General features: G+C 40.6%; 1 protein-coding gene and 2 long non-coding RNA genes across 3 annotated transcripts; 1 reads left to right on the forward strand and 2 right to left on the reverse strand.

Annotated features, from left to right (window-relative positions):
- Positions 1-20412: 20412 nt before the first annotated feature.
- On the reverse strand, positions 20413-49587 carry LOC125938814 (uncharacterized). The gene is made up of 3 exons (XR_007462827.1): positions 49361-49587; positions 48636-48722; positions 20413-22416 (listed from the first exon to the last, which is right to left on the reverse strand). It is a non-coding gene; the product is annotated as an uncharacterized LOC125938814 (long non-coding RNA).
- Positions 49588-54610: 5023 nt separating this feature from the next.
- Positions 54611-66360, reverse strand: LOC125938815 (uncharacterized). The gene is made up of 3 exons (XR_007462828.1): positions 65896-66360; positions 58157-58244; positions 54611-54791 (listed from the first exon to the last, which is right to left on the reverse strand). It is a non-coding gene; the product is annotated as an uncharacterized LOC125938815 (long non-coding RNA).
- A 2167-nt stretch (positions 66361-68527) lies between these two features.
- MARCKS (myristoylated alanine rich protein kinase C substrate) lies at positions 68528-74589 on the forward strand. The gene is made up of 2 exons (XM_049654192.1): positions 68528-69066; positions 70900-74589. The coding sequence occupies exons 1-2, from the start codon at positions 68965-68967 to the stop codon at positions 71803-71805; spliced, it is 1008 nt and encodes a 335-aa protein (XP_049510149.1). The 5' UTR covers positions 68528-68964; the 3' UTR covers positions 71806-74589.
- Positions 74590-110996: the final 36407 nt, after the last annotated feature.

Genomic DNA, 110996 nt, shown 5'->3' on the forward strand with positions numbered 1-110996 from the left:
AATAAACGTTAAAAAAAAAAAAAAAAAAACGAAAAGAAAGTATCTCTGTATTCTAGTCCTAGAGCTGATTGATTCCAAGAAAGCCTTTTAGCTCCCTATGAAAAGCAAAAAGAAATACTTCTCCACAAACATTTTATAGATATATTGCTTTAAAAATGCAATAAAGAGGGGCCTGAGTGGCTCACTAGGATAAGCGTCCAACTTCGGCTCAGGTCATGATCTTACAGTTTGTAAGTTTGAGCCCCACATCAGGCTCTCTTCAGATCACAGCCCCCTTCAATCCTCTGTCGCACTCTCTGTCTGCCCCCTCCCCCTCTCACACGTGTGTGCGCTCTCTCTCTCTAAAAAATAAATAAAAAATTTTAAAAATGCAATAAATATTATTGGTAATATCAGCAACAAAAATAATTTTATATTTTAAATAAATACTAAATGATCGCTTTAAAGAAAAGGGAGAATTTGAGTGCTGGCCTTGAACGTTGCTCAGCCAACCGAGTGAGAGGGTCACAGCCATGCTCTGCTTACAGTATCTCTAAGATCAAAGAAAATGCTGGGATTGGTCGGGCTGTGTGTGTGTTTAAGTGGTCCTACTTCTGTTATTGGGGTCATCAAAATAATAACACCGAACCTGAAAAACATCGGTTTGGGGCAGAGGAAATAACCCTGAAATGTGATGACACAAAGCACTAATGTGTAGGAAAATGCAAAAGCTGGCTGGGCGGGGTGGTGAGCCTCCTCCTTAGGCTGCAATTCATTCTCAGCGTCCCTGACAACACTGATTTGGATATGCACGTTAGGCCTTCAGAATGAATGAAGCAGTCAAGTTGTCTTTTACCCACCCAAGAAGGCTTTTTGTCCATACTCCTCAGTAAGAAGGAATAAATGAGTTAACCCAAGATTTTTTTTTTTTTTTTTTTTTTTACCATTAAGAGTTTATTTTCTTCTATTACATTATGGAAGAAAATTCCACACCTACTTGCCCTTTGCTCTTTCAGTGACAGAACAGATGAACTCTTGAAGTCGCTTTCGGCTTTAAGATGTGGGCTCTCCATGCTCTCTTTGTGGAGTAAAGGACAAAGGGGGGTGCTGGGTGTAGGAAACGCAGGTGTAGGAAAGGGGCGAGTTAGTGCGCATTATCCTCCAATTTATCAGGGTGGTGCCATCGGCTGCAGAAGCATTGAACCCTGCTGAGCAAATAGCATAAATTCCAAAAGGCACTTTCTGGAACAGAGAGAACTAGGGCAGCATCAGTTCTACTACTGTTCTTCCAGCAACTCTGTGACATGCGGGAATATACACACTACAGGGGTCTGTGACATCGGTCTCTTAATTTCAGTAGCCTACACAATGTTGGCCACTGACTGTCACTGTGTTTTCCTCCACTCCCCTGTCTTTCCCTCAAAGGGAAAACCAGAGACATCCCTCCCTGACTAAATGGTCTCTAGATCCAAAAAAAAAAAAAAAAAAAAGCAACTACTGTAAAGAGAGAATAAAGAATCCAATATGTCTCCATTTCTATAATTACTTTTTTTCCCTAAAATCTGAACTGTACAATCTGTGAACACAGGCATTCCAACATGAGAGCTAGGTTCTTTAATTCTGTATCACTCTATTACCCCCCAAGGAATTCAAATTTAACATAGTCTGCAGCTTAAAAGCAGCATAAAATAAAATCTCAGAAAATGTCATGGCAGCACGTCAAATATTTAATGTCAGGTTCCCTTATGTTCATTGCATTGCAAAAGGCAACCACCAATTATGCAATTTTGGAATGATATTTTACTTTGTAATTAAAAACCAAGCTCCCCGTGCTTGGTATTTGTAGCACATATGTGCAAAGCAATTGCTCCTTGGGAAGGAAAGAGGGTATCTTTGCACTTTGAAAGACCTCTGCTTACAAGCTGTTATAAATAAGCTGTTCTTTGTTAGTGGAGAGCACCTCACGTGGCACTTGGGCACGTTATAGGGGAATCACCAAATGGCATACAAGAGTAAGCCCACTGTTCAGAAAGTGTTATTATACCGTTTCTTTGTTCAATATTACCAATAATATTGCCTTAATTTACTTATAAGACCGAAAGCGTCATCTCATATGTTCTCAGCTTCTCCTTGTCTGTCAGCCCGAAATTGGCATGATTGGACTATTTGAATATAATTTAAATAACAACATACCCCTTGATATGATGCTGTGGAACAAAAGGTACCTGTAAAACTTGAAACAAACACCATCTTGTTGATGGTCTCTTGCTTCTCCTTTATGTGTAGAGCTCCAAGAATGAGAAGCATGCATTTTAATGAGGTCTCTTCATTTGAAGTCCATTCCTCTTTATGAACTGCCCCTGTAGGCCGAGAATGTGGGCTTTCCTTCATTCTGATACAATGTAGCTCTCAACTTGCCTAAATAAGGAAGAGCACTACAAACATTTAAGTATTGGTTCACAATTTACTTTCAACCAATGGAATTAATGTTCTATCTTAACCAAGGGCCAGTTAAATTAAGGTACAATACTCATGTAATGCAATACTTACGCAAGCAAATACAGTACTTTAATTGGGATACTAAGAAAACCTCAAATACCTATAGAGCAAAATTTTGCAGATAACCAAATCTTCACTTCCATGTATACCAAATCTTCTCCCCCCCAAATCCTTTTAATGTTTGCAAAGTTTTAGGTGGAAATCATTCTTAAATATATTACCCAATTTTCTACCACCTTCAATATTGATCGCAATAAAAATTTTTTCACAATGACTCAGGGCCACTTTAGAGCATCAGTTATTATTTAGTACTCTAATATAAGAATGACCTCAAGACCTAAAGCACTGTTTTCCCTGTTACTAAATTATTCCACCCAATTGTTTTCAATGTACCGTAGCATTTTACAGTTTTTGGTTCCTTCCTAGCTACTGAGAGTTTAAACTTTCCTTCTTAGTCTTGTCATTGTGCATACAAGGAGTAAAATATTGCCTTTTTTAAATGACTTTTACTCTACTTTGTTTTTTTTTTAATTTTTAAATGTTTATTTATTTTTGAGGGGAAGAGGGGCAAAGAGAGAGGAAGACACAGAATCCGAAGCAAGCTCCAGGCTCTGAGCTTTCAGCACAGAGCTTGACATGAGGCTCGAACGCACGAACCACCAGATCATGACTTGAGCTGAAGTCGGTCGCTTAACCCACTGAGCCACCCAGGCGCCCCTACTCTACTTTGGACTCATGATAAGTTGTTGGAGCTATATTTGAACACAAACATACACACACCAATTAACAACTTCTGGGACATGTCTGTTGATAAAGGTCTGAGCTTTCTTGTGCAGATTTTGCAATGTTCATTTAGTCTATTCAGAGACCTTTATACCTAAAGTCCTAGTCTATTATTTCAGGTAGGTGAGCTACTGGTTTATTGAGTTCTCTATAAAAGGGGTATCACTGTACTATAACGGACTCAAACTTCAGAGAAGGCAGGTCATTTAGGATTGGTTCCTAGAAAAAGGCTTTAACAAGATGAAGTCCGTTGTTTTTTCCTTAACTATAAAAATATTTTAAGTAGTAAACGAAACAAAGCCAGGAAAAAAACAAAGTTGATAGTTGATTTTTAAAAAAATTCTTCCTTGGTTGGTACTATACTAAATTCTAAACATGTGACCTATTATAGGATGTAACTTAAAATACTAGGCCTATTTTATAGCTTACCCATGGTGCTGAGATAACAGAAGTATATAAAAGCCCACTTATAACATGGTCCCATAGTACGGACTCTTAAATGTACTGTTTTAGCAGAACTCCGGTATCAGACTGGAATTGTATTAAAGTTTGTACAGTGTAACATTAAGAATCTAGCACTGTAAAAATACAATGCTAGATATCAAACAGCAAAGTGCTAGGGAGGTATTTAAAACTGAGGAAAGAGGACTGGAAAATAGCTTTTATTTTACATTCTATATTTCTATATAGTTTAACTTTTTTAACAACACTTATGGGAGCATATGAATGCATATATGTGTATATATGTGTAGGTATATGTGTGTGTGTATAATTGTTTTTCAGTTAAAAAAAAAGTCTTTTGATTACAAATAAAACCATACAAAAAAAGATACCCAGTTTCATTTCAAACAAACCAAATAAGTTTCACTTCTCTGTGGGAAGACTCCAATACAATCAGAATTTTTTGCTGCTTACTTATTCCTTGAATGTATTCAGGCTGAGTGTTGTGTCAGTTTTCTAGGGCTGCTGAACAAAGTACCACGACATGGGTTCCTTAAATAAGAGAAACTTATTATCTCACAGTTCAGGAGGCTAGAAATCCAAAATCAAGAGTTAAATTGGGTTGATTCCTTCTGATGGCAGTGTGGGGAGTTGATTCCTTCTGAGGGCTGTGTGGGAAGGGTCTGTTTTGGGCCTCACTCCTTGCCTTGTAGGAGGCTGTCTTCATGCTCCCATGGCCTTCTTCCCGTATATGTATGTTTCTATATTTCCCCTTTTAATACAAACAGCAGTTATATAATGGACTCGTTTTACCTGGATTACCTCTGCAAAGCCACTGTCTCCCCTTAAAGTCATATCCTGAGGTCCTAGGCGATAGGACTTCCACAAATGAATTTGAGAGGGACTCAGTTCAACCCACACCAGCTGTCAGCAATCGATAGCCCTCATGGAGATCCAGTCAGTCGGACCATTTTCCGCAAAATCTTTGGGCCCACCGCCTCCCAGCCCCTCTGACCACACCTCCTGTCTCTTTCCTCTCAGCTTCTGTTTGCAACTCAGGTAAAGGTGGAGGCAGCCACAGGTCACTTCTGCCGTCAAGCAAGTCATGTTTTTAGGGAAATAATTCAAAAGGTAGCTGGGAAATCTCTTTTTGTAAAGACAGAAATTTTCCTGGAAGCCGAGAGTCCTGCCTACAGACTGCCTACACAGACCACAACTGACAATTAAATTTTTTTCTTTAGGGAAAACGTTACTGCTTAAAAACTCATTTTGTTAGGGCAGGCACAGTTGCACATTAAAATGTAAAACGAAAACAATATTCCATACATGCACATACCAATCCTGGGATTTTCATTTTACCTAATCCTGAATGAGATTTTTTACATGAAAGTATATATCTGGCTAATTCCTGCTTATATCTTCCTGATTCCTATTTTCTTAAATTTTTATGCTAAAAGATCCCAAACTTCCCATATATCTTATGTTAAAAGGAAATCTCAAAAGTAATTGTTTTTATAGAATCACAAAAAGAGGACCCTTAGCAATTAGCCATGGCAAAACCTTCATTTCACAGATAAGGAAACTAGACCCAAAGGGGTATTTCTTGGTGATGTTGAGTGAATCACTGGAAGAAAATCATCTTCCTTAGGTGGATGACCTCTAGGTTCCATGCCTGTCTTCTTAATATTAGCAATTACGATCAAGCTTTTAAGACTCACAGAGTCTTTACAAAAGTAATGAATTTGTGGGAAAAAAAAACAAAAAACAAAAACAAGAAACAGAAAGCACTGCATATATACCTAAAATCAAGAATGTATTTTTTAGTTTTTTTTGTAATGTTTTTATTTTTTTTGAAAGAGACAGAACGTGAGCAGGGCTGGGGCATAGAGAGAGGGAGACACAGAATCTGAAGCAGGCTCCAGGCTCCGAGCTGTCAGCACAAAGCCCGAAGCGGACTTGAACTCCTGAACCACCAGATCATGACCTGAGTCGAAGTCAGACACTTAACCAACTGAGCCACCCAGGCTCCCCAGTGTATTTGTCTAGTTTTAAATAAGGCCTGGTGTGAAAGGAAGATAAAGCTCACCTCCAATAAGTGCACATTTATAATGAGCTTGCCCATGAAAACAGATTACTGACAGACATATAGCACATAAAATATTGACATGTTAAAACAGACCACATAAATCAATTTAAAGAGCTGGCTTCTATTTTTCATACAATGTTTGCATCATCTTTCTCTATAAAGATAGAGGCCTATTTTAAATATTTTTTTCATTGACTTACTAAATTATATTCTTCTTCCTGCCAAAATTGTCATCCACTCAAAATCTGGAATGAGATGGTTGGCCAAATTTCCTTTGTTATGGATATTACAAAACCATACAAATAATAATTTCCCAGGTCTTTGGGACCTTCCTTGTTGAGTAAATTAGCACCAATAGAAGTTAAACACAGACACACACACATACACAAATACACATTGTTCAAAGCAGATGATCATTTGATCATGACTACACGAATAATTCATTTGGGAGCAGAAAGGTAGTTTGAATTCCACGACACGCTAATATGAAATTTTAAGTGTTTTCAAAATTTCAGGAAACGGTTCTGGTAATTCCTAAATAGTTTATTCTTTTAGCGACTGAAATTCATTTTAGAAATACCAAGACCTAGCCCCGAACAAAATAGAAGGTTAAGACGGATTTAAATGGAATCCCTTTTTGTTTCAAACTTAGGGCTTGATAATTTTCCTAAAAATGTTCAGTAGGTTTCCTACATTAGTAAGCGGAGTATATACAAATGGCTTTAATCTCTTTTTATGATTGAAACATTACAGTGCCTTAGAGTTACTGCCTGCTGACAATTACGAATACACGGTGATGCAGATTTGACTGGGAAAGTATAAGCTGATGTGAATCTATGTTGACCCCGGGAAATAGCTCACAGTTATTTGTTGCTCTGTAGTCTTTGAAGTGAGTTGCTTTTCTGTGCGTGTGTCTGTGTCTCTCATGGACACTGAGTAGATGTATGGCACAGTTCCGTTCTTTCCTCAAACAGACCACCGTGCATCCTGCCAATTCCTGGGAGTTGTCTTCTTCTTATAGAGAAATCCTAAGAGGCGCGCCTGGGTGGCTCAGTGGGTTGAGCATCTGACTCTTGATTTCGGCTCAGGTCATGATCTCATGGTTCCTGGGATGGAGCCTGGCGTTGGGCTCTGCAGTGATAGCACGGAGCCTACGTGGGATCCTCTCTCTCCCTCTCTCCCTGCCCCTGCCCCTGCCCCTGCCCCCACTGGCATTCCCTCTGTCTCTCTCAAAATATAAAAGATAAAAAAATAAATAATAGATGTTTGAAAAGAAAAGAAATAAAGAATTCAAGCTACCTTTCTGCTCCCAAATTAATTACACATGTAGTCATGATCAAAGAAATACATTAATCCTATTGTACAATTACCTATACATATTAATCAGTCCCTTTGTATAAAAATTAGGATAAAGCACTCCCTTGAAGTCCCGCGTATTTCCTTAATTTTTTTGGCTGTTAATAGCTTAGAGAATAATTGCCTTTTTTTCAGATGTTAGAAATAATGTATTACACTTTGATATCTAAGAAAGTATAAGTGTGTAGGAGGAGGTCATAGAGTACTAAAAGGAAAGAGTGCTTGAAATAAACAGGCTCTGAGAACAGTTTCATCGTGTAGAAATCTGCAATCTAATGGGTTTTACTGCAATGGAATTTCTACACAAATATCCATATATACATGGGCATATATATGTACATACACATAAACATACATCAATTTAATGGGATTTCTCGTGGGGACCATTCTAAGAAAGCAAGGATATTGTTCAAACCGCCCCATAAAATACCTTAGAATAGCAACAGAAGAACCTCCGTGCTAAAAAAGAGAGAGGTTTCTACCCTATTGTAACACAAGCATCCTGACTTATTCACAATATTCCTTAGCTACAGTTGGAAGAAAATGCCTCTTAAAAAATAAATATGTAGGGGCAACTGGGTGGCTTAGTCGTTTGAGCATCTGACACTTCGGCTCAGGTCATGATCTTGAAGTTGAGAGGTTTGAGCCCTGCTTCGGGCTCTGTGCTGACAGCTCAGAGCCTGGAGCCTGCTTCAGATTCTGTGTCTCCCTCTCTTTCTGCCCCCTCCTTGCTCGCGCTCTCTCTTTCTCTCTCAAAATAAATAAACATAAATTTTTTTAAGAAGATAAATATGTAAAGTAAATGACTGCTGGTTTCATCGCCCCCAACACAGAAAGGACAGAGCTATGCTTTGATGGTGGGGCACAATGACCACGATCAGCCTATGCAGGGCCTGTGCCCGAAGAAATGTACACACTTGTCCAACAGGGCCTGCCAGACCCAAGATAACTCCCTGGAGGGCAGGAGCTGTGGCTCCACCGGTCCCACATGCATGGTGCCCTGTCACTTCAGGTCTCATCTGTGCTTCATCACTGGGTAGCAGGGTTCCCACACTCCTGTCATTGTTTCATCTCCTGTCCTGCTCCACTATGCACGGACTCAGTTTCTCAGTGTCAGTCATAAACATGTTTTAGATATTAAAAATATATCCTCTTCAAAATCAAATATTATTCAACGTCATTTATAATCCTGAGGAAAATTTCCAGCCACAGAAGATGAACAGTTTAATCAATACCTTGCAAGGGTTAACATTTTCCAAAAAGTTTTCTTTTTTTTCCGTGAGTAAAATAATATCTTCTGTGCTTAGTTTCAGGGAAATATTATTTGAGGCAGACTCAGACCTTACTTTTGTTACTTACACCCTTGACTTTCCACTGGCCCAACTTCTCATTGCTAATATGTGCCAAGAACACTGTAATAACTGGCTGCGGTATTTTAGGCATATTCTTTGCCTCTGCTCAATCTGATTCTTCTGCCTTCCTATTCCCCAAACCATCCCTGTCTGCTATTCATATTACTTATCACATATAATCTTCCCTTACAGCTATCTGTTTACATGTTGTTCTTCCCTACGAGGTTGACGACTTCTCAACACAATCTTTCTTACCCTTGAACCTTCTGTTCTGTCTTACAACCAGTGGACTCACAATGAACCAGAAGGCTTCCTTCAACCTTGGTCCGTTTTGTTATGCATCATCTTGCCTTGCTCGCCTCTGGGAATGTTGTGGAGGTCAGGGGAGATGCAGGACACGAAATTGTTGAAAATGAGACAAAAACCCCAATCCAAATGCAAGACGCAGCCATGAATGAATAGAAAATAAACAATAAAACGGCTTTCTTTGAAGTGTTTAATTTTTATGGCTGATTTTTTGAGTCCATTATTCCAGCTCTCTATTGATGTCTTAAGTATATTAATCAATATAGAAAACAGCATGAACATTTCTAAAAGCCTTGTAAAAATCATATATGGTATGGAAGAAAGATGCAGTATTGATGTATAATATTGTGTGTGTGACTCATGTTAAGTGAATCTGAGTAAGCAAAATTAGTCACAAGTACCATGTTAACCAGTAAGAGGTGATCATTTGGAGAAGTCAGCTGTGATGGTTAATTTTATGTGTCAGCTTGACTGGCTATGGGATGCACAGATTAAACATTATTTCTGGGTATATCTGTGTGGGTAGTTTCTGGATGAGAATAGCATTTCACCAGTGGATGCAGTAAATTAACCTCCCTATGTGGGTGGGTCTTTTCCAATCCTTTGAGGGCCCAAAAAGAACAAAAATCAAAGGAAGGAAGAATTGGTTCCTTTTCTTCTCCCTCACCAATTGATTTGGAACATCCCATTTCATCTTTTCTGACTTCTGGATTGAGATTTATACCATCAGCTCTCTTGGCTCTCAGGCCTTCAGACTCAGGCTGAATTATACCCACTGGCTCTCCTGGGTCTCTAGCTTGCAGACAGAAAATCATGGCATTTCTCAGCCAGCTGCTCATTATAAATCCTTCCCCTTCCATATATAGTATCTATAGAGATCTGTATAGAGATCTGTATAGAGATCTCTATCCTCACACCTGTTAGTTGGCTATCATCAAGAAGAGAAGAGGTAAGTGTTGGCAAGAATGTGGAGAAAAGGGAACTCTCATGCATTGTTGGTGAGGATGTAAATTGGATCAGCCATTATGAAAAACAGTACGGAAGCTGAAAAACACATATATATGGTTCTATTTTCTCTGAAGAATCTTCACTAGCATGAGAAGAAAGAAAATGTCAGGACTGAAAAGGTCTGACTTTATAGCTTCCTGCTGTTTCAAACCTGTCTGACTACAGAACACATTGGAAACTTCTGTGCTTCAGAAGTCTTGGTCCAAGTCACCATCATCTCTTACCCACATTTCAGCAATGGCCTGCTAACTGGTTTCCCTGCTTCGGCTCTTGATCCCTTTGAAAATGTAGGTCAGATCATGTCATTCCTCTGTTCTAAACCCTCAGTGGTTTCCCATAGTGCTCGGAATAAAAGTCCTGACCCGACTTTCTGTTACCTCTTTGAATTTACCCTTCCCTCTTCTCCCACTGTCTCCTGGCTGTCCTCTGAAAAAGCCTAGCTCATTTTTACTTCAGAGCTTTTGTACTTGCTGTTCCCAATGGGAGAACCTTCCTCTCTTCTTTAAATGGCTGGATAGTAATTTCTCATTGTTTGGTCTCTGCTCAAATGCCATCTCTTCCAAGAAGCCTTTCCTGACCACCTTAGTAAACTCTCACCCCATATCCAAATATCTAGTCTCCCCGTATCTCACTCTCTAGTTTCCCTACATCCCACTGTCTAGTCTCCCCACATCCCACCATCCAGTCTCCCTGTATCCCACCCTCTAATCTCTCCACATCCCATTCTCTAGTCATCTCATATCCCACTACCTCATTTTCTTTTCTTAACACTTCTCACTTTCTGATACTGTATTTTTATTTGTTGGGAGGTTTATTTAGAGGGCTTATTTTTTATACGTTGGTTTCTTATCTTTTCCCACTAAGATACAAGTTCCTTTAGGCAGTCATCTTGTGTGTTTTACTTATTAATGTATCCCGAGGATCTAGAACTAAGCCTAGTGCATACCAGCTATGTTGGCTTTGTAAAGTGTTGACCTGGTTAAGCCAAACGGCAGACCCCAGAATTCCCTTTCTATTGTGTTTCCAAATAGGGTGGCCTACAAAGGACCCATAAGATCTGGAGAAAGGAAGGGAGGCGGTAGCCATTTTGGGGCATACATACATACATACTTCTCCCAGTTTCTCAATCAAACACTAAGCTAGGTGCTGCTATGAGGGGACTTCGCAAATGTAATTGAAGTCTCAAGTTGGCTTCAAATTAACCCAAGGAGAGACTACTTTTGGTGGGCCTGTCTAAGTCAGTTGGAAGGCCTTTAAAAGAAAGCTTAGGACTTCTCTGAGCTACAAGACTACAAACCAGCAGCTGAATGTTCACCTGTTCTCCCTTCCCTCTGGGTCTTTCTTCCTGACTGATTGTTGCCTGTGGACAAACTTCAGCCTAAGCTCATGGGGCTCCAATCCACTTCTGATCATCCCTTCCTAACTGCCTGCCCCATGGACTTCAGGCTTGCTTGGATACCCCCATGCTGGCATATGTAGGTCAATCCGTTGTAATAAATACACACATACACATATTCCATTTATATTCCCTTCTGGTTCTGTTTCTCTGGTTTCATCCTCCCTGATGTAGCAAATGTTCAGTGAACATTTGCTGAATGAAAAAACAAATATAATAGAAAAAAGTGGAAGAATACTCTATTACGTATCTATTGTTGTATCACGAATCACCCCAAAATTCGTGCTTACAAACAACAATCATTTATTAGCTCTCATGGTTTTTACAGGTCAGAAATCTGGGAGCTTAGTTTGGTGGTTCTTGCTTCGTTCTCTCATGGGGTTGTAAGCAGATGTTAGCTGGGGCAGTAGTCATCTGAAGGTGTGACCAGCACTGGAGACCCAATTCCAAGGTGGCTCACTCACATGGATGGTCAGTTGATGCTGGCTGTTGGTAGGAGGTTTCAGAACCTCCCTCCGTGGGCCTCTCCAGAGACGCTTGACTGTCTTCGAGCAGGGTGGTTGGAGTCCCTCAGCGGGAACAACCCCAAAGACCAAACAGAAGCTGTAACCCCTTTAGTGCCTTATCCTTAAAAAGTCACACATCATCCCTTTCAAAGTCTTTTAATGTTCACACAGATCAGCTTGTTTCAATATACAAGGAAGCTCCTCGAGGGCCCGAGTACTAGGAGGTGAGGATCATTGGGCAGCCTCTTGGAAGCCAGCCACAAAACACAGAAAAATTTTAATATTCGTTATCTCTGAATACTGGGATAAAGTATATGCTTTTCCTCTTTGTACTTTTCTGTCTTTTCTAAAATCTTTACAATGGACGTATATTATTTTTATATCAGAGAAAAATATGTGTCTCTATCTGTATATATATATATACATGTGTGTATATTTATGTACACCCACATGTTTCTTGGTACTGGTAGATATATATGTCATCATCTATATGGACAGATCCAGGAAATAAAGTTCTCTAAATTCTTCTTATATTTAGGACTGAATTTCCATAGGCCTAAATATAAAATTTCATTCATTATAATGTAAATAATTCAAGTCATTTGTAAGAGGATGCACCTGGTTGTGTGTTAGGAAAAAAAAAAAAATTTTTTTAAAAGAATCCATGACACTAAAATAGAGAAGGAGGAAAGAGGAAAAACACTGTTGTACAGAAGAATGCCAGCTAGTAAATGTGAAAAACAGGATAGAATTAGAAAAACATTTTGTAACTGTCACTGTAATAACTGAATCAGGTAAGAATCATTTGTTAATGTTAAAATTATTGGGTGAGTGGTACTGGAAGACAGGAGAGTCATATGATCACTCCACAGGTGATATTTTAGCTCCAAAGAGAAAAATGGTGATCTGGTAAAAATATCCTCACCAAGAGATCAAACTTAATTTCAACAGTAAAATAACACAGTGACATTATATAATGTAACACATTATACACATCACTCATGCAGCGTTCTTGCCAAAAATGTTTAACCTGAACTTAATCATGAGGAAATAATCAGACAAATCCAGGTTGTGGAACATTCTACAAGACAGTTGTTTTGGACAGCTCAAAATACCAATATATGTCAGACAGAAAAAATATAGAGGGATTATTCTAGAATATGTTAAAGGAGATTAAGGAAATAACCAAATGCAATGCATTATCTTTGTTTGGATACTGACTCAAAAAAAAGTATAAAGGACAGTTTGGGGACAATTTAGCAAATTTGAATATGCACTCTCTATCTTTTTTTTTAACATTTATTTATTTTTTGAGAGACAGACAGTGAGCAGGGGAGGGACAGAGAGAGAGGGAGTCACAGATTCTGAAGCAGGCTCCAGGCTCTGAGCTGTCAGCACAGAGCCCGACGCAGGGCTTGAACCCATAAATGTGAGATCATGACCTGAGATCAAGTCAGATGCTTAACCGACTGAGCCACCAAGGTGCCCTGAATATGCACTCTATATTTAACATTATTAAATACAACAACATTATTGCATCAATGTTAAGTTTATTGAGAGTAACCATTTTTGTTGTAATTTCATAGGTTATTACCCTTGTTTCCACATGCTGAAGTAACATGTACAACTTAAGAAAATGTGTATAAACACACACACACACACACACACACACTCACAGAATGCAATGCAGCAAAATGTTAAGAATTAGTGAGCCTAGGTGAAGGATATTTAAGATATTCATTATACTCTTATTTTTCTGTAGGATTGAATTTTTTCAAAATAAGAAGTTGGCTAAAATATAATAGGCAGGAGGTGGGGAGGAGGGAGAAAGAAAGAGGGAAAAGAAGAGGGAGAGAGAAGAAGAAGGGGGGAGGAAGGAAGGAAAGAAATGAAAGAGGGAGGAAGGGATAAAGGATACAAGGAAGGAGAGAGGGAGGGAAGGAACGAGCGAATAAAGGAAGGAATGAAGGGACAGAGGAAGGGAGAAAGGATAGAAGGAAGGAAGGATAGAAGGGAAGGAGGGAAGAAGGAGGGATGGAGGGAAAGAAGGAAGGAAGGAAAGAAGGTCCAGCAGGAAATACCTAATGATGAAAGATCTTTAATCCTCATTGCCTGATTAGGAACACCAGATTTCCTTGATATAAAACCTTAAATATAATGTTCCCATAATCACAAATGCACACAGAACAAGATACTTAAAAGAAAATTCATCCGTGCTTTTTTATAAAATTCAGGATCAATCTTAACATTGATAATTTCAATTTTAGTATATTTATACCATGAAACCATTATGTAGCCATCAAAACACTTTCTCAAACAATACTGAAGGGCACCAGAAAACACTCACAGTATAATATTATGTCAAAGAAGCAATAAATAAAACTCTGTGATCATTTGTATTTTCTATTACAGCATTATTAACATATAATAGAATGTACAGATCTTGGTGTCCAGTTTTATAAGTTTTGGAAATTGTGCACACTAGTGTAACTATCGTCCAAAACAAGAACTAGAACATTTTCAGAATCCCCCCAGATAGTCCCCTCTTGCCTCTTTCCAATTGATTCTCTTCTCCCATCCTCACTAGGCAACCATTTTCTTATTTTTATCTCTATAGACTAGTTTTGCCTATTCTTGGACTTCATAGAAATGGAATTATACAACATTTACTCTTTTGGGTCTGGCTTCTTTTGCTGAATCATTAGATCCTTACACTTTGAGACTCACTCTTGATGTTGATGTTTTAGGAGCTCACTCTTTTGCATTGCTCAGTAATATTTGATTGTGTGAACATACCATTTTATAAGTATTCCATTGTCTAAGTCTGTTTTTCCTTCTCCCTGTCAATAAACATTAGAATGTTTCCAGTTTTAAATGTTTATGCATAAACTAATATAAATATTGCCACGTCTAAAGTTTTGTGGACATGTTTTTCTCTCTCTCGGGAAAATACCAGATGTGGAGTAAGCATTAAAGTTAACCTGACAAGACACTGCTAACCAAGTCTCCAAAATGTTTGTCCTATTTTACATTCTCACCAGCGGCGATGAGAGGTCCAGTTGCTTCACATCCTCGTCAACATTTGGTGTTGTCGATCTTTTTCTTCCTAGCCATCCTAATGGGTTGAAATGGTACTTCACAGTGGATTTAATTTGCATGTATTAATTGACTGATGAAGTGGCCACGTGTCTTTCTATACGTATTGTTCATTTGCATACATCATCTTTTGTGGTTGCTTTAAAACATGTGCAGAAAACATTGGCTATCCCTCCATCCAAAAGCGGAGCCTAGTTGCCCTCACCTTAAATATGGGCTGTACTTCGTGAGTTGCTTTTAATGAATAGACTATGGGAAAAGAGGTGCTGTGGATGTCTAAATTAGAACGTAAAGATATCATGACTTCCTCCTTGCTCTGCTTTTTGGATTGCTCGCTCTAGGGGAAGACAGCTGCTATATCATGAGGACATTCAAGCCGTCTAGAAAGAAGCCCACGTAGCAAGAGAATGAGGCCTCCTGCCAACGGCCCTGTGAGTAAGTCATCTTGGAAGTGAGTCCTCCAGCTCCAGTCAGGCCTTCAGTTGACTGCAGCCCCAGCTTGTACCTCAAATGCAGCCTCACGAGTGACACTAAAACATAGCCACCCACCTAATCTGCCCCCAAATTCCTGGTCCTCAGACAGCATGAGATAATAAATATTTGTTGCTTTAAACTAAGTTGTAGACTAACTCATTATGTAGCAATAAATAATGCAGTCATTTTTAAATTCACTTGGCCTTTTATTATTGATTTTTAGGAGTTCTTTATATATTCTAGATACAAGTCTTTTATCACGTATATGTGTTCAGAATATTTTTTTCTCTCAGTTTATGACTTGTCTAGTCATTTCTGAATGGTGTCTTTTATAGAGCAGAAAAAACTGCACGATCCAATTTAACCTTTTCTTTCTCTGATGATTAATGCCTTATGTGTTTTTTTAAGTTTATTTATTTATTTTGAGAGAGAGAGAGAGAGAGAGAGAGAGCATGGTGGAGGGGCAAAGAGAAAAGGAGACAGAGAATCCCAAGCAAGCTTCGTGCTGTCAGCGCAGAGCCGGATGCAGGGCTCGAACTCACGAACTGTGAGATCACGACCTGGGCTGAAGTCGGACGCTTAACCGACTGAGCCACCCGGGCGCCCCATATCTCAAATAAATTTTTTATGTATGGAGTGAGATATGGGTCCAAGTTTATTTGTTTTCTTCCATATGGATATTCGGTTGCCCCAGCTGCATTGTTAAATCCTTTGGATGGACCGGCACATTAGTTGATCTTGATTTTTTTTTTGTTTCAAATAATATACAGACAAAAAGGCTACAAGTGATACTAAAAATGTTAATGACGATTACTATTAAGTGGTAAAATTGTAAGTGGTTTTCTTGCCTTTAGATTTTTCTGTATTTCCATGATTCTTAGCAATGAACCTGTAATACTTTATAATCAAAAGGTATAAAACATTTAATTTTTCTTGTTTATTTTTCCTCCTTTTCTTGAACTATAACACAAAATCTGTAAAATTGTGGCTTTTAAATGCACATAAACAAATGTAACAAAAAGCATCTTAACTAATTTAAATGGCGGTCCATCTGAACAAGTGGACACATTGTAAAAAGTACTGTAAAAAGTATTTTATATTTGAACTCCATTTTTATGAATTTGCTTTACATTGAATAATTCTGAAAGTCCATACAATTTGCCAAGTAGAAAGCTGTGGACAGGGCTTTAGAATATGAACACTTTGTCATTTCAGTTTTGGAATTATTCATATTCTAATTGTCTCTGTGCTGGCAAAGTGTTTTTCAAAGGCTCCGAAGTCCCTTTTTCCTTGCCTAGGTTAAACAGTTATGTCACAATCTACACCATTCTTTGGAAACTCTTTCTTGTAAGTTCAAAAGTAAACATCAATTTCTATGTGTCTGAGTATCACAAATGCAGTCAAAATGAAAGCAGTTTTCCTGTAACATGGTATTATGCCCGAAGAGATAAATATATACTGGCAAAAGAGGAAGACAGGCTAAGTATCAACAGTGAAAATTTATAACTCATCAGTTTCGATCACAGAAATGTCACATAAAACTCTCTTCTTTCTGTTTTGAATTGCCTTTGGATTCCCTGAGGTTCGCCTGAGGTTTGCATTTTTGCCTTAAATGATCAAACGCCCGTTCTCTCAGTGTGGCTTCCTCACTTTAGCAGCAATTCAAAGGAGCTTAGAAAATTCAACTTCACCAAAATACAGGCAAACCTTTGGAAAACTCTTAGCACACCTGGCTGAGCAGCATATGTTTGAGCAGTATGCCAGCCTGGCTTTCAAGCGTCTCTGTGTTCATCCGTGGGACACGCATTAGCTGCACACTTTGAGGGGTGGGTTGTATCTCAACCCGGAGGTTGAAAGTGGGGGTACAGACAGGAGCCTGACAGCAGCTCTTCTAACAGATTACATCATCAAACCATTTACTTTTACTGCTAAAGCCACAGTGTCAAGTGTACTAACACACACGTCCCGGTGACACCAAATAGAACATCAGAAAACCGTGGGAGAGCAGCACTGTGAGAAACACATCTACCAGAGGGGACCTTGCAGCATGGAACAAATAGTTAAAATGGATAAACGCTGGTGGGAAAAAAGGATCCTGGAAAAGTGATCCCCAAACTGCAAAATGACCGGTTAGGACTGAAAGATTTCATGTGGAAACTTTTCTGCAGCTGTGACCACTTGTCTGTATTAACAACAGACCTGTTTTGTTTTGTTTGGGGGTTTGACAAATTACAGTATCCTGTGCTGTTCTCTTGTCTTGTGGAAAACTGAGGGGAAATGTAACACTATGGACTCTTCGTCCTGTATTTTTTCATTTTCCCCAGTTCTCTTGAGCTCACACACAGTCGCAGAGGAGCTGAGAAAGTCTTCGCACTTCAACTGTAGAGTCAGAGGGAAAGGCTTGATCTTGGCGATTGTCAGTCAGGCACTAATGGAAATGAAATCTGTCCACTCTGGAAACCCTGGCTTTGGTGCTGGGCGATCATGTGCGAACTGGAGGGCAAGTGGCTGGGCCGGAACCTGGAACGCCTTCCCACTGCCTTTGCCCAGTCTCCTGTCCTCACGGTTTCCATGACTGCCTCTCCCAACCCCACGTCTCTGCTTGCACTCATCCAATACCAATTAACAGTTTCATCAAAAGTAGTTGTGAAGCGCCTAATGCTGACAAAGGCAAGGTACCATACCAGGAAGTGAAATCATTTCCTCTCCTCCAGGACAAATGTGAAGTTGTAAGAAAACCAAAATGAGTTCAGAAAGGATTACTTTTCAAAGACCAGTAGATGCGATGCTTGTGTTTTATTTTTCAAGCTTAGGGGGAAGGAGTTGGTATGTTTTAGGCAAAAAGGAGAATATTCTTCGTGCTTGAACCAAGGCACCCAACATACACACACATACGCACACACACGCACTTAATGATTTTTTTTTTAACAAAAATGAGTTTGTCTTTGGATGATAACTGACTGAGGAGAACTACAGTAACAGAGTGTATGTCTACTACCTTCTATCCATTGTTATTACATGGGATCTAGAAGGAAGATGAGGATTACCTGTCTCTTTCCAATTTCTACGTAGAGATACCATCTCTGTTTTTCTCGCAGTCCCTTCAGTGGGTTGAATGGTGGCCCCCAGCAAGATGTGTCCAGGTCCCAGCCACCAGAACTTGTGATGGGACCTTATTTGGAAAAAGGGTCCTTGCAGAGGAAATTAAGCTCAGGATCTCAAGATGAGGTCATCCTGGACTATCCAGATGGGCCCTAAAAACAGTAAGTGTTCTTATAAGAGACAGACTAGAAGAGGAGAAAATGGGACAGAGATTGAAGTGGTAACAGCAACAGGCCGAGGAATAGCTGGTCTGGAAAAGAAAAGGAAGGAATCTCTCCTTAGAGCCTTCAGAGAGTACACAGCCCCCCAACACTTTGACTTGAGGCTTCCGGCCTCCAGGACTCAGAGGGAATACATTTCGGTTCTTGTAAGCAGACTCGGGAGACTAATGCAGTCCCCAAAGGTCTTTATCAGCTGCTTCTCCCTCGATCACTGATTCATTCATTTGTTCAGAAAACAAGGTGACTGACGTGTCAGGCACTGAGCAATGCGCCAGGAACACCAGGCTGAAAAAATAATTTTTTTTGTTCTCAAGACTTTTATAATCCGGTATTACTGGCATCATCATCATCATCATGCGTGGGCACGAGAAGAAAGAACTCACTACATCCTGGGATGGTCACAGTAAGGGTCCAGAGGAGAGACACATGAAAGTTGAGGTGTTTGGTAGTTTAGCAGGTTGGGAAAAATGGGAAGGGAAGAATTCTGGGAAGAGAAAGGAGCACGAAATCGTGTAGCCTCAATGGGAATTGGTTGTTTTTAAGGAAAATTCCAAAGTAGGTGTGGTGAGAGAAAAGGTGAGACAAGTCAGATTACAGAGAGCCACGTCAGCCAAGCTGAAGAGTTTGGAAGGCATCTTGTGGCAAACGGGAAGCCACCAAGGGTTTTAAGCAGGGCGAGAATACCATCACTCCTGTATTTTATAAAGATCGCTCAGGTAGAGGTGGGGAGAATGGCTTGGAGACTCAACCAAGGCAGAAGGATTCAGAAGGAAAGTAGTGACATGATCTAGGAGGCAGATGATAAGGGGCTGAACTAAAGCACAGTTGTGGGGCTAAAGCACGGGGACGGAAAAAAAGAGAAATTTACGTAAGAGTCTGAAATTAGAACAGAGTTAGAAAAGTAGGAAGCAAAAAGAGAAAATTCTATTACTGTACCCAAGAGAGATGAGGGTTTAAGAGGGGAGCAACAACGGTCAGAAGCCACTGAGAAGCCAAGAAATGTGAAGACCAAAAGGAACCCATTGGGTTTGTCCATCAAGAGACCACTAGTGATTCTGTCAGAGCTCTTTGAAGGTAGATGCTGTCCACTAGCAGTGGCAATTGTTGACAAGTCCATTAGCATCAGCAAAATGAGAGGGGTGGTTAATAGCTCGTTAGCTGTCAGAGTGTGCTCCCTGCTCCTTCCCCAGCATCATCTGAGAATTCAGAAATGCAAACGCTGGGGCCTCATTCCCATTGATTGAGGTACTTGGGGTGGAGGCCAAAACTCCATGTTCTAACAAGCCCTCCATCCCTTCTGGCACTGGCTAAAATTAGAGAACCTACACACCTACACACACCAGACAGGGCCTCACTACTGAAAATGTAATGTTGTGGACTCACAACATCAATATTATTTGCGAACTTCTTACCCGGGCAGAATTGTGAACCCCATGCCTGGCCCACTGAATCAAAATCTGCATCTTTAACAAGATCCTAGGGGTTCAGATGCACTGCTGAAGAATTTCAATCTCAACAACTTCCTTGGCCAATGTCTCAGATTATGTATTACATAAATCCAGTGAATGGCTAATTCAAAGAACAGGAGAGAATGCAATATATAACACACCCAAATTTCCTCGTCTCAAATGGAGATAGAAAAGAGCCTAAATGTCCATCAACTGATGAATGGATAAAGAAACTGTGGTTTATATACACAATGGAATACTACTTGGCAATGAGAAAGAATGAAATCTGGCCTTTTGTGGCAACGTGGATGGAACTGGAGAGTGTGATGCTAAGTGAAATAAGCCATACAGAGAAAGACAGATACCATATGGTTTCACTCTTATGTGGATCCTGAGAAACTTAACAGAAGACCATGGGGGGAGGGGAAGGGAAAAAAAAAAAAGTTAGAGAGGGAGAGAGCCAAACCATAAGAGACTCTTAAAAACTGAGAAGAAACTGAGGGTTGATGGGGGGTGGGGGAGAAGGGAAAAGTTGGTGACAGGCATTGAGGAGGGCACCTGTTGGGATGAGCACTGTGTGTTGTATGGAAACCAATTTGACAATAAATTTCATGTTAAAAAAATGGGCTATAGCTTACATGAGCCTGGGAATATTCCAGGAATAAACAAGATAATGTAGGTGCTTTCTAGTTCTTTGGCATCCAATGCCAGGTTATAGAATATATGTTTTTCTTCAAAGAGCTAAAAAACTCACTGAAGTTCATTTTATTATTCGGGAACACTAGGACTGTGTTCAAAAAGTCTCCTGCTATCCTCGATGGAGACAGGTAAATCTTCACATGACTTAGGAGGGAATTGTTTAGGGTAGCAAACCAAGACCATTATAATCTGTGCAATTCACTATGTATAAAAACATAGCTCAATTTAAAAAAAGCAGAGAACTACTATTTTTATTTTGTGTGACTATAGTATGACCCAGAGGTTCTCAAAGTGTCCTCAGACCGGCAGTCTCAGTGTCCCCCTCTGGACTTGTTAGAATTTGCATTAGGCTCCACTCTAACCTATTGGATCGGGATCCCTGCAGATGGGACTCAGGAAATTGTTCTAACAAGTCCTCCGGTCGATTCTGATGTACATTACAGCCTGCAAAGCACTGGTCTGGCATCAGAAACACTTCAATAGAAAACCCTTCTGCCTGGAGCGTCTCCTGTTTGGCTCTTAAACTCTTCTCCATTTAAGTGGTTTCATTTATCTTTCATGTCTTTTCAAGTCTCCTTCTTTCCTCCTTCCTCTTTTTTCTTCCTCTATCTACCTATGTCTTTCCGTTCTACTTTTTCACTTCCTATTTCTTTCCTAGCTCACTTTAGCTTCAAACTGCCCAATTCTCGAAGATGCATACAAATCTAGCACTTCTGCTCAAAAGTTTGCCAGCCTAAGCAAGTCTATCAGATACCCATGCTCAGCATTATGAAAGGAAAGAAACAGTACATCAGCCGCTTTGTCCTTGGAACAATGCAGCTTGCAGAAATGACAGTATAGAACCAGCCATTGTACAGTTCTTTGGTATTAATGCGACTTTAATTAGCAAGAGCACTCATGATAGTCATGTGCTAATTGTCCACAAAACGTCTGATGGCACGCAAGAGTACAAGATTTTCAGTCTACAGGCAATTTATCTGAACAATGGGCCCTGTTTTAGGATTAAGTATTCACGCCTTCACCGCAGGAGGTGGCCAATAAGCACAGCAGGAATAAATATTAATAATATTAATATTCGTAAAGAGTGTTCTTTTGTTCAACTAAAAATAGTTTGTCTTTATTATACAGCCTACTGTTAATAATAGAATTGCTCCTAATTACTTGGTAGTAAATACGGTCCAGGCCTTCTCCTAGGAGCTTTACAGTTATTAATGTATTGAAATCTCCCACAACCTTATGAGTTTGGTACAATTACCATCTCCATTTCACAGATAAAGAAATGGAGGCATGGAGACATTAAATAACTCAACTAGGTTCCCATTGCTGGTGAGTGCTAGAGATGGGATTTGTGTAGAGGGTACTGTATGGACCCTTTGGGGTCCCAGGTCAGAACCACTGTGTTATACTGTTCCTCAGGTGAAAATGAGTTGAACTACACAAGACACATTTGGCTTTCACACTCCCTCCTATTTCACATTAAGAGGCCAGATTTATTAAATATTTTCATGTCCTAACACTTTCCGTTGGAGAGCCTATGGTCTAGGAAGACAAACCCTAGACTGGGAGCCAGAAATCCTCAATTTTGATCTTCGTGTTATAGGCAGCTTGCGGGATGATTATGGGAAAGTCACGGGTTTAAGCTCAACAGGTAACAATTTCCTCTCCTGTGAAAAGAGGATTACATTTTATTAGATCATATTCACGGTTCTCTCCAGATCCAATATTCTAGGAATTCTAAGAATAAAATGTAGTCCCAGGGAATAATTAAATGTAGGAATATAATGGTACACAGAGGCATAGTTAGTCAATTTGCTAGGTATTCCTTTAGCTATCATATAAACAATAACATGAAATAATTCTTGATTATTAAGGCAGAATGGAAGTATTTGCTATCACACACGTGAACAACATGCGTAGAAATACATTAAAGACGAAGGTACATTTGCTTAATAAAGTAAAGGCCAGAGCTGACGAACTATGCTAGTTTCCCATTGTTGCTGCAACAAATTATCACAAAAATAGTGGCTTGAAACGAAACAGATTGATTATCTCATAGCTCTGGAGGTTAGAAAACAAAAATGTGTTTCATGGGGCTAACATCAAAGTTTCAAAGGGCTGCATTCCTTCTGGAGGTTCTAGGGGAGAATCCATTTCTTTGACTTTTCCAGCTCTTAGAGGCTGCCCACATTCCTTGGCTGATGGGTCCCTTCATTCATTTTCAAAGCCAACAGTAGCAGGTTCATTTCTCACATCACATCACTCTGACCTCTTTCCTTTCCTCTTCCACATATAAGGACCCTTGTGATTAGATTGACCCCCACCTAGATAATCCAGGCTACCCTCTCCTTCTGGAGAGGGAGATTTTACTCACATCTATGTAAGCAACATATTAACAGGATTTGGGGGTTAGGACATGGGCATGCGAGGGGGGAGTCATTTTGTGCCTACTATACAGGATATTTTTGGGTTCTCCAGGAAGGCTTATATTTCATATACTTAAGAACAAAACAGTGTTCACAGTGAAGAGGAAAATACTCAATTCTGGAATGTTGTCATCTTAATGAGGTTGTCACATTTAGAAAAGGAAGTGCAAATGTCTTACTGAACATTTTCTAGAGTTCAAATTGCTTTGAGCACAGAAGACTATCAGAGCCCAAAAAGACTACGGGGGTCATCCAGCGAAGTCAACCGTCCTTATTTAACATACGCAGAAACTAAGGCCCAGTGGGGCCAGTGAGTTGCCAGTGATGATAGAAATGAGCCTCCGGCCTCCCGGCTTCGTTCTCAGGTGTAGGCCTCTTCTGTCACATCTTGAGGCTGTCTCTCATTTTTTTCACCCTACCAGTAACTATTTAGCTAAATGTCCTTTGGCATATCATGCAACTCAGACACTCTTTCACAGCTACTACTAATGATTAGAATAGCCCTCTGAACTCTTCCTTTTTCTTTAGGGAAGTATGTGGAGAAGCACAGTACTGCAGGAAAAAAAAAAAAAAAAACAACCATGGTCTTTTGATTGCCATGTGACGATAAAGAGTAGGAGGAAAACTATGCTGTGGTAAGGAAAGCAGCTAAACCACAGACGAGGGGCTCACGGAAGAAACATTTTGTAAATACCTTTTCTCCCCCTTAAAATGCGTCCGATGCGATGCCTTACTTATCATGAGGAGACTGAATTCCATATGGGCCGTGTATGAAGCAAAAACTATATTAAACACACAAAAAATGTCAGGATCACAACAAACTTAGCTGACTCCTTAAAGTATGCCATCATTTTTCTCGGCCAAATGCTTGTTTTGAAAAGGAAAATCGTAACTTCTGCATGGCATAGAGCAGAAAGAGGGCAGTGCCCGCCCTAAACACAGGCAGCATGAATGGCATGGTCAACCTTCCCACCCTTTTCTTAAAAAGTAGAAAATTTTAGCTTCTCCTTGGAGAAGGGCAGCAAAGCCCTTCTGAAATACTGCTGTTAGAAACCCTACCATTAGGAAATTATACCGACAGATTAAAGGTTAAAGAGTGTATGATGACTTCAGTAGATGCCAAGAAAACACTGCTGAAATACAAAATCCATCCCAGTTTTTTTTTTCTTTTCATCGTAACAAGCTAGTAATAGAAATTTTCTGAAATAAATTTGTTACGGAGGACCTACTAGAATTCTATCTAGTGCAGAAGTCATAATGGTGAAACCCCTGTTCCCAGATTCTAATTAGCTTTCTAATGCTTCACTCATAATATGAATAAATAGTCAAGGATCCTTAGACATTTGGTTAAAACCTCTAACAAGAGAGGCGCCTGCATGGCTCAGGCGGTTAAGCAGCGGACTCTTGGTTTCGGCTCAGGTCATGATCTTACAGTTCATGAGTTTGAGTCCCAGGTCAGGCTTTGAGCTCTGACAGTGCAGAGTCTCTGTAGGATTCTCTCTTCCTCTTTCTCTGCCCCTCCCCCACTCTCACTCTTAAAATAAATAAACATTAAAAAATAAAAAAAACTCTAACAAGCTCATAGGTGGAAAAAACAGCACAGCATAGGGGGAAAATGAAGGAAACAGAAAAGCAAATAAAAGATTTTTTTAAAAAACAAAAACTACAGGGGCTCTTAGGTGGCTTAGTTGGTTAAGTGTCTGACTTTGGGTCAGGTCATGATCTCCCAGTTCATGAGTTTGAGCCCTACATCGGGCTGTCTTCTGTCAGCACAGAGCCCCTTTTGGATCCTCTGTCCCCCTCTGTATGCCCCTCTCCTGCTCACTCTCTCTCCTCTCAAAAATAAACATTAAAAAAAAAAAAAAAAAAAAAAACTATAGACAGGAAGGAAGGGTGGGAAGAGGGAGGGAGATAGAAAAGAAAGGAAAAAAAAGAAAGAAAAATACATTCAGAAAAGAGCTCTGGAAATTTAAAAATAACATGGAAAAACAAAACAAAGCAAAAACAAGAGAAAGGTTGGAAGATAAAGTTGAGAACATCTCCAGGAAAGTAGAATGAAAAGATAAAGGCCTTGAAAATAGTGGAGAAAAGATAAGATAATTAGAGGATCAATGCAGGAGATCAATAGCTGAATAACAGAAATTCTGAAAAGAAAGCTCAGCTAAATTGGCAGACAGGACATTATTAAAGAAATAATATAAGAAATTTCCAGAACTAATAAGCATAGATTTCTGGACTCAATTTCAAGGCCCAAAGGCACACCAAGGCACATCACTGTGAAACTGCAGAGCACTTGGAACAAAGAGAAGATTCTGTAAGTTTCCAGAAGGTTACATAAAAATAGCATTGAATTTTGGGGCACCTACGTGGTTCAGTTGATTAAGCGTCTGACTTCAGCTCAGGTCACGATCTCACGGTTTGTGAGTTCAAGGCCTGCATCAGGCTCTGTACTGACAGCTCAGAGCCCTGGATCCTGCTTCAGTTCTATGTCTCCCCTTCTCTCTCTGTTCTCCCCCCCAAACCCCTGCTCAAGCTCTTTCTCTCTCTCTCTCAAAAATAAATAAACATTAAAAAAATTAAAAATAAAAAAAATTACTAAAAAATAGCATCGAATTTCAAATAATAGCACTTTTAGTGAAAAATTAAAGAATTAACGTCTTCTAATTTTTGAGGGAAAAATATTTTGTTTTCAAGCTTATTTATTTATTTTGAGAGAAAGAAGCAGCAGAGACAGGGCAGATAAAGAGGGGGACAGAGGATCAGAAGCAGGCTCTGTGCTGACAGAGAAAGCCTGATGTGGGGCTCAAACTCACAAACCTTGAGATCATGACCTGAGACAAAGTTGGACACTTAGCCAACTGAGCCACCCAGGTGCACTGGGAAAGATATTCTTTCTTTTTCTTTTCTTTCTTTCTTTCTTTTGTGTTTTTTTTTAATGTTTATTTATTTTTGAGAGAGGGAGAGTGAGAGAGCACATGCATGTGAGAGAGAGAGAGAGAGAGAGAGAGAGAGAGAGAGAGAGACAGTGCAAGGAGGGGAGGGGCAGTGAGAGAGGGAGAGATCATGACTTGAGCCGAAGTCAGAAGCTTAATGAACTGAGTCACCCAGGTACCCGCCACCCCCCCGCCCCAGGAGTATAGTATAGTTTGTATCTTAGCGGTGAACAAAATTTTTAACCATGTCAATATTAACAAAAAACGCGTAATATAACAAATAGGAGTAAGTGGGACTAAAGAAGTCTGTGTTGGGATAATATAAGAGAGTTCAAACCTTATCTTTTAAAACATAAAATAAATAGGAAATAAAATAAATGGGAAAATAAAAAATAGAAGTGCAAGAACAATATTAAAAATATAAAGTAAATATTATTAGAAATAACTTAAAAATTGGAAAATATTTACCACAGTGGAGTGATTTTTTATCTGTGTCATTTCTGGATTAATTTCAATCGATTGCTATTTCCCACCCACCCCCATCTTGAGCTGCATTTTCTTGCTTATTTGAATGCTTGTTAATTTTTTACTGGATGTCAGATGTTATGAATTTTATTTTGTGGGGTCCTGGATGTTTTTGTATTCTTATGAATATCCTTGATTCTGCTCTGGGACATGGTTAAGGTACTTGGAAACCGTCTGACTCCTTTTAAGTTCTCTTTTAGAGGTGGGACTGAACGTCTAGACTAATCATCCAACCAAGTACCCCTTGTGAGGATTCTACCTGATATTGATACCTTGTGTCAATATCAAGGAGGTCTTTCCACTCTGGGTGGTAGGGATACAAACCATTTTCATCCTGTGTGAAGTTTGGGGACTGTCTGTTTGATCTTTTTGTGAAGGCCTTTTCCTGACTTTAAATAGTTTCCTTGCACACCTGTGCTGATCCTTAGCCAGCAGCAGATTCTCAAATCCTCTGCAGAATTCTAGAGTTCTTTTCAGCTCTCTCTCTCTCTCTTTTTTTTTTAGAAAGAGACAGAACGAGCGCACACACAAGCCGGTGATTGGCAGAGGGAGAGGGGAGAGAGACTCTTTTTTTTTTTTTCAATATATGAAGTTTATTGTCAAATTGGTTTCCATACAACACCCAGTGCTCATCCCAAAAGGTGCCCTCCTCAATACCCATCACCCACCCTCCCCTCCCTCCCACCCCCCATCAACCCTCAGTTTGTTCTCGGTTTTTAAGACTCTCTTATGCTTTGGCTCTCTCCCACTCTAACCTCCTTTTTTTTTTTTCCCTTCCCTTCCCCCATGGGTTTCTGTTAAGCTTCTCGGGATCCACATAAGAGTGAAACCATATGGTATCTGTCTTTCTCTGTATGGCTTATTTCACTTAGCATCACACTCTCCAGTTCCATCCACGTTGCTACAAAAGGCCATATTTCATTCTTTCTCATTGCCAAGTAGTATTTCATTGTGTATATAACCCACAATTTCTTTATCCATTCATCAGTTGATGGACATTTAGGCTCTCTCCATAATTTGGCTATTGTTGAGAGTGCTGTTATAAACATTGGGGTACAAGTGCCCCTATGCATCAGTACTCCTGTATCCCTTGGGTAAATTCCTAGCAGTGCTATTGCTGGGTCATAGGGTAGGGGGAGAGAGACTCTTAAGAGGGCTCTATGCTGAGCATGCAGGGCTCAGTCCCCCAACCCTGGGATCATGACCTGAAGGGAAATCAAGAGTCCAACCCTTAACTGACTGAGCCCCCCAGGCGCCCCTCAGCTCTTTCATCTGCGTTGCTCTGCCTTGAGAATTCAGCAGCCCTGGTACCTTTGAATCTTGAGCTCAGTATCCTGGATTCAAGGAGCCCGCCAGGCTGTTCAGGTTTTCCCCCACTGTACTTCAGCCTGGAATTCTCCCCAGGTAGCAAACAGGCATTTATAGGGCTCTCCTCATTTATTTTCCTTCCTCTAGGGCCACAGTTCTGCACTGCCTGTTGTCTAAAGTCTGAAAATCACTGTCTTATATACAAAATCAGTAGGCAAAATCAACTGAATTTCTAAGCTCCAGAAGCAAAATGTTAAAAATCTAGTTTTTAAAAAACATACCATTACAACATGGATCAATCATACAAACATAATGTTGAATAAAAGAAACACGACAGAGAATGCATAAAGATTCCGTTCATAAGAAGTCCAAAAACAGACAAAAGTAAACTACATTATTTAAGATGGTATATCTAGGTGTTAAAACTAAAAAAAGAAAAATAAAGTAAATTTGTGATTATTTAAAAAGTCAGGACAGTTGTTACTTCTGGAAGGGACTGGGGATTGCAACTTGGAATATTTGCTACAAGGCTAAAAATACCCTATTGGTTGACCTGAGTACTGTTAATTAACATGGGTGTTCACTTTAAAATCATTTGTTAAACTGGGCCACCTGGGTCGCTCAGTAGGTTAAGCATCCAACCCTTGGTTTTGGTTCAGGTCATGATCTCAAGGTTTGTGAGTTAGAGCCCCAAGTTGGGCTCTGTGCTGACAGTGCAGAGCCTGCTTGGGATTCTCTCTTTCCTTCTCTCTCTGGCCCTCTCCCGCTTGTATTCTCTCTCTCTCTCTCTCAAAATAAATAAATCAACTTAAAAAAATTATTAAAATTATTTGTTAAACTCCAAATACAGGTGTATTTTCTATATATATTAAACTTCATGATTAAGAGAGTAAAGAATATATTATTTGTAATAATAAGAAAAATATAAGATCTATATGTTATCTAACAAATAAAGTATAATACCTTCATGGAGAGATTTATATAAGACATTAAAGAAAATCCTAAAAAAAAAAAAAACCTTCAACGATACACCACATAATCTATAGGGAAATTTAATATTCTAGAGATGACAATTCTCATTAAATTAGCTTGTAGATACAAAGCAAACCCAAACAAAATCCTAAAAAGGATTTTTGTGGAATTGACAAATTTATTCTAAATTCATATGGAGCTGCAAATGGCCACAAATTGTCAAGATACTCTTGAAAGAAGTAAAGTGTTGGAAACTTTGGAAATATGGTAATCAGGGTGGTGTGGTCCCAATACAAGAACAGATAAATAGATCGATGGAACAAAACACAGAGTCTAGAAACAAACCCATGAGTATATAGAAAGTTAATCTGTGACAGCGCTGGGATAGGAGTAGCTCAAAGAAGAAAAAAAAGGGGGCTACTCCAAATATAATGCAGGGATGATTCAACTATATGTGGAAAAAAACAGAATTGAATTTCTTCTTCAAACGAGTCTCAAAAATCAGTTGCAAGTTGATTAAATACTTATAACCTAAAAGTTTTTAAAATTTTGAAAGATAAAACTATAAAACTTTCAGGTGTACACACCATGGAAATACATCTTTATTACTTTGAGTTAGGGAGGACATAACAGTGTATAAACTATAAAGGAAAAGACTGATATATTTGTCTATATTTTAGAAATATTACCTATCAAAAGGTGCACAGAGGATGCAAATATGTTAATAGAAGAGAATAGCACTGGAGGCACATGCATACAATCATCTGATTTATAACAAAGATGTCACCGCAATGCAGTGAAAAAATGTTTCAACAATTTGTTGAAATTGTCGGGCCAACTGGGTATCCATATAGGAAGAAAAATAGGAAGCCTGACTTCCTCACACTATACGACCAAAAGAATTTCAAATTTTGGGCATCGGGCTGGCTCAGTCAGTAGAGCATGAGACTCTTGATCTCGGGATTGTGAGTTCGAGCCCCACAACGGGCATGGTGTCTACTACTTAAAATTTTTTTTCAAAACGTACTATAGACCAAAACATGAAAGCTGAAACAGCCAGACTTCTAGATTGAGAACATATAACCTTGGCATAGGCAAAGATTTCTTAAAGATGAATGTTTAACGTAATGTTAAACATTATTATAAAAGTCATAAATTGGATATCATTAAAATTAAGCACATCTGTTTATCCAAACACAATACGAAGAGACTGAAAAGGCAAGTCATAAACTGAAAGAAGATAGTTGTGTTACATGTGCCTAACCACGGACTCGAATCCATAGTTTACAAAGAAATACAGATCAAAATCAGAAAAACTGACAATCCAAAAAAAAAAAGAAAAGAGCAAAAGAAAATAAAAGAAATTTACGAATGACGATTTAGCCTATGAAAAGTTGTTCAACATCGTTAGTCGTCAGGCGAATGCACACTAAAGAGAAAACGAGACAGTTTGGCAAACATGCAATACATCAATGCCCAGAAATTCCACTCCTGGGTATAAACCCAAGGAAACTGAGGACTGTTGTTCATCAAAAGACAAGTACAGGAATGTTTACAGCAAGAATATTTAATTGCTTGACACATGAACCCACGTGCACATCAACTGTAGAATGAAAAATTGCAAAATGGCTGCACCGTGGAATACTACACAGCAATAAAAAAGAAGAGCATTTTTACACACATCTCTCAAATACAATGTTGGGTCAAAGAACCCAAGTAAAAATAGTAGATGTTATTCCATTCTTTAAGAGTTAACACCAAATAAAATTAAACCAGCATGGTAAAAGTAGAGTACTGTGAGTTTGTGCAGTTCAGGAGCTTCAAATAGAAGGGAGGCATAAGGGATTCTATTGCAGTCCTGGACATAGCTTATATCCTGATGTAGGTCATGGCTACCTGGGTATACACAGAGACAGTAGCTCTGTACACGTAAGACCATTCACTTTGCAGAATACAAGTGAAACCTCCACGATAAAATATACATACGTTGTAAGTTTACCAGAGAAAATATATTTGCAAAGCATAATTTGCAAAGGAGTAGCATCCAAATATATGAAAATTTTCTGTATATTTGAAGAAGAATATTAACAATCCAATCGAAAAAAGAGGCATAAGTGAAAATAAAACAGAAATGTATGAAAACAATATTAGAAGATGTTCAAAGATGTCCAATCCTGTCAGTTATCATGGAAATGCAAACCAAAATTGCAAGATACGGTTGCCAAACACCGGAAAGGCAAAATTTTTAAGTTTGTTGATATCAGGGGGTGGGAGGCCAGGCAAAATGAATGAAGGGGAGTGAAAGGTATACGCTGCCAGTTATGGAATGAGTAAGCAACAGGGAATCAAAGGCACAGTGCGAAGAATACAGTCAATGATGGTGTAGTAGCGATGTAACAATGTAACAGCAAAGAGGGTAACTACACTTGTGGTGGACATACCAGAATGTACAAAAATGTTAGCTCACTGAGTTGCACATCTGAAACGAATGCAACATTGTGTGTCAACTATACTCCAATAAAAAAAGAAAAATGAAGTTCATCAGTATCAAGTGTTGGCGAGGACGGTAGAACGATCAGAACATAAATTCTGATTGTTGGTGGCACTGATGATCCCCATCTACATCAAGTTGCAAAAACAGACAAAACTAAGGTATATAGTGACTGGAATAAATACACAGATGTATGTGTTATTTTTCACAAACGTTTTCATTGAGCTTCTATATCATATTTATATTAAGAAAAAATTGATAATATTTGGTTTAGCTTCAGAGCCTAAGTGATCCTTTAAATATCTTAAAAAAAAAAACAAAACACTTTAGTCTCTTAAGTAATTTCTACACTCAACAGGGGCACAAGCCCACAGCCCTGAGATCAGGAGTTATATGTTCTACCAACTGAGCCAGCCAGGTCAGGTGCCCCTTAAATATCTTCTAATTCTAGTAAATCAAAGGGTTCATTAAAAGTTTTTCTACCTAGCTCTAATATTCTAGTTAGCTGTGCTTTCATAAATTGGAAGACTGAAAAGTTTTATATAGAAGCTGGACTAATAGGCACTCTTTTTCTTTTTGTAATATGGTACCTGGAAAAACATCATTTTGCACCCCTGCCTTTTTTCAAAGTATGTGAACAAAATGTTCAAGGACATTGAAACAATTTACTTTACAAGTTCTACCAGACAGGGAGCTAGAAGGCAGGGAGAAAGAAAAAGATAAGATTTGATTCCCAAGGACCTCCTAATGTATGAAAAGTCTGTTGGAAAATTAGTATCTTTACAAAGTAAATACTTTAGTAATCATTCTATTCTGTTGGTGTTGCATAAGCCTAAAACAGATTTAAAGTGAGGAAGAAATGGAACTGACCAGCTGAAGCTGTACTGTGCTTTCAGAGTGTCATTCTCTTTAGACATTGCACATTTATTTATTTTATGTTTATTTATTTTTGAGACAGAGAGAGACACAGCGTGAGCGGGGGGAGGGGCACAGAGAGAGGGAGACACAGAACCTGAAGCAGGCTCCAGCCTCTGAGCTGTCGGCACAGAGCCCGACGCGGGGCTTGAACTCACAATCCATGAGAACATGATCTGAACTGAAGTCAGACGCTTAACCGACTGAACCACTCAGGCGTCCCTGGACATTACACGTTTAGAAGACAAACTCCAAGTAAATAAAATTCAGTGTCACAAAAATGTACTTTTCTATTAGTAGTTATAGAGACATTACCAAAAACTCCTTCCACAGAACCTTTGGAATAATGAAATATCTCTGACTTGCCCATATTAACCATTGGACTAAGAAAACATGCCACAGTTATTCAAAACTATTACAAGGACACTTTGGTGTATATATTGTAATTTTCTTTTGGTTAAAGGTATGATATGGTATGTAGGGACCTTATAGAAATTGTCCATTTCTTCAGGATTATCTTTGTCATTTCATGAAATATTATTATTTATCCTTGGCATAATTAAATTACCCCAATAACCCTTAATTAGATATGTGAGTATTACTACCTTTTCTCCTCATTCTATCCCCTTATCCTCTAGACTCAAAACACAGCCCAACTTGCAAACTGGATATGTGTATTAATTTCACTTATAGGTTCTATCTGAAATTCATCTCTTAAACTTTTACTTGCTATGCTGTTTCAGTGAATCAGGAGACACAAAAATCTTGTGTTAAAGCAAAACAAAACAAAAAAAGCTCCTTCAGCATAACTCTTTATCTGTAATACCTCACAAACCTGAAACTGAAATTCATGTTGCTTTTTAAAATTGCTTTTCCCTTTTTTTTTTCATTTCTGTGGCGATAAGGAGAAGAAAGTGGTGGTTAGTAAATATTTGTGAAAGCAAAGTGAGCTTACTGACAACCTGGCTTCCTGGTTCAAGGCCAGTCCAGCCACGGGGCTGTCCCAGCCACCCACAAGGCCAGGTAGAGTGGCACAATCCCTGCAGCAGTTACCTGAGGCTCTCAACAGCAGGGCCCAAACTGTTCCCTTGATCCAACACCTTCTCTATTACTCTTGCCCCATTTACAATGGAAGGCTTCTTGGTTAAATCATTGTCATTTTTCCGGTCAATTGTTGTGCCCTTTTGTTCAGCCATTTTGACATTATAGTGACCTTTAAAACTGAAAGTCCTTTGTAAACAAAAATGGAATTGGGGAGAAGCAGCAGTGTCCTTACTTTCTCTTACAGCTGTAAGAGAAAGAGAGAGCTACTTGCGAGACCCTCCCACCACATACAGTTGAATGGTACATTTGCTAAATAGAAAGCAAAAGGCTTTAATCTCCTTGAAAACATCTACCGAAGTGTGCACCACCTGTATGCTCTATTGCTAAATCCTTAATTTCAGTGTTTGTTCTGAAATAAATGGGGAATTTCAGCTATAAATCCATGTCAAATAAAATATAATAAAATCAAACTAAAAGGAAAATCAAAGTAAAAGCAAAGTTATTAAGCATATTTTCTGGAATGCTAATATGTCCTAGTATAATTTAGACTTCCCCCCTCTGGGAAATTTTAAATTGTAACATTTCCAAATAGACACCATAGGGGTAAGAAAGTGGGACTGAACGAGTAGATGTGTCGAAAGAAGAAAAAAACCAAAAAATCGATGGACTCTGTAACCCACTGTTAGTGTTTATTATAGAGTAGACATCTAGTTCACACCTACAAGTGTAAGTAAACAAAATGATGGAGTTTATAAAATAGTAAGAACAGTATGATTCGATTTCATTATTTTTAAATCTACGCATCTAAAAAAAATCTATACATACATTTGAGGAAAATACAGATATTTTCAGTTATGAGGTTGTGTATGTTTTGTCTTTTTTTTACTTTTCAAAAAATATATATATATACATAAGATGTATATGGTTTTATAATATGTATACTTAACTTATAATATGCATACTTAACAGATACACTATATATTCTATGTATGCATATTTTACATGTGCATATATATTATATATTTTATATATAACTTTTCTTTTTATATATACTATTATTCCTAGCGCTAAAAATGATTTCTAATTTAAAAATAAATTACACTATTTCATCGTGACTCAAGTGGTTGCTAAATTAAACTTTGAAAAGTTTGACAATTTATTTCATTCATTCATTTACTCAAACATTTATAGCAAATTTTGAGCATTCACCATATGTCAGGCCCTCTTATAGGGACCAAGGACACAGCATAAGACATAGGATATATGGCAGTGCCCTGTTCTTTTCTCAGGCAACCAAGAGTCAAGTCCCAAACCCACAGAAGTCAGCTGTTTCCCAACACTCTCTAGATGATTTCAACAAATATTTATTGAGCAACTTCTACGTGCAGAATCTTGTGTTCAGTCTTCAGAGGATGAAAAGAAAAGACACTGGGGTGAGACATAGCTTCAGACAGTGAAGACCAGTGAAACGTTGAATGTGTGTGAGTAAGTAGTGTTCACCGTGTGAAGACCCATTCTAAGCTCTATGTGAACTGACTCATTCAGTCTTTACAACAGCCTTATCAAGTAAGGTCCTATTATCATCTCCATATTAAAGATGAAGATATTGAGGCTCAGGTAGTTTAAGTGTCTTGTACAACAGGAATCAGATGGCAAATGGCAGAGCTAGAATTTGAACCCAGGACATCTGGCCCCTAGCACCCAAGCTCTAAGCCACTGCTCCATATAGACGTGGATTTGGCAAATAAAAGGAAGGAGTGCATTCCAGAACAGGGGAAAAGACGTTGAGCACCTTTGGGAGTAGACCCGTGGGAGGGATACGACTGACAATGGCCAAGGCTTTATAGAAAAAGTATATGTAGCCTACAATGAGGAAACTTAAGTAATGGGAGTCTGGGAGCTTTGCCCTAAAAGTTACATGTGGATACATTAAAGGTAAAGCTAAACATGAGGAAAATCTGATAAAAGAATTTGAAGCCAAGTGGGTTGCAAACACACCAGAAAGTAAAGAAATTTTTGTTCTGAAATATTTTGTAGTGATCAAAGTTGAGAAACTTCACGTAGGGAGACCCAGTGAAGTTATAGGCATGGGATAACTAAGAATGAGAGGGTCCGTCACGGCCACAAGAATGCCAGGTTCTGGGACTGGCCAGGCGAGAACATGGGACAGCGTTTTGAGTAGGGCGGTCAACAGTAGGACCTAAGGGAAGAGAATTTTCTATAGAAAATGACTTTTGTGACCAATCTATCAGGCAGTTATTGTTGCAGCAGACCCACCACAAGTCTGACAGAGATGGGACCAGAGTGATGGACAGATACCTGGTTGGTGCTGTGGTCATCAGACCAGGATGAAGACATTATCTGATGGAGAAAGAACAAAATGCCATGTGGATTCCACAGTGGACAAGGAAGGGAGACATCTCCAAAATCGGAGACAGAAGTCAAGAAGGGAAAAATAAATGAAAACAAGAGGAAAAAAAAAAAGTCAATGCAAGACAGCCCAGATCAGAAAAAAGATTTTAAAGAGTTAAAAAAAAATCAATATTTAATATTTTCACACATCTTCCATAATATTTGAAATATGTGCTTTCAGAACTTTACTGTGATCTTAAACTACATAAGTTGCCCATGTTAAAAATGAGAAAAAGTTGAATTCTGAAGGGCACTGACTTTTTTTTTTTTTTTTTTTTAGAAAACAACTATGATTGCAGTTATATTAATCACACACAAAGAAGCATGACAGTAACTTAACTTTATTGGAGATTTCTGAAGTCAGATATACAAATCACATATTAATGTTGCTGCTTTTTAGAATCAATGCTGATCTCTTCCTGTAGCCGAGCCCTGCAGTTCAAAGGTATATAACGTTAAGATCTGAGCTCACTGCTGCTCTGTAGAGATACGGCGTCACAGAATTGCCCCAATGCTTAACAGGCTCAGGTTCTCATTTGCTGAGCAGATCATGCTCCCTGCACAAATGGCTTCTGCAGAACTGACTGTCACTGGGGAGGAAACAACTATTGAAAAGCATCCCCTGTCCTGCTTGGGAACACAAAGAGCCATCACATTCGAGATAAATAAAGGAGAATCCTTTTGCAATGCAGAGAATCAGAGTCCCGCATCAGAAAACTGGTTACTTCTTATGAACCATTTTTACTTCTTTAAAGCCTTACCCAGTAGGAGAAGGCAACAGGGAAGAAATTCTTTCAAACACACCAACTTCTGTTATATCTCATAGACAAAGAATCTGTAGTCTTTTTCAACTTTTAGGGTTCCCACCAACACACACAAAAGGTATCAAATTTTTACTTGTGCCAAAGACTGATCTTTTTCTCCAGCTGTTTACTTACCGCTCATCCACGAACCAATTACTAAGTGTTTCTAGAAGAAGAGTAACATGTGGTGACCCACCCCTGGCACGGAGATTCGTTTCATAAGACGCCCATGGCCAAGCGGACATGAACTGCCCCTTGAACATCTCCCAGACAGACGCCATGACCCATTCACTCCTGACGGACCATATTCTTCATAGCCTCTATTCTAGAGCACATGGGATGTCTGCTAAATTGTTATTTGTTCCAAAGCATGCTTTTGCTGTGACAGATGCCCCCAACTCCTTCTCCCTGCTGAGCTCACGGAATCACAGCTGTGTTGTACCACAAGTACAGTGTTGTCAAATCTTTGCTTTGTTTAATTATTCAAGTTGGTTCTACCACAGAATTAAGCTGCCTGGGGGACATTATGGGATTTCAGCGTGAACAACACGCATGAGCAGAGAGATGCCAACCCCCGCCAAGGGTCTGCACCAACCCCGTTTCCCACTCACAGTGGCAACCGAAAGCTCGCCCCCTAATAACCAGAAGCAGAGCTAGGTGGAAGGGTTTAATCAGAAGCTGGTTTGCCTCCATGCTGTAACTTAGTCCTTCAGGCCGGGAGCCCCGCGTACACGTTCAAGGCCAGCCTACAAGTTCAGCCTACAAGTGGTTACCACCTCAAAACTCAGGTTCTGGCCAATTTATGAACCCTAGATCAAGGTTGTGGTTTCCCGAATTTAACAGAAAGGTGAAGGGCAATTTTATCCTCCGAACTTACTTTTTCTTTATTCTTCCCAGGGTATTTAAAAAGCATAGAGAAGTGTTTATCTGTGACCTAGACGTGGCCTAGTAATCCAGTGGTATTATGACAAGACTAACTTAAAGTGTTTATTTCTTTCACCCCATAAAATTAAAAAAGAATAGAATATTAGGAAAGGAAAGAGGCTTTAGAGATCATCTAGTTGGAGACCCACACTTTGCAAAGAGGAAATGCAGGCTCAGAGTGGGAGAGTAACTTGAAAAGAGTCACACAGCTAAGGAGTAGCACCCCTCCTGCTGTGTCCCAATTCAGGGCTTTGCGATGATGCCACACCTCCTCCAGTCACTGCAGCAGAAACCAAAAAAAGGCCCTTTCCTACCATCCTGCTGTCCTTTCTTTCTCTGCAGCTTGGCAGGGGTGCCTGTCTTTCTCAGAAGGGAGGAGAGACTTCCCTGTGTCGTCTCAGTGCTGCATTAGTGTAAACCGTAGTTTAGGCTAGAGCGAGGAGGAAGGGGGGCAACTCGGGGAGGTCATACTTATAGGGCAGAGCGCCTCCCCATTCCTTGCAACATCCTGGTGCCTCGGTGTCTACAGGCTGAGAAATCAGGGCATAGAAAGGGACTTTTCTTGGTCAGCGTGTAACCAGGAGCGCAGCTGCGCTGGCGGCCGCACAATTCTCCAGGAGCAACCAGGCATCGGTCCAGCACCTCTGAGAACTGACTTCTTCCCTGCACCCGTGGAAAGATGCATCGCTCCAGCACTCCCAGGCTGGGAGGAGAGAAGCAGACCACAAAGCTGCAGAAGTGGAACCAAAACGTCCCGTTCGCAAGTCTCAGTGATCATTTTCAGTACTGGATTACTTTACAGAGCAGCATGGGGCCAACGGGAGGGGTGTGTGGTGTAAAACACACGCTCAATATTTCAATGATTGGTAGGTTTAGCTAAGTTCTATTTGGTTGTTTTTTTTTTTTTTACTTGACTTCAAGAAACATAGATTTCTGAGAATTTTAAGGGTCCTGAGAGCTCAGCGAGTACAAAATACCAATTAACTGAGGCATCCTGCCTGTAACAGGCTTAGAGCCTTTCAACATATTTTATATTTAAAACAAGTTATAAAACTGAATTTGGTAACTTGTACTAATAAAATATTTCCCAGGAGAGGGAGAAGACTAAGACTGTTACCTAAGTATTTTATGGGCTTGTGAATTCCACATTTAAGTGCTTTCGTTGTACCTTGAGCATAGACACAGGTGGCACAGGGCTGCTTATGATTCCAGGTAGCTTGCAAAAAAAAAAAAAAAAAAAAAAAGATTCACAAAATGCCTACTATGCGCCAGGCGCTTTACAAAAGGCAAAGGCAGATGGCAAAACCAAATAGGATTTTGTCCTGCCAGCTTATAACAAGAGCAAGTCGCTGGACTCTATCTGCATTAACTTCCTTACCTAGGACCCTCTTCCTAACCTCCAGTCCTGAACTTGAACAGCTGTCTCCTCTGTACCCGCCCATTCCAGTGCATTTCTCAAGCAGAAATGTCCAAAGCTGAATGCATTATTTTCCTTCCAAGATGGATTTTCTGATTATTATAAATGATATCACTATTTTCCGAGTCGTCCAAACACAGGAACGTGGAGTCAGTTTTCATTCCACCCTTTTCCTCCTCCTCAACTCAGCCACACCCTCCTATTGATCCTTGCATTTGGTAATCTTTAGAGTCCCTTCCTCTGCTCTGGTCGCACTGCCTCACACCTCCATACCTGGGGCAAAGGTGCTCACACGCGCTTGCACGAGTAACTAATTCTTCTCTCTCGCCCCGCTGCCTGGCTCTCTCACTACCTTGCATACCATTCCCCGAGAAATCTTCCTGAGATATCTCTTTGATCTTGTCACTCACTTGCTCAAGCATTGTTGAGCAGCTAGCCTTGGCTTTCAGAAGAATTTAATTGCCTTAGCTTGACATTCGCAATGTCCCCTCCTCTAGTGGTTACTTACTGTCTATCATCTCCTCCCGGCTCCCCAAAGATATATTCTCTTCCACGTGTGCCATTTGCTAATGCTTTTTCTCTACTTGAAATGCCTTCGCTCCCCCTCCACTCATTACCACCCTGGCGACTTCCAAGGGGCTGTGCCTCCTCATCAAGTCACTTTCTCCTAATTCTCTGAACAGATGTTATCTGTACCACCCATCTGCCCACATTGTATCATATACTGTCTTATACTACTGCTATTTTTCTATATCTTCTATTACATATTTATTGCGTTATCTGTAAAGTACAAAGGGATGTACAGGTTAGGGATTCGATGATAAATAAGAATTATAGTATAGGAAGAGAACATGTACACAAAGAACATTAATATTTACCATCACATAAGAACGTTAAAAAGTAGGAAACCAGAGCAAAGAAAGAGTACCTGCAAATAAAGGTCTCAAAGAACATTCATGGAGAAGGCAGCATTTGACCTAAACCCTAAAATTTGGATAGCATTTTATGATATCGTAGACATAGTGGATTCTCCAAGAACATGTGTTAATTGAATAAACAATAATGAGTTAATAAATCACAAAAATTGATACAAAGCATAAGGTAGTTTGTCAAAAATCACCTGCTAACTTAATGACAGAGATTAGAAACGTTTACGTAAATGGCTCCTGAGCAGTTCTCAATCCAGATAGACATTCCAGCATTTTTTTTTTTCTTTGCTCTCCAAGCCTGCCCAGATCCTGTATCATGATCTACTTGGAGACCTGCAATATGGTTGTGTTAAGCCAGAGCTGGGCAGGATCTGAGCGTCAGCAGAGCGAAGAGCGCAGACCGGCCTTTCCAGTGCCTGTAACTGTGAGCTACTCCTGGAAGGAGCTTCTTTCCAGGGGGAAGAAAAAACTCCAGTTTTATCCTTCCTGAGAACAGGAGAATGTCTTGAAGTCAGCCTCCCAGACCTGCCATTTGTCCTGTTTGCAACAAGCTCCACGGAGCCAGTCTTTCAGTCCACATCACAAGTGGGGAAATAAAGGTATCGAACATCAAGGAACTGCTTGAAGTCACAGAGCAAACCAGTAGCGAGCGGCGATAATAACATCGAGGGGCTGGGGTCCTCTGCCCCAAGTCCAATGGGTCATGCCACCTGCTACTTGGAGTGGCCAGAATGAGTCCCAGGGCTTTCTGTGACAGTGGAACCTTCGGACAACCCTGGTGTCTTTATGTATTAACAGACCGTATCAACCCTCCCGCCTGCCACGTACTGAGCTCCCCACTCCCACAGACACCGACATTACAGGTACCTAAAGAGCAGGCTATAAATATTAATCGAGAGAGTGAAGTTCATGCCTGAGAACGTTATGACAGCCGAAGTAACACATAGAACAGAAATTGCTTCCACGGAATAAGGAGACATCTTTTCTCTGCGTGAAGCCTCTGCCTGCAATGTAATTTCCTATGGCGGTGGCAGCGTGAAGGAAAGAGTAGGAAAGCCAACCAATGTGGTTCTGTATAATGAATACATTGATGAGGTCTTGTGAAAGTAAATAAAGTCCCTGTAAAACACTGGGAAGTTTCTTTGAAAATAGCCCGTAAATTGATCATAAAGGCTACCTCAGCCTAAAAGCCAAGGCCATGAATATAATTAGGACTCACTGAAAGAATCCAGACTGAGGGTGAGGGGGAGTCTAAGTATTGAGCCTACGAAGGGAGCAAGAAGAGAATGGTTAGGTAGGAATGTTAATTGCCTCTTGAACAGACCCCTGAGGAGATTCGGCTCCCTTCATCCTCTTTTGGGGTAAGGCCCAGTGATGGGGATAAGAAGTTAACGATAAAATTTCACAGCCAGACTAAGTTCTTGGCTTCATGCAGTCAAGAGCAGTTGTGATTATTCCCAGACTTGGGGTATTTCTCGAGTATGGTTGAGCTTAAAGACATAGGAAACGTACCAAGGGTGGTTCCAAAAATCCTTGAATTTTTATAAACCTACTAATTAAGAACTTAATTTTTTTTAAGTTTATTTATTTTGAGACACAGAGAGAGGGGTGGGGGGGGGCAGAGAGAGAGAGAGAGAGAGAGAGAGAGAGAGTCCCAAGCAGGCTCCACACTGTCAGTGCAGAGCCTGAGGCAGGACTCAATCTCACAAACCATGAGATCATGACATCAGACGAAATTGGACACTTAACTGACTGAGCCACCCAGGTGCCCCATTAAAAGAAATCCTTTTTAACAAAACCAAGGCTAAAGTTTCTATAATCAGATCATCTTCAGAATTATATTACAAAGTTATAAGATAGGCTGAGTAAATTTAGTGCAATAAATGTCACAGTGATAACTTCCTGAAAAACTGAGAAGAAAAGTAACAAATCACTGAATCAACAAAATACGAAGGGATGTAGAAATATGGTTATGTTAGGATAGGAGGCATAGAAAAATATACTGAAAAAAGCGCTTTTCCAAAGATGATATAATTTAAATTGCACTAAAAAAAAACATACATGGTGGAATTTTTTAATTATACACATACAAAAACTTCTATAAATCACCTTAACAAAATCAAAACAGGAAATATTCATTCACATAAGGTATACATAAATGCTGTAAAATGCTGAGCACAAGAGACAGAACTTCAACTAAACATAGAAATGTGATGTAATTAAATAGTTATGACAGTACAGACTATTCCCCTTGCCAAATTAGCAACCATCAAAAGAAATTTTATCTGGATTAAATCCCACAAAAATGAGCAAATTATATTAATCAGATTGTAAAGGTCAATTAATAACCATAATACAATAGATAAAGCACATAATTATATGAACTGTAATACAAGTCAATAAAGTTTTATTGTACTTAACAGAATTGGGTAAATTATTATATTGTCCTAGATTTTTGTATCAAAAGTAAATTTAAAGTAACTGGACCACTGTATAAAAATGTTTAACGAATACTTATTCAGTGCCTACTATCTGTAAGTCAACCATTACACAGAATTTCTTTGTTCGATCATGGCCCTGTTAATTTGAAGGTGGACCACGTTTTATCCCAAAACATCCCAATGAGTTTTATCACAAAAACTCATTTATGCCCTTATGTACACTTAACTTTCATTAGGACTCTGGCTACCACAAAATGCATGACTGCATTTCAGTAGAAAAAGAGGTGCTACATTACAGACACTTTTGTGTGGCATCCTCTGGTCTCACCTCTTCCCACTACCCAAACCACATTGAACTATCCAAGCTGCCCTGAATATGCCACACTCTTTAACACCATCATAACTTCTGCACAGGCTGTTTTTTCCACCGCCTCCAACCACCATTGCCTTCCCAAGCACATACTGAAACACATACACACACTTAGCTGCTTTTCAAATCTTCAATACGTGCTTCAGGGCTAGATTCAAATATCATGCTGCCTTATGAAGGCTTAATGTTTCCCCACAGCTAAGTCAGGCCACTATTCAGACCATTTTTAACAAATATGTATAAAATAACTTCCTTATAGCATCTAACAAACTGAACAATAATTTATCTATGTATGCATTTGTTTTCCATTAGACTGTAAGTTTCTCAAGACAGTCTGCATTTTATTCTCCTTTATATTCTCAGGTTTCAGCACAATAACTGGAATTTAATGGCTGCATAATAAATGATGAATAAAGAATGAATAAATGAATGAATGAATTCAGTGAATGAAAAGATGGGGGAAGAATCAGAGTGTCAAAATTACCCTTCCTGGCCTGCCGCTAACTACCCGAGGAACCTAAGAGCAATAAACCTGAATCCAATTTCTTCCTGTTAAATAAGAGAGTTGGATTGGATCATCTAAAGATCTCTCCAATAGTAACAATAAAAAAGAAATAACATTTTTTGAGCTCCTTCTAAATGTGAGACACCGGCTCAGTGCTTCACACACACATTAACACTAATCTTTATGACACTTGTACAAAGTGGGTACTATTTATTCCTGTTTTGCAGATAAGAAAATTCAGAGTTAAAGTAACTTGTGGCTCCACACATTGTGAGGGTAAATTTAGGACTCGTGCCCAGGTCTGTCTGGTTCCAAAGCCCACACTGTTCCCTAAGACACTAGTAATAGAGGATGTTGGCAACTTGCAGGCATATTGTAAGTGTTAAGATTATCCACTTTTGTATACAAGATTCCGTGTCATCGAAGAATGGTGATAATTCGGCCATTCTGTTCTGGGCTACTAAGCACATATACCACACCAGTTATTACTGAAATCCACTTCAGATCCTGGCAATCAACTCCTACCTAGATCAAACTGAAGGTCACAAGATATCTCAATTCCCAGTAGATAAAACCTCTACTAAAATGTGTTGATGTAAAACCTCACTAAAATATTGATGTCCTCGAAGAAGGTGGAGGGATATCTGTTTAGAATTTCTTTGTAGCAGAGAGAAAAGATTCATTGCCAAACCCAAGGCCTAGAGAGTTTCTGAATAACAAGATTTTGCTATATATATATATATATACATATATATATATATATATATATGTATATATATATATGTAAGTCATTACTTATGGTGGGTAGTTCTCTGCTTATTGGAATGAAAACAAACACAAAAGATATATACCTTAAGATCAGGAAATATGACTTTTTCATATCCTGTTATCAGCATACTATGAGTTCAATGCATAATTAGATACTTACATATCTTCCTCTACTCACTGATAAGCCCATCGTAAAATGAAAATATCTTTAGTTGAAAATTCAGGGGCACCCGGATGTCTCAGTCAGTTAAATGTCAGACTCTTGACCTCATCTCAGGTCTCGATTTCAGGGTCATGCATTCAAGCCCCGTATTGGGCTCTGCATTGGGCATGAAGCCTGCTTTTGTTAAAAAAAAAAAAAAAAAGAAGAAGAAGAAAGAAAATGCATTTAATACACCTAACCTACTGAACATCATAGTTTAGTCTAGCCTATCTTAAACATGCTCAGAACACTTGTAATAGCCTACAGTTGGGCAAAATCATCAACACAAAGCCTGCTTTATAACAACTGTTGAATATCGCATATATTCTATTGAATACTGTACTGAGAGCAAAAAACAGAAGGTCTGTACTGGTACAGAGTGGTTATAAGTGTGTCAGTTGTTTATCCTCATGATCGCATGGCTGCCTGGGAGCTGGGAGCTGTGGCTGGTTGCCACTGCCTGGTATAATATAATATAATTGTTATATATATATATATATATATATATATATATATATATATGTAATGTTAGCCTCAGAAAAGATAAAAATTCAAACTTCAAAGTACAGTTTCTACCTTTTTTTTTTTAATGTTTATTTATTTTTGAAAGAGAGAGAGGGAGAGACAGAGAGCGTGAGTGGGGGAGGGTAGAGAGAGCAGGAGAAACAGAATCAGAAGCAGGCTCCAAGCTCTGAGCTGTCAGCAACCTCTATGTAAGGTTCCACATACTCAACACAGGGCTCGAAGTCATGAACCGCGATATCATGACCTGAGCCGAAGTCAGATGCTTCCCCGACTGAGCCACCCAAGAGCCCTGCCAAAGTACAGTTTCTACTGAATGCATACTACTTTTGTGCCATCATAAAGACAAAAAGTCAGAAGTCGAATCGTTGTTAGTTGGGGACTATCTGTATACCTAGTCATACGTTTTGCTCTTTACGTTCATGAGCTTTTTCCCTCCATCTCCTTGAAACATGGAAAATATCTGTTCAGTGTAGTTTTTCATTTGCTTTCGCAATTACATGGGGTGGAAATTTTTGGAAAAATAAATACCAAGATCTCAGAAATTATCTCTGGGAATTGGGATTATAGGAAACTTTCACTCTTTATATTACTCATTTTGGCATTATTCAAATTTCCTATAAAGATCATGCATCGGTTTTGCAATTTGAAAAGGCATATATATAATCACAGTCTTTCACAATGAGTTTAAAAAGTGTATCATATACATCTGATGAAAAAGAATACACACGATAAATCAGAAAGTTCAGGTTTACTTTGCCTCTAGATGACTTGGGAACTCTTAGCATTAGAAGATAATGCAGATGTGCAGAGTATTATCTAATATCTGGCCTTGAATGGGTATCTAGGGATTGACAACATCTCAAAGGATGCCATGTAGTATTGAGTCATAAAATGCCTTTAATTTAAAATCACCTCCAAAGTATACTCCAACATTTGGCACAGGGAATACTACGAGCCCATGAGGGAAATGTTCTAATCCTTCAGTATAAGGACTCCAGGTCATGTTCTTCATTTAAGCCTGCATCACCTCTTAATCTTGACAACAAAATCCTCTCCAAAATTTTGGCAAGCGTATCAGGAATGATGCTGCCAAACAAGCATCATTACGGATCAGTCTGGTTTTCCCTCTGCTGAAACATGAAGCTATCTAACAAAAATTGCTTGATGCAAATCACAAACAGGTTTTCCACAAATTTGGCTCTTTGGTTTATGAGCAGAAGGAAGGAAAATTACCCGATAGTTACCTCTGTCTGCCCACCGACACTATCTATCAGATGTTGGCCAACTATGACCCGTGGGTCAAATCTGGCTCTTCCCTGTCCCATCTCTTAACTGTTTCTATGATCCACAAACTAAGAATAGTTTTTTACATTACTGGATAAAAATCAGAAGAAGAACAATGTTTCATGACATGTGAAAATCACATATAATTCACATTTCCGTGTCCATAAATAAAATTTTATTGGAACACAGCCCACTGATTCATTGATGTATTGTTTATTGCTGCTTATATGCTACAACAGGGTTGAGTTATCCCAACAGTAACCATATGGCCCTCTGGAATGGTGGAATAATATCTCCCAAAAATTCACATCCACCCAGAACCTCAGAATGTGAACTTATTTGGAAATAGGGGTCTTTGTAGATGAAATTAAGATGAGGTCATGTTGGGTTAGGGTAGGCCCTAGATTCAATGGCTAGTGTCCTTATAAAAACAGGAAGGTACACAGATACACAGAAGGAAGGAATTTATGTGGAGATAGAGGCTGAGATTGAAACGAGGCATCTACTAGTTCAGGAACACCAAGGATTGCCAGCAGCCATCAGAGGCTTGAAAGGAGACATGGAATGGTTTCTTTTTCAGAACCTCCAAAACTCTAAGAGAGTAAATATCTGTTGATATGAACCACCAAAAGAAACAAATTTCAGTTTTTTGTGGTATTTTATTATGGCAGCCTAGGAAACTAATAGATCTGTAAAATCTAAAGTATCTGGCTCCTTCCATGAAAATGTTGCTGACTCTTTTTTTTTAATTTTTTAAAAATTTATTAATTTTGAGAGAGAGACAGAGAAAGCCAGAAGGAAAGGGGCAGAGAGAGAGAGAGGGAGAGAGAGAGAGAATCCCAAGCAGGCTCCACACTGTCAGTGCAGAGCCTGACATGGGGCTCAAGCCCACAAACTGAGATCATGACCTGAGGCCAAAAACCAAGAGCTGGACACTTAACCAACTGAGCCACCAAGGTGACCCTGTTGCTGACTCTTAATACAGAGAATTGTGCCCTGGAAAAAAACTCAACACAGGATGTTACCCTAGGCCGATTTAACCAGGGCAATACTGGGTCTGGAAAGGGCATAAAAGAATTAAAAGACCACAGGGCAGATAGAGGACAAGGCAGTTCTCACCACACAGGCTCATACTTAACTTACAGTTTTTTCTTAAATTCACAGAAGTAAAGAATACTACTTCTTTATTTTAGTTGTTGACCACACACTGTTATGTCACACTGCATGAGTTTCAACAACAGCACTTTGACTTAAAAGTTCATGAGAACCTCACCATTCCATTTTCCGTGAGTGTAATAGGAAGTCAGTGTCTTAGTTATGTGGGGCCAATGGTCAAGAGCAGGCTGGGAGAGGTTATCTGACTCTCTCTAAGGAACGGTCCCCCTGTAACTACACCTGAATCTGGCTGAATACGAATGCCACCCCCCCATTTGAGTTTCTAGGAAGTGCTGTTGAGATCACTACAGAGTCTCACAGCAGTACCTCAAACTCTTTAAACTCAGAGGCATTCAATAAATATGTGTTAATTGATTAATGAATATCCACTTCTATTCACTGGTAATATTTAAAGAAGACTCAGGGTTTTAGTACTTTCCATCATATTTGAGATCCTTGTAATCTCCAATACTGGTGTTCTACTGGATATAAAAACACGGTAAGAGGGTAATGAAATGCTTCCTTCTCAATAATCACTTAATTTTTGTGTCACCCGAATTTATCTGGCTCAAGACTAGATTTGTATCTTGGCTTACCTATTCAAATAAAGGATTAAACACACCTAGTGAGAAGAAGATGAAATGTCATGTGTAATTATAACACAAACACAAAAAACACACATGATGCCGGCCACGGAAGATCGGGAACTCTGTGCCCAGGATACCAAACAACTCAAAAAATACTCACGTTTCAGTTATGCACCAAATTATAATTTGCCTCGCATGACAGAGAACTTCTAAGACTTTGCTGATTCTTACACCAACCACCACGATTCTCCAAGTGGAACTGAAGGTTCAAACTTGGTTTGATGAACCCCTTGCTTCTTGGCTAAGAAAACACCAAAATTGCCAACCAGGCAAGCTACATGATGCAAAGCTCCCTTCCAAATCTTCTTTAGTATAGAAGATATGGGTCAGCCAAAAAAGCATCAATTCCCCAGTAAAAAGCTGGTACATGGATATCCTGAGACAGCCATTTCCAGCCCATCTGGGCACCAGATCCCCAGTATTCTCATTTACAGTGTAGTTGCTACCTGAAAGAGTGGAGGCTTACCTGACTGAGTTTACGGGTTCGTGTGCACAGCCACGAGAACAAGGGACAAACAGAGATACTGAAGCTTACATGTAATTATTTTAAATGTTTTCATCTTTAAAATAAGAACATTTCATTTTTTAAAACAATACGCATTGGGGGCACCTGGATGGTTCAGTCAGTTAAGCATCTTACTCTTGACTTGGGCTTGGGTCATGGTCTCACAGTCCAAGAGTTCAAGCCCCAAGTTGGGCTCTGTGCTGTGTCAGCATGGAGCCTGCTTGGAATTCTCTCCCTCTCTCTTTGCCCCCACCACACTCATGCTCTCTCTCAAAAGAAATACATAAATTTTAAAAAATTGTTTTAAATATGTTTTCTGTCAAGAGGAACTGGACGAAGGACAGCAAAACAAAGTACAAGAATCATAGTTAATGCACTGGATTACCTTCTGTGCCACATCTTCCCAGGATCCATTTCACCAGAGAGGAGCCACCGACTTCAACAGTAGGATCTAAGAAGTTCTGTGCGACTCCTGTGAACAGTGACATAAGGATTTTATTAAAATACAAGGCTTATCCACGTTCTGCCATTCACTTGTGGGAGGCTCCACCTGGCTTCTGAACACCCAAGGGGTGTCATGGAAGGTTCATAACTCGCTCATTACTGAGGTAGGAGCCACCCCTGAAAACAAGGATGTCAGATTCCTCATCCTCACGTACTGCTTCCATACGGCACCTAGACTTTCTCAAGCATTTTGATGACTATCTCCACAAGTGCTGTTAATTCAGATACCTCCTGAAGCAAGACAAACCACGTCCTCTCTATTTTCTGCTGCGACCTTTACTTCTTCGACTGGCCTCCATTCTATGCAACCTGGCTCCCCTCATCTTTGGTCCTTTCAGTCTGTGCCTTTCCTAACTTTTTGGGGTTCAGAACAAGCCACGTTTTTATCATCTACTAAATCTACTTTTGACTGGATCAACATTTAAATGGGCTAGTCTACGCATTTCATTTTTTTTTAAATTTTTCCGTTTGATGTGATCTAACAGGCATCACTGGCATCTTACCTGAGGCACTGTACTTAAAAATAGAGAAAAATGATAGAGAGGCAGTTAGATCTTTCAGAGTTCTTCTCTTTCCAATATGGAATTAGCATAAATATCTGCTTACTTTAAAGAAAGTGTCGGGGCGCCTGGGTGGCTCAGTCGGTTAAGCGTCGGACTTCGGCTCAGGTCACGATCTCGCGGTCCGCGAGTTCGAGCCCCGCGTGGGGCTCTGGGCCGATGGCTCAGAGCCTGGAGCCTGCTTCCGATTCTGTGTTTCCCTCTCTCTCTGCCCCTCCCCCGTTCATGCTGTGTCTCTCTCTGTCTCAAAAATAAATAAACGTTAAAAAAAAAATTAAAAAAAGAAAGAAAGAAAGAAAGTGTCTAAAGACCTCTGCATAATTGAGGGACACAATGCATCAGGCATCCCTCCTGACTAGCCACCTGTTGAAATTGTTAGGATACATCACTAAGCCAGAATCTATCCATGTTACTGACCTTACTTTTTTTTTTTAACTTTGTTTAACATTTATTCATTTTTTGAGAGACAGAGAGAGACACAGCGTGAGTGGGGAGGGGCAGAGACAGAGGGGGACACAGAGTCTGAAGCAGGCTCCAGGCTCTGAGTTGTCAGTACAGAGCCTGACGCGTGGCTCAAACTCATGGATGACGAGATTGTGACCTGAGCCGAAGTCAGACGCCCAACCGACTTAGCCACCCAGGCGCCCCTTACTGCCCTTACTTTAAGTTTTGATAAATAATGCTGATATCATATTTACTGAAATCTGCAGATTTCCCCTGACATTAAAGTACTTGATGATGGATTTACAATGCCCTGATAACTGCTAAAACTACCATCAGTTTGTCAAGTGTTGACAGTGATCAAACAACTCTGCTTTGCAACCATACTAAATAAAAGACAAATGCTAAGCTTAATTACAATTATAATGCTTTTCAATTTTATGAACGGAATGATGTCGTATAGCTTTATTTTGTAGGTGAAGTTTGAAATTAGTGTTTAGAAAGATTTGTTGAAGTTTCACTTATGGGAAGCCTTAAAAAAGTTTTTTTTTAATGGGAATGCAAGCTGGTGCAGCCACTCTGGAAAACAGTATGGAGGTTCCTCAAAAAACTAAAAATAGAATTACCCTATGACCCAGCAAATGCACTACTAGGCATTTACCCACGAGATACAGGTATGCTGTTTGGAAGGGATACAGGCACCCCCATGTTTATAGCAGCACTATCAACAATAGCCAAAGTATGGAAAGAGCCCAAATGTCCATCGATGGATAAATGGATAAAGAAGATGTGTATATGTATATATATATATATATATATATATATACACACACACACACACACACACACACACACACACATACAATGGAGTATTACTCGGCAATCAAAAAGAATGAAATCTTGCCATTTACAACTACGTGGATGGAACTGGAGGGTATTATGCTAAGTGAAATTAAGTCAGTCAGAGAAAGACAAAAATCATATGACGTCACTCATATGAGGACTTTGAGAGACAAAACAGATGAACATAAGGGAAGGGAAACAAAAATAATACAAAAACGGGGAGGGGGACAAAACAGAAGAGACTCATAAATATGGAGAACAAACTGAGGGTTACTGGAGAGGTTGTGGGAGGGGGGATGGGCTAAATGGGTAAGGGGCATTAAGAAATCTACTCCTGAAATCATTGTTTCATTATATGCTAACTAATTTGGATGTAAATTAAAAAAAAAAAAAAAGACATCAGTGTGGATAATAAGCTAATATGTAAGTATGAATATCGTGTATCTAATTTAAAAATAAACAGGATATACAAAACTGAAAAAAAAATTTTTTTAGTATTTATTTATTTTTGAGAAACAGACAGACTGTGAGTGAGGGAGGGGTAGAGAGAGAGGGAGGCACAGAATCCAAAGCAGGCTCCAGGCTCTGTGCCTTCAGCAGAGAGCCCGATGCGAGGCTCGAACCCACAAACCACAAGATCACGACCTGAGCTGAAGTCGGATGCTTAACCAACGGAGGCACCCAGGCGCCCCACTTATGGGAAGCCTTTAAAGAAACATTAGGTTAAAAATAAATCTTCTCAGGGGCAGTTGACCTTTTAGTTGACTCTTGATTTCAACTCAGGTCACAATCTGACAGTTTGTGGGCTCGAGCCCCACGTCGGGCTCTGTGGGGATAGTACAGAGCCTGCTTGGGATTCTCTCTCTCTCTCTGCCCCTCCCACTAGCTCTTTCTCTCTCTCAAAAATGAATAATAAATAAACATTACAAAATAAATCTCCTGAAATTCTATCAACATACATATTACTCACTTTGAATATGAATTAAATTTGAGAAATTTTAACCTTATAAGAGTCTATTTTTCCAATTTCTTGTGATTCAGACTTATGGAATTATGTTATATTTCTTTCACTCAGATTCATTATTCAACTTGAAGTCACCTTTAAGAGAAAGAGGCAGCGACAAGAGTGACACTGTAGGAAGAAGCTGAAATTTTGGGGAGTGGGACCAATCAGAAGTCTTGGTTTCTGATCTTTATTCTGTTACTAACCAGTTAAATTTAGGCAAATCACCTACTATTTCTGGCCTTCAATCCTACAGTAACCCATTTGCAAACAACAGGGACTATAATGTACAGCATGCTAGCTATAGTTAATAACGCGTTAAGAGACTAAATCTTAAACGGCCTCATCACACACACAAAAAATTTCATTACTATGTATGGTGACAGATGGTAACTAGACTTATTATGGTGATCATTTTGTAGTGTATACAAATATTGAATCATCATGTTGTACACATGAAACTAATATGTTATACCTCAGTAAAAAAAGAAATAGAAAATAAAACAATCGGAGAAAGATAAAACAATAGATTCTCTCGGAATAATTTGCACAACATATAATGAAGACATCTCTAACTCTATACCTAAGGATGTAAAGGAGACCTGAAAACAGAGACCTGTGATGTTCCTGAAGGGTAAAGTCAATATTATAAAAAATGTCAATCTTACACAAATTGATTTTCAATTTGTATAACTTTACATAATCCCATCAAATATGTAGACAGAAAATGTTTCTGGAATTAAAAGGTTGTTCCCAAATTTCATTTGGAAGAATATATGACTAAGAAAATTGACTTTTTAAAACAAAAGAACAAATATCCCTACCAGATATCAAAATACATCACAAAGTTATACTAATTAAAAAAATAGGGGTGCCTGGGTGGTGCAGTCAGTTGAGCATCTGACTCTTGACGTCAGCTCAGGTCATGATCTCAAAGGTTCTTGAGATCGAGCCCCACATCGGGCTTTGCAGTGACACCGTGGAGCCTGCTTGGGATTCTCTATCTCCTTCTCTCTGTGTCCCTCCCCTGCCTCACATTACCTTTCAAAATAAGTTCCAATTGAATTAATAATCACAACATTTTTAAAAATATAACAAACACGAGAAAAATATATACGTAATTTTAAGGGAGCAAAGTCATTCTTAAATAAGACAGAAGACCCAGAAGCCATAAGGAAAACAACAGACAGAAACTAAACTTTTATGCACAACAAAAGGCCACAAACTAAGTTAAAAGAGGTGACAGACTGGAAGAAAATATCTGCAACATATAACAGTAAGGAGGTGGGGCACCTGGGTGGCTCAGTGAGTTAACCATCCCATGCTTGATTTCAGCTCAGGCCATGATCTCACGGGTTCACGAGTTCGAGCCCTGTTATCAGGCTCTGCGCTCACAGTACGGAGTCTGCTTGGGATTCTCTCTCTGCCCTTCTCCCAACTGCATACATGTGCTCTCTCTATATACACCTAAAAATAAATAAACTTAAACAGAAAGGGGGTAAACTGCTGTAATACGTAAAGAGTATAAAGCTCCTTCAAATCAAAAATAAAAAGACAGTCTGATATAATTAGGTAAAAGAGTAAGAATGAGCAGAAGAAAAAAAAATGATAAAAAATGTGAAACAACACTGATCTTACTAGTTATTTCCCATCAAATTACAAAACACCGAACAACCGATATTATGCAGTTTTCACAAGGAAATGGGGAACCAGGCATTTTCATCACTGCTCACCTGACTATAAACAATCACATTTCTATAGGTCAATTCAGCAACATCATCAATATGCTATAGATTCTGATAACAAATCATAACCTTTGATGAAACAATATTACTTTGACAATCCATCCTGCAAAAATACCTACACATCTGGACAAATGTATATATGAGTATTAATAATATAATAGAGAAAAATTTAACACAGCTTACATATTCATCTGTAGGAAGAATTACTAAATACATTTTAAAAGTTCTATATGAACTCTGAAACGTGATGTGATGGCTAAGAAGAATGAGGTTTTTTCTTGGGCCGCCTGGGTGGCTCAGTTGGTTGAGCATCTACTCTTGATTTTGGCTCAGGTCATGATCCCGGGGTCCTTGGATCTAGCCCTATGTGGAGCTCTGCACTGAGCACAGAGCCTGCGTAAGATTCTCTCTCTCTCTCCCCCTCCACCCACTCCCTTGCTCTCTCTCTCTCTCTCTTTAAAAAAAAAAAAAAATGAGGTTCTTCTATTTGTACTCTTAGGGGAATTCTTCAAGATACAAAGTTTTAAAAAGAAGCCACAAAATAGAATACAAAGACTATACAGAATAATTTCATTCACGGTACTTACTCATGTACGTATCTGTGTGTGAGCATGAAAATAAACAGGAAAAAAAAGCTCAGAAAGATACAGCACGACCAGCTAACAGAAGGTAGAGGAATTTCTAAAAGAAGGAATAATGAAAGGGAATATTTATATTCTTTCGCTTGTTAAAAATTGTAGCAAGCAGGTATACCTTTTCTCATTAAAAATTTTTATGGATGTTATGCTAAGTGACATAAGTCATATAGAGAAAGACAGATACCATATGTTTTCACTCTTATGTGGATCCTGAGAAACTTAACAGAAGACCATGGGGGAGGGGAAAGGAAAAAAAAGTTAGAGAGGGAGGGAGCCAAAGCATAAGAGACTCTTAAAAACTGAGAACAAACTGAGGGTTGATGGGGGGTGGGAGGAGGGGGAGGGTCGGTGATGGGCATTGAGGAAGGCACTTGTTGGGATGAGCACTGGGTGCTGTATGGAAACCAATTTGACAATAAATTTCATATTAAAAAAAAAATTTATGGAAAAATAGGAGTTACCAAGTGTAGTATTTTTATTAACATAGCTCCCACCTTATGCAGAGCTACTTGGTCATATATTAAGCCTGCAGTGACAAAGTCTAGAGTTTTCTTTTGTGACACATTCATTTCTTTTCCTTATTTTTCATATTTATGTGAATAGCTCTAGTTTTTATAAGGTTAAACTAATACAGAAGCTTAACTTCTAATACTGAAACCTATAACACTGAGTACAGGCCTCACCTAAAAGGCTGTATTTCTTCCTAGAGGAAACAACAGCTCCAGAGGGCCACTACCGCTATGACACCTTCGGGACAGCCATGCTCTGGGCTGGACATCAACCCTGAATCACGTGACACTGGTGCCTCTGCAATACAGAGAACAAGATTTGAAACTGATATCCAATCTTCTACGAAATTCCAAGGTTGTTGCTCTGTAAGGGAAAGGGAATGTTTAAACCCAGTTGCCAGGCCTCTGAGATCACTTTTTGCTACGTATTTGCAGGGCACTCTAGGGAAAATTTCTTCACCTTCCCCGGCCTCGGTATCTCTCCCATCATTGAAATGGTATCAGCGCTGACCTCACAGAGCTTGGACCCAAAGCTAAGTGTATTTGATTCCAGAACTCTTAACTGCTCCACTAGACAGAGCCCTGCCTCCAGCCATATTCACACATTTCACATTTTGTAATCATAATGACAGTCATGATCACTGTGAGGATTGCAATTGTTGAAAAATTATCTCTTTTTAATATTTTTTTTTCTCAAGATTGGAAGAAAAAACATGCAAAAATAAAATTTGCATAAGGATAACAAAATATTGCCCAAAGAAATCCAGGGTACAAATAAAGTTAACAGATTGCTGCTAACAAGATTTTTAATTGGCTCTCAGGAAAAAAAAAAAAAAAAAAAAAGGAGCGAGACAGAGAACCTGAAGAAAGCTCATTATTCTTTCTGGACTTTCTATGAGGAGGGTGGGATTTTAAAAAGACTAATGGTGCATATTTTTCTAATTGTCCTTTACCCTGACTCTCTCTGCTGGCTTTCCCAACGAAGACCGGATGAGATGTCCAAGGAGAGAGGACAAAACCACCACTTATATTAAACAACTCTGGTTTGTAGGATATTTAAGGAAAAGCATAGATTAAGAAAAGATAGAAGGAAAGCAAAATGTGGGGATATGGCATTTGCTTAATCATGTAGAAGTCTAAACATTAATTAAAATTGACATTAATTAAGAAATATAATCCCACTTGCTTCATGAGAGCCGTTGGCTGGCTGGAAGAAAAAGACAACTACTCACATGGAATCGCCCATTCTACTACAGGCCTTCTAGGGCCTTCTGTAGTCTCTTGTCAGCTTCTCCCTTTGGGAATTCTGGGAATTCTCCCTTGGGAATTCTGCCCAAGGGAGAGGTTGAGAAATGGCGGGTTCACTGCAAATCCTTACTTTACAAATAAGTACTTAATAACTGTTCTGCTGATAGATGCTTTGATTATTTATTTTCCTTCCAAATCTATTCAGGGTTTTTTTACCAAATCCCCTTTTTCCAAGATGAGAAGAAAACCCAGTATTTATTGAGAGCTTACTTACTAGGTGCCACCTCTAGCTGTCACATGTGTTACCTCAGAATATTCATTGTCTCTCCTATTTTTGTTCAAATCTCAACAGAAAACTTCTTACAAAGCACACCTTAAAACAACGATGATAATAAGACATTATCTTAACAACTCTTTAAGAGAGGAATTTTGATCCACATCTTACAAAGGAGGAAACTTGGGTTCAGGAAACTGAGTCAACTGTGGAAGGTCACAACATAGCTACCAACAGAACCTGAAATTGAACTCTTGTCCTCAAATCCTGTAGTCCTACTACACCACAGCTGTTTCATGCTGGGAGTGGTAAATTCTCTAAAGACAAGTAGTAATTTTAGAGACAGCCAAAGGCACGGTGAATAAACCTGTATTTTGAAACTTAATTGAATACTGAAATGTTTAATGTACCTAGAAGGTGTTAGTGTTATTAAAGTCAGTGTTCAAAGTGGGTGATAGAGTACAGTAATAAAAATCATCATCATATAGTATAATTATGAAGTATTAAGACAGAGTTAGTTTCTCATGTGGCTTATAAGGTCCACCCCAAAGAGAAATTTTCCCCAGACTGATCTGAAGGTTGGCATTGGTCTGATGGCTTCTGATAAAGTGATAAAGTGAACTGCTTGTTCCTATAAGTGCTAATATAATGACAACGGAAATCAATATTTTAAAAATTTTTTTTCAGTGTTTATTTTTGAGAGAGAGAGAGAGAGAGAGAGAGACAGAGTGTGAGCGGGGGAGGGGAGAGAAAGAGGGAGACAGAACCCGAAGCAGGCTCCAGGTTCTGAGCTGTCAGCACAGAACCTGACACGAGGCTCTAATGCATGGACAGCAAGATCATGACCTGAGTCAAAGTTGGGACGCTCAACCCACTGAGCCACCCAGGTGCCCCTAGAAATCAATATTCTTAACTTCATATTTTATCCTGTTTATGCATAACCATACACTCATAATTATATTATATATTATAATATATAATGTACTACATAAACAGTATCTTATATAACATATGTGTGTATATAATATGCAATATAATACATAACCATACAATGACATTAACTACATTTTAATATGTTTCATGAAATAGTCCTGACGACTAATTAAGGGCTTAATAAGTTCTTACATAAGAATTAAATGAAAAAATATGGAAAAACAATATAGGCAGATATTTGCCTATATTGTGTCAAGTTTTTACTGTTTTCCCTTACTAAATTGAATGAGTATTTTGATTGTGTCAATAAAAAGACAAATTGAAAATCAAATTATTTTTTAAAGAGTAGTGACAATGTCTACATTAAAAAAAATTTTTTTAAAAAGGGGTGCCTGGGTGGCTCAGTCAGTTGAGCATCCAACTTCAGCTCAGGTCATGATCTCCCAGCTCCTGAGTTTAAGCCCTGCGTCAGGCTCTGGGCTGACAGCTCAGAGCCTGGAGCCTGCTTTGAATTCTGTGTCTCCCTGTCTCTCTGCCCCTCCCCTACTCACACTCTGTCTCTCTCTCCCTCAAAAATAAATAAACATCAAAAAACAAAGTAATGACAATATCTACAATATAACAGTTCTTTGTTTGCTTATTATGGGGTACTCTCAAAACATCACAATGATAATAATACAGATTTTGTAACTTCAAAAGCCACAGATATTTTTTGCATCTGGTGAAAAGAATATAAAACAAATGTAGAGAAAATCACTATCTCTTTTAGTCAATTAATGGACAGAGTATAGTTTAAACTCACTAGAAATACTTAGGACATTTAAAGTACAGTGGGAAAAAAACAAGAGGCCCAGCCAAAAAAAAGTGTTAGTATGAGAAAATGAAATGCTGAGAACATGAAAAAATATTTTGAGGGGCACCTGGGTGGCTCAGTCGGTTGGGCATCTGACTTCGGCTCAGGTCACTATCTCACGGTCCGTGAGTTCGAGCCCCGCGTCGGGCTCTGTGCTGACAGCTCAGAGCCTGGAGCCTGTTTCGGATTGTGTGTCTCCCTCTCTCTCGGCCCCTCCCCCATTCATGCTGTCTCTCCCTGTCTCAAAAATAAATAAACGTTAAACAAATTAAAAAAAAAAAAAGAAAAAATATTTTGATCAAGAAGAAAAAACCTGTCTTAGCTACACAATCGGGAGGAAATGTCTATTACTTACCAATTGCTATTTTTTCTTCTCTACCTCTTGGGGGACATTTTGCCCCTCCCGGTGCAACTACTGCTGTAGCTGAGTCAAATGCACAAACCTGGAAAAGGACATAGAAAGTTCAAAATTATGATTCTCTCCTCAGCAGAAAGGGAGATCAGTTCACACTCCCCTTGAGACCTGCTCCTTTTTAACGCCTAAGGCAAGAAGCTGGTAGAGAACTGGTTTCTTAAATTGTTTGAAATTATGAAGTATCATTAAGTTCTTCAATCTTCTCTCTATAAAGTACATTAAATGGGGCTATACTAAGATCTTGTAATTACTAGTTCTTTGCCAGGAGGCAGATAAAACAATTGTAAGGGACAGCTTAATATATTGCTACTCAGTGACCCAAACTAGCCTCTGCCTAGAGATTAGAGGGACATGGGGCGCCTGGGTGTCTCAGTTGGTTAAGCATCCCACTTCGGCTCAGGTCATGATCTCGTGGTCTGTGAGTTCCAGCCCCGCATCAGGCTCTGTGCTGACAGCTCAGAGCCTGGAGCCTGCTTCAGATTCTGTGTCTCCCTCTCTCCCTGCCTCTCCCCCACTCACACTCTATCTTTCTGTCTCTCTCAAAAATAAATAAACATTAAAAAATTTTTAAAAAGAGAGATTATATGGACAGAATCTTGCTGATTTTTGATCAAGGGAGTTACAGGGGAGATGACTGTGGCATAGAAGGCCCTGGAGCAGGCAGACACTACCTACGAGGTAATTCAGACAAAAGAATCAAGAACCTTGAGCTTTGATTTTAGTTTGAAACTGAGAAGGGAGAAAATACCAGAGATGTTTGAAAGAAAAAAAAGCAACATAACTTGACAAGAATGATCCATGAGGTGTTCTGGGCTACAGTAAATCATAGAGTGAGAATTCCAGTCCTCTCTTTGCTATTTAACTATTTTTATATTTTGCAAAGTCAAATCAATGGTAATTTGAGTGGGAGAAAAGGCAACACAAGGGATCACGTGTTTAAAAAGATGGGAAAGAAAGATGGTGGCTGGGGAAAGACAGGTTTACAGGTTGCCCAAACAAGCAAAAATGTCAAGCTTTTAGTTTGTTAGGTAATTTTTGTTTTAGTTTTTACTTCTTTTTTTTAATTTTTTTTTAACATTTATTCATTTTTGAGAGTGAGAAAGACAGAGCATGAGTGGGGGAGGGGCAGAGAGAGAGGGAGACACAGAATCTGAAGCAGGATCCAGGCTCTGAGCTGTCAGCCCAGAGCCAGAAGCAGGGCTCGAACTCTTGGACTGCGAGATCATGACCTGAGCCAAAGTCGGACGCTCACCCAACTAAGCCACCCAGGCGCCCCTGTTTTAGTTTTTATTTCTAATTGGTAGTAGAGTGTTTAGCCATACTGAACCCTTCTGAGGTCTTATATCTGGTTCTGTTCTTTGCCTGGAAAATGTGGGAGAGGAATGATTCAAAAATGCCTCCAAGAAACCTAATGAAATTCTTTCAGAACGTGATGCTAATTTGGATGGAAAAATGATAACCTCAATTTGAGGCGGGGTTAAGAAATATACACACGGCAATGCCCAGCTCAGTAAGGGGGCAGCAGAAAATGAAGATCTGGGATTTGCGTTAGCTGTTAGGACAGGAAATGCTGACTGTAGTCTCATTGGCATAGAAGCAGTATTTGAAGCAATGAGAATAAAACTCAAAATCGATTACAAACATGCCGTGACTATCTTTTTTATTAAATATCAAAGTGGGATAGGAGTAGAAGGCATAAGCCCCTCGAGGGCAGAGACAGCAGGATGGGGCAGTGAGAAAGTCAACCCGTCCCTGCAGACCACAGGCACTGACTGATCTGGCCAGTTAAAGACAGGAGGACTTCAAGCAAATTATGTAACTCTCTTATAAGAGGGGATTAACTTAATTGGTATTTGAATTTACTGTAGGTATTAAATGAAATAATATATGCAAAACTGCTTTAACTTTAAAAATTTACACCTACAACCAAAATGTAAATCAAATTCCAACTGTGTCCTTAATGGAAGAATGCCTCATTGTCATCACCCCTCCATTTCCTGCTGAGATTCGCTTCCTTCCCAGGCACCCTTACCATCTTCCCAGAGCGACACTGTGAAGGTCTGTCTGTACCCTCTCACCTCTAATCTCATGTCCCAGCCACACGTCTCATGTGGATTTCCTTCCCAACTGTAACTTCCTCTCTGTAGTTCGACACACTCTTTTACCTACATTCCAAGTGACTTCACTCCCTTAAGCAGCACACACACTTTTGTCCCTACGGAAGGTAGAGGTAAATTCTGGGTGCAACCTAACCATGTTTTTATTCAATTACACACAATCTAATTTGTGGTGACTGTATTCTGGATAAAGTTACCAAGTATGTTTCCAGGGTCAAGAATCTGACCTGAGATTCTGTGTGTGTGTGTGTGTGTGTGTGTGTGTGTGTGTGTGTTTCTTTAAATGCAAATTCTCATTTTATGGATGTGGCCCTAGATACTTCTCTCGGGATGCATAAATAAAGTTTCATATTCTTTGGTTAATTTTTAGTGTCTCGGGCATTTTTGTAGCCTCCAAGAGAACTGGAAACGTCCCATAAAATTCTTATTCTCTCTAAGGCAGCATGGTATCCAGGGAAACAGTGTCACAGGCTTTGGAACTACCAAGAGCTGGATACAGAACCCAGCCCAGACCACTTATGAGCAGCAAAAACTCCAGCCTGTTATGTAACGCCTGGAGGACTTGGTTTGGAATACAATGGAAATAATGGTTTCTACCTTGTAAGATTACCTTGGGGATTCAATGAGGCAGAGTAGGCAAAGCACTACCCAGTGCCTGGGTTAAAGTAGATACTTAATAACTATCTGTTGAGCAAACGAGTGTCAGTGACCTTCTCAGTCAGCCCATCCGAAAGCCTAACAGTGTGCTGAACATACTTGAAAGATCCATCCAACTGGAGCAGACCTAACAGGTCTGGTTTAGCAGCAGCTTAATAAAAACTTGTCCATTTACAGATTGCAACAAGTGATTTATAATGGTTAAACGTACCCTTTAAAAAAAAAAAAAACATGACATTATCGTTTGAATAAAAATAAATGTTTGATATAACTCTATAATTTCAAGAAACACACAGTTCAATTACCTCATTCTAGGCAGGAAGTTAATCTACTTTTTAATATCAGAAAGTATTTATGGCTTTCAAATAACAATGAAAAATTATGCTTTGCATGGTTCCTACGCTATCACGCCTGAAAAGTCAACTTTTTTCCATATGAATTTTATACTGTCACTTCTGGTCGGCCAATTAATTAGGTAATTCTGTAAGACTAGAAACCTGATCTTTTTAATGTAAACTTTGATTGCTCTCTGTTAGTTGTCTGTTACCTTTGGAAACAAAGAGGAGATGGTAATTATCTCCCTCTCCCAACTCTGTTCTTTCATGAGATGATATGGAAAGTTTTCGGCCTACCCCTGGAGAGTAAATATTACAAATTCTAGGAAATGCTACTGTAGAAAAGCTTTGAGAATTTCTGGAGAAAACTTTTCCTTTAAAATTTTAATTTTTCCTGCTTTTTGTTTACCCTTCTATAATCTAGAATGTATCCCACCCTTTGGTAACTTTTTCAAATATAAAATCTTATGCTAATTGAACTGAGAGGCCTGAAGAGCAGTGACTAAAAATATACTCACACTTATAGTGGTTTTGTAGTAACCACCTATGTATCTGGAAGGCATTCAACATTCCAGAAACTTCATTCCTATTGTACAGGTATTAGTCCTTGAGTCTCCAGATCAGATAACCAGTGACACTGATGTTTCCTGACTATGCAAGAATCTTTCTATTTGAGTGGTATTGGACAGTTAATAAGGAGCACTAAAACAAAGCCTAAAGTTAAAGAAAGTTTCAGTATTCGGTACAAATGAAAAAAATTAATAAAGCTCCTACTACATACAAAAATATTTGGTCCCACTGCAATGTTACAACCAATTGAGACCTTATGAGAGTCCTAAAATCAGACACCCCTCAATAGACAATGGCTAACACACTAGCGGTATTTCACTTTTCAAACTTGCTTAGCATCAATTTCCAAATCTGTAAAATGGAGATAACAATATGAGTCCATGGGGTTTGTAGTTAGAGTGAAACACAAGCCTAGCATAGGCTCACACAGTGCAGTGCCTGGCACACAGTAAATTCTCTTCCCTTTCTCTTTAAGTTTATACACATCTGCATGAAATCATATAGGATTAACCGTAATGGAGCATTATGAGCTCTGAGTCATTTTAATCCATATTTTACTTCTGTGCAGCTATTGACTGTATGGGTGCAACACAATTTGGACATAGGCTGAGAAAGTGAATGGCTGGTGATTTTAAAGAGGATTGTAATGGACACTATCGTTCAGTTAAATCATCATATGAGAAAGCTTGATATGCTGATGAGGCATCAGTAGGATTTATCAACCTCAAATGGGCACTCATGACTGCTCTGAAGTCTTACTGTGCCCCCAAATCTCAATCATATGTTTCCCAATCATCATTCCATACCTTCTGTAACACAATTAAACTCCAACTCTCCCTCACTCTTAGCTAATGACTCCAAGGACAAACAGAAACCACATCAGAAGGGAATTCTCCCATTTTTCCTTCTAGTAAATCTCTTCTTTCCCTTTTTAAGGAAAGGAACAGGGTCTCTCGAAAGCCAGTTTCTCAGCATGTGCCCTGTATCTCCATCTCCTCCTGTATTCTTAGGGAACCTCATCCCATTCATTACTCCTTTTCTCGCTTATATCTTACATATATCTACCTAGAGTAGAAAGGTCTACTGCATTAATTTCCGGAGCAGTCAACTTTGCTCTAATATCTTCCATTCAAGACAACACAACCCAAAACAAAAAAGCAGTATAGCATCCTTTCTAGCTACTACCCTGTCTCTCCACACTCTACCCCGTCAAATTTCATAAAGAAAGGGCCATTTATGCTGTCATCTTCTTCACCTACCATTTACTCGTAAACACTGAATCGGGATTCCATTCTCAACATACTGTAAAAGCTTCTCCGGGGCCTGTTACTCATAACTTCTGTAGTCTGTATACAGAATCCTGTTCTAAAGCCAGCCACATCCAATGGAAACTTTTCAGTCTTTATTTTATTTGACTTCTCACCAGCATTTTACAAAACTAACCACTACTCTTTGAAACACAATCTCCATTGATTTTTCCTGATGCCACATTTTCCTGGTTTTCTGTCTACTCCTTGGGGGTTCCTTCGCAGTCTTCTTTGCCAGCCAGGCTCTTTTTCTACCCAATCTCTCTCTCTCTCTCTTTTTTTCTATTCATTGTTTTATTATTTTATTTTATGTTATACTATCAAATTCTTTTTTTTTTTTTTTTTTTTTTTTTTTTTAGCTCTTTTGAGATATAACTGGCTAATCTCTACCCAGCCTCTTAAAGAGGTTACTCAGGGTGTGATTCTGGAATCTCTTGCTTTTCGCATGTTCTCAGACTTGACTTCAGAAAATATTTATACATGGAATGGCCACAAATCTATATATATTTATATTCCAAACCAGTCTTTGAGCTCCAGATTCTTATATCTGCACATTTAATTTTTCCACTAAGATGTTTTACGAGCATGTCAAAATATGTCCAAACTAATCACTTGAGCTTCCTCCCAAACCCATTTGAACCCTTCCCTCCTCAGGAGCTTTGCTATTTTGTCCATCTGAACAAAACTCTCCAACTCTTTACCTAAGTAAAGCCTACTTTCCCTTAGGTTTCCACTGACATGTCACTGCTTTTTTTTTTTTTTACATTAAAAAAAATGTTCATTTATTTTTGAGAGAGAGCAGGGGAGGGGCAGAGAGAGACATGACAGAGGATCCTAAGCAGGCTCTATACTGACAGCAGAAAGCTGGATATGGGGCTCAAACTCACAAACCATGAGATTGTGAACTGAGCCGGAGTTAGACGCTAAACCGACTAAGCCACCCAAATGCCCCTTCAACATTTTTTTTTAGTATGTTTTATTTTAGAGAGAGAGAGAGAGAGCACACACATGCGGGAGAGAGACAGAGGGGGAGAGAGAGAGAGGGGGAGAGAGAGAGAGAGAGAGAGAGAGAGAGAGAGAGCACACACCTGCGAGAGAGAGAGAGAGGGGGAGAGAGAGAGAGGGAGAGAGAGAGAGAGAGAGAGAGAGAGAGAGAGTCTTAAAGGGGCTCCACGCTCAGTGCCCAACCGGATGCGAGGCTCAATTCCAGGACCCTGGAATCATGACCTGAACAAAAACCATGGAACACTAAGCCGTTCAACCGACTGAGCCACTCAAGTGTCCCTAAACGTCACTGTTTTAAAAGGGCCTTCTTTAACTCTCCTAACTAAATTAGACTATCCTATAGCACCCTGCATCTCCCTTCAGAGCACATATGACCACTCACAGTTATAAACTGATTTGCAATCTCAGTGTTAGATTCTGCCATTTCCCTTACTTTTCTCTGGCTCCCCCCTCCTCACGACACTTCCATGCTTCTAACATTCCATATAATTTGCTTATTTATAGTTATGAAGTTTTGTTTTTCTCTCCACTCTGGCATGTAAGGTCCGTAAAGATTTCTTGTCTCTTTTGTTCCCTGATACGTTCCAAATGTCCGGCACATGCTAGAAATTCAATAAATATCTGTTGAATGAATGAGAGACTATGTCTGTTTTGCTACTCACTATATTCCAAACTAATCAATTGCAATGGAATTGAAGTTCAGGTACTATAAAATCTAGGATGAAATATGGAGCACAACACCATAAACACAGTAGGATCTCATGCCCTGTGAATGAATGAAAGCTTTCGAATGAAAAAGGCATAGTTAATTTGGAATCTAGACAACGGTCCTCTTTACTATTTTTTGTTTGTTTTAGCACACAATCTTTTGTTCTCTTTCTCCACATTCTAAGAAGTTTTAAGAGATAATAATATGAAGCCAGAGCTCCATGAGAGGAAAGACCATGCCCTTGTCCTTCTGGTGTCAGCTGATGTCTAGCCCTCTTCCTGGTACTTAGCAGCAGCTGAATAAATAAATAAAATAGGAACCAATGAGGGGAACTACCCAGTGAATATGTGCCATCAGGTGAAGGCCAGACAGCACCAGGCAGCAGTGGAAGAAGCTGGGGACTTGGAATCAAGGGGGTGAGCTCCATTGCTGCGTCTACCTTCTGACAAAATCTCGCAACTTCCATAGGCTTGGTTTTTCACCTGGTGGCGGGGATGAAACTAGAGGATCTACTAAAATGTAAGCTCCCTGAGGGTAGGGACCGCATCTGTCTTGTTCACTGATGTGAAAACAAGGCCTAGATCGGTATGTGTGGCACAGAGTAAGACCCCCAAGAATTTGTGTAAATATCTCTAAACATTCCTTCCAGTGCTAACAATTCAAGGGAAAAATAACTTTGAGGTATTCTAAATAAACATTTCTTTTGCTAGAATCATATACAGATTACCATCATCTTAGAAATAAAGAGCCTAGTCCCTGGTGAAAAAAATACAAAAAAAAAACAAAAACAAAAAACAAAAACCTGTTTCCTCTCGGTGAGTTGGTTACGGGGATTTACCTGTTTTACATTTTCACCGTGCATTCTGGGGTTCTTTAATTATATTTAGATAAATAATCATATTTGTACACTTAGCGTTTGATCTGGAACCTTTAGCTCTGGGCGCGAGAACACCCAACTCCTGAGGGACTGTATACTCACAACTGTGCAACTTGTACTGGTTCCAGTCTTGCTGGCGGTCCTTCCCTGCCATTATGTAGTTTCCGAGGCAGGATGGGCTCTTGCCATTTCTCAGCCCTTTCCTTCCTCACCCTACCTCTGCCTTCACCCCTCTCTCCCATTCGAGGCTTTCCCCTTGGCTGGCCCGACGCAGGGAGAGGTCAGGAGAAACTGCCCCAGCGCTCAGCGCCCCGGGCAGCCGCAAACCGCCTCCCCCAGCCAGTTACTGCGGACCGCCGGCTCTCCGAACTACGCTCTACACGCGCTTTCGTATCGAAAGGAAATCGTGTTTTCTACCGTAAACTAGGGACCGCTGGTGGGGCGCGAATCTCTGCGTCTACACTTGTTTTCTAGCCCCGGAGCGGCTGCGGGAATTGATTGGTTCCCTCGCGCCCCGACGCTTGGGGTCCCCCCGCGCACCGCCTGGACCCCGCCCCCTCGCGCGGCCATCTGCTACGCTGTCTGTCTGACTGTCTCTCGCTCTGCCTCTCTTTCCCCTCCACCACTCCCTGACCACCCCCCCGGCTCCGCCCCTTTCCCCTCCCCCCGTCCGGGGCTCCGAATCTTTCGTGGCCGTTGCCAGGGAGACAAGCCGATACCAGGCAAATAGGCATTCGAGAAAGAAAAGGGGGGAAAGCTACACGGCAGTCTGGTAACAAAGGAGCAATAAAAGCAGCCCCCAAATGGAGGGCTGAGGACGCGTCTGCGAGAAAATCCGAAAGCGAGCTAGCAATCCCCCCAAGTTAAAACTAGGAGGGGGATGCAGAGGAAGGGGCATGATTCACGTTGGGGGTGGAGGCTAGCAACAACCTTAAATGAGCTTTTGGGAATCGCCTGGATGGTGGTTTTGGATCAGCCCAGCTGGGTTTTCAAGTTGGAACTCCGCTAATACAAGAAATTCGCGTCCACTTCGGCGGCTGGGGGCTTGGGCCAGGCCAGCGGGCTCCCTTAAGGGTGATAACATGTTTGGCAGGATACACTTCTACGGAAACGTCTTTCCATCAGCTCTGGGGAATATGACTTCGTGAGTGAATGATGCATCTGAAGGCAGTGGACAGTGAGAAGACGAAGCTTCGTGTAACGATGTACAGCTTGGTGATTTTCAAAGCAATACTTGAACAAAGAGTTATTGGCTTGAACCAACCATCTTTTTCACTCAAAGTGTGACCCATTTCCCTACAATAAGCAGAAAATAAAACTGTGAGAATTCCGAGCCAACACCAGGAGAAATGAACCATTCTCTCGACTGCTTCTCCTCTCCATAAGCAAAAGATTATTCATTTCAGGATTACTAACCGTAAACGAGAAAAGGGTCTGATGTGGAAACGAGTGAAAACTCTGGGAACAAAAATGTAGGCGGTAGGAGAATGTTTATTAGGCTGTATCCTTGATTTTTGACCGCCTCCTCCCCTTCTTTAAATCAGTGCCTTGTCTTTCACACACAAATAGCGTCTGGTTCTTTGGTGGCGAGGGGTGCAGATGGAGGTGCTCGGTGTCCCCTTACAGAAGCTTTTTCTCTAACCCAAGCTAGACCGGAGCGTTCAGGGATCTTCTTGCTATTTTTCAACATGCAGTTTCTCGTTAGAACTGTAATCGCCAATCCGGTTGTTTAGCATTTCATCGCTGCTGCCTCCCTCCCTTCCAAGAAAGAACACACTCGCTTGCATGCACACTTACACATGTTCAGAAAGAGTCCATCCGATCCTGGCAATCGGCTGAAAATGATTCATATCTACGTGAATTGCTTCCCAACCGCGTATTTGGATTCATACACTCGAGGCTGTGTCTCGTTTCACCATAGAGAAAAATTGTCATTTCGTACAGTGATAAAATGCGAACCGTTATGATCTTTTGTAAATGGCCCTCACTTTATATTGTGGGGGAAAAATCACTATTTGGCAATAGTCGGGAGTGGGGGGATTCGATGAGCGTCGCAGGCCAATATCGAAATATTTTATTTCATGCCAATGCGGGATAGGGAAGGGAGTGTGGCTTAGGCTCCTTGCCGCTTTTGCATTTTCCACATCTGGCCTACAGACCTAATTCTAACTCGAGATGTCGTTTGATGAAATTCGATCTTCGTGGTTTAAATACCTTTCAATTTGGGGGCGATATAACATTTGCAACCGTTAAAGAAACAAACCCTGTGCAATATCTGTGAAACCAATATGGAACACGGAGAAAGAAAACACGCTGCACACAAATCCTAACCATTGTCTTTAACACTCGCATACACACACACATACACATAAACACACAGGGAAGATGGGGGAGGGGAGCGAGTGGAGAGAGACAGACACGGATACAGACCGACAAGAGTCAAAGCGAGTCAAGTTAACGCTTTCTCCGCCCCCAGCCACAAGTACCCCCCTCCCGCGTTAATTAATTCCAAACAAAGCAAGCCAATCAAGTGATGCATTATTATTTTCAAGCAGAGGGAGGCGAGAGGCATGTATTTTTTAATTGATTTATTTATTTGGAGGACATTAATTCTCGGTCTGAGGCTGATTTTCAAACCATTTGCAAAGCGCGGCTCCATTGTTCGCCGGGCGCGCAGGCTCCGCCCCCTGCTTTGTGTGCGGTGCGCGGATTGGCCGGCGCGCGCGGGGGCCGCGTCAGCGCCCGCGAGCCCATTCATCTGTGCACTTGGGCGTTGGACCCCGCATCTTATTAGCAACCAGGGAGATTTCTCCATTTTCCTCTTGTCTACATTGCGGCTACAAATCTGGGATTTTTTTATTACTTCTTTTTTTTTAAAAACTACACTTGGGCTCCTTTTTTTGTGCTCGACTTTTCCTCCCTTTTTCCCTCCCTCCTGCGCTGCTGCTTTTTTATCTCTTCGACTTAAATTTTTTTATCCGGAGTGTATTTAATTGGTTCTGTTCTGTCCTCTTCACCACCCCCACTCCCCCCTCCCTCCGGTGTGTGTGCTGCTGCCGCCGCCGCTGCTGCCGCCGCCGCTGCTACTGCCGCTCGCCCCGTCGTTACACCAACCGGAGGCTCTTTGTTCCCCCCTTGGATCTGTTGAGTTTCTTTGTTGAAGAAGCCAGCATGGGTGCCCAGTTCTCCAAGACCGCTGCGAAGGGAGAAGCCACCGCGGAGAGGCCCGGGGAGGCGGCTGTGGCCTCGTCGCCTTCCAAAGCGAACGGGCAGGTAAATTCTACCTGTGTTTCTGGTCATTTCTTTGGTGTCTTTCTCTAGTCCCGACGCTTCTTTTTCCCTCCTGGTCGCGCCCGAGGCGCATTCGGCGGAGAGAGGAGCGTGGCCAGATTCCAGTCTGAAAGTTGAATGGAAAGCGATAGCTTAAATTGTCAATTTCTCATGGGGGGGGGGGTCCTCTCCTCCACCCCCAAAGGAGTGGTTCCCGGAGAATCCTGGCAAATTCTTGTGTAGACGCGAGGAAAGAAGTGGTAAATCGTCTAAAATGGCGTGTTTGGAGCTTGGCAGAACGTGACTAGCTAGGTGCTAACCCCCCTCCCCCAGTCAGGTTGCAAATGTGTTTGGTGGGCACAAAGGTGTTTGGGTGGCTCTCCGTGTTTGCTGTCGAGATTGGGTCGCTTTCAAGATTTCTGAACTGGTGTGATTGTTGGAGGGGAGGGGGTGGGGGGAATGGGGAAGGTGGTGGAGAAAGGCTAGGAGGGAAAAGCTGTCTTATTGTATGCTGAGGCGGCAAGCCCTGGGTTCTTGGAAAGGTTGCTGGCTGGCTGGCTGGAGCTGGGCACAAGGGTTTCAGTATCTGCTGGGCAGAAGGGTTACAGTGTCTTTCGGTGGGGCTTTCCCACTGTTCTAAGCCTTTATTCGTTAGCTGTCTGTGGAATTACACACCCATCCGATTTTTAAATGGTATCCCTGGGGTGGGAAGACTCGGTGAGTCCTTGAAGCCCCTCTACAGATGGTCAAGAAGAGACAGTTCGGGTGTTTCGGATGGGATTGTGCGTGTGCTTGGCGCCTAGACCACTGCGGGGGGCCACCCCGGAGCTGCCCGGACCCAGGCAGATGGCCACGGTTGGGTGGGCGCGAGAGGTCGGCCATGGGTGGCTGCTTTGAAAACACTGGGCACCCACCACGCCTCTTTTCCTAGAGTAGAGGCCGTGTAGCTTCGCCTGCTCTAACCTAATGGGGAAGGCGAGCTCTGCCAAGAGGCTCTGAACCCGTTAAAAATGTAAGATGAGCCGCCGTGGCGCGCCCCGGCTACACAGAATCGTAGGCGAAGGTGGGCGTGGAAGCGGAGGCAAGATCTTAGAAATAATGGGTTTCCCCGTGCCTTGTTGGTTTTATTCGGACCAGGATGCCGGGAAGCCACCTGAGCTTTGTTTGTGGACTCTCGGCTGCGCGATCCGGGCTCGGGGGCGCCTCGGCCGGCGGGCAGGGCCGGGCTGGGCAGGGCGGGGTGGCCCCGCGGCCCCGCCCCTCCGCGCCCGCCCGCGCCCAGCTCTGAGCGGTGGAGGCGCAGCGCCCCCTGGCGACCCCAAGCCCTAGGGGGCGTAGGACCTTTGCGCGCGCAGCCCAGGCGCTTCTGGCTGGAGCGCTGATGCCCCTGGGAGTTCTCGGTGTTTGGAAGAGCCCTTTAGGGTTTAGGGGAAAGGGGGACTGTGTACCGACTCTGGCTCTGTGCCTTCTCCCAAAGGGCGCTTGGTGTATCGTCTGTTACGTGGCTTTTTTTGCATAGCCCGTGAGGCGAAGGCTGGAATGGGTTACCCTTTGCTTTCTACGTCTGGGGTTCGGCCCTCTTCAATCCGCAGGGCATTTGTTGAGGGGTCGAAGCTCCTGCTGTGTCTTTAGGGCGCCCCCAACGGCACTGCCCCGCTTCTTCGCAGAGCGCTCGTCTAGGCAGGCAACCCTGCCTCCCCATGAGGGGGTGGGGGGGGGGTCTCCAAAGCGAGAGGGGCCCAGGGGGGAAGCCTGTCCCTCCCGGCCCCAGGGTGGGGGCGGCGATGGCGGCGCCCGGGCCGCTTCAGTGACAATCCCGCCTTCTCTGCCCCGCAGGAAAATGGCCACGTGAAGGTAAACGGCGACGCTTCTCCTGCGGCCGCCGAGCCGGGCGCCAAGGAGGAGCTGCAGGCCAACGGCAGCGCCCCGGCCGCCGACAAGGAGGAGCCCGCGGGCGCCGGGAGCGGGGCGGCGTCGCCCACCGCGGCCGAGAAGGAGGAGCCGGCCGCCGCCGCCGCCCCCGAGGCCGAGGCCAGCCCCGCGGAGAAGGAGGCTCCCGCCGAGGGCGAGGCCGCCGAGCCCGGCTCGCCCTCGGCCGCGGAGGGGGAGGCCGCGTCCGCCGCCTCCTCGACGTCTTCGCCCAAGGCGGAGGACGGGGCCACGCCCTCGCCCAGCAACGAGACCCCGAAAAAAAAAAAGAAGCGCTTTTCCTTCAAGAAGTCTTTCAAGCTGAGCGGCTTCTCCTTCAAGAAGAACAAGAAGGAAGCGGGAGAGGGCGGGGAGGCCGAGGGCGCAGCCGGCGCCTCCGCCGAAGGCGGCAAGGACGAGGCCTCCGGGAGCGCCGCTGCGGCCGCCGCAGAGGCGGGCGCGGCCTCCGGGGAGCAGGCGGCCGCGGCGCCGGGCGAGGAGGCCGCGGCGGGTGAGGAGGGGGCGGCGGGCGGCGACCCGCAGGAGGCCAAGCCCGAAGAGGCCGCCGTCGCGCCCGAGAAGCCAGCCGCCAGCGAGGAGGCCAAGCCCCCCGAGGAGCCCAGCAAGGCCGAGGAGAAGGCCGAGGAGGCCGGGGCCAGCGCCGCTGCCTGCGAGGCGCCCTCAGCCGCCGGGCCCGGTGCGCCCCCGGAGCAGGAGGCGGCGCCGGCGGAGGAAGCGGCGGCCGCGACAGCCTCGTCAGCCTGCGCAGCCCCGTCACAGGAGGCCCAGCCCGAGTGCAGTCCAGAAGCCCCCCCAGCGGAGGCGGCAGAGTAAAAGGGCCCGAGTTTTGAGATAATCGAAGAACTTTTCTCCCCCTCCCCCCCTCCCCGTTTGTTTGTTGGAGTGGTGCCAGGTACTGGTTTTGGAGAACTTGTCTACAACCAGGGATTGATTTTAAAGATGTCTTTTTTTTATTTTCCTTTTCTTTTTAAGCAGCAAATTTTGTTCCCCCACCCCCTCCTCCCCCCACAGATCCCATCTCAGATCATTCTGTTACCACCATTCCAACAGGTCGAGGAGAGCTTAAACACCTTCCTCTGCCTTGTTTCTCTTTTGTTTTTATTTTTTGCATCAGTATTAATGTTTTTTGCATACTTTGCATCTTTATTCAAAAATGTAAACTTTCTTTGTCAATCTATGGACATGCCCATATATGAAGGAGATGGGTGGGTCAAAAGGGATATCAGATGAAGTGATAGGGGCCACGATGGGGAAGTTTAAGTGGTGCGTGACATTGCCAAGAGTAACGTACCGCTAGAAATAAATGATGGTGTAAAGGCTTAGTCTTTTTCTTTTTTTTTTAAAGAAAAGTTATTACGATGTATTTTGTGAGGCAGGTTTACAACACTACAAGTCTTGACTAAGAAGGAAAGAGAAGAAAAAAAAAAAAAAAACACCAATACCCAGATTTTAAAAAAGATCATAGTCTTAGGAGTTCATTTAAACCATAGGAACTTTTCACTTATCTCATGTTAGCTGTACCAGTCAGTGATTAAGTAGAACTACAAGTTGTATAGGCTTTATTGTTTATTGCTGGTTTATGACCTTAATAAAGTGTAATTATGTATTACCAGCAGGGTGTTTTTAACTGTGACTATTGTATAAAAACAAATCTTGATATCCAGAAGCACATGAAGTTTGCAACTTTCCACCCTGCCCATTTTTGTAAAACTGCAGTCATCTTGGACCTTTTAAACACAAATTTTAAACTCAACCAAGCTGTGATAAGTGGAATGGTTACTGTTTATACTGTGGTATGTTTTTGATTACAGCAGACAATGCTTTCTTTTCCAGTCGTCTTTGAGAATAAAGGAAAAAAATCTTCAGATGCAATGGTTTTGTGTAGCATCTTGTCTATCATGTTTTGTAAATACTGGAGAAGCTTTGACCAATTTGACTTAGAGATGGAATGTAACTTTGCTTACAAAAATTGCTATTAAACTCCTGCTTAAGGTGTTCTAATTTTCTGTGAGCACACTAAAAGCGAAAAATAAATGTGAATAAAATGTACAAATTTGTTGTGTTTATTTATGTTCTACTAAGACTTCTAGGTCTTAAGGTTAATTTTGAGGAACATCTTGCATGCCATCAAGAGTAAATTTTATTGTGGTTTTTAATCTGAAGTTTTCAAACTGAAATTCATAATCAGAGGTGTCAGATTACATACAGGAAGCTCTTAGAACATTCCATGTCTGTAACCATTTACCTGCATTGAATTTTCATTTAAAAACTCAACAATTATTTTTATTGTAGTTATATAGCATGTCAGAAAATAATCATTTAATACGAAAGTGATGTGACCCGAAGACTCTTTAAATGTCATATGGAAGTTTCCTAAAATACATTTTTTGTCATGCAGGTCCAGAAACTTAAATTTATACTGAGTGAGAGTCTATTTAATCCAAACTGCAGATGGGCCGCAAAAGTGGCCAAATGTGTTTCAGAAATTGATGGTGTTTTACCTGCCGTTGTAATTGCTTAGTGCTTGGCTAATTTCCAAATATTGCTTAGATTATGTGTTATACCTTAGGAAAACAGGCTTATGTAAAGAAGTGATGGTGATGAATGGGCAACATTGTCAGTTTATGGGCCTTTTAGTACTTGCCTCAATTCAATAGTTGCAAACTTTTTTTTTTTAAATGAAAGTAGTGTGTTAGTATCTTGTTACTCAAAGGAGAAAAGGTAGAGAATAATACTTCCTTATGTAGTAATAATCCTTACTAGTTTCACCTTTGCTCTTACCACCCCATAACTGGATTTTTTTTTCTTCGCTGGACCGTAAACTGAATTGAATTTGAAGATAAAGATGTATCAAATACCATTACTTCATTAAATGCGAAGGAAAATAGTTTACGCACACCTGCTTCGCTGTTTTTGAGCAGTGTGCCTTGTAGGGTTCACAGTGAGTCGGTGAACCACATTTGTAGCAGCCGAACACGGAATCTTAAACCCATTAGAAAAATAAATTAGCTCTTGACATGTGCTATTAACTGGAATAATGGATCATAAATAATAGTTCATGACCTCTCTTACCTAATACCCTCCCCACTAATAAAATAGCACTCGGAAAAGTATGTACTTTTAGTTGGGGTTTCTCGATCTTGAAGGATGTTTGAAAGGTAAAAGTCAAATCTGGTAACCAAAGGACTGCTATATGGGGTCTTTCCAACCTTAGCAACTTTTTCTCAAATACCTACTCTGCCAAGTACAGGGCCTGGTATGTGGTAGGACTCAAAAAAAAAAGGGGGGGGGGAGGTTAAAAATTAACTCGCCAGTAGTCAAAAATACTATGTAGCCAACTATATTGCTAGGCTTGTTTTTTTAACAGCTTGAATTAAGGTGCATTATTTTGATTTTAATCTTTGCCTAAAACACTTTGGGTGGTATTGATGGAGTGGTGGATTTTCCACCAAGTGATTAAATGAAATTTGACATATATCTTTTCATCCAAAGTTTTGTACATCACATTGTTTTCTAATGGAAAAATGTTAATATGGCTTTTTGTATTACTAACAATAGCTTTGAGATTAAGGAAAAATAAATAACTCTTGTACAGTTCAGTATTGTCTATTAAATCTGTATTGGCAGTATGTATAACAGCATTTGCTATGGTTATGAAATACTTCCTCTGGATTATAATAATCATTTGATTCAATTCCTATTGTAAAATAAAGTTTTACCAGTTGATATAATCAAGCTTGCTAAAATAGGATTTTTTACAAACTTAATTTTAAAATGGAAGTTTTAGAGAAAAACAAATCTTAAGTGTTGATGGTAAGTATAACTATTACTCAGTTTAAGGGATTTGGAAGGTATGCGTGACGGACTTAGGATACAAAGTTAGATCCACTGAAGGTGAGTTAGCTCATCTGTTAACAAGTCGACTGAAAACTTTAATGATAGGTCTTGATATACGTTTGAGAAACGATGTAGTGTATCTACATTTTCCCCTCATGTATCTAAACAATAAAATTTTGCAATTAAAAATTTGGGGAAAGGGTGCTTTTTGCATTCATATATTTTGGAAGGGGGGTATAGTCTAATGTAATTCAAGTTAGCTTTAAAAATTAAAAAAAAATTGGTTAAGTAACAGAGCTATGAGCTTTAGTTTTCCTTTAATCATTCACTGTGCAATATCAAGCATTTTTTTTTTTCCTTCCCACTTCCCAGCTATGTGAAAGTGCTTCAAGCAGGGTGTGGCAAATTTGAATTTTAAAATGCTTTCAGTCTGTAAATGTTCCAGTCCCTGCTGGGGATTCAAGTTCCAGCACTCCTTTAAATTACACCCAACAGTGCTATTTTTAAAATGGGAAATAAATACTTCTGAAAGATGTGAATGTTACCTATATTTTATGTACCTGAAAAAGTAATAAATTACTGATCCCTGAAATACTTCTGTCTACAGTTCCCGTCAACTGCTCAACAGCAACGTACAACCCCGAGATCTAGAGTCATGCTCAACCAACTGAGCCAGCCAGGCACCCCTCAACAGCAACTTTGAAACAAAACAAAATACCCCATAAGATTTAGCAGCTGTGAATATATAAAATAATTACTACAAGATTTCTAGGAATCCTGATAACCCCACTTTTAGTGTTTTGATAAAATGAGAGCACAAGACTTTTAAGTACTACTAGTAAATGAAAAATGAGAGTATCTTTGTCAATTACTGTTACAACTTCTTTCTGGGAAAGGTGACTTTTTGCTTAGGATTTCAATACAACACATTTCAACTGAATTCGTTAAGTTAGCATTACAAGCTGTCTTCCTAGCAAGTGGGACACTGTTCCTTAGGTTTGAAATGTGAGTTAAGGACTGGCTGGAAATAGTGCTACAATTCAATACTTGTGTAGTGGGGTGGGGGGAGGGGTGGAGAAAAGGGAAGGGATTCTTGATAAATTGGAAGTGTAAGAAAGACTTCAAAGCAAGACTTTTGCTTTGATACATCCATATTTTGGAAAGCACCGTCCAACAGAAATATGAGAGCCACATGTAATTTTAAACTTTTTAAATAATCACATTTAAAAAAAATAACATTAAATTAATAATCCAAAAAATCTTCAACATGTAATCAACATGAAAAGTATTGAGACATATTACTTTTTTTTTTTTTTCTTACTAAGTATTTGGAATCCCAGTGTATTATATACTAACAACGTACCTCAGTTTGGAGCAACCACATTTCAGGTGCACTCTCGTCACATGTGGCTGCCACATTGGAGAGGACAGGTCTGAAGAACCAGAATCTGAGAGTCGAGGACTAAGTAGGAATGTTGAGTACAGACTTTGCAAAGGGTAATTTATGTGATTAATTTCATGAGCTTCGTTTAGCTTTGGAGCTAACAGTCAACTTTTATTTCTAAAGTACAAACCACTCTAAGCCGTTAATACGGCAATAGTGTTATCAATAAATATGTTGAGATTCTGAATCGTCTTGTTATAGACTGAACTTTTGGCCCTCCTCCCGTCCCGTTCATATTGAAGCGCTAACCCCCAGTACTTTAGAATGTGACTGTATTTGGACACAGGGTCTTTAAAGAGGTGATTAAGTTCAAATAAAGGTGTTATGGCGGGCCCTAATCCAACATGACTCGTGTTATTATAAGAAGAAATAGATTGTCCACATTGAGAGACACCAGGGGCGCATGTGCATGGAGAGAAAAGAATCATGTGAAGACCCAATGAAAAAGTGGTCATCTACAAGCCAAGGAGAGAGGCCTCAGAAGATATCAAACTTGTCAGCACTTTGATTTTGGACTTGCAGCTTCCAGAATCCAGAGAAAATAATATCTGTTGTTTAAGCCACCCAGTCTGTGGTACTTTGTTATGGCAGCTGTAAGAAACTCATACAGAACTTCTAGGTAAGATTGGAAAGATTGTCCCTTCCCAGGGATGTAAAGAATTTTACAGGCTTGCTTTTTCTCTTCCCTCAATGGAAAAGAAACTGCTTTCTAGCTTGAGAATTTATTCTTGTTTTTGTTACCTCAAAAGAGAAATGATAATTTAAAAATTAGAAAGGTAAATTATATTGCTATCTTAATTATTAATGAGTTGATAGGAAAGATCTCTGGAACACAAATAGTAAAAAATATTGTCTAAAAACACTATGTTATGTTTTGTCTGAATACGTAACTAATGTTATGTCTGATTAACCATCTCTATTTTCCCTTGCAATTACTTGTGCAAGAAACTGAGTTTTTTGTTCTACAGTATCCAAGTATGTTGCTGATTGCCCTCATGCTGTCATTTACTACATTATTTTGTCTTTCCTGTATTTCTTGTATTTTCTGTAAATTGATCAACAGACCTAGAGAGGCTTGATCAGATTCAAAGGGCTGTATCACACAGGTGATGTATTTCTATCAGGAGGCACACAATGTTCGGTCATTTCTCTTTTTGTGATGTTTAAAGCCATTAATTTTTTGCTTAAATCCATTAATACAGAGTTGCCAAATGGTGTTATTCTGATTGTCATTCCTTTTTCATTTATTTGTTCAGTTATTTCTATAAAGAGAAACTATCCCTCATCAACCATTTGGTTGTCCATCGGTTGTCCTTTGTTAATGGAAATGCAGAATAAATGTTTAATTCTTTCACTTTATTTACTGATTTTCAGAGTAATGAGTTGGTTCCCTAACACCCTTCAAGGGTGACCAATGATGGTATTTGTTTGTTTAGTACCATTATACATTTATAGATTTAAACTTACTAATGTAAGTAATATAAATGATGCTCAAACTGGCTCATGGCAGATTACGCTTTGAAGTTATAGAATTCAATAAATGCAATCAGTTTACATTTTATTAAGATGCTACTCAAGTATATGCTAAAAGGTAAATGAAACTCTATTTTATTCACATGAAATGGTTTTACGTATTTAAGTGTTGGCACATCCCTAATTTTAGTTGGGGTTTCATGCTGAGAAGCCGTCTGTTTATACAATTTCAAAGAAATGGGAGGCATCGCAATTTTTTTCTTACCCTCTAATTACTGCTGTATAATCATATTTAAATGTCATCAAAATCTACCAATATAACACCTTATTCCATGTAGTAAGAAAAATGTCTGGAAATGTATGAGTTTGAGGAGACTCAGCAGTCTCCGGTCACAGAGACTTACGTGTTGGTACTTGATAACGCAGCGCACCAAATAGAACACGTTGTGAACGTACATTACTAATTCCGCCAGCAAGATACTAAAACTGCTCTCCTGGGGTATGGGTCAGTGAAATTGGTAATTTTGAAAGAAAAAATATGCTTATTATATAGCCCAGAGTCTCCTGTGGCAGGATTAATTAATGGCTCTCATAAAGAAGTTTTGAAGAAGTTGAATTTAAGTGACCATACGGTAATAATCTTTTCTAAGCAAACTACCAACTAGAGCTACTTATTTTAATGTTTTGGAAAAACTGGTAAGCATAGGCTGAGACAACAGGTCATCTAAAATAGGTAATATGTTAATAGATTTGAAGACGCTTGGTGAATTGTAAAGAAAAAGGGGCCTACGGACTTGGTCAGGTCAATTTCTAAAATATTAATTATTAAGAAGAAAACTGAATTATCTCAACAAGGGTCATTTTTCTCTTCTTTAGAATGCTATCTAGTTCATGAATTGGATTATAGTAGGACAAAGAATGTCTTACTTTCCTTTTTTCATATGCTTCCCGATATTTTAAAAGCCTAAGTTATTGCTAAGAATTTAAAAATTTTTTAAGTGAGAATTTAAATTTTTTAAATTTATTGGTATATAGCTTCTACACTTAAAATTTTATCTGGTCTAGAAGTGAAATTTATCAGAACTCCAATGATGAATTTATTTAAAACAAACCCAAAATATGCAAATACCAGAGTTTCCTCCAAACAATAATGAAAGTTATTCAAATCGCTTGAGGAAATCTACATTTTTTAGCATTCTTATACAGAGCACAAAGATTTTGTATGCTTATTAATGCTTAGTGAACAAAGAAGAACTTAATATACAATCAGTAAAAAATACAGTAATATCAAATGAAGATTATTTCTTGTGAAGTATTTCTGCCATAACTTCTGGAGACTTGAAACACAGAATAAGCATATTTATTGAGAAAGTGCAGGGGTTTTTTGTTTGTTTAGATCAGGAAGACTCGTTAAAACTAGTTGTTCATAAAGCATGCTTCCTCCCTACTTTCTTACTGTTCTGAATTCCAATTTTGTTATCAAAAGTATATTTAGAAGTAATATATGCATATTTTAGATATGTAAACTTATATACAAAATAAATTAATAATAGAAACACATTCATACTTATGCATAATTTGATATATATTTTTCTAAAGACATAAATATGATTTTATAGTTACATTTATTTAATACAAATATACCTCTACAATATATTATAAAATCAAGCATAAATCTGAATGTGTGCTCTCTATTTTTAATAATAAAAATTTTAGGGGCACCTGCGTGGCTCAGTTGGTCAAGCATCAATCAGACCCTTGATTTCAGCTCAGGTCATGATCCCAGGGTCATGGGATTGAGCCCGGCATTGGATTTGGTGCTGAGCATAGAGCCTGCTTAAGATTCTCTCTCTCTCTGTCTCTCTCTTTCTCTCACTCTGTCCCTCTTCCCAGCTCATGCACACTCCCTTTATTTCTCTCAAATTAAAAAAAAAATTTTTTTTTAAGAAATCTTTAAAAAAAATTTTTTAAACAAAATTTCTGTATTTTTAAATTTTGTCACCTCCTTTATTTGTTCCTTGAAGTTTTTGGAACTTACCATATCTACCAAACGCTCCCTAAGATTATAGGTAACAATGGTTGAATGAGGTTTTAGATTTGGTTAAAGGAGGGTATTTTGACCAGAAGTTGAATTCGCTAAAGATTCTTTAGTTGAAAATCTATAATTTCGTTTCAGCACTCATTAATTTTTTAAAACATAACATCTGGTTATAATAATAACCATCATGGGTCTCTGACCTATGGTAAAGAAGAACCAGGCACAATAAAGACTACTGACTTGTCTTTCTTTTTTGTTCTTCTATACATCTCCTTCTTATTGGTTAGACTTGTGATTATAATATTATTTACTAATGAAAGTACAAGAATGAAGTGATGATTAGTCACTTAGGTGCTGGAGTCAAGATCTGGTTCTGCCACATGCAAACTTTTAAATTTTTTTTTTTTTTTAACATTTATTCATTTCTGAGACAGAGAGAGACAGAGCATAACAGGGGAGGGTCAGAGAGAGAGGGAGACACAGAATCTGAAACAGGCTCCAGGCTCTGAGCAGTCAGCACAGAGCCCGATGCCGGGCTCGAACTCACATACCACGAGATCGTGACCTGAGCCGAAGTTGGACACTTAACCGACTGAGCCACCCAGGCGCCCTGCAAACTTTTTATATTAGGTACATCACTTCATCTATCTGAGCCTCAGTGTTCTCATATGTCCAACTGAGAGTTAAAAGAGTGCCAGCTATTAGGAATGAGTGCACCTAGTCTACTGTCTAGGAGTTGAGAAGTATTCAATGGATGTTTGCTATTATTATTTATTTCATAGTATTTACATTTTTTTGGTTCAACATTGAGTAATACCTTAGATACTCTGCTGGTACCCGGAAATCATTTGCAGTGTGTTTTAATTAAGATGTTTAACATAAAGATTTTTTTACAAGACAGATTTCTACTTAAGAATCTATGTCATACTTCATTTTTCATTTTGGCAAACATAATATGTTCTAGGGAAAGGACTGCAATCTAGAAACATAAGTGAATGTACTGCATATCTAGAATCTGTTCTGGCGGGAAAATCGCACATTAAAAATAATACCAATACTACTACTAATAATTTATAATGTGATTTTTTAAAATGTCAAACACAGTTAATTATCGTATGGCCTTGATTACAGATTTTAGATGAAAATCAATTCAAATATTCTACAAAACAATACTTGGTATATCTTTTAAGTTTATATGTCAAGTTTATATTTGATAACGTTTTAGTAAACAGCAGAAAAACATAAAATACGGAAGATACATATTCAGTTTATCTACTGTCAGATTATAAACCATCTGAAAACTCAGTAGTATAAAACAACAACAGTTTATTTTTTCTTTTTTTAAAGCGTTATTGATGTGCAATTGCTATACAGTAAACTTCACAGAGTTAAAGGGCACAATTTGATGTGTACACATCTGTGAAACCATCACCAGAATCAAGATAACAATCATATCCATGAAGATTCTGTGGGTCAGGGATTGGAGCAGGCACAGCAGGGACAGCTTGTCTCTGATACATGATGTTTGTGGTCACCAGTTAGTGTTCCTTGAATAACTGGAGACTGCTGGGATAGCGAGATTGGGGCCATATGTCTGGGATCTTCATGCTTCTTCATGGGTGTTTGCTAGGATTAGAAGGCCTCAGATGGTTCCTCGACACTGGTCTTGGTTCCTGAGCTGGGATGGCTGGAACAGCAGAGAGAGATCTAGCAGGTCTCTGCACCCTCTACACTCACGGCTGTTTCAGGATACTTAGACATGCTGCGAGGCAGCTGGCTTCTCTCAGAGGTGGAGTTTCAAGACAGTGTTCCAAGGGACAGGAAATAGAGGCTGCCAATCTCTCATAGCCTTGTCTCAGAAACTGGCACAGCTCACTTCCGCTATACTTTATTTGTCAAAATAGTCACAGAACCCATTCAGACTCTAGGACAGAAGTACATGGACACCACCTCTCGGTGGGAGAAGTGTCAAAGAGATTTTGGCCATCTTGAAATCACGACAATACCTATTGGATATGCTGTATTCCTGAGTAAAGGAAGACTTCAAATTGAAAACTTGAATAAACTATTTTTTGGTGGATTACAAGGGCAGTAGTAGGGGAAGGAGGTGGAAGAATTTCCATCAACTCCTCTGCCTTTATTGCTCTTTATCAAGTAATGTTCTTCAAATAACCTGGAGCTGTTATGCCCTGATATATTATAAATGGGTGCATTTGGATACAAATACATATGATCAAGCCATATGGTAAATACTTTTGTTTTTTATTATAGGATATTGTATCCTTTAATGGTATATTTTAGCCATACAAATTATTATCAAGATTCAAAAACCACTGAGACATAATTTATGCAGTAAAACCATTTGAGATGTACATATCAGATTCCATTTATGTTATCTTCTTTATTTACTTTTGTAAATTTTGTACTTTATTTACTTTTGTAAAAATCCTTTTTTTTTTTTTTTTTTTTTTAAGACAGATAGCCTATACGTGGAGAAGGGGGCAGAGGGAGAGATAGAATCTCTCCACGCAGAGCCTGACGTGAGGCTCGATTCCACCACCCTGGGATCATGACCTGAGCTGAAATCAAAAGTCAGCTGCTCAACCCAGGTGCCCCCATTTTTTTCCCTTAAAGTTGGCTGGGGCAGGGATGGGATGTAAGGGGCAGGGAGGATTATAGCCCTACAAGTAGATGTGTTATATTTTAACAAGCTTTACTAGAGATAATTTCAAATAGATGGTTTCACATTTTCTGAATAAATATAATCTACTATGAAGATCGCATATTGAAGAAAAGTCATTAGCCATATATATTTAAGTATAAAGATATATATTTCTTATATGTTCAACCACTAGGTGAAATGTGTACGTCTAGCATAAAACCGAACAAAAAAATTTTTTAGTTGGTGAAATACACCAACTAAAGCTCAAGCCTCTCAGGAGAATGTTTTCCCTGTAGTCTTTTGAGAAATACAAGGGAAAGGCAGTATATAAGCAGAGTGTACCCATGGAAGAGGGGTTCCTGATTCACTTGAAGGGGGTTAAATAAGTGTGTATTAATCATTAGTTGTAATATTTATCTTTACAGGGAAGAGGCCATTCTTGGAAAGAAAGAATGACCTCCTATCATCCTTTTTGGTCCCTCTCAACCACAGCTCTCTCAAGCAATACTCTGGTGGTTTCTTAAGTTTCTCACGATACCTTTATTCCTAAAACATTTCCTCTTTTGACTGAAGCACACAGGAATGAAAAGAAGCGAGACAGAATGTTTGCGTGCACATGTGCTTGCCTACATGTATCCCCCTATCGGGGAGATTACCAAGAACCATTACAAATGTTAGTTACCTGGGGGGCGCCCGAGTGGCTCAGTCAGTTAAGCGACCACTTCGGCTCAGGTCATGATCTGGAGGTTTCTGATTTCCATCCCTGCCTCGGGCTCTATGCTGACAGCTCAGAGCCTGGAGCCTGCTTCGGATTCTGTGCCTCCCTCTCTCTCTGCCCCTTCCCTGCTCACAATCTGTCTCTCTCTCAAAAATAAATAAACTTAAAAAAAAAAGTTAGTCACTTGGAATACTAGAGTTAGAGCGTGAGCAGGTGGTAAAGACTTTTGATCATTAGATACATCTGAAGGTGATTTACAGAAGCAGGCGGTGTCTGTTGAGGAATAGAGTTTAAGGCAGTGATATTCTTTGGGAGAAGAGAGGCAGCACCCAAAGCAAGCAATGAAAGCAACATGTTTCCTTTGTTATCAGTATGTTTTATATTTGCGTATAGAACATTTAAAACATATTTCACATCTGTTTTTTAAGAGTTTCACATCAGGGTTTTCTTGTAGCTTTTTGTTTTTTGTTTTCTTTTCTTAGTTTCTTCACAAAGTTAAACCACTACCATAAAGTTAGGAGGTCATGTAACCAGTGTGAAAAGCAATTAAAATTAATTATTGTGTAGAGGTTAGATACCGTTAAAGTATCCACTAACATTCCAGACCTCTATCTCTGTGTGCAGGGTGATCAAGTGTTTGACATCTGTCGTATTAATTGATTAGCATTGGAAGAAATAGCAGTCACACCTGGTGGATAGTAAATAAAGCTAGAGAAAAGAGAGACTCAAAAGTATTCCCATATCACCCAAACTTAAGTCACAGTGCTTCCAACATGGGCGTTCAAAGTGAAGCCTTTTTGCTCTTTCTCAAGAAAATCTTACAAAATCTTTCTCATACAAAATCTTCCCTGATGATGTCAGAAAGAGTAATTTTAGGGACGCCTGGGTGGCTCAGTCGGTTAAGCATCCGACTTTGGCTCAAGTCACGATCTCACGGTTTGTGAGTTCGAGCCCTGTATCATGGAAGCTCGAGCCCCACTTTGGGCTCCATACTTTCTCTCCCTCTCTCTCTGTCCCTGGCTCACTTGCACGCGTTCTCTCTTGCTCCCTCTCTCTCTCAAAAATGAATTAAAAAAAGGGAGAGAAAGAGTGATTTTATCTGTAGAATTCAGTGCAGAACCAGAGTTTTTCAAACGGCTATCAATACTTATTGAGAGTCTTTTTAAAAATGTTTATTTATTTTTGAGAGAGAGAGAGAGTGCATGCGCCTGGAGAAGGGTCAGAGAAAGAGGAAGAGAGTGAATCCCCAAACAGGCTCCCTGCTGACGACGCAGAGCCCAGTGCAGGCTCGAACCCACAAACTGTGAGATTATGACCTGATCTGAAATCAAGAGTCAGATGCTCAACCAACTGAGCCACCCAGTTGCCCAGAAAGTCTTTTATGTATGAGCTGTTCTGCTGGGTTTTCAGCCATTGAAGAGACAGGTTTCCTGTCCTTGAGGAGTACAGGACTACAAGCAAGGTTTGTAAATGGATCATGAAATACAACAGAAAGCCATCTGGAAAGAAAAAAAAAAAAGATCCATATCTTGGAGGAAACTTAAATGCTAAAAACAATTAAAATTAAAATGTGAAAAAAAAGTCTAAGTATCAGAATGGCAAAGACCCTACTTTATACTATAATATAAATTGCCAATTTATACTGTAATATAAATTTGACCACATAATTCTAACCGAAATCAAAAGAAAAATGACACACTGGAAAAAATATTTACTCCTTATATTATACATATTTTATTTATTTTTTTAAAGTAATCTCTATATTATATTTATTTTGTTTATTTTTTTTAAGTAAGCTCTACATCTAACACAAGGCTTGAACTCATGACCCCAAGATCAGAAGTCACATGTACTACTAACTGGGCCAGCCAGGGCCCCTTCACTGCTTATATTAGGGGCTCCTGGGTGGCTCCCTGTTAAGCATCTGACTCTTGATTTTGGCTCGGATCATGGTCTCATGGTTCGTGAGATCAAGCCCCACGTGGGGCCCTGCACTGACAGTGTGGGGCCTGTTTGAGATTCTCTCTCTTCCTCTCTCTCTGCCCCTCTCCCACTCATACACACACACACACACACACACACACACACACACATACACACACTCTCTCTCTCTCTCTCAAAATAAATAAATAAACATTTAAAAAGAAATTTAATGGGGCGTCTAGGTGGCTCAGTGGGTTAAGCATTTGACTTTCCATTTTAACTCAGGTCATGAGCTCATGGTCCATGGGTTCAAGCCCTGATTCGGGTTCTGCACTGACAGCACAGAGCTTGTTTGGGCTTCTTTCTCTTCTCTCTGCCCCCCACCCCAAAAAATAAATAAATATTCTAAAATAATAATAATAATAGAATTTAAAATAAAAAATACATGGTTAAATTCCCTTAAGAGTTTTTATAAATTATTTGAAAAACCAATACCCTTATAGAATCTGAGCAAGGGACACGGACTGGTCACTTAAGAGAAAATACAAGTGGCTCTAAACTATATTACAGTATCTTCATTTATAAAAATGGAACTACAGATTGAAATTATATCTTTCTGCCTATTAGAGTTAACAAAAATCAAAGAGTCTGATAACACACAGTGTTACTGAGGGTGTGGGAGAGCAGTGACTTTCATATATCATTGATAGAAGTATAAATTAGTAAAATCTCCGAGGATGACAATTTTGAAATAGCTATCAAAAGTATAAATGCATATCCTCTTGTATCCAGCAATTCTACTTTTAAGAACTCATCCCACAGATACACTCACGCAAGCAAAATGACATCATACATTATAATTAATTGCAGGATTATCTGTAATAACAAAAGACGAGCAGAAGAAAAAACAACCAGAATGTCCATCAATAGAGGTTGGATTCTATAAATTAGAGTACATCCATATGATGGACCCACTATGTGCTGTCGGTTATTAATTGCTATTCACAAACTACCCTAAACATAGTAGCTTACAACAATAACACTTATTGACCTGTTCTCAAAATTCTGTGGGTGACGGGGCTTAGCTAGGAAGTTCTGTTGTAGGTGATGTCATTTGGGGTTGCAGTTATCTGGAGATTCAGCTAGGCTGGAATGCCCAAGATGGCTCACTTACATGGCTGGCAGTTGGTACGGGCTGTTGGAAGGAAAATCAGCTGGGATTGTTGACATAGTGCATTAGCATAAACTCTCATCCATGTGGCCTCTCCTCATAGCTTGGTCTTCTTCCAGCGTGATGGCTAGCTTCCAAGAGGGAGTGTTCCCAGCACATAAGGCTGCAGATTGCTTAAGGCCCAGCCTCAGAAGTTATACAGCATCATTTCTACCTCATTCTGTTGACAAAATAAGTTACGAGGGCAGCCCAGATACAAGGGGAGGAAAATAGACTCCATCTCTTTAAATAGAAGAGTGGCAAAGAATTTGTGGCCGTCTGTATTCTACCAAGCCATGCATCTGTAAAATAGAAAGAGGTAATACTTTATATACTGACTTGGAATAATTTCTGGCATCCATTGTTAAGTGATGGGTGTATAACAGTGTGTATAATATGATACTATCTATGTATACAAAAAGTGTGGGTGGGGAAGAATATACTTAACTGCTTACATGTGCCCAAGAATATCTTTAGAGAATACACAAGAAACTGGGTATCTAGTTCCAGGAGTAGACGACTGTGTACTGATTTCTCTTTGTACCTTTGGAATTTTATACAGTATGAATGTATTACCTATTTTAAAAAGTTAACCCATAAATATTATAAGTATTACAGGCTACATTTTCTGAGCTAAAAATTAAAATATATTTAGTAGAGGCACCTGGGTGGTTCAGTCAATTGAGTGTCAGACTCCTGATTTCTGCTCAAGTCATGATCTCACAGTTAGTGAGTTCAGTCCCGGAGTTGGGGGTCTGAGCTGATAGCATGGAGCCTGCTTGGTACTGTCAATCTCTCTCTCTCTCTCTCTCTCTCTCTCTCTCTCTTTCTCTCTCTGTCCCTCCCCAACTTGCTTTCTCTCTTTCTCTTAAATAAATAAACTTAGAAATTAAAAAAAAATGTATATATATATATATATATATATATATATATATATATTGCATTGGGAGAGAATGATTCAGGGTAGGCCATGCAAAGAAGTGGTTTTTACACTAGGGTTTAAAGATTTAGTGAAAAGCTAGCCTGCAAATATTGGTAAGCTTCTGGAAGGAGAAATCGAGAGGGGTCAAGCCTGATGGCTTCTATTTTTTAGGTGAAAGAAGAGGCAAGGTCATACCTTGATGTGAGTTCTTGGGGATAAGAAGGAAAGCTGAAGGAGAATGGAAAGTTTGGCAGCATCTCTGTGGGAAATGAGTAAGAGAAGTTAAGAACGAGTAGAATAGTCGGTCAAAAAATATATGATTTTGCAATGCCGCCCTCAACACAATGATAAGATTTTTCTCTGCCAGCTCAGATATAGCTAAAACAGATAATAAACTGACCCAAGATCAAGGATGGACAGGACAGGAGCAGGAGAAGGACAAAAGAATGTGGAATGCGGTGTGAGAGATTTAAGGCTATGGGCCATGCAATACTGGACAGGAATCCAGAAGAAATGGAAGATGATGGGAAATCAGCAGAACCCAGGAGGACGCCAGGGGTAGTTAATGGAAGCAAGGAAAGTAAAGCTTGACAAATAGAAGATAATTTGATGACAGGTTTGAAGCTGAAGATTTCAAACACAGCACAATTCTGGATGAAGATATAATCCAAGGAATGACTGACCATGGGGTTCTGCTTCTGGCATTGGCTGTTAGAAATGTATTGTCCAGGTTTCACTTGGGGGCATTACTTTTTGACTGGTAAGTATAAATTGGATAAGTCCACTTACCACACTGGGACATTGTTCTAATAACCATATTTTATAAACCCAGCTAAAACCGCATGGCTTAACGATGGCTCCTACTTCTTGGTGATTCGTTAATATATTTATGTGAAAAGACAACACAATATATAACACACAGAGTATTTGGTCCATGTTAGAAAAATTCAGGAATAATAATTTATGTAGACACTATAGAAATAACTTTAAAAGTGATAGGTGATGATGCAAAAAATTAAATACTTTCAAACATGTTTAAAAGACAACAATGTTGAGTTAGGCTGTAAACTTTTTTTTTTTTTTTTTTAATGTTTATTTACTTTTGAGAGAGAGAGAGAAAGTGGGTGAGGGGCAGAGAGAGAGAGGGAGACACAGAATCTGAAGCAGGCTCCAGGCTCTGAGATGTCAGCACAGAGCTCCACTTGAGGCTTGAACCCACGAACCGTGAGATCATGACCTGAGCTCAAGTCATACGTTTAACTGACTGAGCCACTCAGGAGCCCCTGGGCTGTAAACTTCTTGAGAGAAGAGACCAGTTTTTAACTCAGGACATTCCAATACTTCTTTTGTATCCTTGCTCTTCTCGAGTTCTACCAATGTTTGGAACAGTGCAGGTCAATAGTAAGAGAGAAATAATACTTCTTGTTCAAGTTGCTGGTTGGTGATTTTAGTTGTATCTTTTTTTGGGGAGTTGGATCCCAGCTAGAATAATCCCCCTCCCCCCCCATCCCCCCAAGGATGAGTGTGTTCTTTCTTGTTCTACTCCTAGTTTAAAGAACAGGCTACTTCCCTGCTTAGATTCCAAATTCCTTAGGAAAACAGAAGCTGCAACAAAACCACACCAGTAACTTCCACTCACATGTCAGTTTTAAAACAACTTGGGAAAGGTCAGCCTATTTGACTTCCTTCTATTGTTGAATTTACCCAGTTCCTGATTATATTATAGTGTGGTGGTGATTTTTAAAGGCGATTCCTTTATCTATTTTGGTTTTCTAAGCAACATAAATTAGCCAGGAGCTTTCTTTTCACCCTGAATACTATTTGCCTTGGGAAAAGATTAGCTGTGATAGAAGCCATTATCTTTAGTGGCCTTTGCAAGAACATCTATGGCACTTGAGTGGAAACCCAGTCAAGAGACAGAGTAGAAGGGAGCTGAAGAAAACACAGCAGTGACACGAAGAGGTCGTTGGTGTGTACGGAATCTGTTGGAAGGTCAAAGGCACTCCTTGGTAGATCAAGGACTACATTTATACCATGTGGCAGTTAGTGAATATGGCAGGTAGAAAATTGTTCCTAAGGAAGATTTTCAGCCTGTCTTATGCGAAATTCAGAACAATATATCATTTTTATGTTTTTCTTTTTATCATTTTTTTTTAACTTTTAACTACCGATACTAGTCTAAAATTTTCTGTAGTTTTCTATGTGGTCTCTACATTTTTAATTCATGCTTAAATGCTGCACAGACAGTATCCGGTAATTAAAATGAAATTCAATGTATTCAACATGAAGAAGGAGTTGACTATCAAAGGTATCAAAGGAAAGGAGTTGACTTTCAAAGGACTTCAACATGAAGAAGGAGTTGACTATCAAAGGACTATCAAAGGAAAAAGCAGGGTGAGAGTAATCTGGGAGGGGAGGGTCCTGGGCTTCTAGTTTAGAAGCAATGGACTAGTCCTGGACTTCATGTTTAGAGTATAATTTCTTTCTCTGATGACTTGAATGTGTTCCATTAGCAAGCAAGCTTTCAGACTTGCAATAATTCTTTTTTTTAAATTTTTTCCATGTTCCATGTTTCCATGTTTCCATGTTTTTCCATGTTTTCCATGTTTTTCCATGTTCCACGTGAATGGGAGAGGAGCAGAGAGAGAGAGAATCCCAATCAGGCTCTGAACGGTGAGCACAGAGCCCACGTGGGGCTCGACCTCATAAACCATGAGGTCATGACATGAACCAAAATCAAGAATTGGACAGACGCTCAACCAACTGAGTCACCCAGGTGCCCCTGGACTTGGAATAATTCTACTTCCCAGAAAAATGTTCTGAAGGCAATTCGATGTATGTGACCATTAGTTCTTAGAAAGCTGGCTACCAAACAAGTAAGCTCAAAGTGGGGATGTGGAGTGCAAAACAGTGTTGATCTAGAAATTACAAAGAAAGGAAAAGTTACTTGAAGCCAACCAACATGGTGTGAATAAACTTTGAAGCTTCCCTGTGCCCTTTTGGTTGGATGTGAGGTATAGCTGTTTGACATAAATATACTACTACCTTCAGGAGAAGAGCTAGATTCTAACATTATCAGGACCACTTTACAGGGAGAATCATTCCGTCAAGGGTTTCTTATTAATGAGTCAATAACTAAACGCCCTTGTTTGGGTTCCAAGACCAATGATCCTTATGGGGAAGTTCACTCCAGAGCACACGGTATTTATGGTGATGGTTAAGCCCTAAGAGTCTTCCATATGAATTAGCATCAGTATTTGACATCTAGCAATCCATTTAAATTTGTTAGCAATCTCAGTTTAAATCAGTGTGTAGATTATGGCATGCTACATGAGTTACAGGACTTTGAGTTTTGTGGTGTTCATAAAGTTTGGAAACTCATTGTTTTTTTTATTTATTTTTTTTTTTAATTTTTTTTTTTTCCAACGTTTTTTATTTATTTTTGGGACAGAGAGAGACAGAGCATGAACGGGGGAGGGGCAGAGAGAGAGGGAGACACAGAATCGGAAACAGGCTCCAGGCTCCGAGCCATCAGCCCAGAGCCTGACGCGGGGCTCGAACTCACGGACCGCGAGATCGTGACCTGGCTGAAGTCGGACACTTAACCGACTGCGCCACCCAGGCGCCCCTCATTGTTTTTTTTAAATATATATTTACTATTTCATTGTTTTTAGTGTTTATTTATTTTTGAAAGAGAGCAAGAGAGTGGGGGAGGGGCAGTGAGAGAGGGAGACACAGAATCGAAGCAGGCTCCACGCTCTGAGCTGTCAGCACAGAGCCCAACGCCGGGCTCGAACTCGCAATCTGCGAGGTCATGACGGAGCCGAAGTCGGATGCTCAACCGACTGAGCCACCCGGGCACCCCTACTATTTCATTTTTTTAAGTTAGCACACAAACTGAAACTCAGAATATTTTTAAACCAAATTTAGTCCAGAACATATATTAAAAATAATTGGTAAAATGATATTTTAAAAGCAAATGTGAGGAAATTTTGAAAAAAAACTGGAGTACCTCACTGACATAACGATTCAATTTTAGCTCAAAGGGATTTTTGAAGATCGTTTAATTTGCCCACCTCTGTTCTATTACTGACAGGCTGCCTTTGCTCAACCATGACAGGAACATGTTGTGCAATACAGAAGCTGTGTGGCCATAAGTTGACAGATGAGAAAATGGAAGTTGAGGAACTTGCCAGACTTCTTGAGAGGTCGGTTTCTTATTGGCTTCTAAGGGTCTGTCCCAACCCCATAGGGTCGAAATAAAGTTGACCTGTCAGATCTAAATTCACATTATTCCCCAGACACATTGTTCAGTTAAAATCAGTATAGGTAGCAAAACTGATCTGAATAATAAAAAAATAATGCAGTCTAGGAGCGTCTGGGTGGCTCAGTCGGTTAAGCCTCTGACTTCAGCTCAGGTCATGATCTCACGTCCGTGAGTTTGAGCCCCACATCGCACAGAGCCTGGAGCCTGCTTCGGATTCTGTGTCACCCTCTCTCTCTGCCCCTCCCCCACTTGCACTCTGTCTCTCTCTCTCTCAAAAACAAATAAACGGTGAAAAAAAATTAAATACAAAAAATAGAAATTCATGCTTCACAGGAGACTGAATTTTTTGGAAACTGTTTAAAAATGCATCCAAAGGAAGGACATAGGACAAAGTAGAGAAAAAGATTGTATAGCTGATTAAATAGCCTAGGGAGGGGCAGCTGGGTGGCTCAGTCAGTTGAGTGTCTGACTCCCGATTTCAGTTCAGGTCATGGTCTCACAGTTTCATGGGTTCGAGCCCCTCATGGGGCTCTGCTCTGACAGCGTGGAGCCTGCTTGAGATTCTCCCTCTCTCTCTGCCTCATCCCTGCTCACGTTCTCTCTCTTTCTCTCTCTCTCTCAAAATAAATAAATATACTTGAAAAAAGAAACAAAAAATAGCATTGTTATTGTTATTGTTATTGTATTGCCAGCTGAAGGAGCCCTTGGGGGTAACTGAGAGAATGTATAGCAGAAGGAGGGGTAAGACTAAGATGTTCGCTTTTGCAACTCACTTAGATGGTATGTCACTCATAGCCTTTGGACTTCAAAATAGATAGAAGCATATGTGACTAGAAGCTTGCAGCTTTATTTTTTTCTGTCCTGGTAAATGGCCTATACCATGGTCATTGTGATCCAACATCGTTGTATTTGCCCTTGACAGGCAGGAAGTGTCCCTCACCACATACAGCACTATGACGGGGTAATACGGAGTTGCATTGAGGATTATTAAGGTAAGAGACAGGGAGAAAAGCATCCTCAGTTTGCTCAGTTGTTGTTTATCCTTGCAAATACACCGTGTATGTGCCCTCGTTTGTCCAAGCTTGTTAATTGGGTGTGAGCCCTGTATGTTCATTCGCATTTACAAAGGCTTACTTTAAATCACAACCTGTTCCAGTACCGAAGAAAAAAACTCACAAAAACACACAAAAAACCAACCAAAACAGAAAAGCCCCCAGCTAGCTGGCATTGAAAGTGCTGGCAGACAGAAGCTGTAATCTGTTGGTAATTTTCTAAACTTTCTGTGATGATTACCATTTGGGCAGTGTCCACGTCGCTGATGAGGACTTCACACACTCACAGCTGCCCCGGGAGCAAGACAACATCTGCACAAAAAACAGACCAGGATTATTCGGACAATGAAAAGAGCCGGTTACTGCTAATGCTATTGTCCATGATCTTCTACAAGAATTTCAATTAAATGAAAATCAAATGCTGGTCCTCAGAGGCCATATGGTGTAGTGGGGTGGGGGGTGGGGGGTGGGGGGGCAGTGCACCCATGTTTGAGCCCACGCTCTCACCCTGGCCGTGAAAGACACCTGGCCGTGAAAGACAGCGCTCGGCTGACGCAAGCCCAGACCTAAGCGAGGGTTTTTAGATCAGAAAGAAAGGCCCTGCTGTTTCAACAACCCAAAGAAATCAGAAAAAGCAAAGTTCATTCTAGACACAGACACCAGGAAGGACAGAAGGGAAGAGTCAGGCTCAGAGAGAATATGGCTGAGAACAGTGGCAAATGAGGTCATGACAACTCATGGTTAAGGCCTCCAGGACACCAAAAATATAGTTGTGCTCCACTGAGGAAACAGATTCAGAGAGGTTGAGGAACCTGGGGCCACAGAGCTGGTGGAGTTTTTTTGTTTTTTGGGTTTTTTTTTTCCCTTTTTTTGCCATTAGAAGGAGAGTTGTTTTTTCCTCCTTTGCCATTAGGAGGGTTTGTCTCTCTGTGCCGTTAGAGATTTGGGCAAAGCTTTCAGATGATTCAAGCTGCCCGGGATAAGGAATTGGAGAGATTCCTATTTTGCATAGTCTGAGATGTTCTCACTTGAAGATAAAATGCCTCCTCTCCCAAGTAACTTGCAGGGAGAAGAAGGCTGAAAAAAGAAGGAGGAGGGGACGAGAAGGAGGAATCTGAGAGGGGAGAAAGGTAGAAAGAGAAACACCAGAAGGTAAGAAATAAAACGAAGAGCTAAGTGGGGTCATCATAACAGAAGGGATCTGGATAAAGACCCTATTTTCTAAAAAGTAATGAAAGCCACAGAGGCCTATTTTCACTGGGTTTGACAATTGCTTCAAAGGGAACTTCACGCTGGGGGCAAGTGACTGTGTCCTATCAAGGAAATGCAAAATGGACACTCCACCCTACAGAAAGAACATTTTTAAAAATTTTTTTGTTTAATGTTTTACTTATTTTTGAGACAGAGGGAGACAGAGCATGAGCAGGGGAGGGGCAGACACAGAATCCGAAGCAGGCTCCAGGCTCTGAGCTGTCAGCACCGAGCCTGACGCGGGGCTCAAACTCAAAACCATGAGATCATGACCTGAGCCGAAGTCAGACGCTTAACGGACTGAGCCACCCAGGCGCCCCAGAAAGCATGTTTTTTTTAAAAGGAGTAGATCTATTTTATATATTTATTTTGACAGGCTCAGACTAGTTTGCTCATCTCATTATTACAACTTTTACACCATATGTATTATAAAATTATATATTAAGCAAGTGTTGAATAATGATGGTGGAGGGTGGGGGTGGGCATAGAACAATTCCAAGATGTTATTTGCAGAGAAGCAGGAGGAGTGTGACCATCATGAATGTTTGCATCTGATTATCTTCTATGCTATTAATAGTGTTAGATTCATTAGTCTACTTACAGAGAATTGCAAATACGATATGTAAAGGTAGAATAATATGTTACAACTATTATAATTACAACTAACATTTCTTTTTTTTTTTAATTTTTTTTTTCAACGTTTTTTATTTATTTTTGGGACAGAGAGAGACAGAGCATGAACGGGGGAGGGGCAGAGAGAGAGGGAGACACAGAATTGGAAACAGGCTCCAGGCTCAGAGCCATCAGCCCAGAGCCTGACTCAGGGCTTGAACTCACGGACCGCGAGATCGTGACCTGGCTGAAGTCGGACGCTTAAGCGACTGCGCCACCCAGGCGCCCCACAACTAACATTTCTTAAACTTATTCTTTCTTACCGCAGTCTTCCCTAATCAATCTGCACCTCTAAGTTTCTTCTTTTCCCCCATTATTTTTATAGCTACTCTAAAAATGTATCCTCTCTGTTATTGTCTGTCTCCCCTCAGAGAATGCAAGCTTCCTTGGGCTGGGATTGCTGTTTTGTTCTATCTCCAGGGCCCGGGTTCAGGGCCTGCACAGAAGAGGTGCTAAGCAGGAAATGAATTGATGCTATGTTTCAAAGAAATGAAGGCTATGTTTCAAAGTCTTTCTTGACTGTCCCATGACTCTAAGACAGGAAGTGAGTCTTCAGGAAGTTTGCGTTAGTCGCCCAGAGTTTCACAGGTAGGAGGTTCCAGGTTAGGGCTTGAGCCAGGCTTTTTGATTTCGAAATCCTTACATAACTACAGTGTGGAATAGTAGCCTGTGTGTGTACGTGTGCATGCCTGTGTGTCCCTGTGTGTGGGTGTGCGTGCGTGTGTACGTGTGTTTAATCTCTGAAGTGGATTTGTACTTAACAGGACCCTCTCACGGAAAAACTCAGTTGTATTCAACCGAAAGATGATGGCAAGACAAAATAGGACGGTTAAAAGATATAAATAAATGTTTAGCTTTCTCCAGTTAGGGCTAAAAAGAGAATTGCTTGTAGGAGTGAAAAAAAAAAACCCGGTGAAATATTCCTTTTCAGTACACTTTTTCATAATATGTTACACACATAAAAACCCGATTTACCACTTTCCCTTAAATTAAACGAAATATGTAGGCATAATCGCTCCTCAGGGTGCTATGTAGCATGTCTTGCCATTTTGGTATTAATCCAAGCTCATCGTGCTTTTCAGAGTAAGAGAAAGTTTGGTTTTCTTTTCCCATCCAGACAAACTATCTCAAGCTCTCTGCTCCTAACTCCTTTCGAAGTAGGGCCACACGACAAGCACACACTTTGGAGTCAGAGACAGGTGTCAAGGGCTCCTGGGCAACACACTGGAGATCTAAGAATAGAGAAATGGAACCAGGGGAGCGTAAAATACGGCATGCTTGAATGATGATGATGTTGTCAACAGAATGTTTATTTAAGTCTTGCTTTTCTTCTTCCAGTCTCTCAAGATCAATGTAGACATTTCGCGTGTGTCCTGCCCTGAAATCAGAGGAAACACCGTGGCATTATTCAGAGCCAGGAGAACGGGGTTCAAATCGCCGTTCTACCACTTGCTTGTTCAGTGACCTTGGGCAAATCGGAACTCATTTCCTCAGCTGAGAGATGAAGAGTCGCGCCCGCTCTGGCTGCTTCTGGAGCTGGAAGATCTTCATCAGAGCGTTACAAAGGCATGAAGGCCTTTGTAAACTTTAAAGTGCTTTGCAAATGTTAACATTTTACTCGAGATTTTTTTTTATGAGTCAGTGGATGGGATAAAAATGGAGAACAGAAACGATACAGTTTATTTATTGCCTTATTCTATAATGCAGATATAATTATTTAAAATATTTAATATTTATGGCCATTTTAATAAAAAGCTCACTTGTCAAAATGAATCTAAATTAAACAAAGTAAACCTATTATAATATTTATCTGCAGGAAAGTCAGAGATGATTTACGTGGAGTAATTTTTTTCTACAGATCTATCTCTGATTTATTTTTTAATCATACCTTTGTGGAATGGATAATATATTTATATGGTTCAAAAGCTAGAAGTTTAAAAACGTATGTGTCCTTCCTGTTTTTGTTCCCAAATTGCCTGGTGTCTGTCCCCTCCAGCAGGTAACCTCTGTATGAGTGTCTTATATATCATTTTGAACTACCTTTATGAATATGCAAGCTTTGGGTCTTGTTTTGCAGTAAGAGGGGCTTCTTTTGGTTTAGGGCAAGAGGAGAAGAAATAGGAACTAACTCTTCTAGACGATGACATAGCGTGCCCAAGATCGCACACTGTTTCAGTGACAGAGCCAGATTAAGACTTAATCTGTGTGACTGCAAAGCTAATATTTGGTCCAGTGTATCAGACTGGAGAGGCTGGGTTAGAGGTCACAGAAAACCAAAGTGAGAGTAGGAGGGAAATGAGAGCCGAAGCAGGAAGAAGGCAGGAACCTATTTTGCCTCTTCCCAGAGAAAGGAGCCCAGTCCAGGAGTGCAAGTGATGTGTGCTCATCGGCAAACAGGCTCCCGGCCTCACCTCAAGCTGAGGAGCTATGTGCCTCGGGCTGCCTTGCACAGGGGCTCTCCCAACGTCACTATGGCTCATACAAAGGTCCAAGGTGAGCAGGGTAGAATGAGCCCAACAGACCATGTTCTTCTGAGGGTTGGTGGGGGGGGGGGGAAGGTGGTGTTTTCAGGAGAAATTTTTCTTCCAGGTAAAACCCAGCAGTCCACCTGACCCCTTTGTTTTGCATGCTCCGGGACTGGAGAAAGATCAGTAAGTGACCCCCAAATGTGAGGCTTCCTCAAGGCTGCATTTGTCAAGTCAACTGAGAGGTGACTACCCAGAGGAGGCCAGAATGAGTGTTCCAACATCCACTGTCATCACTTGGCAATGGCATTCAAAACACTTGGCCTCATGAATGAGTAACCCCTGAGGTCAGCCTCCAGATAATCGGTTTGCTTTTGGGGACTTTGAGATTTCTGAGATGACAGAAGATATTTTGTCAGAAAATTCTTGAAACTTGGGAAGATTTGTTCATAAATGGTTGGCCTGGTTTTTGTTTGTCGTTTGTTTTTTCTTGAACACCGTGTTCTTAAACACACACACACACACACACACACACACACACTCCCTTACAAAACAGCACTGGAATGGGGGGTGCGGGTGGGTATTTATTGGCGTCTTACATGTGTGGATCTTCTGACTTGCTTTCAACCACTCCAAAATAACAAGAAATCTAGTTTGAATTTAAAGATGTTTCTAAACTTGTGTCTTTGCTACGTTTTGGTATCCCCAAAATTCTTTTGACTTTTCTTGATTTTTGGTTTCTAGGTTATTGTTTTCGTGGGCTTCTGTTTTCTTCAATCTGAAAAGTAACACTGAGAAAGCTGCATATAGTTGCTCTGCCCCGGAAGAGAGGCTCAGCAGCGGGCACCGCGGCGTCGTGGAGTCATGGGATTTGGGTTTTCTCTTCTTTTCTTTCTTTCGCTGCTGTTAGGCTGAGCCTCGCAGGGAGTCCCCATCAAAAAATCGGATAAAGAGAAGATGCCGGGGACGTTCGATGCGTTTGTGTTTATCAAAGCTCTTTCAGGGTTTAAACAATTAGTTCTATGAATTAGGAACATGCAATGCCCAAAGTATATTGCTGAGAAAAAAATCTAAGGTATCTGAAATGCCAGATGCTCTGCAGAGTACTAAGAAAGGGAAGGAAGGTGCTTGTGATTTAGAGGGTATCACCATTTACTGAGGCTATACAAAATGGTTGTGAAGAGGGTACGGGGGGGTGCAGTGGAAGGTTTGAAGATCCTTCTGAGCAATGGAAGTTGGGCGGGGGGGTGGGGGGCTGTCCTAGTCAGCTCTGGCTATAATAACAAAATACCACAGACTGAAGATGGCCACAACAATTCTGGAGGCTGGGAAGTTCCCGTGTCAGCAGATTAGGTGTCCGGTGAGGGCCTTCTTCTCAGTTTCCTTACGTGGTGGGGAGAAAGAAGCAAGCTCTCTACTCTCTCTTCTGCTACAAGCAGCAATCCACACGTGAGGGCTCCACTCTGGCGGCATAGTCACCTTCCAAGAGCCGCCCCCCCCAACTCTGTCACTTTGGGAGTTAGAACTTCAACATGTGAAGTTTAGGGGGTATAAGCATATGTTCTATAGTAGCAGTCAAGGAAGACTTCCAGGAGTAGGAGACCCTTGAGTCAGATCCCGAGGAAGAGAGGCACTGCAGGGTTGGCAAGGTGAGGAAGGCCTTCCTGACAGAGGTGTGGGATGGCAGGCAAGGCAGATTGGCCGACCTGCACATAATTGCCCGCGACTAGAGAACATCATGTTAAATGCCACTCTTCACATTGCCTCAACAGCTCCTAGACCGCCTATGAAAAATGTGTTGTCGGGGCGCCTGGGTGGCTTGGTCGGTTAGGCGTCCGACTTTGGCTCAGGTCACGATCTCGCGGTCCGTGAGTTTGAGCCCCACGTCGGGCTCTGGGCTGATGGCTCAGAGCCTGGAGCCTGCTTCCAATTCTGTGTCTCCCTCTCTCTCTGCTCCTCCCCCGTTCATGCTCTGTCTCTCTCTCTGTCTCAAAAATAAATAAACGTTAAAAAAAAATTTTTTTTAAATGTGTTGTCGGTTCACTGTAGGATTTTTGTATTATTTTTAAGTAATTTATTTATTTATTTTTTTTTTAATTTTTTTTTTCAACGTTTTTTATTTATTTTTGGGACAGAGAGAGACAGAGCATGAACGGGGGAGGGGCAGAGAGAGAGGGAGACACAGAATCGGAAACAGGCTCCAGGCTCCCAGCCATCAGCCCAGAGCCTGACGCGGGGCTCGAACCCACGGACCGCGAGATCGTGACCTGGCTGAAGTCGGACGCTCAACCGACTGCGCCACCCAGGCGCCCCTAAGTAATTTATTTAAACGTTTATTTATTTATTTTGAGAGAGAGCGAGAAAGCATGCACGTGAATGGGGGAGGGGCAGAGGGACAGACAGAGAGAGAGACAGAGAGACAGAGAGAATCCCAAGCAGGCTCTGCTCTGTCGGCACAGAGCCCGACGGGCAGCTCAACCTCACAAACCATGAGATCATGACCTGAGCCGAAATCAAGACTTGGACGCCTAACCGACTGAGCCGCCCAGGTGCCCCTGTGCTACCTTTTATTTAAAAAAAATAAAAAAAATAAAAAAAATAAAAAATTTTGTTAAAGTACCACTTACCTTGGTTATTAAGGTTTTATTTTTTAAGTTGATTTATTTACTTACATAAGTCATCTCTACACCCAACGTGGGGCTAGAACTCACGACCCTGAGATGAAGAGTCGCCTGCTCTTGTGACTCATCCAGGCAGGTGCCCCCAGTATTGCTTTTGGGGGCAAATGCCTGACTCTCCTCCACCTAGCCCTGGCCCTTCCTCCGAGACCATCAGTGCTGAACGTTCATTAGGCCCAGAGCACCCCCGCTCTGCTTGCACGGCCCCTTCTTTCTTCTAACCCCTTCTCCTCTTAGGCTGGACTCATTAAGTGGGAGAGGAGGTGAGCAAGGGAGAGAGAGCTCAGCTCTGCTTGAGCATCTCCTTCCCTGAAGACCTCTAAGCCTAAAGCAGGCCTTAGCCAAGGGAGGGGTACAGCTTTCAGTGTAACTTGCATTTGGAGATGCTGAAATAAGGCTCTGCTTGCCTCTGAGAGGATGTGAGCTGCTCAGATCTCTCAAAAAAGACGTTGCTGCTCAGCTGAGGGGAGCGGGCCGCACTGACAGCCTCTTTCAGCGGAGTTCAGTGGGGTCTACCCCAGCTTCCCAGCATGCTCAGTGGCCCCCACCAGTGACCAAGGCGGTAGCACGGAAGTTTCATTATTTTTGACCAGCCCATGACCACTTAAATGGACAGTCTTTACTGTAGAGATCCCCATAGGGTAGGGGTGGAGAGACCTTGTCAGAGCTGTGTCAAGGTCGGCCCTCCCCCTCACCTCCCACTCCTTCCTCATGCTCAGGCTGACCCAGACACGCCAGCCTCCTTGGTGCTTCTCCAACACTCCAGATGTGCTCCCGCCTCAGGGCCTTTGTACTTGCTGTTCTCCACCTGGAATCCTTTTTCCTAACGCGTCTCTGTGTGGCTTCTTCATACGTCTCTTCTTCCCTGAGCCCTTTTCGGAGTACCCTTTTTAAAAATGGCCACCTTCTTCCCTCCAACTCCTGTACTCCCTATTGCCCGTTCCTCCTTCCACAACCCTTACGTCTCTGACTTTTATTATGTTTACTGTCTGATCTTTTCCATTAGAATATAAGCTTCAGGAGGGCAAAAACTTTGCTTATTTTGTTTCTGTTTGTCTAGCTCCCAAAACAGTTCCTGAAGCCTATATGGAGCCAATAAATATTTGTTGAATGAATGCAAAGAACCAGAAGTCCAGATGTTCTGACACCTCAAAATTGATTATTATTTAAACTTTCCGATCAGATTATTTGTTATTGTGCAGACACTGTCTCATAAGCCACAGTTTCTTCATATACTCTGTGTTTATGGAATCACTTGCCATAAATACTTTTATTAAACATATGGTCTGTGAGTTCATCAAGTGAGAGCACTCACAAAACATGCAGTCCCGATTTTCCATTTGGTAACTAACATCGTTTGTCTTGTCTCTACGATCTCAATTCACAGAGTGTTTTCATTTCTTCATGGACACCAAATGTTCAACTTGGCTCTTGAAACACTTTTGTTTATTTTCTTCCCAAATTAGTTAAACAGCTGAAATGTTACAGGTTTTTCTTTCCTTTCCCTTTTCCTCTCTTTTTTCGGCTATCTAATTTTTTTCAAGAACATCACCCTCAAAGCTACCACACAGGACATATTGTGATAAAGACCATCGATTTAACTCTTAAAATTGCATGGCATATTCATTCAGAGGGTCGAAAATACTGTGGAAGGATTATTGTGGCAGGGAGCATTCTCATTCCATAGACTGAATTAATCTGTCACTCACATTCTGATTCTAAGCAATCAAGAAGTTCATGCGATATACTATATATTACATATTAGATATATATCATATATAATTTATTATTACACATAATAATGCATTATAATAATTTATATATTACAATATATGATAGTTTAAAAAGTGTTTTACTGTGGACATTTTCAAACACATGAAAGTAAAAAGAATAGTATAAGGAATGCCATGTGTCCATCACCTAGCTTTCAAAATGATCAACTCCTGAGGCGCCTGGGTGGCTCAGTCGGTTAAGCGTCCGACTTCAGCTCAGGTCACGATCTTACAGTTTGTGAGTTCGAGCCCTGCGTCGGGCTCTGTGCTGACAGCTCAGAGCCTGGAGCCTGCTTCGGATTCTGTGTCTCCCTCTCTCTCTCCACCCCTCCTCTGTTCATGTTCTGTCTCTCTCTGTCTCAAAATAAATAAAAACATTAAAAAAATTTTTTAAAAAATGATCAACCCCTGGCTAATCCTGTTTCATCTATATCCTCACATACCTTGTCTGCTCCCAGGTTATATTGAGGAAGATTCCAGTCATCACATTATTTCATCTGTAAATATTTAAGTCTATATATTTAAAAGACAAGGCCTCTTCTGGGACACCTGGGGGGCTTAGTCAGTTAAGCGTCTGACTTTTGGTTTTGGCTCAGGTCATGATCTCATGGTTTTGTGGGTTCGAGCTTTGGGCTCTGTGCTGGCAGTACAAGGAGCCTGCTTGAGATTCTCTCTCTCCCTCTCTCTCTGCCCCACCCCTGTTCACGCTGTCTCTGACTCACAAATAAAAAGAAAGAAAGAAACTTAAAAAAAACTAAAGAATAAAAGGCAAGGCCTCTCCTGAGATAAATATAAACTTTTAAACAAATTCAGTTCTTGAAGGCGAAAGGGAAATTATTGCTGGTGAAATTCTGACATCAGGAAAATCACACCATTGCTGGATTTTTATTTGTTTGTTACCTATATGAAGATTCCTTTTTTTTTTTTTTTTGACAAGCATAATTTTGGACAAACTGTATAATGTCAGACTGGAGATGTCTAGAAAGAAGTAATAACCATCACTTCCTTCGATGAAAATCAAACTACAAAAGCCTCCGAGAAATAATATTTTGTGTTTCTTTTAGTTCATATTCTGATTTTACCCTAGGAGGCAAAAATATCTCATATTTCCAGTATCTATTCCGACTTAGATTATGCAAGGCTTGAGAAAAGACACAGTAGGAGAATCAACCACAAAATGTCTTCATGTGTTCATGGCTGTTTCCCAACATGCCTGGCATAGAGTAGAGGCCCAGTGAATATTTGTTGAATGAATGAATTGCTCTAGAAATGTAAGGTGATAAGGTACTGCTTATCATATTTCCAACTCTCCAATAAGAAGTCGTTTATACTTGAGGGTAGCAATATAGCTAAGTTTCAGGGGCCATCTACTCTATCAGACGCCTTCGTAGGCCCCCTCCTTCCCTTACTCCTTTCTCTTTTTTCCTCCCCTCCTACGGGGTTCTCATGCTTTCTGTCTCCTCATTTGCATTGTCTTAGTCTTTTGAGGTCTCTAATGGGGTGCCTGATTTTGTATTTTATATCCAATTTCTTTGGTAAAAAAAAGGCTGGCTTTTGAAAAGAATGAGAAATTACACTATTTGGGGCTCGTTCATGTTTGTTCCCATCAAAAGTGGGGGTAACAGTTTGATTTAATTTGCCTCAGATCACTCAGATCTTTGATTGTTCTCACGAAATCCTATCCTGGGGCCTGATCCCATGAACACAGTGATGGTCACGCCCCCTGATGGATAGATAGCTTCCTAGAAAAAAAAAAAATTAATTCACGTGAACCAAAATAACAGCTATAAACTTCCTTTCAGGCGCCTTCATTCTCTCTAGGGAAATAACACTGACTAATTTGTAGTGCTGCGATCCTGAAGCAAATCAGGGAAAGGTCATCCCCGAACTTCACCACAATAACCAGTGTAAATATTCTTCAAGTCTGGCTGGCAAGTAATGATCCGGTCTGTGATGTACAGTAGTTTAGAACTTAGGAACCACCACGGTGTGTTTTTCTTATTCTATCGGTGCTCCATGAGGCATAATGGCTATCAGCTCCATCTTGGGGTACAGAACCCACTACAGTTCACATCTCCCATCCTCTAAGGTCTGAAGCATTCGGAAACTGCCCTAAAGAGATTAACGTGTACGAGATTAACGAGTCCCTGGTGAAATACAGATTTCTAAAAAGTTACGGACATAAAAACAATAGAAAGTGTTGCTAATTTAGCAGATTTTTGAATTCTTTGAGTTGATTACTTTATAGGTCATTTGGTCAATAACATCCAACAGATAGTTTTTTAGAAATAATTCACGGTTTTATGAATGTTGCCCAAAGCCTTGTAGATCTTAAAAATCTCTGGAGCCAGCTATCTCATAACACCCAGGAGAAAACTCAGGTGTGAGCTTTGGGATAAATGACTTGGCCAAGGTGACTAAACTAATTAGAAACTAAGCCATGGGAGGGGCACCTGGGTGGCTCAGTCGGTTAAGCATCAGACTTCAGCTCAGGTCACGATCTCGTGGTCTGTGAGTTCGAGCCCCGCAGCGGGCTCTGTGCTGATGGCTCAGAGCCTGGAGCCTGCTTCCAATTCTGTGTCTCCCTCTCTCTCTGCCCCTCCCCCGTTCATGCTCCGTCTCTCTCTGTCTCAAAAATAAATAAACGTTAAAAAAAAAATTAAAAAAAAAAAAAAAAGAAACTAAGCCATGGGAGAAAATAGAAGTCTTTTGACTTTTCCTTGGAAAATCAGGTGTCCCAATTTTAAGTTTGGCTTTATAATATGACTATTCTTTATTTGAATTACAAATGTTTATTCTACTTTATTAAATTGAATGTACATATTATTTAATACAGAAGAAAACACAACAAAAACACTAACATTTTTCTGAACTAAGACATTCTCATTAATAGCCGTAAAGCCCAGCAATACTACATGGAGACAGTTAAGCCTCATGACTATTAAAACCAGAGGGAATGTAATTTGCATTTCCAGCTCTCATGGTCTCCAGAATAGTGTTCTTCACCTGAATAGTTGTCTTAGAATGACAGCTCATGGCTTTGTGATCCGTCAACGTGGCTAGTCTGAACTCTATGCGCAGAATTCCTTCTCTAGCATGTTTCTGGCTCCGGCGGGCTACGAGGGTACTTGCCTCATGAGAGCTGGACGAAGTAAGGAGAAAGGGGCTGTTCTGTGGCGTGCACACATCATCTTCCAATTGTTCAGTCAAGCACTAATTGAGGTTCTGCCACGGAGGGATTATGTGGATATAACTAAAGTCCCAAGTCACTGGCTTTTGAGTTAATCAAAAAGGGATATCTTCCTGCCCGAGTCTTAGACAAGTGGAAGCCGTTTAAAGAGTGACGAGGTCCCTCCTAAAGCTGAGAGATTCCCAGCCTCACGCAGGCTCAAGTTCATGGATTTCCAGCTGGCTCATGACCTTCTCTTTCCCCTTGCCTGTCTTGTGGACATCGGGCTTTCTTGGCCAGCTCCTACCATTTTGGAAACCAATTCTCTTTGCACATATTCGCATGTCTTAGTGGTTCTGCCTCTCTGGCTGAACCCTGAACAATATAGGCAGTTCCCACAAGATGTGTCTTAGTCCGAATGCTCTCGATCCCTTCTCCCTTTAAGGTACTTGTCACTCAAATGCTTTCTTGCTTTCTTCTTTGCAATTTCTGGAGCAAATTAACCCTTAGCTGTCTCATGACTCTCGGTGGTCTAAACTGTACCATAAATACCATGGCACTAAGTCTAAAACTCATGGGAATTTAGCCCATGTTGTTTGGTTGTCCCCATCTTGGCATTTTCACAACTAATATTTCTTAGCAGATGGGCTTTCTGGCCATTCTTTAAATAATCCTCTCTAAGCAGTGGTCTTGCTTCTACTGTCCCCCCTCTTCAATCTGCTGTCCTCACCACCACCAGTTGGGTTTCTCTAACATATACATTTGACCGTGTCATTCCCTGGCTTCACAAAGCGTCACCGATCCCCCAGGACTCACTGAGTAAAACTGAACCTCGTGACATGCTGTCTACACTTCCTCTGTTTTAACCCCCCCTGATTTCCCACTTTCATCTACGTTTTGCCCCTTGTGCACTTGCAGTTCTCCAGATGTGCCTTCCCAGGGCCCAGGAATTGATTCTCGGGGAGAAACCACCAGCTGCTGAAAGACACGTTTGTAGACCAATCCACTGTCTGTAAAGTAAACACCAAAACGAACATCGTCCTGAGAAGTCTTTGAAATAATCCACATAGAATTCAACCATGGTCTCTAGACATCAACAACATGATTCAACTTTCTGCCAACTTTTACCTCTCGGAATGTTGCCATGTGCCATATTCTACATGCAGAGATCATTCGTTGTACTACAGCAACCCCTCTTCCTTCCCACGGCCTCCATTGTTGTTGAGGCCATTACTTTCCTCCCATTTTCCTGACTTGTTACCTCGGGCTTCCCTTCAACCAAAATATATCTCTGCTTCATCTCTAATCCTGGAGCTCCTCTCTCGCAATGGTTCTTTCCCCACACACAGTGCTTTGAACCCCTCCCTTGCTACCCCCTGACTCAAATCATGGCCCATTGTCCCCCACTGTAGACTCTTCAAACTCCTCTAGGGTCCTTCCTTCCAGATTATAGATGCTAAGAGCCATCATTCTCATGTCCTCTTTAATGACATCATTCCTCACTCAGAAACTTCCCAACAGCTACCACTGAATCATCCCACAGATTCAAGTTGTGAATTTGCCACTGCTTTAAATTAGAGCCTTTAATCATGAGTTTAAGGCTAGTTATCAAATGCCACTTCCCAACGACATCCCTCCGCCTAACTGCATAGACTAGATGTCTCCGTTAGAGCTAGCCAATTCCACTTGTCCCTCCCTCTCCATCACTGGACACCTATTCTTGCAATGCTTAGCCCTGTGCTCTCCTCCAAGCTTCCCTCTGGCCTCTTCTCTTCACCTGTCTGTCCTCCTCTTTCATCAAACACTTCTCATAAATCATCTTTCTTACAAAGCTTTCCCAGAGTACAACCATTTCAGCAATCTCCTCAGCCCCTGGGTAAATACGAGCCATTTGTAGGCATCAAAAATTGACCCTGCTCAATTTCAGAAAACCATGTATAACCAGTGCAAGTTTAGGGGAAATGAGCCAGAATTTCAGTTCCCAGACACTGTTCACGGAGTCAAACATGTTTGCCAAAATGACATTCCAGAAGTTTTTTTTTTTAAGACTCAGGTACAAGTATAATAATAAAGCACACCACCAGATGCAAGGCAAATTGAGTATTTTCATCAAATAATAAGAATGTTTTTATGCGCTTTACATTCCCCTGCATAAGATAAGGACTCTATATACTTTTTCTTTAAGTTGGTGTTCAACTCTCTCCTGTTTTCGGTCTGAGGTGAGGCCAGTTATTAGAAGATTTACTTCATTAGGAGTCTGGGGGTATACCTGGAGAGAGGAGGAAGAGGGAGAGACAGTGTTGTTGTTTTGTTGTTGTTGTTGTTGTTTATTACCACCATAGATTTAATCACGAGAAGAAAGAAGTTTATTATTTCCAATAGTTTCTTTAAATCTGAACAACCAGGAAATAAGCCTGCAGTCAAAAAACATATAAATTCAATCATAGCACTTCAGCCAGGAAAAGCACCAGGCTTTGTGAGCCAAACAAGTTTAGCCCCAGTCTCTGTTCAAACATAGCCCCCACAGAAAGACTGATAGTGTCTACAATTTAAAGCCAAACTGAGCTGAGTCACTTACTTAGCTCTTGGAGAGCAGAAGTAAAGAGGAATTATTGGTGACTGTGGAGAGTTTCAATTGAGAGTAAGAACCCCTTCTCGGATAGGAGTCCCAGCAGGATGGCTGCAGAGGATGTTAGTTTTCAGACGAATTTTCTACTTGAAATAAAAGAGCAAAAGAACCCGTTTTCATTTCTAATAAAACGGATTGATTTTTAATAACAAAACTCTGTGTTTAGATTTTTCTACAACAATATGAGATTCTTGGGGTAACTGACTTCAATTTCCTACACGTCAACAACTCCCAAATATAATCTCTTGGGTCTTGCTGTCAGGAACGAGACAACGTGGAGGCGAATGTGATGGTGAGAGTTACCCGTGGCTTCCTGTCCTCATCAGTCTGCTCTGGACCACCATCCCATGGCACCCTTCTCAGCCTGCTGTCCCCTGGCCAGCTCGTAGCTTGGCACACTCATTCTCCTTAAGGCCTCTTGCCTCTGGGGGCCCCTGCTGCAGTGCGGGTGCTGATCATTGATCCCTGCTCTGCTGCCTTGTGGCTGTCATTGGTATGGTCGCCCCATTGCCCTCACCCACCTGGGCCATCCTTTACCTGCCCTCGGGATTTGTCACTGCCACTCTGACATCAGTTCCCAGGAGCTTCTTTTTTGATGAATTCATTATAAACTCATAGATTTAAATAGAGTTGATGTGCTTCAACTCACTGCAAGTATTATTTTTATTGCTATTCCAATGGAAGATCATGCAAGTTGGCTCCTGACTCCTTTTGGCACAGAGTAGTCGTCAATAGTGTTTTCAGGCGTGACCAGAACTTAGAGATTCACCTCGAGAACTTCTTGACCCAGACCAAGAGCGGAGCCCCAGTTCTTAGGAGATCAGAATCTGTATGTGAGAGATGCTCATTCCTAATGGGTTGCTCATTGTTTCCAGGCCTCTTCAGGGAGCAAAGTTAGGGGATTAGAGATAGATGGTAACCGATGATAGATAGGTAGGTAGGTAGATAGGTAGATAGATGAATGGATGGAAACCTAGCTAGATAGTTAGCAAGCATCACTAGTTTCTTTTTTTTTTTTTTCTTTTTTTTTAATTTTTTTTTTGGGACAGAGAGAGACAGAGCATGAACGGGGGAGGGGCAGAGAGAGAGGGAGACACAGGAAACAGGCTCCAGGCTCCGAGCCATCAGCCCAGAGCCTGACGCGGGGCTCGAACTCACAGACCGCGAGATCGTGACCTGGCTGAAGTCGGATGCTTAACCGACTGCGCCACCCAGGCACCCCAAGCATCACTAGTTTCTACATGCACATTCTAGCACATGACTACACGGCTTTTATTACACCCACACAAGATGTAAGATCGTGCCAATCTGACATCTATATCTCCTTTCACACTCTAAATCCTGGTTCCCAACAACACCTACATAATTACTTGTTTTTACCCCAAAGAACACATACGACAGTCTCAGAATAACAATAGCAACAATATAATTACTGGAAATGTTTGAAGATTTTGTTTTTGGTCAGTTCCTTTCGTTCTAAGGATATATCCCACTTGGGATCTACAGTCAATTCCCATGTTCTAAAGTCACTTGAAATACTTCCTCCCTGAGGGGATGTGCCATCAACTCAATCTATAGTTAGGTTCAGCTTTTCATTTTGTTCTTTTAGTGATTGTGTTTTAACGTTTATTTCATGAGCGATATATCCCATCGATCTTCCCAAAGAAGTGTCTAGAGACATTGTTCTTTATTTATTTTGACACGTGTGTACTATTCCACGGTGCGGATGGAACCCTACCTGATGCTCCCCTTTTGACTGACACTTGAGTTGTTTCTAACAAACAAACAGGGTTGCATGAAGAGCCTCATGCACACATCTTTCCATAATTGCCAGGGCGTCTTTGCAGATTAGAAAACTTATTACCAAAGTACCATTCTAGATGATTTTGTGTTAGATGATTCTGCCTCACTGTAGGCAAATGTTAGGTGTTTTGTGCATGTTTAAGTTCTGCCGGGCTATAAGCTCTGATGTTCAAGGTGTTAGGTGTATTCAATGCATTTTCGACCTACCAGCAGTGTCGACTTACTGTGGTTTTATCAGAATGAACCTCATCGTAAGTGGAGGAAGAGCTGTATTAGGAGATCCCAATGGAGCCGGGTATCGGCGTTTTAAAAAGGGAACGCGGTCACATTTGGTGCATTAAAACTGCTTCTCTCTTGTGCAGCTGCCGCAAGCAGGTATGGGCACACTGTCTTATCACTGATGGCTCTTACATTGTCTCAAATGTCAATTGTCACGTTTACCACTCTGAAAAAGCACTGCCTTGCCCAACAGCCATGCAGCCAAGGCTTCTGCCGCAAAGAGTTCACCGAATTCCCCGTGAATCATTTCAGGATACTCCATTGAAAAGACACATTTCTACCATCATAAGAATCCAACTGTGTCTAGGGTGACTCCCTCCCTAGGGATATCTGGGACTAATTCTCGCCAGGTGATTGTTTCCAGAAAAGAAACTTAGGTTAGAATATCGAGTGGTGGGGGTGGGGAAACATGTCAAGGAAAATGGCAAGAGAGGCTGGCCCCAATCTGGGCCGTCTGTGTCTCTGTGGGATGAGCAGGGACCCTACGGGGAAATCATTGTGTTGCATCTTATTTAGACTGAGAAGCAGCTTGTATGTGTAGTCCCTGGGATCCAAGATCACCTGTTTAACTTGCCCAACTGCCCACTCCCTTTACTCCCCCATCCCAGGTCCTTTATTGCATAAAGGTGTTCCCAAGTCTCTCCTAAGACCACACAGGAGACATCTGTGCAGAAATGGGACGGTGTGACTTGTCATAGCCCATGGAGTAGAATGTGCTAGAGAAGGTAGTAGTTATTAGCTGAGACAGACCAGCTGGATCCGCCTAAAAAGTCCTTAGAAGAAGCTTTTTTTTAAAAGGTTTTATTTTAAAGGAATCTCTACACTCAACCTGGGGCTTGAACTCATGACCCTGAGATCAAGAATCACATGCTTTTCTGACTGAGCCAGCCAGGAGCCCCAGAGGCTATTTTTTTTTTTTTAATCAGTGCATTTGATTTTGATATGCCACTCCACTCCCCCCCCCCCCCCCACCCCCACCCCATCCCCATCCCCCCACTTCAACAATTTTTGGTTAATGAGTTCTTCTTACACTGGTGTTCTGGAAAGAATGAACAGAATGAGTTAAGTCAAAAGAAAAGTACTGCTTTTCATGAAACTGTGGGACCCACAAGCAAAAAAGTCCCCATTTCTTGAAAAAGAGTGAGCTACATAACTTTGGATTCTTGGTCCATGCTATTTTTAATTCTAATACCTAAACTTTTTAATCCCTTGGTACTGGATACCATGTAATAGGTCCATGCTGATACTCTTTCACACCTAAAGCTCCTAAAATTGTCTCTAGAAAAGTCAAGTGTTGAGTGAAACAGTCCCTGAGAAAGTTCTTGTTATCCATTGTTCAGCCAGAATACCATCACACAGAAATTTGGCTATTAAAGTTCATAAAGTAGAAGGGCACTTCAAAATCAGTACAATCTGGTCAGGGAATGGCATTTTCATAAAAAGGAAACTTAATACATTTAAAAACTGTCAAGAATATACCGAGCAGATCACAAAGGGTCTCCCAGGAATTCACACTCGCTCCTCCCCCAGGCAGTTCCCCAGGACTGACTCTTGGTGTTGGTCTTGCAACTGGGGGGGATATTAATTTTGTAATTCCCCAGGCAGAATTCAGGGAGGGCTGCAGGCGCTTGGTGCCTTGCAGGCAGGGAGGGTTTGCTCGCAGGGTGCTGCAGGCAGGACGTCCCGGGAGGGGAGAAGGCTCCCGGGATTCTGCACATTCCCACTGCTCCCCCCCCCCCC

The sequence above is a fragment of the Panthera uncia genome, assembly GCF_023721935.1.
Source record: "Panthera uncia isolate 11264 chromosome B2 unlocalized genomic scaffold, Puncia_PCG_1.0 HiC_scaffold_24, whole genome shotgun sequence".
Classification (NCBI taxonomy): Eukaryota; Metazoa; Chordata; class Mammalia; order Carnivora; family Felidae; genus Panthera; species Panthera uncia.

Excerpts from the sequence above, each read along its gene's own strand:
- MARCKS (XM_049654192.1), top strand. The coding sequence starts at position 68,965 with ATGGGTGCCCAGTTCTCCAAGACCGCTGCGAAGGGAGAAGCCACCGCG. Across the intron at positions 69,067-70,899 it reads CTTCCAAAGCGAACGGGCAG|GAAAATGGCCACGTGAAGGT; the intron begins GTAAATTCTACC and ends TCTGCCCCGCAG.